This window comes from Bombina bombina, chromosome 6, assembly GCF_027579735.1.
Source record: "Bombina bombina isolate aBomBom1 chromosome 6, aBomBom1.pri, whole genome shotgun sequence".
Lineage (NCBI taxonomy): Eukaryota > Metazoa > Chordata > Amphibia > Anura > Bombinatoridae > Bombina > Bombina bombina.
In genome coordinates, this window is record NC_069504.1 from 308,854,897 (window position 1) to 308,999,075 (window position 144,179).

General features: G+C 40.3%; 1 protein-coding gene across 1 annotated transcript; it reads left to right on the forward strand.

Moving 5' to 3' along the window:
* The first annotated feature begins 4,533 nt into the window (after window positions 1-4,533).
* On the forward strand, window positions 4,534-107,392 carry SLC6A15 (solute carrier family 6 member 15). The gene is made up of 11 exons (XM_053719807.1): window positions 4,534-4,869; window positions 32,229-32,386; window positions 55,198-55,324; window positions 71,358-71,539; window positions 79,014-79,124; window positions 80,898-81,139; window positions 81,226-81,418; window positions 83,098-83,290; window positions 92,656-92,815; window positions 93,926-94,088; window positions 106,477-107,392. Exons 1-11 carry the CDS (start codon window positions 4,581-4,583, stop codon window positions 106,852-106,854), a joined length of 2,196 nt encoding a protein of 731 aa, XP_053575782.1. The 5' UTR covers window positions 4,534-4,580; the 3' UTR covers window positions 106,855-107,392.
* The last annotated feature ends 36,787 nt before the right edge of the window (window positions 107,393-144,179 follow it).

Below are 144,179 nucleotides of genomic sequence, written 5' to 3' on the forward strand. Positions count from 1 at the left end.
CAAGATAGCAGGAGTCTCCCTACACACCTTTTCCTCTACTTCCATTCTCGGTCTGCAGTTGAGATCCACTGTATACAGAAATTACCCCACAGACAACCTGACATTCGGAGACCTTCCTGGGTGATTGCGACCACGGACGCCAGTCTGCTGGGCTGGGGAGCAGTCTGGAACTCGTTAAAGGCATAGGGACTCTTGACTCGAGAGGAGTCTTCTCTCCCCATAAACATCTTGAAGTTGAGAGTGATTTTCAATGCTCTGATTGCTTGGCCTCAGCTGTCTTTTGCCCGATTTATCAGGTTCCAGTCAGACAACATAACCTCAGGGGCCTACATCAACCACCAGGTAGGAACTCGGAGTTCCTTAACCATGAAGGAGGGGGCAGAATACCAAGCTACCAAGGTACGGTTCAAGGTCGAGGGATCCATTGGCCGCTCTAATAGATGCTCTGGCGGTTCCTTGGAATTTCAGGCTTTCGTACCTGTTTCCTCCGTTTGCTCTCCTTTTACGAGTCATTGCCCTTATCAAACAGGAGAGAGCGTCGGTGAGTCTTTCCTTGCAGGATCTGGTATGCAGACCAAGTGGAGATGTAGTCTCTCCCACCTTGGAGACTGCCTCTGAGGAAGGACCTTCTGATTGAGGGTTCATACAAATCTCGTTTCTCTGAAGCTGACTGCTTGGAGATTGAACGCTTAGTTCTGTCTAAGCGTGGTTTTTCAGAGTCGGTCATTGAAACCATGATTCATGCTCGCAAGCCTGTTACTAGAAAAATTTACCATAAGATATGGCGTAAATATCTTTATTGGTGTGAATCCAAGGGCTACTCTTGGAGTAGGGTCAGGATTCATAGGATTTTGTCCTTGCTCCAGGAAGGTCTGGAGAAGGGTTTGTCTGTCAGTACCCAGGAAGGTCAGATTTCTGCATGATCTATTTTGCTACATAAGCGTCTGGCGGACGTGCCAGATATGCAATCCTTTTGTCAGGCCTTGGTCAGAATCAGGCCTGTGTTTAAGTCTGTTGCTCATCCTTGAAGCCTTAACCTTGTTCTTAAAGTTTTGCAGCAGGCTCCGTTTGAGCCAATGCATTCCATAGATATTAAGTTGTTATCTTGGAAGGTTTTATTTCTTATTGCTATTGTTGTTCCTTCCCTATGTCTTAATCCTTCTTCTCATAAGGAACGTTTGTTGCACAATTTGGATGTTGTGCGTGCTTTTAAATTCTATCTACAGGCGACTAAGGATTTTCGCCAGTCTTCTGCCCTGTTTGTTTCTCTGGAAAATGTAAGGGGCAGCTACTACCTCTTCTCTTTCTCTCTGGTTGAGAAGTATAATTTGTTTGGCTTACGAGACTGCTGGACAGCAGCCTCCTGATAGAATTACAGCTCATTCCACTAGGGCTGTCTCCTCTTCTTGTGCTTTCAAAAATGAAGCTTCTGTGGAACAGATTTGCTGGGCTCCAACTTGGTCTTCCTTACATACTTTTCCAAATTTTATAACTGTGATACTTTTGCCTCGGCTGAGGCTTCTTTTGGGAGAAAAGTTCTTCAAGCGGTTGTGCTTTCTGTTTAGGTCTACCTGTCTTGTCCCTTCATAGTCATCTGTGTCCTCTAGCTTGGGTATTGGTTCCCAACAGTAATTGATGACGCTGTGGACTCACCATATCTTAGGAAAGAAAACAAAATGTATGCTTACCAGATAAATTTATTTATTTCCGGATATGGTGAGGCTACGGCCTCGCCCTTTATTTTATGACAGTTATTTTTGACTAAACCTCAGGCACTTCTACACCTTGTGTTACTCCTTTTTTCTCCATTTACCTTTGGTCGAATGACTGGGGTTTGTGGGAAGGGGGGTGATACTTAACAGCTTGGCTGTGGTGCTCTTTGCCGCCTCCTGCTGGCCAGGAGTGATATTCCCAACAGTAACTGATGACGCCGTGGACTCACCATATCTGAAAAGAAATACATTTATCAGGTAAGCATACATTTTGTTAACGCGTGCCGGGTTAGCGTGACCTCAGAGCTCTGGTTAACTGTTTCGTGAAATAAAAAAAGAGTAACAAAATGCATTAAAAGTATATTACAAACTACAGTTACACTCATAATAACACTATCTAATAAACATTATTAAAAAAACAATTGTGCATAAAAGTTATAAGGGCTCAAAGATATGAGGTTTCAGGTGTGCAAAGGCATGTAAAGGGCTTTAACTTAGCGATACATACATATACATGTCTAAATATATGTATATATATAATTTTAAATATGTTTATATGTGTGTACTTATGTATTTATATATATATATATATATATATATATACACAGGTGAGTGAGAGTTCAAGGACTAAAGAGGTAAGGTCTATGCAGGAACACACAGGAAACACTGTGCCGGCGCCTCTCCCGGCACAAACCCAGACTTGCAGACCAGGCTGCCCGTTCCAGGTATATAATAAGCAAAAAACTTTCCTTATAGATTGCTCCCAGACCAGTAATAATCACTGTTTAAGGCACAACACAGACACATGAATCAAGGTAAAGCAAATTGATCATACCTTTATTTTGGCATGTTGGACAAACACTCGACAAATGTAAGCGGTGTGACTACCAGGAGACACAGGTGTGTGGAGTGTGACGTCATCTCCACACACCTGTGTCTCCTGGTAGTCACACCGCTTACATTTGTCGAGTGTTTGTCCAACATGCCAAAATAAAGGTATGATCAATTTGCTTTACCTTGATTCATGTGTCTGTGTTGTGCCTTAAACAGTGATTATTACTGGTCTGGGAGCAATCTATAAGGAAAGTTTTTTGCTTAATATATATATATATATATATATATATATATATATATATGCATTGGAGCCCTTTGCAGATAAGTAGATGAAAACACAAAACAGAGGATACCTCTTGTAAAACCAGTTCAGACTGTATATATATCTTAACACTGACTTGCCTGGACAACTAATGATAAAGATTGGAACGATAGGAAATGTCACTTTTTTACAATGGGCTTGATTTATAAAATGTTGAGCAGACATCGCTGCAGGTGGACAGCATGCGCTGTTCACATTTATTCACCAGAAATGCTTTTGTAATGCTGCTCCCTGCTCACTGGCAGCCAATCGGCTGGTAGCAGAGGCTGTCAATCGTCCCAATCTGATTGCAACCTTTTAGGTGGTGGAGAGGTTAAGGAGCAGCGGTCTTACAAACTCACCTGAAACGATGGGCCTCCAAAGCAGCTTCTGCAGCTTGGTAAAAGGAGACCAATATTTTAATTGACTGGACAATATTGTTTCTAGTCTGTTCTTTCAAGAAATGCTTTATATTTTACATTCTGTAAAAAGTTAGCTTTGTACACTAATATTCTGTTTGCAGATTTGCTTCTTTGTTAAACACGAATTATGACAGCTTATACTTGTTTAACATTGGCTTATTAGTGCTTGATATTGGCTTTGTGTTCTTGTAATATAGAACATACTTCTGTGGTCTTAACAGTTTCTGTCTAACCCAGTTATAAAAAATGTGTTTGGTTTAACAATTCTTTAAAGACCCAGTACATTTCTTTAGTTATATATTCGGTTTATTTAAAGGTATATTGAACCCAATTTTTTTTTTCTTTCATGATTCATACATAGCATGCAATGTTAAGCAACTTTCTAATTTACTCATATTATCACTTTTTCTTTGTTAGCTTATGAGCCGGCCCATTTTTGGTTCAGCACCCTGAATAGCGCTTGCTGATTGGTGGTACATTTAGCCACCAATCAGCAAGCTGTACCCAGGTGCTGAACCAAAGATGGGCCGGCTCATAAGCTTACATTCCTGCATTTTCAAATAAAGATACCAAGAGAACAAAGTAAAATTGATAACAGGAGTAAATTAGAATGTTGCTTAAAATTGCACGCTGCATCTGAATCATGAAAGGAAAAAAATGGGTTTAGTACCCCTTAAAAATGCAATGTAAAATTGAAGAAATACTTTTTTAGAAAAAGGTGAAAAAATAAATATTTTAATTTGTAGATTTACTTTTGTTTAAAATAGCCACATTTACACAAATACAGACAAAATTGTTGAACATGTGTACAGAACCAATCCTTGAAAAATTACAAGGGCTATTAATGTTATGAGAAATGAAATTGTAAGATGGCTAACTTGAGAATGAAGCAAATTAAATAATATTCAATAAAGGCATTAGCCTTTTCCATGGTGTTTTAACCTTGGATAATCCTTTTTTTTTTTTTACTGATATTGTTTGCTCTAATCCTTTGCTACGCATTTGCCCATGCTTAATAAACGTACAATTTGTTTTCAACTTTACTCTACAAAGGAATCTCAGATCAAATTTTTGTAAAAAAATGTCAATATTGATAATTTTTCATATGGTAACTTTTGTTCTTTTTTTTAACAGATAATTTGACACCATGAACTTTTGAAAACCATTGACAACATGATATTCTACATTATCTGAAATCAAACAACATCAATACTGTTTCGTAAGCAAAAACTGACGCTGTGCAGTTTTACCCCTGTACTAGAAGACTGCTTAACACATTAATCTTTTACCAAAACTGTATCACTACTTCAGATGCCTAAGAATAGTAAAATAACAAAGAGAGAGTTGGATGACGATGTTGTGGACTCAGTCAAAGATTTGCTTTCCAATGAAGACTCATGTGATGAAAGCTTTAAGAAGAGTGAGTTGATGGTCCATGATCTACTAGAAAAGGACAGAGATATTGAAGAAGGATCTGATATTGAAGATGAAAGACCAGCTTGGGGCAGCAAATTGCAGTATATACTTGCACAAGTTGGATTTTCAGTTGGGTTGGGGAATGTATGGAGGTTCCCTTACTTATGCCAGAAAAATGGTGGAGGTAAGAAAGATTTTATTCAGGGAGAAGTGTGCTATTATAGAAACTTTTCAATATATGAATGAAGTTAAGATAATTTTTCAGATAAAGAGGAATGCTGGAACAAAAGATACTAAGTAATTCAGATTATTATAACCTATGGTGAATAAATTATTTTCTTAAAGACAGGAGGCAAATATTTTGCATCAAATCTTTACTGAATCCAAACAGCAGCAAAGAAAACATACAGAGAGAGAAAAAAATAATAATAATAACATAGTAACAAGACTGCACCAATCAGCACACAGCAGTCTAATGATCTGTAATGAACAAGTCCAGCAATTCCTCTTTTCTTTGATCATAAGACAGCAGAACCAGTCATGAAGAAAACAAACTCCAAGATATCCATCCTAGACCAAAATGGAACAACGATACCCAGGAATGGAGAAACAACAGATGACCTGGTCCGTAGATAAAGGAGAACATAAAATCCACAGAGTCACGGAAAAGAGAAAAAACACAAAGTAACAACAATCCCAGAAAAAGGAAAATCAACAGCAATAACATCATTTAGATGAAATTTCCAAAAAACTAAATCTTATTAATACATAATGGGAGGGAAAAGAAGGGGGGGGGGAATATTCGCCTCCTGTCTTTAATAAAATCAAGATTATTTATTCACCAAAGGCTATAATAATCTGAATTTTATGGCAAGACAGGAGGCTTCATATTTTGCATTTTTAAAGCACTTACATAAAAAAATTCAAAACAAAATTAACTATTTCAAAAATTTGTCAGTCGAACCTCTGATGTCCCTCTTGAAAACCCTCGGGAAGGAGGGTTCTTCAAACCCCATTTTACCTCTGGGGATGAGGTTCTATCACCCCTATGTGAAAATCCCGGGTAAGGGGCTAACAGCCTTCGAGCTAGAGACTGGGAGATATAGGTCTTCCCAAATCAATTGCGAGGATAAAAGAGACTGATATTGAGCTACAGAGTTTAGAGCAAGTCTCATAGAAATTAAGGGATACCTCTGAAAAGGGCTTAAGAATGCTTTAATACGTCGGCCATGGCTGATGCAAACTTTCAAAGGCAAAAAACTACTTAGAAGAAGGAAGAGGATAGAAAAGAGAAATACACAAGGAAAATACATTTTCAAAGGAAGAATAAAACTAGGAAAGTAAAGGAAATAAAACCACAATGAGAAACCAGTGTCACGCTAAGCAGCGGCTCGCATGACCGACCCGAGCTAGTCACTGGTCAGGCACCAGTCCGCATGGACTCTCAGCACAGTACCGGAGGAGATAGACAAAATACATTAAAGAGATAGTATAGCCAAAACCAATACAATATTCACCTTCGACTAGACTATCCCTCCAAGGGAAAGAATAGGTAAAAGGATTAGAGGAGTACTAAGAAAGAAGCTGGTTAGTACAGAACAGATTAAACAATACTCCTAAGTGAGACGCCAGGGAGAGGGGCGTAAGGCCTTCCAAAGCCGCTTGAGGGCGAAAGTGACACCGATACTGGGCTGAAAGAGACTGAAGCATGGGAGACAGTTCTGGAGTGTGTTGAGAGGGTTTATGATCCACCTCAAAAGAGGGGGAAAGGATTTACTTACGGGACGACACCAAAAGTAAAAAAAAATGTAAGCAAAAAGTCCTCTTCGGAAGAAGGAAAAGTTTAACAGGCTAAAATTTGAATTTCGAATAGCCTAAACGCAGGCTAAATAAAGATATATTTAATAGAGCCTTAATACAGGCTTAAAATAGTTACAGAATATAGCCTTAATAGGCTTAATAGATGAATTAATAGAGCCTTATTTTTATTATTATTATTGGATATTTGGAGAGCACCAACAGATATCGCCGTACAAATTAATACAGGCTTAATATAGCTATATTTAAAATAGCCTAAAACAGGCTTAAAATATAGTTATATAGAAAAGCCTAAGAACGGTATATATATATATATATATATATATATATATATATATATATATATATATATATATATATATATTTGAGAAATCTAATACAGACTATTATATCATATAGCTTAAAGGGACTCAGAACTCAAAAAACAAAGGTTGAAAAATAGATAAAACGTTTAAAAATAAGACACTTATTAATGTCACATACTTTGTAATAACTTACTGTTTGCCTGCAATTGATTCACAAAGTAATCCTGATTTCCAAACCCACTCCGTGGGTACCTGATCACCTAGCCCTATCCTGCATGAGAACCCAGGTACTAATATGGCGGACATTATCCGCGATGCGCCTGCGCAAGCTTCTGACACGTCAGAGAATACGTCACCTTGTATTTCTCTGTATTGAAATTGCAGAGCGGGTGACGGAGCTGCGCTAATAAGGTGAGTGCTGTTCTCATACAGAATCTCCCTAGCATTAATGAGCAACTTATCATTGTGTGGGCATAAGAAAGAAATAACTTTTTATAGCTCGGATCAGATTGCGCATGCGCGAGATGCCGACTAAACGTTTTAATTAGATTCATAAAAGATTAATATTATTGGTTGAATATACGGACGATTGTACAGCCCACATTTGTGGGCTGTCTTAGCCTATGTCATTAGAAGATTTTAAAACTAAATTTTATATATATATTAGAAGGATCGTTTGAAACTGCAAGTAGGTGCAAATTATTTCTTTGAACATTATAACCCGATTTATAATTGTTATATATGCCAAGAATAAAACTACAGTAATTCTTTAATACAGGCCAAAATACTAAAAAACAAAAAAACTTAATACCGGTTAAAATACTTATATTTAATAAATCTTAAAGGGACAGTCTAGTCAAAATTAAACTTTCATAATTCAGATAGGACATGCAATTTTGAACAACTTTCCATTTGACCTAATCATTAAATTTGCTTTGTTCCCTTGGTGTTATTTTTGAAAAGCTAAACCTAGGTAGGCTCAAACTGATTTCTAAACCATTGAAAATCGCCCCTTACCTCAGAGCATTTTGAAAGTTCTTTTACAGTTAGACAGTACTAGTTCATGTGTGTCATATAGATAACATTGTGCTCAAGGAGTCTGCACTAATTGGCTAAACTGCATGTCTGTCAAAAGCACTGAGACAAGGGGGCAGCCTGCAGAGACCCAGATACAAGGCAATCACAGAGGCAAAACATACATTAACACAACCGCGCTGGCTATGCAAAACCGAGGAATGGGCATCAAAGGGACCATCCAGCATCTATGAATAAGCGCTTCACGGCGCAAAACATGTAAGATAGCTGGAACCCTCTTTCTGACATGTTTGTATGTTTCTCTATTTATTGGAATAAAGCATCAAGAATTTTTTGAAACTGTTGCTCTGTAGCCTTCTGTTTTGTATAAAGGGACCATTCACCCTTTCAAACAACAAAAATTCTTGTGTAGACTGTCCCTTTCATAAGGGTTCATTATATATAATATAGCCTAATATACTTATATTCAAAGTATCATAATACAAGCTTATTATACAAAGAAGCCTCAATTAGGCAGATCTACTATATTCAGGAAAACTTTTATACTGGCTTATATCTAATATAGTCATAATACCGGTTAAAATACTATATAAATATAGCCTAAAATATATAGCCTGAAAACAGGCCCCACAAACTTATAATATAGGCTAAAAAACTAAAATAAAGCCCTAATATAGGTTTATATATATATATAGCCTAATACAGGATAATCTTCTTATATTCAATAAAACTGAAGCAGCTGAATGTATATATATATATATATATATATATATATTATGGAAAATATGTATGGAATTTAAAACTGTGCTTTGATAGAGATGTATTAAGAGCAATTTAGACTGAATAGCTTGTGCAGTACAAGCTTCCAAAATTAAGCTGTATATATATGTGCATAAAAAACAATGACAAGTGGCATTAACCTCTGGACGTATATTACTATTTAAGTAAAACAAGCTCCTATAGTATTATTCTATGAGGACTCCATAGACTCCAAACCAAGCCTAAAGAGACTTACAGACTCCAAACCAAGTCTTAAGAGACAAATTACACACATATATATATACATACATGTTTATACATAAAAACATGTACATGTATACACCTAGACATGGGAATATATACACACACACACGCATATATTCACCTACACATGCATACATAAAAACATGTATAGGAACACATATATACATAAATATGTACATATACACGCACATACATAAATATACCTACATATGCCTACAAAATAAAAAAAAGTGCATAGGTATATCTAGACACAAAGACCTGTATATACATATACACACACACACACACACACATACAAATATTCACCTACATATAGATTCCTGCAGGCTTTTAAAAGGTTAATACTGGATCCTTAGATCAGCATCTGAGTCTATAATACTTTACAGTCTATAACAAGAAATACTTTTTAATTCTGTCAGACCCAGAGGGCCATCAAACCTGGGTCTAACAAGTGAAAAGGCTTAGATTAAAACAGTCTAAAAATCCCCCATATGAAAGCTCTGGAAGGCAAGGGATAAAGGATTTCATATCATTAAAGGGACATTAAACACTTTGAGATGGTAATATAAAATGATAAATTGTATATATAAAACAACTCTGCAATATACTTTCATTATTTATTTTGTCCTCTTTGCCTATAATTCCATTCTGAAATTGTGAGCTTTTCAGTTCCTGTTAGAAATGGAAGTGCAGAACACTGTTATATCCCACACAGCCATTGGCTGCACACTCTAGTGACCTATTTATAACTGTCCCTAATTGGCCACAGCAGAGAAGGTAACACAAGTTACAACATGGCAGCTCCCAGTGTTTTATAGACACTAAAACTTTACACTTATTTTGTCACTTTTTAAACAACTAATGAAACTTTAAAAAATACATCTACAGGTTACTCATGGACTAATCTTTTCTTTGAATGCATCATTCTATCTAGCATGTATTTAGTGTTTAATGTCCCTTTAAGTAAGAGAGATTCTTATATAAATTGATAGGTCACTCAGATGGGGCTGCTAGAAAAGGAGTGACACGGCCCTAAAATTACTATATATAATCTTAGACCATAAGGCTGACATCATACTAAGATAATATAAGATCCTAGTATGAAAAAGGAGGGCCTAAAACACTACCGCCATGCAGCCATTGAGGCGCGTCTCATACGACTGACCGGTTTATAACACTGGTCAGGGGACTTGTCTAAATTTAATATAATGTGCAGAAAAAAGGGTGTGCTAAGCACGGCACCTGATGGAAAGAAGTTCTATATAAAATGAAATAATGAGGCCTGGCTACTGGCCACACACACTCTGCACACTCACTGTACTAAATAAAGCTTTGCAAGAAAAGAAATAAGGCCTGGAAACCAGCCTAATATACAAACAATCATGCAGGCAAGCAGGCTGTACACCTATTGCCTGTTCCAATATAAAACAAACAATTACATATAGGATAAGAAAATGAAACATAAATGGATAAGAATATAAAGAACTTAAGAAAGAAACCATATATAATAGTTTTACAGAAAAGTCTAAACAAGATAAACAGAATAGAGACTAAAGAACCTAGGAAAGAAGCCTATATAATGGTTTATAGTATATTGTAAAACAGATAAACAGATTAGTGATCTTAAGCAAAGATAATCCAAATAGATTCAAATTTGAGGGGGAAAATGAATACACGACCTGCTGTCTGGAAGCAGCAAAGAAAAGAGGCAGTGCTGGACTTGTTCATTACAGTTTATTAGGCTGCTGTGTGCTGATTTGTGCAGTCTTGTTACTATTATTTTTTTTCTCTCTATGTTTTCTTTGCTGCTGTTTACTGTGGATTCAGTAAAGATTTGATCCAAAATATGAAGCCTCCTGTCTTTCCATAAAATAAACAATTTCTCCAACATAGGTGTGTCCGGTCCACGGCGTCATCCTTACTTGTGGGATATTCTCTTCCCCAACAGGAAATGGCAAAGAGCCCAGCAAAGCTGGTCACATGATCCCTCCTAGGCTCCGCCTTCCCCAGTCATTCTCTTTGCCGTTGCACAGGCAACATCTCCACGGAGATGGCTCAGAGTTTTTTGGTGTTTAAATGTAGTTTTTATTCTTCTATCAAGAGTTTGTTATTTTAAAATAGTGCTGGTATGTACTATTTACTCTGAAACAGAAAAGAGATGAAGATTTCTGTTTGTAAGAGGAAAATGATTTTAGCAACCGTTACTAAAATCGATGGCTGTTTCCACACAGGACTGTTGAGAGGAATTAACTTCAGTTGGGGGAAACAGTGAGCAGACTTTGGCTGCTTGAGGTATGACACATTTCTAACAAGACTTGGTAATGCTGGAAGCTGTCATTTTCCCTATGGGATCCGGTAAGCCATTTTCTTAATTTTCAATATAAGAATAAAAGGGCTTCACAAGGGCTTTAAAGACTGGTAGACATTTTTCTGGGCCAAAACGATTACTTTATAAGCATATTTAATGGTTTATAACTTTGGAGAGTTATTTTAATCTTGGCAATTTTGTTAAAAAAACGGCAGGCACTGTATTGGACACCTTTTTCACTGGGGGCCTTTTCTAGTCATAGGCAGAGCCTCATTTTCGCGCCACTAATGCGCAGTTGTTTTTGAGAAGCAAGGCATGCAGATGCATGTGTGAGGAGCTCAGATCCACTGAAAAAGCTTATTGAAGGCGTCATTTGGTATCGTATTCCCCTCTGGGCTTGGTTGGGTCTCAGCAAAGCAGATACCAGGGACTGTATAGGGGTTAAATGTAAAAACGGCTCCGGTTCCGTTATTTTAAGAGTTAAAGCTTTCAAATTTGGTGTGCAATACTTTTAAGGCTTTATGACACTGTGGTGAAATTTTGGTGAATTTTGAACAATTCCTTCATACTTTTTCACATTTGCAGTAATAAAGTGTGTTCAGTTTAAAATTTAAAGTGACAGTAACGGTTTTATTTTAAAACGTTTTTTGTACTTTGTTATCAAGTTTATGCCTGTTTAACATGTCTGAACTACCAGATAGACTGTGTTCTGTATGTGGGGAAGCCAAGGTTCCTTCTCATTTAAATAGATGTGATTTATGTGACACAAAATTTAGAGAAAATGATGCCCAAGATGATTCCTCAAGTGAGGGGAGTAAGCATGGTACTGCATCATCCCCTCCTTCGTCTACACCAGTCTTGCCCACACAGGAGGCCCCTAGTACATCTAGTGCGCCAATACTCCTTACTATGCAACAATTAACGGCTGTAATGGATAATTCTATCAAAAACATTTTAGCCAAAATGCCCACTTATCAGCGAAAGCGCGACTGCTCTGTTTTAGAAAATACTGAAGAGCATGAGGACGCTGATGATATTGGTTCTGAAGTGCCCCTACACCAGTCTGAGGGGGCCAGGGAGGTTTTGTCTGAGGGAGAAATTTCAGATTCAGGGAAAATTTCTCAACAAGCTGAACCTGATGTGATTACATTTAAATTTAAATTGGAACATCTCCGCGCTCTGCTTAAGGAGGTGTTATCTACTCTGGATGATTGTGAGAATTTGGTCATTCCAGAGAAATTATGTAAAATGGACAAGTTCCTAGAGGTCCCGGGGCCCCCCGAAGCTTTCCCTATACCCAAGCGGGTGGCGGACATTGTAAATAAGGAATGGGAAAGGCCCGGTATACCTTTCGTCCCTCCCCCCATATTTAAGAAATTGTTTCCTATGGTCGACCCCAGAAAGGACTTATGGCAGACAGTCCCCAAGGTCGAGGGGGCGGTTTCTACTCTAAACAAACGCACCACTATACCCATAGAAGATAGTTGTGCTTTCAAAGATCCTATGGATAAAAAATTAGAGGGTTTGCTTAAAAAGATGTTTGTTCAGCAAGGTTACCTTCTACAACCAATTTCATGCATTGTTCCTGTCACTACAGCAGCGTGTTTCTGGTTCGATGAACTAGAAAAGGCGCTCAATAAAGATTCTTCTTATGAGGAGATTATGGACAGAATTCATGCTCTCAAATTGGCTAATTCTTTCACCCTAGACGCCACTTTGCAATTGGCTAGGTTAGCGGCGAAAAATTCTGGTTTTGCTATTGTGGCGCGCAGAGCGCTTTGGCTAAAATCTTGGTCAGCGGATGCGTCTTCCAAGAACAAATTGCTTAACATTCCTTTCAAGGGGAAAACGCTGTTTGGCCCTGACTTGAAGGAGATTATTTTACGATATCACTGGGGGCAAGGGCCACGCCCTTCCTCAGGATAGGTCTTTCAAGGCCAAAAATAAACCTAATTTTCGTCCCTTTCGCAGAAACGGACCAGCCCCAAGTGCTACGTCCTCTAAGCAAGAGGGTAATACTTCTCAAGCCAAGCCAGCCTGGAGGCCAATGCAAGGCTGGAACAAAGGTAAGCAGGCCAAGAAACCTGCCACTGCTACCAAGACAGCATGAGATGTTGGCCCCCGATCCGGGACCGTATCTGGTGGGGGGCAGACTCTCTCTCTTCGCTCAGGCTTGGGCAAGAGATGTTCTGGATCCTTGGGCGCTAGAAATAGTCTCCCAAGGTTGTCTTCTGGAATTCAAGGGGCTTCCCCCAAGGGGGAGGTTCCACAGGTCTCAATTGTCTTCAGACCACATAAAAAGACAGGCATTCTTACATTGTGTAGAAGACCTGTTAAAAATGGGAGTGATTCATCCTGTTCCATTAGGAGAACTAGGGATGGGGTTCTACTCCAATCTGTTCGTAGTTCCCAAAAAAGAGGGAACATTCAGACCAATCTTAGATCTCAAGATCCTAAACAAGTTTCTCAAGGTTCCATCGTTCAAAATGGAAACCATTCGAACAATTCTTCCTTCCATCCAGGAGGGCCAATTCATGACCACAGTGGATTTAAAGGATGCGTATCTACATATTCCTATCCACAAGGAACATCATCGGTTCCTAAGGTTCGCATTTCTGGACAAGCATTACCAGTTTGTGGCACTCCCGTTCGGATTAGCCACTGCTCCAAGAATTTTCACAAAGGTACTAGGGTCCCTTCTAGCGGTGCTAAGACCAAGGGGCATTGCAGTAGTACCTTACTTGGACGACATACTGATTCAAGCGTCGTCCCTTCCACAAGCAAAGGCTCACACGGACATTGTCCTGGCCTTTCTCAGATCTCACGGGTGGAAAGTGAACGTAGAAAAAAGTTCTCTATCTCCGTCAACAAGGGTTCCCTTCTTGGGAACAATAATAGACTCCTTAGAAATGAGGATTTTTCTGACAGAGGCCAGAAAATCAAAACTTCTAAACTCTTGTCAAATACTTCATTCTGTTCCTCTTCCTTCCATAGCGCAGTGCATGGAAGTAATAGGTTTGATGGTAGCGGCAATGGACATAGTTCCTTTTGCGCGAATTCATCTAAGACCATTACAACTGTGCATGCTCAGTCAGTGGAATGGGGACTATACAGACTTGTCTCCGACGATACAAGTAGATCAGAGGACCAGAGATTCACTCAGTTGGTGGCTGTCCCTGGACAACCTGTCACAGGGGATGAGCTTCCGCAGACCAGAGTGGGTCATTGTCACGACCGACGCCAGTCTGGTGGGCTGGGGCGCGGTCTGGGGACCCCTGAAAGCGCAGGGTCTTTGGTCTCGGGAAGAATCTATTCTCCCGATAAATATTCTGGAACTGAGAGCGATATTCAATGCTCTCAAGGCTTGGCCTCAGCTAGCAAAGACCAAGTTCATACGGTTTCAGTCAGACATTTCATCCGGGGGAGTGGGAACTCCATCCGGAAATCTTTGCCCAAATCACTCAATTGTGGGGCATTCCAGACATGGATCTGATGGCCTCTCGTCAGAACTTCAAGGTTCCTTGCTACGGGTCCAGATCCAGGGATCCCAAGGCGACTCTAGTAGATGCACTAGTAGCACCTTGGACCTTCAAACTAGCTTATGTATTCCCGCCGTTTCCTCTCATCCCCAGGCTGGTAGCCAGGATCAATCAGGAGAGGGCATCGGTGATCTTGATAGCTCCTGCGTGGCCACGCAGGACTTGGTATGCAGACCTGGTGAATATGTCATCGGCTCCACCATGGAAGCTACCTTTGAGACGAGACCTTCTTGTTCAAGGTCCGTTCGAACATCCGAATCTGGTCTCACTCCAACTGACTGCTTGGAGATTGAACGCTTGATCTTATCAAAGCGAGGGTTCTCAGATTCTGTCATTGATACTCTTGTTCAGGCCAGAAAGCCTGTAACTAGAAAAATCTACCACAAAATATGGAAAAAATATATCTATTGGTGTGAATCTAAAGGATTCCCTTGGGACAAGATAAAAATTCCTAAGATTCTATCCTTTCTTCAAGAAGGTTTGGAGAAAGGATTATCTGCAAGTTCTTTGAAAGGACAGATTTCTGCCTTGTCTGTGTTACTTCACAAAAAGCTGGCAGCTGTGCCAGATGTTCAAGCCTTTGTTCAGGCTCTGGTTAGAATCAAGCCTGTTTACAAACCTTTGACTCCTCCTTGGAGTCTCAATTTAGTTCTTTCAGTTCTTCAGGGGGTTCCGTTTGAATCCTTACATTCCGTTGATATTAAGTTATTATCTTGGAAAGTTTTGTTTTTGGTTGCAATTTCTTCTGCTAGAAGAGCTTCAGAATTATCTGCTCTGCAGTGTTCTCCTCCTTATCTGGTGTTCCATGCAGATAAGGTGGTTCTGCGTACTAAACCTGGTTTTCTTCCGAAAGTTGTTTCTAACAAAAACATTAACCAGGAGATAGTCGTGCCTTCTTTGTGTCCGAATCCAGTTTCAAAGAAGGAACGTTTGTTGCACAATCTGGATGTAGTTCGTGCTCTAAAATTCTATTTAGATGCTACAAAGGATTTTAGACAAACATCTTCCTTGTTTGTTGTTTATTCTGGTAAAAGGAGAGGTCAAAAAGCAACTTCTACCTCTCTCTCTTTTTGGATTAAAAGCATCATCAGATTGGCTTACGAGACTGCCGGACGGCAGCCTCCTGAAAGAATCACAGCTCATTCCACTAGGGCTGTGGCTTCCACATGGGCCTTCAAGAACGAGGCTTCTGTTGATCAGATATGTAAGGCAGCGACTTGGTCTTCACTGCACACTTTTACTAAATTTTACAAATTTGATACTTTTGCTTCTTCTGAGGCTATTTTTGGGAGAAAGGTTTTGCAAGCCGTGGTGCCTTCCATCTAGGTGACCTGATTTGCTCCCTCCCTTCATCCGTGTCCTAAAGCTTTGGTATTGGTTCCCACAAGTAAGGATGACGCCGTGGACCGGACACACCTATGTTGGAGAAAACAGAATTTATGTTTACCTGATAAATTACTTTCTCCAACGGTGTGTCCGGTCCACGGCCCGCCCTGTTTTTTTAATCAGGTCTGATAATTTATTTTCTTTAACTACAGTCACCACGGTATCATATGATTTCTCCTATGCAAATATTCCTCCTTTACGTCGGTCGAATGACTGGGGAAGGCGGAGCCTAGGAGGGATCATGTGACCAGCTTTGCTGGGCTCTTTGCCATTTCCTGTTGGGGAAGAGAATATCCCACAAGTAAGGATGACGCCGTGGACCGGACACACCGTTGGAGAAAGTAATTTATCAGGTAAACATAAATTCTGTTTTTATACAGTTATTATTAATTTTATTATTAATAACGAATGTCAATTTGGCCATAGGAAGAAAAATATGAAAGCAATGTCTTAATTTTTCAAAATCAAAATGAACAAACCCCCACAAATAATAAATATATAAAATAAAAAGTGTGTTTTCCTATGGTTTTCAGACATATTCAATGCAACCTTTTGGTTGTAATATGCACCAGTAAGTAATCTCTCTTAGCATTTCTGCTCTAACAAAATTCCAAACAAAAGTCTCTCATAATCTTTAATTTAATACACACTGATTACATTTATTTTCTTGTTATTGTTGGGCACAGCCCTGAAAATTGTGATGTCAAATGTGACGCATTTCCAAAGAAGAAAACATTAATATATTGTCACACTAAACTTTAATAAACGTGTTTATAGTCTTTAAAACTGCAAGTTTTGCCTTTGAAAAATTTCTCTTATAAGGTTTCAAGAAACGGCAGAAATCCTGTCTAATAATTAGGTAAAACGAAGAAACATCAGTCGGTAAAGAAAAAAATCTAAATGCTAATATTAAAGCAATTTCCTAATCCTTATTATAAAGCGTTGGCCGCATTTTTAAAATGTTTTCCTTTAACCTAGTTTTAAGTGAGTTAGTGGAAAATCCCAGGAGTTTGGTTTCTTGGACTACTAAGGCTTTCATGTCTGTTGTCAAATAAATATGTTTAAGAAGGAATATTATGATTGTAGGTGAAATAAATTTTTTAGTCTTTGGACAATATGTTTTGTAATAGATCTTGATTGCACTGTTAAAATAATGATTTGATAAATTGTTTCTTAAAACATGAGAAAAATGAAATTTACTGTAGTTTATGCATTGTACGCAGTGCTGATGAGATGCTTAGTGATGAAGTAATGTATATATTAAAGGGATAGTAAACACCAAAAATGTTATTGTTTAAAAAGATAGATAATCCCTTTTTTCTTCATAAATGCTAAGAGTCGACAGCTGCATTCATTACTTTTGGGAAATAAGAACCTGGCCACCAGGAGGAGACAAGGACACCCCAGCCAAAGGCTTAAATACTCATCCCACTTCCCTCATCCCTCAGTCATTCTTTGCCTTTCATCCCAGGAGGTTGGCAGAGAAGTGTCAGAAGTTTGTTTTCGTCTCTTATGGAGGGTAGTACTCTTTGACATGGGACGAGAGTTTTAAGTAATCCTATCAGTCTCTCAGTGAGGGCTTCGATGAAAGTTAAAGTCCAGAGATTCAGAAAGAGTCTTTCTGCGAAACCATCCCGATTAATTTTAACAACTATACAAGCAATCGGCGTTGTCGAACTTCACTTCGCTGCCTGCTTTCTTCTCTCAAGTCCATGGCGGAGGCGATGCTACTATCCATCACACTTGAAGGGCCGTGTTCCTGTTCCACGTCGTAGATTCCAGTAAGATCGTTTCATTTTTCTTCTTCATGAATGTACTGTAATTCTTTTGTTCCTGCAAACTTACATGAAAAATACAGGGTCTCAGTAGGACTCTTTTAGTATCTTGGAACCAAGGGTTAATATCTCCTGAGGGGGATTATTGAACAGGGTTTTTTTTAATCATGTTTGTTATGTGATTCAATCTGCTTATGTGTAGTGTTAACTGGGCTCATAGCTTTTGGAACATAACTGCCTTTCGAAGCGACTCGACCTTACGGTTGGGTGTGCTTTTTCTCTTGTAAGATGTATTGAGTCCATGGATTCATCCTTTACTTGTGGGATATTCTCCTTCCCAACAGGAAGTGGCAAAGAGAGCACACAGCAGAGCTGTCCATATAGCTCCCCCTCTTGCTCCACCCCCCAGTCATTCTCTTTGCCGGCTCTAAGCCGATCCCTGGGCCTTAGAGATTGTATCCCAGGGATATCTTGTAGAATTCAAGGACTCCCCTCCAAGGGGAAGGTTCCACATTTCTCGTCTGTCTTCAGACCAGACAAAGAAAGAGGCGTTCTTACGCTGTGTAGAAGACCTACATACAATGGGAGTGATCCACCCAGTTCCAATTGCGGAACAAGGGCTGTTTTTTTACTCAAACCTGTTTGTGGTTCCAAAGAAAGAAGGAACTTTCAGACCAATCCTGGATCTAAAAATTCTAAACAAATTCCTCAGAGTCCCATCATTCAAGATGGAAACCATTCGGACAATCTTACCAATGATCCAGGAGGGTCAATATATGAACACCGTGGATTTAAAGGATGTGTATCTGCATTCCTATCCACAAAGATCATCACCAGTTTCTCAGGTTCGCTTTTCTGGACAAGCATTACCAGTTTGTGGCTCTTCCTTTCGGGTTGGCCACTGCTCCCAGAATTTTTACAAAGGTGCTAGGGTCCCTCATGGCCGTTTCTAAGACCGCGGGGCATAGCAGTGGCGCCTTATCTAGACGACATCTTAATTCAGGTGTCGACTTTCCAAAGAGCCAAGTCTCACACGGAAATTGTATTGGCCTTTCTGAGGTCTCACGGGTGGAAGGTGAACATCAAAAAGAGTTCTCTCTCCCCCCTCACAAGAGTTTCCTTCCTAGGAATTCTAATAGACTCGGTAGAAATGAAAATATTTCTGACGGAGGTCAGAAAGTTAAAACTCTTAACCACTTGCCAAGCCCTTCATTCCATTCCTCGGCCATCTGTCGCTCAGTGCATGGAGATAATCGGGCTAATGGTAGCGGCAATGGACATAGTCCCTTTTGCACGGATACACCTTAGACCACTGCAACTATGCATGCTCAAACAGTGGAATGGGGATTATGCAGATTTGTCTCCTCAAATACAGCTGGACCAGGGGACCAGAGATTCTCTTCTCTGGTGGTGGTCTCAGGATCACCTGTCTCAGGGAATGTGTTTCCGCAGACCAGAGTGGATCATTGTAACGACCGACGCCAGTCTGTTGGGCTGGGGCGCAGTCTGGGACTCCCTGAAAGCTCAGGGTTTATGGTCTCGGGAAGAAGCTCTTCTCCCGATAAACATTCTGGAACTGAGGGCGATATTCAACGCTCTCCAGGCATGGCCTCAGCTAGCTGCGGCCAAATTCATCAGATTTCAGTCGGACAACATCACGACTATAGCTTACGTCAATCATCTAGGGGGAGCAAGGAGTTCCCTAGCAATGACGGAAGTAACCAAAATAATCAGGTGGGCGGAGGATCACTCCTGCCATCTCTCAGCAATTCACATCCCAGGAGTAGACAACTGGGAGGCGGATTTTCTAAGTCATCAGACTTTTCACCCGGGGGAGTGGGAACTCCACCCGGAGGTATTTGCCCAGCTGACTCAGCTATGGGGCACTCCAGAATTGGATCTGATGGCGTCCCATCAGAACACCAAGCTTCCTCTTTACGGGTCCAGATCCCGGGATCCCAAGGCGGTGCTGATAGATGCTCTAGCAGCACCTTGGTCCTTCAATCTGGCCTATGTTTTTCCACCGTTTCCTCTCCTCCCTCGCCTGGTTGCCAGAATCAAGCAGGAGAGGGCTTTGGTGATTCTAATAGCGCCTGCGTGGCCACGCAGGACCTGGTATGCAGACCTAGTGGACATGTCATCTGTTCCACCATGGACACTACCAATGAGGCAGGACCTTCTAATACAAGGTCCTTTCAAACATCCAAATCTAATTTCTCTGCGTCTGACTGCTTGGAGATTGAACGCCTAATTCTACCAAAGCGTGGTTTCTCTGAGTCGGTTATTGATACCCTGATTCAGGCTAGAAAGCCTGTCACCAGGAAAATCTACCATAAGATTTGGCGCAAATATCTTTTTTGGTGCGAATCCAAGGGTTACTCATGGAGTAAGATTTGGATTCCCAGGATATTGTCCTTTCTCCAAGAAGGATTGGAGAAAGGATTATCAGCTAGTTCTTTAAAAGGACAGATATCTGCTTTGTCTATTCTTTTAGACAAACGTCTGGCAGAGGTACCAGATGTTCAAGCGTTTAGTCAGGCTTTAGTCAGAATCAAGCCTGTTTATAGACCTGTGGCTCCGCCATGGAGTCTAAATTTAGTTCTTTCAGTTCTGCAAGGGGTTCCGTTTTAACCTTTACATTCCATAGATATTAAACTTTTATCTTGGAAAGTTTTGTTTTTGGTAGCTATCTCTTCTGCTCGAAGAGTTTCAGAGTTATCTGCTTTACAGTGTGATTCACCATACCTTGTTTTCCATGCAGATAAGGTAGTTTTGCGTACCAAACCCGGTTTTCTTCCTAAGGTTGTGTCCAATAAGAATATTAATCAGGAAATTGTTGTTCCTTCTCTGTGTCCTAATCCTTCTTCGAAGAAGGAACGTCTGTTACACAATCTTGATGTGGTTCGTGCTTTAAAATTCTATTTACAAGCAACTAAGGATTTCAGACAAACAACTTCATTGTTTGTTATCTATTCTGGTAAGAGAGGTCAGAAGGCGACTGCTACCTCTCTTTCCTTTTGGCTGAAAAGCATAATCCGTTTGGCCTATGAGACTGCTGGCCAGCAGCCTCCCGAAACAATTACTGCTCATTCTACCAGAGCAGTGGCTTCCACATGGGCTTTTAAAAACGAGGCTTCTGTTGAACAGATTTGCAAGGCAGCGACTTGGTCTTCGCTGCATACTTTTTCCAAATTTTACAAATTCGATACTTTTGCTTCTTCAGAGGCTATTTTTGGGAGAAAGGTTTTACAAGCAGTGGTGCCTTCCGTTTAAGGTACCTGTCTTGTTCCCTCCCTTCATCCGTGTCCTAAAGCTTTGGTATTGGTATCCCACAAGTAAAGGATGAATCCGTGGACTCGATACATCTTACAAGAGAAAACAGAATTTATGCTTACCTGATAAATTACTTTCTCTTGTGATGTATCGAGTCCACGGCCCGCCCTGGCTATTAAGTCAGGTAGTTTTTTGTTTAAACTACAGTCATCACTGCACCCTATGGTTTCTCCTTTTTCTTCCTAACCGTCGGTCGAATGACTGGGGGGTGGAGCTAGAGGGGGAGCTATATGGACAGCTCTGCTGTTTGCTCTCTTTGCCACTTCCTGTTGGGAAGGAGAATATCCCACAAGTAAAGGATGAATCCGTGGACTCGATACATCACAAGAGAAAGTAATTTATCAGGTAAGCATAAATTCTGTTTTTTGGACTGTACGGTTAACCGTGTGACTGGGCGTGTTTACGTTCTGCTCTCCCATTTCCGCATTCCTGACTGTGTGGCGATGGAGAAATCTGGTCTGCTGGTTTCTGGTTTATAGAAGGTGGTGAGTGCCCCAGCCATTGTGGGTGTCAGGTGCCGTCTAAATTGTTTACTATATAGTTCATCTTTTGGTATCCTTTATCCAATTATGGAGGATGCTGATGTTGAGATTGTTCAACTTTCTGATTCAGATTCTTCGTCCTGTGACGAATGTCAGTTATGTTCTTTAGGCCGTCCTAGAGCGCCTTGTTCCTCTGGCTCGGGTATTCAAGGGACTGCTGAGCCATCTGCCTTGGGGGGCCCTGTCCTCCAGGAGGCAAGTTCCCTACCGCTCCCTTCTACTACTACACATACGGGTAACCCAGGTTATGTTTTTCCTCCTCGGAGAGTGGCAAATTTTCGCTTTTACATACTTTTGGCGCTTGCTCGAATACAAAGTCCAGATGTTTATTTGCTATTTTGCTCGTGCCCGATTGCCCTGGGTCTCTCGGCCATGGGAGGGCATGTGCAGTTCCCTGCGGGTGTAACTTTTCCTGAGTGTTGTGCCTTTCGTTACAGGCTGGCTCGCCTTCGTGTTTTACTCAGACACGTTTTGCGACCCTATCCTTCTTGGCTATGGGACTCATCAGCCTCCTACTTCGAATGGCTCACCTCGTTAGACATGGGGTGATGACTTAATCTCCTTTAAGTCTTGTTATTGAGATCCTTCCCAGTTTTGTTGGAGGAACAGGGTTTCCGTTAATCTTGTCCTGCGGGTCTTCTTTTCTTCTTGGGCGTTAACCTTCAGGTAGCCTGTCATTTTATTTTATCCGGTTAGGATGAATTTTCTTTTTTCTTTTATCTATGTTTCCTTTGGGAACTTTCTCTGGGATCGATACTCGAAGTTTGCTTCTACGGAAGATGTTCGGGACACGTTAGTCCCATGTTTGTCTGTTTTTTGCCGGTCTGGGTGGTTTTGCTTTTAGGAGGCTCTGGGAATTGTCCTTATATGGACTTGTTCCTTTAGTGGTTTTCTTCTTTATTAAGACCTTTTTGGACTTTGTCCGTTTCTCCTTGTGGATTGGGTCTCCTTCTGGGGACTTGGATTCCCTTTGGGATTTGATTGTTCCTTTTTCGGGACGTTAGACAGTGGGGTCTTTTTGGGCTCCGGTTAGGGGTCCATCCCCGGTGTTGGGAATGCTCTGCATCTCCTTCTTGGGTAGAAGAGGTCTTAGTGGCTTTCCGCTTATATTGTTCAGGTATTGCCATCCATGTGGCTTCAAAACCCATTTTTTACTGTCTTCTGACTTCGTATCTGAGTTAATGCGGGGACTTGTTGTTACTCTGTTCGGTGACTTGTCCTCACTGTTCCCCTTGGGCCTGGAGCTTGTGGCAAGCTGGACAGCTAGCTCAGCATACTAATGCTCTGTGGTTACTCTGCATGGTAGCAATCCGAGGGTTGCAAGTTCGATCCCCAGCGAGATCTACTCAGCCCTTCCTCCTTTTGAGGTTGATAAAATGAGCTGCGCCTTGAGTCCCTTAAGAGGGATTAGTCGCGTTTTTCAAGCACAATCATGTTCATGTTGCTTGGACGCCTGTTAGCTCTAGCGTCCTTATATGGCCTTGGGAGGCCTTTGCTCTTTTGAAGTGTTGGGCTCCTACAAGGGGTAGTCTCTTCCCTTTGGGTCGGGACTTGCAAGGGCTTCTTGCTCTTGACATCCGGGTTAATCTGGATTTTTCCCTGGGAGGTCTGTTTTTGATATCAGATGAGGGTTTATGTTCCTGGAAGATTGTTTGATCTAAACATTTGTGGGGCCCGGGATTCTTGTCCTGTTTCTTTTGGTTGTCGAGGGTTTTACAAGGCCTTTCCACTTTGTGGATCCTGCTGTGGGATGTTACCGGACCTTATGATCCTAGGATTGGCCTGGGGGTTCCAGTTTCCGGGGTTCTTGGGCTTAGCCCTTGTTCTGGCCGTTCTGTTTTACAACTTGGCCAGATTTTCTGAGAGCCGGGGCTCCTTTGGGCTTGTCTTATACCGGACGATATGGTTCCCTTGGGACAGCCAGCTGATGTAACCTGATGGTGGGCTTTCCTGCCTAGCAAGCGGAAGGTTTACAGTTGTTTATCTGTCACTCTTGTGCCTGGTATGTGTGCTAGCATGATGGTGTTTAAGGGGTTTCTTCTGTGTTCGTCAGTGACGTGACCTTGTGTTCTCGGTTTTTCCTACGACTTCCTGTCTTATGGGCAGGTGTTTATCGATGCTCTCCTTTTCAGGGCGCTCGTTGTCCACCTTACGGAGGTGTGGTTCCTTTTTTAGGGGCCTCTCCTGTGTTCGGGAAGTTGAAACAGATGTTTTATGCGGCTCGGGGGGGTTGTTCCTTTCCATCTGGGGAGCTGCTGGCTCCGCATTGAGACTTAGTGGCTTTGCTAGATCTCCTTGGGTCTAACGCCTGCTTGATTGTCTCTATGTGAAGTGGCTGTGTCCATTCTTCCGCCCTATTGGGGGCTGGTCTTGGGGTTTCTTTTTGTTCCCCTGCTTCAGATCCTTCATCCTCAGGTCTTGGGGGTGCCAGTGGACCTTTTTTTGAGGTTCTGTGCCTCTTCCCTGTTCAAGATCTGTGAGCAGGCCTGGCGACCTGGATTGCCTGGAGTGTGCCCTCTGTCTTGGATGATGGGCAATCTGGAATTTTGTTAGGCTGCTCTTCCTTACGTATAGTGTTTTCCCTGTGTCTTCCTACGGATGGCAGCGTGTTACTGGACTCAGATGTTTATCTTTCTGAGTTTGCTACAAGTATAGTTTCCGTTTGCTCAGTCTCTGAGTTCTGACGTTTGAGGACTTTTGTCTTCAACTGTCTTTTTCTGTGCTTTTGCTTGATGTTTGGGAGATGTTTCTTCTCCTTGATGATGCCCGGTTTGCTCCTTGTGGTTCTGCCTGGGTTGGGCATTGTCTCCTCTTGTTCTCCGGATCCTTTCAGTTCTCTATGGACTTGATTTTCTTTTGGAAGGGTTTTTTTCCTTATTAGTTCTTGCTGTACCATTTGGGTATACCTATGGCTCTCCCTTATCCTCTCCCTTTTGGGGATTTTGGTACTTGTGCTAGTAAAGGGTTGTGTGGGGGCCAAATGCTGGGCGACGGTTCTCCTGGAGGAGTGTTGGCTCGGTGTGTTTTCTTGTGATCTCTAGTTAAGCTTTCGGACTATCTGCCGGTCAGTGTCCTTGGGGCCTTTTCCTTCTAGTTTTTTTGCCCGGCTTTGATGAAGCAGGGTTTGGTTGGGTTGTGGTTTCAGGCCTGGTGCTCTTAGAATGGGCTGCCTATTCTACCCTCCCATTCTTGCATTCAGTGTCCTCTATAGCTTGGGTATTGTTTTCCCAAAAGTAATGAATGCTGCTGTGGACTCTTTCCATTTATGAAGAAAAACATAAATTATGCTTACCTGATTTTCTTTTCTTCAGATGGAAAGAGTCCACAGCTCCCCACCCGTATTTTTTCTGTTGGGCGTCTCTTATGTTTATCCTTCTGGAACCTTTTCACCCTGGTATTTCTTCTACTGTTCCATGTTCCTCGGCAGAATGACTGGGGGATTAGAGAAGTGGGAGGAGTATTTAAGACTTTGGCTTGGGTGTCTTTGCCTCCTCCTGGTGGCCAGGTTCTTATTTCCCAAAAGTAATGAATGCAGCTGTGGACTCTTTCCATCTGAAGAAAAGAAAATTATCAGGTAAGCATAATTTATGTTATTTACCAATCCCCAATTTTGCATAACCAACACTATTATAGAAATATACTTTTTTTTTTTTTTAGTATTTATTTTGTAAGAAATCTGCAAATAACGATACATGACACCAGACCCGGCCTAGGGGTTACACAGCACGGCCGGGAGTGGTTGAGAGCAGAGTCATTTTTCAACAGATTACAAAAACTCTATAAACATGATATTCAGTAATAGTAACAGAGTAAATTTCCTAACAGAACGAGTTGGGGGAAGGAGGGTGGGGGAGCAGAAACAAATGACCCAAATGGGCCAACCCTGGACTTACATAAAGCTATCATAGGTGGGGGAAGATAGGGTCGGTATACAACCTGAAAAGGTTATCCCTGAGAACCGTAAGTCTGAAGGGGTAAGAGTCAGGGGAGCCCATGCTTTAATGCAGATGTATTCTAGGTTTGGTGGGGGCGGGGGTAGTGATAGGAGGATGTCAATGAAAGGGTTATCCAAAAGGGTAGGGGGAGCTAGTAGAGAAGAAGTTACGGTTCCTTGACTGATCGAGAGAATCACTATCCATCCAGATCATTTCAGGTCAGGGAGAGAATTAGTCATTTAGGGTGTTACGGGCTTTAGGGGTCATAAGAGTCTCCCAGGGTTCCCAGATCTGGGCATGAGTGCCCATTTGTCTATTGGCCAGATACACACCGCTCTCCATAGACTTGAGATATTCAACTGTCTCCAGTACACTTTTCCATCTTGGAGGTTGTTTTCTCCAACATAGGTGTGTCCGGTCCACGGCGTCATCCTTACTTGTGGGATATTCTCTTCCCCAACAGGAAATGGCAAAGAGCCCAGCAAAGCTGGTCACATGATCCCTCCTAGGCTCCGCCTACCCCAGTCATTCTCTTTGCCGTTGTACAGGCAACATCTCCACGGAGATGGCTTAGAGTTTTTTAGTGTTTAACTGTAGTTTTTATTATTCAATCAAGAGTTTGTTATTTTAAAATAGTGCTGGTATGTACTATTTACTCTGAAACAGAAAAGAGATGAAGATTTCTGTTTGTAAGAGGAAAATGATTTTAGCAACCGTTACTAAAATCGATGGCTGTTCCACACAGGACTGTTGAGAGGAATTAACTTCAGTTGAGGGAACAGTGAGCAGAATTTTACTGCTTGAGGTATGACACATTCTAACAAGACGATGTAATGCTGGAAGCTGTCATTTTCCCTATGGGATCCGGTAAGCCATTTTTATTACAGACAATAAATAAGGGCTTCACAAGGGCTTTTTAAGACTGTAGACATTTTCTGGGCTAAATCGATTCATATAATAAACATATTTAGCCTTGAGGAATCATTTTAATCTGGGTATTTTGTAAAATAATATCGGCAGGCACTGTTTTGGACACCTTATTCTCTAGGGGCTTTCCCTAATTATAGGCAGAGTCTCATTTTCGCGCCGGTATTGCGCACTTGTTTTTGAGAAGCATGACATGCAGTCGCATGTGTGAGGAGCTCTGATACATAGAAAAGACTTTCTGAAGGCGTCATTTGGTATCGTATTCCCCTTTGGGCTTGGTTGGGTATTGGAGAAAGGATTATCTGCAAGTTCCTTGAAGGGACAGATTTCTGCCTTGTCTGTGTTACTTCACAAAAAGTTGGCAGCTGTGCCAGATGTTCAAGCCTTTGTTCAGGCTCTGGTTAGAATCAAGCCTGTTTACAAACCTTTGACTCCTCCTTGGAGTCTCAACTTAGTTCTTTCAGTTCTTCAGGGGGTTCCGTTTGAACCCTTACATTCCGTTGATATTAAGTTATTATCTTGGAAAGTTCTGTTTTTGGTTGCAATTTCTTCTGCTAGAAGAGTTTCAGAATTATCTGCTCTGCAGTGTTCTCCTCCTTATCTGGTGTTCCATGCAGATAAGGTGGTTTTACGTACTAAACCTGGTTTTCTTCCGAAAGTTGTTTCTAACAAAAACATTAACCAGGAGATAGTCGTGCCTTCTTTGTGTCCGAATCCAGTTTCAAAGAAGGAACGTTTGTTGCACAATTTGGATGTTGTTCGCGCTCTAAAATTCTATTTAGATGCTACAAAGGATTTTAGACAAACATCTTCCTTGTTTGTTGTTTACTCTGGTAAAAGGAGAGGTCAAAAAGCAACTTCTACCTCTCTCTCTTTTTGGATTAAAAGCATCATCAGATTGGCTTATGAGACTGCCGGACGGCAGCCTCCTGAAAGAATCACAGCTCATTCCACTAGGGCTGTGGCTTCCACATGGGCCTTCAAGAACGAGGCTTCTGTTGATCAGATATGTCGGGCAGCGACTTGGTCTTCACTGCACACTTTTACCAAAGTTTGATACTTTTGCTTCTTCTGAGGCTATTTTTGGGAGAAAGGTTTTGCAAGCCGTGGTGCCTTCCATTTAGGTGACCTGATTTGCTCCCTCCCTTCATCCGTGTCCTAAAGCTTTGGTATTGGTTCCCACAAGTAAGGATGACGCCGTGGACCGGACACACCTATGTTGGAGAAAACAGAATTTATGTTTACCTGATAAATTACTTTCTCCAACGGTGTGTCCGGTCCACGGCCCGCCCTGGTTTTTTAATCAGGTCTGATAATTTATTTTCTTTAACTACAGTCACCACGGTATCATATGGTTTCTCCTATGCAAATATTCCTCCTTTACGTCGGTCGAATGACTGGGGTAGGCGGAGCCTAGGAGGGATCATGTGACCAGCTTTGCTGGGCTCTTTGCCATTTCCTGTTGGGGAAGAGAATATCCCACAAGTAAGGATGACGCCGTGGACCGGACACACCGTTGGAGAAAGTAATTTATCAGGTAAACATAAATTCTGTTTTTTTTTTTTTTCAAATTTCTAGCTATCAGGAGCTTGGCGGATAGGAGGATGCAGATCAGGAGACACTTACTATGAGGGGGAATTGGAGGAATGTCTAGATGGAGTAAACCCATGGAAGGGAGTGTGACACTAGGAAGGCCTAGATTGGTACACAGTTGTCTCGTCTTAGCCCAGTAGTTTGTGAGTTGGGGGCAGTCCCACCATATATGCATGGGGTTGCCTCTCCCCCCGCATCCCCTCCAGCACAGCCCAGATGTTGTAGGGTAGAATTTCTGTAATTTGGTTGGCACCAAGTGCCATTGGGTGAGAAGTTTATAAAAAAGTTCATACACCATTACACAGTGTATTGCCATCCTAGTATCAGATATGGGTTTCAAAGGAAGAGTTATTGATAATGGACGGATAAGGGCTTATCTAGTTGAAGTTTGGTTGTCCATCTGGTATCCCAGAGTGTTGTATCCCGGAGTGTCTCAGGGAGGAAACCCCATGCTCGTAAAAAAGGATCGTAACCGTAAGTCAAAGAGAAGCTTGGAGGGTAGATCCCTCTTCGCTATCAAGTCCGAATGGTTCAAGAGATTGTCATTATGGTAAAAGTCGCTTATTGTTCGTAATTGCGAGGTTCTCCAGGTCCCGATGAAGAAGTTGGGAAGGGTTAGGAGAAGACTTACTACTGGTTGGACTGGGGATGGGTGAGGAGCAATCATTTTGAAATTGTGTAGGCGTAACCACGCACTCCTACATTCCCTGACAATCAAATTAGAAAGAGTAAGTGACTGGAGGCCGTGACTCGCCATCCAAAGTAGGTCCTCAGGTTTGACATGGGCTGGTAGGGAGACCTGTTCTAGTTCTCACCATCTGGTTTGTGGAAGATCAGAGCTCCATGCAGAAGCATGGGTGATCATTGCGGCTTCATGATAGATTCTGATGTGTGGAAGCCCTATCCCTCCCCTCTCTATAGGTCTTTGCAAGATATTTGCCGCTACTCTAGGTTTATCCCCTCTCCAGATATAGTCAGATATAAGTTGTTGAAATTGAGCAAGGATATTCTGAGGGACAATGAGAGGCAGACATCGGAAGAGATAAGTGATTTTAGGGAGTATCATCATCTTGATAGCAGCCACACGGCCAAGCCAAGAGATCTCCTCGTATTGCTTAGGAGGGAGTCAATTTGTGTCAAAAGGGGAGAATAGTTATTTGTCATTATTATTTTCTTGTCATGCGAAAGGAAAACTACCAGATGCTTAATTCCCTCAGTTGACCATTTAAAGGGGTAGAGTCTTTGTAAAGTCTTGAGTTCCTCCAATAGGAGTCCCAAGGAGTAAGCTTCAGTTTTAGATACATTAACTTTGTTATGTGACAGAGTGCCAAATAGTTTCAAAAGGGTGAAAAGAGGGGGAAGGGAGGTCAATGGGTCAGATAAGAAGATAGTGAGGTCATCTGCAAATAGGGCAAGTTTCTGATTCAAGTCATGGATTATGAGGCCTTGGATCTCCCTTTGTTGACTAATGGCAGCAGCTAGGGGCTCAATGGATAGTTCATACAAGATAGGGGATAGCGGACATCCCTGCTTTGTGCCGTTGGTGCTCAAGACAGATGGGGAGATAAATCCCACCCCTCTCACTTTGGCTGATGGGTTGGAGTATAATGCGCCAATGGCTTTGCAAAGCATGGGCGGTATACCAAAAGCTTTTAAGGTAAGAAACATATTATCCCATCTCACCCTTTCAAATGCTTTTTCCGCCTCTATCGACAGGGTGAGTAATGGGAGGCCCATATCAGCGGATTCAGTATAGAGGTTTAGAAGTCTGCGTGTGTTGTCAGAGCCTTGTCGGCCCGTTATAAACCCTACTTGATCCAGGTGTACTAAAGATAGGACATGGGTTGCCAACCTGTTACCCAGAATCTTGGCATAGACCTTAACATTGATGTTGATGAGTGAGATTGGCCTGTAACTCTCACACTTAGTTGGATCCTTTCACTTCTTGGGTATTGTGAGGATGCTGGCTTCAAGAAACTCTCCAGATAGAGTACCTGAATTGCCCACCTCAAGGAAAAAACTTGTGAGAATCAGCGTTAATACAGGGGCGTAGGTCTTATAGAACGATGCAGTGAAGCCATCGGGACCCGGGGCCTTACCGGTTTTAAGAGAGCATACAGCTGATTGAGTCTCTACTTGTGTAAAAGGGAGTATCAGGTCATTTACTTCCTCAGGGGAGAGGTGTGGTAAATGGAGCGAGTCAAGGAAGTTCTGGATCTCCCCTGTACTCGCCTTGGGAGTATTAGGGTCAACCCCTAAATTATATAGGGAGTGATAGTAGCTCGCAAAAGATGCGCCTATGTCTTTCGATGCGTAGGCAAGAGCACCCTTGGTCTTAACGGCAGAAATCCGTCGTTGTTGGGTTTGGTAGCGAAGTTTGTTTGCTAGGAGTCTGTCAGCTTTGTTGCCTTTATAATAGTAGAGTTGCTTTAACCTAAATAATGTAGCTTGGACTCTCTTGCCCTCTCTCCTATTTATCTCTTCTCGTATCTGTCCAACTAATTGTAAAGTCAGGAGGAGGGATATAATTTATTATTGTTTTCAATTATTCTAAACTCCGCATACAGTTTGGCTAATGGGGTTTCATGTTTGTCGCTAAGCTGAGCTGCCCTAGATAGGAAGTAGCCTCTCATTTAGACTTTAAAGGAGGCCCATAGTGTCGCAACTGAGGTGTCGCCTGTATCATTTAGTGTGAAAAAATCCACAATGACTCGAGATATTTCGGGCGATTCAATGTCCGACATGAAGAGATCCGGGAGTCGCCACGGTGGACGGGTTTCAGAATATGTAAGAAGTGAGCAAGTCACTACCACAAGGTCATGGTCTGACCAGGAGCACGGTTTAATACTTGAAGAAATACAGGCGTCCAAGGTCCAGCTATCACAAAAGAAGGTATCAAGCCTCGAATAAGAATTATGTGGCTTCGAAAAAGTGGGTAAAATCTCTCTTAGATGGGGACAGGCATCTCCATATGTCATAGAGATTATATTGGAAGCATAGCTTCCGAAAAGCAGCAGACTGGGAGGAGGCACTCCTATCCTGGGGGGAATTGTTCAGTGTCTTCCTGTCTAGGAGAGGGTCCCATACAAGGTTGAAATCACCTCCAATAATCAAGCGACCTCTCGTCACTTTTTCAATGCGCTCAAGGGTGGAACGGAGGAAGGGGACTTGCTTGGTGTTAGGGACGTATAGAGAAACTAGGGTGCATAAGATCTCATTGAGACAACATACTAGTATCAGGAATCTTCCCTCAGGATCAGACTCTCTATACTCAATTTCACATTTGACTGATCTATGTACCAGGATAGCCACACCTCTTGTTTTTTCGGTGTAGGAAGCTGTTTCACAAACTGGAAAGTAGGAAGAATTGGTAAAAAATCTGGTCCCTTCCTGCCAAGAAGGCAATTTGGAGCTTGTGCCGGTGGAGATAGCGGTGTAAGAGGCTTCGTTTTATAGGGGAATTAAGGCCCTGGGTGTTAAGTGTAGCGAATCTGAGGGGAGGCATCTTGGGATAGTTCCCAACTACTATATATAAGAGGACGAAGTAGTGGAGGGGAGAGGGTGCACTATATTTTTCGGCAGTCGAATAGTTGGAGTTAAAGTATACTTTTTATCTCTGTAATTACCTTGTATCTAAGCTTCTGTAAACTGCCTCCTTATCTCAGATCTTTTGACAGGCTTGCATATCAGGCCATTAGTGCTGACTCTTAAATAACTCCATGTGCATGAGTACAATGTTTTTTATATGAAACACTTTAACTAACGCCCTCTAGCTGTGAACAACTGTCAAATGCATTCAGATTAAAGGCAGCCTTCAAGGGCTTAGAAATTAGCATATGAGCTTACCTTCAACTAAGAATACCAAGAGAACAAAGCAAATTTGATAATAAAAGTAAATTAGAAAGTTGTTTTAAACTTACATGCCCTATCTGAATCATGAAAGTTGAATGCAGACTTTACTATCCCTTTAATAAATAAGTTTGCTAATGATACAATTAATATTGCATATGTCTCATTTCTACAGGGGCTTATCTTGTGCCATATTTAATACTGCTCCTGGTGATAGGCATCCCACTTTTTTTCTTGGAGCTATCCGTTGGGCAGAGAATTCGCAGAGGAAGCATTGGGGTATGGAACTACATTAGCCCTAAAATGGGAGGAATTGGTTTTACAAGCTGTTTGGTAAGTTGCCATGTAAATAAAACTAGTGATACTAGTAAGCTATGTAGAATGTTAAAATAAAATAAAATTGTACAGCTCACATGTCACTATTTTTTATGGTATCAACAATTCTAGTTATGATTGTGCCACCCAGTAGCAAGAATAATTATAACTGATTTCACTTGTTTACGTTTTTTTAGGAGGGGGAGCCATATCCTTAAGGTGTTCCTAATATCCAGCCATATTGATTATTCTTTTTTTTTCATTGAGGAGTTATACATTGAGGTGGTAGTCACAATCATATTATTGTTAATCTATAGTGATTTACTTGAAATAGTTCAGGCTCCTTTTTTTTAGTTGAAGGGGTTTGTGTTCCTTCATATTTTAGATTTTTGTTGTGTTGGTAAATTCTAAAAACACCTTTTCCTTCCCAGCCACCCACATTTCAAACTATACCTTGTCTAATTTTTTGTTGTTGTTGTAAATATTTTGGGCTAGATTACAAGTAGAGTGCTAATATTTGCACGCAAGCGATATTGGGTTTTCGTGGCTGTTTGCGTGCAAGTTAAATTCCGCTCGTATTACAAGTTGAAAGTAAATGCGAATGTGTGAGCGCAATTGCGATTTGCACTTGAATGATTACCGCAACCTCAGAGCTCTGGTTAACTGTTAATACGTATGTATTTATGTATTTATATGTGTACATATGTATTTACAGAGATATACACATATAAACACATACATACATATGTACACATATATAGACTTATTTAAAAATGCATTGAGCCTTTTGCAGTTAAGTAGATAAAACAAAGAAAATCATATTTATGAAATATTCATATTTAATTCAGTGTTTAACTGCGTATTTTATGTAAATAGTCCACATTCCATTGTTAGGCACATAGCAGAATATGTATTTTTAAATAGCTATTCCTATATACGTATATATATATATATATATATATATATATATATATCTATACCTATATATAATCATGTATATATATATATATATAGTGTATTTTGGGGAAATGTTAAAACACGTGTACCTTTATTTTTCAAGGAGAATCTAGATACCAATGTTCACGTCTGTAACATTGTCAGTTTTTGAGATATAGGTATCCACATAAATCAGCCTTCCTCTTTTGACCCCCCTTAAGTGGATTTTGGGGAAATGGTAAAACATGTGTTTCTTTATTTTTCAAGGAGAATCTAAATACCAATTTTCACGTCTGTAACATGGTGGTTTTTTAGATATAGGTATCCTCATAAATGATCCCCTCCTCTTTTGACCCCCTTAAGCATATTTTGGGGAAATTTTAAAACATATGTTTCTTTATTTTTCAAGAAGAATCTAGATACCAATTTTCACATCTGTAACATTGTCGGTTTTTGAGATATAGGTATCCACATAAATCAGCCCCCCTCTTTTGACCCCCCCTTAAGTGGATTTTGGGGAAATGGTAAAACATGTGTTTACTTATTTTTCAAGGAGAATCTTATTACCAATTTTCACGTCTGTAACATCATCGGTTTTTGAGAAATAGGTATCCTCATAAATCAGCCCCCCTCTTTTGACCCCCCTTAAGTGGATTTTGTGGAATTGGTAAAACACGTTTCTTTATTTTTCAAGGAGAATTTAAATACTATTTTTCACGTCTGTAACATTGTTGGTTTTTGAGATATAGGTATCCTCATAAATCAGCCCTCCCTCTTTTGACCCCCTTAAGTGGATATTGGGGAAATGGTAAAACACGTGTTTCTTTTTTTTTCAAGGAGAACCTAAATACCAATTTTCACGTCTGTAACATTGTTGGTTTTTGAAAAATAGGTATCCTCATAAATCAGCCCCTCCTCTTTTGATCCCCTTAAGTGGATTTTGGGGAAATGGTAAAACACGTGTTTCTTTATTTTTCAAAGAAAATCTTAATACCAATTTCCACGTCTGTAACATCGTCGTTTTTTGAGATATAGGTATCCTCATAAAAAAGTTCAGCCCCTTTTTCACCCCCTTTCACATTCCTAGGTTAAACGGTTTGAGCTCGGCGTTGATGAGTCAGTGATTTAGTCAGCCAGGACTTCTTCTTTTATATATATATATTTATATATATATATATATATATATATATAGGTATAGGTATAAATATATATTTGTGGAAAAATCCATCAGATATATAACTAAATATCTCTTTAAGAATAAATAGAACATATTTTGCTATGTGCAGACCATTGAATTATGAAATATGCAATATTATCCTCTTATGTTGCCCTTTTAAATAACCGTAACCTGTAACCGTGTTTGCGCAACTTGTGAGTGTTATGTTTTTTTAACTTTTTCATCTCCATTGAAGTCTAAGGGGGAATGTGATTTTGTGTTCCCGACTTCTCAAAGTCTATTTGTTACTGTGACATTATTAACACGAGAGAGCAAACTTTTTACTTTCAACTCGTAATACGAGCGCAAATCTCAGAGCACAAAAAATTACTTTTAGTGGGTTTTAACGCTCTAACGCGAACGAAAACTACTGCTCCACTCGTAATCTTAAGCTTTATGTTATATGCATTTATTTATTAAAAATGCTAGAAGTTTTATTCTTACTAACTGTGTTGCTGGCACTAACTAACTGTCCATTCAGACATCTCACAGTTTGTCTATGCTTTGAGTGATTCGATCCACTGCTTTTAGTGGCATTTAAGGCTAATCTGCAAGACTGTGATATTAATAGCAGTCTTCAAAATGACTAAGGTTTCATGGTCCATAATAAAGCAGCTGTGGAGTTAGCAACCCAAAGTTATGTATAACAACAAAAACACCCGAACAACTAGAATATAGTCTTGTTTCCTCCTAAACCACAACTCAGCAAAATTAGTTAATAAAATGCCTATCTGAATTTACTATACAACACCAACATAATACTTCACTCTTTGATCACCTTCTGCCTCAACTGTTAAAGCCCCTTACTAGACCTCCCAACTCTCCCTATTCAATTCTTTTCTTCCAGACTCATCCACCTCACCAATCTTTGTGCATCAGCTGCTGTACACTGCCACTCTCTTCTTTGGCTTTCTTTACCCACAGGAACACTGTACTAAACCCTGATCCTAACCTACAAGACCTTACCAATAAAGCAACTGTTTCTCCAACATAGGTGTGTCCGGTCCACGGCGTCATCCTTACTTGTGGGATATTCTCTTCCCCAACAGGAAATGGCAAAGAGCCCAGCAAAGCTGGTCACATGATCCCTCCTAGGCTCCGCCTACCCCAGTCATTCTCTTTGCCGTTGTACAGGCAACATCTCCACGGAGATGGCTTAGAGTTTTTTAGTGTTTAACTGTAGTTTTTCTTATTCAATCAAGAGTTTGTTATTTTAAAATAGTGCTGGTTTGTACTATTTACTCAGAAACAGAAAAGAGATGAAGATTTCTGTTTGTATGAGGAAAATGATTTTAGCAACCGTCACTAAAATCCATGGCTGTTCCACACAGGACTGTTGAGAGCAATTAACTTCAGTTGGGGGAACAGTGAGCAGTCTCTTGCTGCTTGAGGTATGACACATTCTAACAAGACGATGTAATGCTGGAAGCTGTCATTTTCCCTATGGGATCCGGTAAGCCATGTTTATTACGATCGTAAATAAGGGCTTCAAAAAGGGCTTATTAAGACTGTAGACTTTTTCTGGGCTAAATCGATTCATTATTAACACATATTTAGCCTTGAGGAATCATTTTATCTGGGTATTTTGATATAATAATATCGGCAGGCACTGTTTTAGACACCTTATTCTTTAGGGGCTTTCCCAAAGCATAGGCAGAGCCTCATTTTCGCGCCGGTGTTGCGCACTTGTTTTTGAGAGGCATGGCATGCAGTCGCATGTGAGAGGAGCTCTGATACTTAGAAAAGACTTTCTGAAGGCGTCATTTGGTATCGTATTCCCCTTGGGGCTTGGTTGGGTCTCAGCAAAGCAGATACCAGGGACTGTAAAGGGGTTAAAGTTCAAAACGGCTCCGGTTCCGTTATTTTAAGGGTTAAAGCTTCCAAATTTGGTGTGCAATACTTTTAAGGCTTTAAGACACTGTGGTGAAAATTTGGTGAATTTTGAACAATTCCTTCATGTTTTTTCGCAATTGCAGTAATAAAGTGTGTTCAGTTTAAAATTTAAAGTGACAGTAACGGTTTTATTTTAAAACGTTTTTTTGTACTTTGTTATCAAGTTTATGCCTGTTTAACATGTCTGAACTACCAGATAGACTGTGTTCTGAATGTGGGGAAGCCAGAATTCCTATTCATTTAAATAAATGTGATTTATGTGACAATGACAATGATGCCCAAGATGATTCCTCAAGTGAGGGGAGTAAGCATGGTACTGCATCATTCCCTCCTTCGTCTACACGAGTCTTGCCCACTCAGGAGGCCCCTAGTACATCTAGCGCGCCAATACTCCTTACTATGCAACAATTAACGGCTGTAATGGATAATTCTGTCAAAAACATTTTAGCCAAAATGAACCCTTATCAGCGTAAGCGCGACTGCTCTGTTTTAGATACTGAAGAGCATGACGACGCTGATAATAATATTTCTGAAGGGCCCCTAACCCAGTCTGATGGGGCCAGGGAGGTTTTGTCTGAGGGAGAAATTACTGATTCAGGGAACATTTCTCAACAAGCTGAACCTGATGTGATTGCATTTAAATTTAAGTTGGAACATCTCCGCATTCTGCTTAAGGAGGTATTATCCACTCTGGATGATTGTGACAAGTTGGTCATCCCAGAGAAACTATGTAAAATGGACAAGTTCCTAGAGGTGCCGGGGCTCCCAGAAGCTTTTCCTATACCCAAGCGGGTGGCGGACATTGTTAATAAAGAATGGGAAAGGCCCGGTATTCCTTTCGTCCCTCCCCCCATATTTAAAAAATTGTTTCCTATGGTCGACCCCAGAAAGGACTTATGGCAGACAGTCCCCAAGGTCGAGGGAGCGGTTTCCACTTTAAACAAACGCACCACTATACCCATAGAGGATAGTTGTGCTTTCAAAGATCCTATGGATAAAAAATTAGAAGGTTTGCTTAAAAAGATGTTTGTTCAGCAGGGTTACCTTCTACAACCAATTTCATGCATTGTCCCTGTCGCTACAGCCGCATGTTTCTGGTTCGATGAGCTGATAAAGGCGGTCGATAGTGATTCTCCTCCTTATGAGGAGATTATGGACAGAATCAATGCTCTCAAATTGGCTAATTCTTTCACCCTAGACGCCACTTTGCAATTGGCTAGGTTAGCGGCTAAGAATTCTGGGTTTGCTATTGTGGCGCGCAGAGCGCTTTGGTTGAAATCTTGGTCGGCTGATGCGTCTTCCAAGAACAAGCTACTTAACATTCCTTTCAAGGGGAAAACGCTGTTTGGCCCTGACTTGAAAGAGATTATCTCTGATATCACTGGGGGTAAGGGCCACGCCCTTCCTCAGGATCGGCCTTTCAAGGCAAAAAATAAACCTAATTTTCGTCCCTTTCGTAGAAACGGACCAGCCCAAAGTGCTACGTCCTCTAAGCAAGAGGGTAATACTTCTCAAGCCAAGCCAGCTTGGAGACCAATGCAAGGCTGGAACAAGGGTAAGCAGGCCAAGAAACCTGCCACTGCTACCAAGACAGCATGAAATGTTGGCCCCCGATCCGGGACCGGATCTGGTGGGGGGCAGACTCTCTCTCTTCGCTCAGGCTTGGGCAAGAGATGTTCTGGATCCTTGGGCGCTAGAAATAGTCTCCCAAGGTTATCTTCTGGAATTCAAGGGACTTCCCCCAAGGGGGAGGTTCCACAGGTCTCAGTTGTCTTCAGACCACATAAAAAGACAGGCATTCTTACATTGTGTAGAAGACCTGTTAAAAATGGGAGTGATTCATCCTGTTCCATTAAGAGAACAAGGGATGGGATTCTACTCCAATCTGTTCATAGTTCCCAAAAAAGAGGGAACGTTCAGACCAATCTTAGATCTCAAGATCTTAAACAAGTTTCTCAAGGTTCCATCGTTCAAGATGGAAACCATTCGAACTATTCTTCCTTCCGTCCAGGAAGGTCAATTCATGACCACGGTGGATTTAAAGGATGCGTATCTACATATTCCTATCCACAAGGAACATCATCGGTTCCTGAGGTTCGCATTCCTGGACAAACATTACCAGTTCGTGGCGCTTCCTTTCGGATTAGCCACTGCTCCAAGGATTTTCACAAAGGTACTAGGGTCCCTTCTAGCTGTGCTAAGACCAAGGGGCATTGCTGTAGTACCTTACTTGGACGACATTCTAATTCAAGCGTCGTCCCTTCCTCAAGCAAAGGCTCACACGGACATTGTCCTGGCCTTTCTCAGATCTCACGGATGGAAAGTGAACGTGGAAAAGAGTTCTCTATCTCCGTCAACAAGGGTTCCCTTCTTGGGAACAATAATAGACTCCTTAGAAATGAGGATTTTTCTGACAGAGGCCAGAAAATCAAAACTTCTAGACTCTTGTCGGATACTTCATTCCGTTCCTCTTCCTTCCATAGCTCAGTGCATGGAAGTGATCGGGTTGATGGTAGCGGCAATGGACATAGTTCCTTTTGCGCGCATTCATCTAAGACCATTACAACTGTGCATGCTCAGTCAGTGGAATGGGGACTATACAGACTTGTCTCCGAAGATACAAGTAAATCAGAGGACCAGAGACTCACTCCGTTGGTGGCTGTCCCTGGACAACCTGTCACGAGGGATGACATTCCGCAGACCAGAGTGGGTCATTGTCACGACCGACGCCAGTCTGATGGGCTGGGGCGCGGTCTGGGGATCCCTGAAAGCTCAGGGTCTTTGGTCTCGGGAAGAATCTCTGTTACCGATAAATATTCTGGAACTGAGAGCGATATTCAATGCTCTCAAGGCTTGGCCTCAGCTAGCGAGGGCCAAGTTCATACGGTTTCAATCAGACAACATGACAACTGTTGCGTACATCAACCATCAGGGGGGAACAAGGAGTTCCCTGGCGATGGAAGAAGTGACCAAAATCATTCTATGGGCGGAGTCTCACTCCTGCCACCTGTCTGCTATCCACATCCCAGGAGTGGAAAATTGGGAAGCGGATTTTCTGAGTCGTCAGACATTGCATCCGGGGGAGTGGGAACTCCATCCGGAAATCTTTGCCCAAGTCACTCAGCTGTGGGGCATTCCAGACATGGATCTGATGGCCTCTCGTCAGAACTTCAAAGTTCCTTGCTACGGGTCCAGATCCAGGGATCCCAAGGCGGCTCTAGTGGATGCACTAGTAGCACCTTGGACCTTCAAACTAGCTTATGTGTTCCCGCCGTTTCCTCTCATCCCCAGGCTGGTAGCCAGGATCAATCAGGAGAGGGCGTCGGTGATCTTGATAGCTCCTGCGTGGCCACGCAGGACTTGGTATGCAGATCTGGTGAATATGTCATCGGCTCCACCTTGGAAGCTACCTTTGAGACGAGACCTTCTGGTTCAGGGTCCGTTCGAACATCCGAATCTGGTTTCACTCCAGCTGACTGCTTGGAGATTGAACGCTTGATCTTATCGAAGCGAGGGTTCTCAGATTCTGTTATCGATACTCTTGTTCAGGCCAGAAAGCCTGTAACTAGAAAGATTTACCACAAAATTTGGAAAAAATATATCTGTTGGTGTGAATCTAAAGGATTCCCTTGGGACAAGGTTAAGATTCCGAGGATTCTATCCTTCCTTCAAGAAGGATTGGAAAAAGGATTATCTGCAAGTTCCCTGAAGGGACAGATTTCTGCCTTGTCTGTGTTACTTCACAAAAAGCTGGCCGCTGTGCCAGATGTTCAAGCCTTTGTTCAGGCTCTGGTTAGAATTAAGCCTGTTTACAAACCTTTGACTCCTCCTTGGAGTCTCAATTTAGTTCTTTCAGTTCTTCAGGGGGTTCCGTTTGAACCCTTACATTCCGTTGATATTAAGTTATTATCTTGGAAAGTTTTGTTTTTAGTTGCAATTTCTTCTGCTAGAAGAGTTTCAGAATTATCTGCTCTGCAGTGTTCTCCTCCTTATCTGGTGTTCCATGCAGATAAGGTGGTTTTACGTACTAAACCTGGTTTTCTTCCAAAAGTTGTTTCTAACAAAAACATTAACCAGGAGATTATCGTACCTTCTCTGTGTCCGAAACCAGTTTCAAAGAAGGAACGTTTGTTGCACAATTTGGATGTTGTTCGCGCTCTAAAATTCTATTTAGACGCTACAAAGGATTTTAGACAAACATCTTCCTTGTTTGTTGTTTATTCCGGTAAAAGGAGAGGTCAAAAAGCAACTTCTACCTCTCTCTCTTTTTGGATTAAAAGCATCATCAGATTGGCTTACGAGACTGCCGGACGGCAGCCTCCCGAAAGAATCACGGCTCATTCCACTAGGGCTGTGGCTTCCACATGGGCCTTCAAGAACGAGGCTTCTGTTGATCAGATATGTAGGGCAGCGACTTGGTCTTCACTGCACACTTTTACCAAATTTTACAAGTTTGATACTTTTGCTTCTTCTGAGGCTATTTTTGGGAGAAAGGTTTTGCAAGCCGTGGTGCCTTCCATTTAGGTGACCTGATTTGCTCCCTCCCTTCATCCGTGTCCTAAAGCTTTGGTATTGGTTCCCACAAGTAAGGATGACGCCGTGGACCGGACACAACTATGTTGGAGAAAACAGAATTTATGTTTACCTGATAAATTACTTTCTCCAACGGTGTGTCCGGTCCACGGCCCGCCCTGGTTTTTTTAATCAGGTCTGATAATTTATTTTCTTTAACTACAGTCACCACGGTACCATATGGTTTCTCCTATGCAAATATTCCTCCTTAACGTCGGTCGAATGACTGGGGTAGGCGGAGCCTAGGAGGGATCATGTGACCAGCTTTGCTGGGCTCTTTGCCATTTCCTGTTGGGGAAGAGAATATCCCACAAGTAAGGATGACGCCGTGGACCGGACACACCGTTGGAGAAAGTAATTTATCAGGTAAACATAAATTCTGTTTTATCTCCCTGGTTGAGTTTCTAAATACATACAGTACCGGCCCTCTATACTCATCTAATTACTTCTCTAACAATTACCTCTTCACACACTCACCTACGCACACTTACCTACACTCACCTACACTCACCCACCTACACACAACTCACCTACAAGACTTTTCATGTGCTGCCCCTATTCTGTAGGACATTTTTGGTTCATTCTGACTCTTTACACTTGTAAACGCCCCTGAAAACCCTGTCCTTCAGAGAAGCATTTAAAGTATTCCTTTAAATTATAAGCAATACATCAACCCTATATTCAGATCACCATCGGTGATGCAGTCCTTTGTTATCTTTTATCTGTCACCTGAATTAACCACATAAATTTGAAGTTACCACAAAGACAGGGACCCAACTACTTCTGTATCAGTTTGTCAATCTATATTTGGGCTTTGTTCTAACAGTATATTTATTGGTATCACAGAATACGTTGGTACTTTTAATTTTTAATATTATTATTATAGTGTTATTATCAGCTCATATATCACCCTTGCTTTAATTGAAAGCTTTAAAAACAAAAAATATTTCTTTTACAAGATATGACGAGTCCACGGATTTCATCCTTACTTATGGGATTACGCCTCCTGCTCAGCAGGAAGTGGCAAAGAGCACCACAGCAGAGCTGTATATATAGCTCCTCCCTTCCCTCCCCCTCCAGTCATTCTCTTTGCCTGTGTTAGTGATAGGAAGAGGCAGAGTGAGGTGTTAGTTATAGATTCTTCAATCAAGTGTTTATTATTTTTTATGTAATACCATAGTGTGTTACTTTGTTCTGGGGTGTAGCCTAGACCAAATCAATCTCTTCCATATCATAAGAGAAGCATTTGGTGGCTTTCAGGCCATGGGAACTTGTGGGATGTTTTTCTCACTGCTCCTCCCATTGATTGTATGCTGCCCCGTTTGTAAAGGATCTGAGGGAGAAAATGCTTAGTGCCTTTTTGTTTACCACAGGCCAATGTGAAGGGAAGAACAGAACTTCAGAAGCCGGGTGAGATGCCCTGCTGCTGGGCAGCCTTCTTAAGGTAAGTGCTAAGCTTTATTTCTGATAATAACCCCTCTGGTAGCTCAAAAAGAAAAAGAATATGAGCTGGGAACCATGGGTCTTAATTGTGGCCCTATATATGTTTGCAGAAAGGAGCTGGTGTTTTTTTTTCTTTGAGAACGTATCCCCTGAATGGGGGTTAGTTTTTCTTGAGCAGCCCCGGTGTTTAGAGGCAAATGGCGTAACTATTTATGGTCTTAGGTGTGTAGGGTTCCCTACCTCGATAGACATGTCATTTTCTGTGACAGATGTTGTTCACCGGACCCCCTATATATATAATATGTGGGGGTATGAGTTAGCCTGCTTTTGCAAAGCTGCCGGGAGTTACGGGATTAAAGCTGTTCCTACATGAATGAGCGGTCCCTTTTTTCCTAGGAGGTACTCCTGTTTAATACGACTTCTTTGCTAAGTGAAGTCGACAGGGAATCTTAGTTTGATCTGGGAAACTAACTTTCATTTTTTAAAACTGTTATATGTATTATATGTTTAACCGTAAATGGGTGCTTAACGTTACGCCCACAATGGGCGGAGCTTCATACGCGCCTTTTAGGTGCGCGCCATTACTTATGTATGTTTTCTTGGCGGTTCCGGTTGTCTACGTCCTCGATGGGCGGAGCTTGGTTAACCGCCATAGGGCGCGCACTATGTATCTCTCCGTCAGAACGCCGGATGCCTTTACACAAATGATACAGCTGAGAGGCCTTTGCTCTGTCCGGAGAGCCTTGAGGGGAATGTGTCTCTTTCCTCGGCCATATTAGACAGAGAGACGTTACCGGCATATTATATCTGCACAGGATTGGTTAAAGTTCCATTACTAATGGAGATTTTTGAGTATACGTTGCTGTTTTCACTGTTTCCATTGAATCATAGGTGACAGTGCAAAACTGTTTATACTTTCTATTGATTATACACACTATTACAGGTCACATTTCCTGAACTGGGGGTTACATGCTAGCCCAAAGGTGCATACGCAAATATTAAATTATATGCTAAAAGAGACTATTTAAAAGATACTAGGTCTCTTCTGTTCAGTGTTTGTTCCCTTTCCTTGAGGCATTTTAATGGTTTAATGTATCAAGAGCGTTGTGCTTGGATTGGAACTAGTTCACACCTAGCATAAGATTGCAGAGTACAGTATGGTTGTTTAATGTGCGACTGACAACAAAATAGTGATACATAAGTGCACAAGAATGAGTTCCCTTTGTACTTAAAGAGACAGATTGTGTGACAACTGTTTATTTCATTAAAGTGACAGTTTATTATTACAAGACTTTACTGTTGGCTTGACTATGGTCATTCTAACCGCAATTCTCCTGTGGGGTCCCATATTTTATTTTGGCCCACATGCAGCGTCCTTCCTCCACTTTTTATCAATATTGTGGGTCTAGGATTTTTTTTCTATGACCGCATGCAGTGCCCCGCGGTTCTGTTCTGTTTCGATTGCATATGGAATTGTGACACGTGACATCGCTTGTTCTTCACGATGTGTGTGACCAGCATTGTTAACTTTTTACTTGTTTTTCCGCACGTCAGAAATAGGAAGTTATTAAAAAAAAAAAAAGGAAAGGATGGTGTTTTCCATTTTCCCACATAGGGTACTTTTTTGTTCTAATTTGGGAACTCGCAAACTGGGATGTTTGCATATTCAACCCTACATGCTGCAACAGTGTTGTTTTCTCCTGTCCCTCATGTATCCTGTACTTTTTTGATAAAGTCAAGGGCTCCGATTTTTCAGGAGATATTCCTTTCTCAGCTAAGGATGGATAGTCATTCCTGGGGTAGAATGGCTTCAGCTGGGTTATAAAACTTGCTACTGTTTAAGGATAGTTGCTTCTTCCATGATCCGAAAGGGTCATACTCCAAGGTGTTCAACCTCTTTCAGCTGTGCCACCGTCTGTAATGTTCAGCAACTAAATGCTGTATTTTTCACACTTGTGCTTAAAATGTTATGTTGTCACAAGTAAATGAACACAGTTTGCTAGTTTGTTTAGCGAACTCTAGATCACTTGGGATTGATATTGCCTAGCAAACTTTTACCCAGAAATGAGAGCTTCTATTAATGGGTGTTAAGTCAGGCGGTAAATAAGTAATAGGTACTATGGAGGGAGATCAGTACAGAAGAGGTTAACACAGATGAGACCTGTAAGTAGCAGGCAGAGATCTGGGTGATTGCCTCTGATGTAAACCTTGCTTGAATCTTTATAGTTAAGTAACCCCAGTGTCCGTTTACTCTGAGCACTTTCCCAACAGGATTTAACAACAACAACAAGCCTTATGGTAATATCACAGTTGTAGTGTATATGTTATGAAATTACAACATATATTACATCCAGAATGTCACTGATATTGAGTTATGTTTATACGGAACCTGAATTGTGTAGAGCGGAGCTTCCTTTACATGCAGCGTGCAGCTGCTGTGGGTCCGGTCAGCGCAGATCACAGTTGTCCGTTCAATGAGACAGGTTAGTGTGCTCTGTGTAAGCTTCGGAGTTACGGCTACCAGACAAGCGTGCAGCGTCACACGCCAAGTTGTTTGTTGTGTCAGGCTAGCCAGGCAGAGTAGATGAAGGCGGGATCTCAGGGTAATGAGAGGAGATGCCGTGACAGCTTCAGACTTTAGGTAGGTAAATCTGTAGTAGGTTAGGGTAAAACAGAACAAGTTAATCCCCAATAATTGTAGCGAAGGTAAGGACTGGAAACTGTAGCTTGAGAACTTCAATAAACCAGCAAAGGACCATGGGAGTAGGCTGGTACATATTGAGTTCAGGTAGGTTGTTAATAAGATAAAAAGGTGGTATGAGTGAATGGATCACATGTTTAAGGTGGAATACGAAGATCATGAGACTCCCCCCCCCCCCCAAAGGACCACCAAGAAGGCATCAAGGTGCCGGACGATCGGGATGGCGTCTGTGATACAGAGACACCAGACGGGGAGCCAAAAGGTTGGTTGCAGGCTCCCAGGAATCCTCAGAGGAATCAAACCGGCCCAATGGACGAGGTACTGAAGTTGACCATTGCACCGACGGGAGTCCAATATGGAATGTACCTCATACTCAGGATCAGGCATCGGGGACACCAGTGCAGGAAGAGGCTGGAGACGAGAGGCATCACAGGGTTTGACTAGTGAGATATGGAAAGTTGGGTGGATGCGGTAGGAAGTAGGGAGCTGCAGGGTGACAGTAAGCGGGTTGCGGATGGCAATTATTGGAAAAGGTCCCACAAAGAGGTTATTAAACTTCCTGCAGGGTGTGGGTATTTTGAGATTCTTGGTACTCAACCAAACCATGTCCCCAATTTTATAGATTGGATGTGGACGATGGCGTAAATCATAGAAGCGCTTTTGAGAGGCTTGTGCATGTTTGATGTTGTCTTGGACCAGTCTGTATGTTAGTTTAATGGAATTGACCAGATCGTTAACCTGAGGACAAGGAGTGTGAGATGGAAACGAGGATGGAGACCAGAATTAATATAGAAAGGTGAATATCCAGTAGAAGAGTTTGTTGTATTATTGTAAGCTAATTCTGCTTGCAGTAGATATGAAGCCCAGGACTCATGTGCGCTGGAGCAGAAACATCTCAGGTACTGCTCAAGCCATTGGTTGATCCTCTCACAAAGGCCATTTGTTTGCGGATGGTATGAGGTGGTGAGGTGTTGCTGAATTGAGAGAGATAAACAGAGGAATCTCCAAAACTTGGAGGTGAATTGCGACCCTCTGTCGCTTAATACAGATGTTGGTAGTCCATGTAGGCAGACCACCTCCCTAATGAACATTTCAGCGGTTTGTTGTGCTGTAGGAAGGGAGTCCGTTGGTATGAAATGAGCCATACGTGAGAATAAGTGTACTACCACAAAGATGGCCGTTTTCCCATTGGACTTTGGGAGATCGACTATAAAGTCCATAGACAGGCTTCTCCATGGGCAGTCAGGAATGGGAATGTTCTGTAATAAGCCCAGAGGTAATTGATGTGAAGGCTTAGAGGTCTGGCAAGTGGGGCACGACTTGATATAGGTTTTCACTGAGAGTTTCATAGAAGGCCACCAGAAGTGTCTTTGTAAGAGGTCTAGAGTCTTTTGCACTCCCAAATGTCCAGCCAGTGATGAATCATGAGTCAAATGCAATGCCTTATTGCAGAGAGATGGAGGTATGTAGAACCTTGTGCGGTTACAAAGGATACCGTTATCATCTAGTGTAAGGGAATAGGAACCTTTCGTGGGATCCAATCTCTGTTGGGATTTAAGCTCTGCAAAATCTTTGGACATGAATCCTATAAAGGATGTTTTGGGAATTATGGTCGAGTAGGGAGGAACTGTATGAGGCTTGTGATCTTTGCGTGAAAGTGCGTCTGCCTTACCGTTTCTTGATCCGGGACGGTAGTTAATGATGAAAGTGAACCGAGAGAAATAAAGGCTCCAACGGAGTTGGCGAGCAGAAAGAGTGTGATTGGATTGGAGGTATTGGAGATTTTTGTGATCGGTAAATATAACTATAGGCTGTTCAGCACCCTCCAGTAAGTGTCTCCACTGGTCGAAGGATGATTTGATCGCCAACAACTCTTTTTCCCCGGTGGGGTAATTCAACTCAGCAGGTGTTAAAAGCCTGGAGAAATAGCATACAGGATGTATTAGGTCATTAGGCGATGATCTCTGGGAGAGTACCGAGCCAATAGCGTATTCGGACGCGTCCACTTCTAATATGAACTGGGCTTTGCTATTCGGTATTTGAAGAATTGGTGAAGTAATAAACAGTGACTTAAGGTCATCAAAGGCTTTTTGGGACTGAGTGGTCCAGAGGAAAGGTGTTGTAGTCTTGGTAAGATTTGTTAGTGGTTTAGTGATGGCTGCAAAATTATGAATGAATCGCCTGTAGAAATTTGCGAAGCCTAAGAAACGTTGTACTTCTTTAATGTTAGATGGCGTGGGCCATGAAGTGATTGCCTTGATTTTACTATCTTCCATCATAATTTTGCTTTGACTGATACGATAACCAAGGAATGACACCTCTTTAACATGGAAGAGGCACTTCTCTAATTTAACATAGAGTCTATGTGACTGTAACCTGGATAACACTTGCCTAACATGTGTAATATGTTCGGAGAGGGAAGAAGAATAGATTAGAATGTCGTCAAGAAAGACCACCAGAAAAGTGTCAAGAATGTCCCTAAAAATGTCATTGATGAAATTCTGGAATGTTGCCGGGGCGTTGCACAGTCCGAATGGCATAACAGTATATTCAAAAAGACCGTACCTGGTCCTAAATGCTGTCAGCCACTCGTCCCCGGCCCTTATTCTAACAAGGTTGTAAGCGCCCCTAAGATCTAGCTTAGTGAATATAGTAGCGCCACTCAACCTCTCAATCAATTCTGGGATGAGAGGAAGCGGGTACCTGTTCTTTTTTGTACGCTTATTTAATTTCTGATAATCGATTATGGGGCGTAGGGACCCATCCTTGTTCTTGACGAAGATAATGCCGGCACCGGCAGGGGAAGTGGAAGGTCGGATGAAACCCTTCTTTAAATTATCACTTATATATGTTTGTAAATGCAGTAACTCAGGTCTGGAGAGAGGATAGATATGGCCATAGGGAATTGTGACTCCAGGTAACAGGTCTATGGGACAATCGTAGGGCCTGTGTGGCGGTAACGACTCGGCCTCTTTCTGATTAAAGACATCAGAGAAATCAAGATAATGACCAGGAATAAGAGAAGTAGTGGTAGAGAGTAAATGTGAATTCGGAAAACAGGTTGCAGTGCAGTACGTGGAGGAGAAAGAAAGAGTAAGTGTGTCCCAATGCACAGTTGGTTGATGTAATTGAAGCCACGTAATTCCCAGAACAATAGGATAAAGAGGATATGATATGATGTCAAAGGTAATGGTCTCAGTATGACCAGAGGAAGTTGTGACAAGCAGAGGGATAGTTTGTTGTGAGACAGGACCAGATGCAAGGTGTGTACCGTCAATAACTTTGAGAGGCAGTGGTGTGCTTTTGAACGAAAATTGTATTTTATTAACAGCAACTAAACTGGAATCTATAACGTTGGCACATGCGCCAGTGTAGATGATGGCATTACAGTTTATCCTGTGTCGATCCCACTGCAAAAATAAGGGTGTAGTAAGATAGGCAGTGGTAATGTTTTTTGTGTGGAAACACTGTTTCATAGGGTGTACCTTACCTAACTTCTGTTTCAGTAGTAATGGACACTCCTTAACAACATGGTCTGCTGATGCGCAGTACATGCACAAATTTAGTGAACGGCGTCTCGTCTTCTCCTGTGGGGTGATGGGTCCAGGCAAGAAACTGATATCCATAGGTTGCTCAGGTGATGAACTGGAAGTAGGTGGTGTCGGGAGTATTCTGCGCACAGGAGGATTAGAGGGGCTTTTATCTTGCCTCCTCTCCCTAAGTCTACGGTCTATAGTAGTGGTAAGAATGTACAGTTCTTCTAAACGGTCTGGTATTCCAACTCTGGGGTTCATCCTTAATCTCTTCAGATAGACCTAAACAATATTGGTTTTTTAAAGAAACCTCATTCCAGAGGGAGTCTCTGGCCCAAATCTTAAAGCGAGTAATATACTCTTCAACCGGGGTTTTTAACTGCTTTAAACTTCTGAGTTTGCTTTCAGCCATTATCTGACGGTAGGGGTCATCATAGAGGATGATAGAGCTTTAAGAAAGGCATCCAGGGAGTTTAGGATTGGGTCCTGGGACTCATAAAAGGAGTCAGCCCAGGCCCTAGGTTCATCCCTAAGGTATTAAAGAATAGTGAGTACCTTGGACCTGTCAGTTGGGTAGGTACTGGGGCGTAAGTCAAATAGCAATAAGCATGCATTCCTAAATTGACGAAAAGAGGAGCGGTCTCCAGAGAACTTCTCAGGGTATGAAACCTGGGGTTCAGCCTGATGATCGTTCCCAGAATTTCTGTTAGATAACACTTCCCTTAAGCAGGCTTTGAGGCTTTGGTTTTCAACCTTCAATTCTCTAAAAGCCTGGGTGAGGTTATCCAGCCGTTGGTTAAGGCTATGTAGCTGAGTAGTTATATCAGAGGGCTCAATATTTTCTTTAATAGGGCTGGTTTATTATGTAATGTTCAGCAACTAAATGCTGTATTTTTCACACTTGTGCTTAAAATGTTATGTTGTCACAAGTAAATGAACACAGTTTGCTAGTTTGTTTAGCGAATTCTAGATCACTTGGGATTGATATTGCCTAGCAAACTTTTACCCAAAAATGAGAGCTTCTATTAATGGGTGTTAAGTCAGGCGGTAAATAAGTAATAGGTACTATGGAGGGAGATCAGTACAGAAGAGGTTAACACAGATGAGACCTGTAAGTAGCAGGCAGAGATCTGGGTGATTGCCTCTGATGTAAACCTTGCTTGAATCTTTATAGTTAAGTAACCCCAGTGTCCGTTTACTCTGAGCACTTTCCCAACAGGATTTAACAACAACAACAAGCCTTAGGGTAATATCGCAGTTGTCCGTTCAATGAGACAGGTTAGTGCGCTCTATGTAAGCTTCGGAGTTACGGCTACCAGACAAGCGTGCAGCGTCACACGCCAAGTTGTTTGTTGTGTCAGGCTAGCCAGGCGGAGTAGATGAAGGCGGGATCTCAGGGTAATGAGAGGAGATGCCGTGACAGCTTCAGACTTTAGGTAGGTAAATCTGTAGTAGGTTAGGGTAAAACAGAACAAGTTAATCCCCAATAATTGTAGCGAAGGTAAGGACTGGAAACTGTAGCTTGAGAACTTCAACAAACCAGCAAAGGACCATGGGAGGAGGCTGGTATATATTTAGTTCAGGTAGGTTGTTAATAAGATAAAAAGGTGGTATGAGTGAATGGATGTTTAAGGTGGAATAGGAGGATCATGACACCGTCGCTAGAGCGCGGCAATTTGACTGCTGTACTTTTTTAGTAAGAAAGCCCTATGGTTAAATCCAGGATGTGCTTAGTCAAATCTCCCTGGAGGTCTATTTGGTTCGAGGGTAAGGAGGTCTATTTGGTTCGAGGGTAAGGAGGTCTATTTGGTTCGAGGGTAAACAACCCAAGACCGCTGCTGGTCCCAAGTCTACATGACATATTGACCTCTGATCCGGGACCGGTTCTAGTAGGGGGAAGCCTGTCTTTTTTCATCCGGACTTGTATGAGAGACGTTCCGGATTCCTGGGTATTAGAGATAGTGTTCAGGGATACAATCTGGAATTCGGAATTTCTTTCCCTAGAGGAAGGTTTCTGTTGTCCCGATACAGAGAGAGACATTCTTACGTTGTGTTGAGACCTATCTTTCTTGGGAGTAATTTGTCCCATTCCAATTCGGGAACAGGGACTGGTTTGTTAGTTATCCCTATTTAGATCTCATGAGTCTAAATAAGTTTTCTCAGAATTCCATCTTTCCAGATGGCAATGGTTTGTACCTTTTGTCCTTTGATCCAGGAGGGTCAATTAGGGTTACCGTGGATTTAAAGGATGCATCCTTGCATGTTTCTATCCACAGAGATCATTTCAAGTTTCTGAGGTTTGCCATTTTCAGTTCGTGGCTCTTCCTTTCGGTCTGGCCACGGCACCCAGAATATTCACAAAGCTTCTGGGGTCTCTGCTAGCTGTTCTCTGACCGCGGGATTGCAGTGGCGCCTTATCTGGACGATATTCTGTTCCAGGCGTTGTCTTATCCATGACAATTTTTTTGACGGAGGTCAGAAAGTTAAAGATTCTGAATACATGCCGATCTCTTCAGTCCAATTCTCGGCCATCAGTGGCTCGGTACATGGAATCTAACTGGACAGATAGCGCAGCATGCTAATGCACTGTGGCTGAGCTCTGTAGCGAGCCGAAGGTTGCAGGTTTGATCCCCGGCGAGGTCTTTTCATCCTTCCAAGGTCGATAAAATGAGCAGTGCCTTGAGACCCTTACGGGTGATTAACCGCAGGTAATTGGATTGATGTTGGCGGCAATAGACATAATTTTCATCCCAGTCCTCTTCATCTGAACATGATCAGACGGTGGAATGGAGATGATGCAAATTTGTCTCTTCATATAGCTCTGGATTAGGAGACAAGTGACTCTTTTCTTTGGTGATTGTCGCAGGATCATCTGTTCCAAGGGCCGTGCTTACGCAGACCCTCATGGGTGATAGTGACAACAGACGCCAGTCTTCTAGAGGTGCAGTCTGGAATTCCCTGAAGACTCAGGGTGTGTGGACTCGGTCGGAGTCTCTACTTCCAATCAATATTCTGGAGTTGAGAGCAATATTTAATGCGCTTCAGGCTTGGCCTCAGTTGGTTTCGGCCAAGTTCATCCGTTTTCAGTCGGACAACATCTCGACTGTGGCTTACATAAACCATCAGGGGGGAACAAGGAGTTCCTTAGCGATGGCAGAAGTATCCAGGATGATTCGGTGGGCTCACTTTTGTTATCTGTCAGCAATCTACATCCCAGGAGTGGACAGCTGGGAGGCAGATTTTCTAAGCAGACAGACTCTTCATCCGGGGGAATGGGAACTCCATCCGGAGGTCTTTGCCATCCTGATTCTCAGGTGGGGCAGACCGGGGCTGGATTTTATGGCTTCTCGTCAGAATGACAAGCTACCGAGATACGGATCCAAATCCATGGATCCACAGGCCGAACTGATAGATTCCTAGGCAGTGCCTTGGTCGTTCAACCTGGCTTAGGTGTTTCCTCCGTTTGCTCTCCTGCCCTGAGTGATCGCTCGGATCAAACAGGAGAGGGTTTCAGTGATTCTCGTCTCTCCGTCGTGGCCTCGCAGGACTTGGTATGTCGATCTGGTGGACATGTCCTCTCTATCACCATGGAGGCTTCATTGAGGCAGGACCTTCTAATTCAGGGTCCCTTCCTTTTTTTTTTTTTAAATCTGCTTTCTCTACAGCTGACTGCTTGGAGATTGAACGCTAAATTTCTAAGCAAGGGTTTTCTGATGCTGTCATTGATACCTTGTTTCAGGCACGTAAGCCTGTTACTAGAAGGATTTACCATAAGATATGGCGTGAATCCAAGGGTTACTCCTGGAGTAAGTTTCGGATTCCTAGGATTTTATCGTTTCTCCAAGAATAATTGAAGAAAGGTTTGTCAACAAGTTCCTTAAAGGGACAGATTTCTGCTTTGTCTATTTTGCTACACAAGCATCTGGCAGATGTTCCAGATATTCAATTTTTTTGTCAGGCTCTGACTAGAATCAGGCCTGTTTTTAGACCAATGGCTCCTCTTTGGAGTTTGAGTTTAGTTCTTAATGTTCTTCAAGGGGTTCCGTTTGGACCCATGCATTCCATAGATATTAAGTTATTATCTTGGAAAGTTTTATTTTTGGTTGCTATTTCTTCTGCTCGCAGAGTTCTGAGCTTTTTGCTTTACAATGTGATTCTCCTTATCTTATTTTCCATTCTGATAAGGTGGTCTTACGTAACAAACCTGGTTTCCTTCCTAAGGTTGTTTCTAATACGAATATTAATCACGAAATTGTTGTTCCTAATCCTTCTTCTAGAAGGAGCATCTATTACATAACTTGGACGTGGTTCGTGCCTTGAAGTTTTTCATGCACGACTAAGAATTCCGTCAATCATCTTCATTATTTGTTGTCTTTTCTGGAAAGCATAGGGGTCAGAAAGCTACGGCTACCTCTCTTTCTTTTTGGCTGTGGAGTATCATCCGTTTGGCATATGAGACTACTGGACAGCAGCCGCCTGAAAGAATTACGGCTCCTTATACTAGGGCTGTGGCTTCCTCATGGGCATTTAAAAATTATGCTTCTGTTGAACAAATTGCAAGGCTGCAACTTGATCGTCTTTTCACACTTTTTCCAAATTTGATACTTTTGCTACATCTGAGGCTGTTTTTGGAAGAAAGATTTTTCAAGCAGTGGTGCCTTCCGTTTAGGTTCCTGTGTTGTCACTCCCTTTCATCCATGTCCTATAGCTTTGGTATTGTATCCCATAAGTAAGAATGAAATCCGTGGACTCGTCATATCTTGTAAAAGAAAACGAAATTTATGCTTACCTGATAAATTTATTTCTTTTACGATATGACGAGTCCACGGCCCACCCTGTCATTTCTAAGACAGGTATTTATTTTTGTTTAACTTCAGTCACCTCTGCACCTCTTGATTTTTCCTTTCTCTTCCTAACTTCGGTCGAATGACTGGAGGGGGAGGGAAGGGAGGAGCTATATATACAGCTCTGCTGTGGTGCTCTTTGCCACTTTCTGCTGAGCAGGAGGCTTAATCCCATAAGTAAGGATGAAATCCGTGGACTTGTCATATCGTAAAAGAAATACATTTATCAGGTAAGCATAAATTTCCTTTTTATGTGGTCCAACTTCAACAAATGTTAGTTTCCTGTCCTGTAACTGCAAGGGGTTTGAAATTGTGGGACAAAGCAAGATTTTATTTTCTTATTGTTTCTTCTCACTGAGGCCCGATTCTAAAAAGTTTGCCAGTCAAGAGGTGGGTTTCCACTCCAACACTCGCAGGGGCAGCCCTCCTGGAATTCTATAAAAAAGGGGTAGGTTAAACACCCTGGGAGTGTTGAGATGTCTCTCATACAAATAATGAGAGCTCTCTGCTAGGTTAAAGTTCGCAATCAAGGGCGAAGTACATAGGGGGATCCGCCGTGTTTTAAATGGTACGCTTAATACAAATCAAATTACACTGTTTTCAGTACACTGTACCTTAAATTTGCTGTAATTTTCGTAGGCATATGTTTTCCTTTCAGAAAAATTTGTGTTTTGAGTATTATGCTTACCACGCTCCATTTTTTAACTGGCAAGAACTGTAGTGCAAGAATGTTTATAGAATTGCGCTGGGATTTGAGAGCAGATTTCATATATGCCTACGGAACACCCATTTTACAAAAAACAATTACGTTTTTGTATTTTGTACTTAAGTATGAATTACTTGCTTTTTTTGCACATCCAGTGTACTTAAATTACAATTTACACTGTGCATAGATAACACGATTTATTCCTGTGTAATTTACCTACAATTTTTATGTTTTTGATAAAATACGATTTTTGGTGAACAATTTTATTACGAATTTGTGATGCACGTTAACAATACAATTTTCCCCTGCATATTTTTGTGTGAATGGTTCAATTATTCATCTCCTTCCCATAATAAAATGCAGTATACACCTACTTATAGAGACGCCCTGTTTTTAGGGTAAAAAGTGACAAATCAGGGCCTATGTGCTCTCTGGTCTGGAGAGATTAAGACATCTTATCAGTAATGTGAGATCCCTCAAAAATGTAAGGAATGCAAATTATATCTTGAGATCTTTTTAACTTACTATGCAGGGTTCTGGATGTGAGGGAGAGATACCTACATTACAGTATAAGATTTTGCATGATTTCTCTTCATGCCAGCACGTTTTTGATCATTAGGCTCTAAGTGCAGACATTGTGCATGTCCCTTGTTTTCAAATATCTTGTAGTGTGAATCGGCCCTATCATCAGGTCCTCCTTGCGCAAACCTGAAATGCGAATTAAGTAGCTGCGATCTTAAGACCACAGCTACTTAGCTTCTCCGGCACCTAAAGTGTGGTGGAGTTAAATCAGTGTAGAAAATTGACTGCTTCAGTGAATATTTTTAAACTTCTTGTTATATTATCTTTTAGCTCATGAGTTAAATATCTTTTTTTAATGTATCTATTTTTCTACATTATCTGGCACACTGAACAGAATAATCATATATGGAGTCACAAAACTAATTATTTACTGATTCTTTTCTTTTTTTTTTTTTTTTTGCAGGTTTGTTTGTTTGTGGCGCTTTACTACAATGTGATTATTGGATGGAGTTTATTTTATTTCTCTCAATCATTTCAGCATCCTCTGCCTTGGGATCAGTGCCCTTTGGTGAAAAATTCTTCTAATACATGTGAGACATTACCTTATACGCTCTCTCTGTATAATGCTACACAATATGTATTTATTTTTGTTAGAGTTAGACTCCATTATTGACATGTTTTTAGTGGGCAATTTCTCAAACTTTTATATTGTCTAAATACTTTATTTATTTATCATATAGAGAACAGGGATACAAATAATCTATTAAAAAAAACAATATATATATATATATATATATATATATATATATATATATATATATATAGTATATATATTTTTTAATTCATATTCCTTTATTTTAATGTTTTTAGGAAAAAAATCTAATACGTCATTTTAAATTATCATGGAATAAGAGTTATGCATTCTAATTCTGCAGTATTAGATGATATATAAATTTGATGTTTAAGACAAATGCGGATGCTGCTATCTACCCCCGTACTTTTCGGCTCGCTGGAAATGTAAGTTAAGAAGCAGCGGTCTTAAGACCTCTGTTCCTTAACTCGTACGCCACCTCTGAGTCAGCGGACAGCAATCAGCCTGATCAGATATGATCGGGTTGATTGACACCCCCTTCTTCACGAGAAATGCTTGTGCAATGATAAATTCTGACAGCGTATGCTGTCGGCATTTATAGATGTGTGGCGGACATGATCCACTACAGCGGATCATGTCTGCTCGCACTATGATAAATCGGTCCCAAAACATGACTACTCCTTCACAGATAGGTAGGTGTAGCTCCTAAAATTGTACTACTTGTTTATCTATTTTAGTTCTCTATGTATATTCCATCTATGACTCCTAAACATTTTTTTGCAAATCACTCCTGATTGTTCTTGCTGCTCTTACATTTCATGTACATTTGTTATCACATAGCTGTTTGAAAGTTGCATACATTTTTTTAAATAGTTAATTTAGGGCCAAATTACGAGTGGACCGCAATCGCAATTTACGCTAGAATGATTACTGCGACTACAGAGCTCTGGTTAAGTGCTTCACGAAACTAAAAAGTTGCACAAAACACATCAATAATACATTACAAAGTATATTTACACTCATAGGGGCCAATTTATCATAGTGCGAGCGGACATAATACGATGTAGCTTATCATGTCCGCCACACATCGATAAATGTAGACAGCATACGCTGAAGGCATTTATCATTGCACAAGCAGTTCTGGTGAACTGCTTGTGCAATGCCGCTCCCCCTGCAGATCCGCTAGCAGGGGGTGTCAAGTTAACACGATCATATTCGTTCGGGTTGATTTCTGTCTGCTGCCTCAGAGCAGGTGGACAAGTTATGGAGCAGAGGTCTAAATATGTATATATATATATATATATATATGTCCATATATGTGTACATATGCATTCATATGTGTATGTATTTACATATATATATATATATATATATATATATATATAAACACACACACACACACATTTAAATACATAAATACATTTGTACATACATATAGAAATATATATAAGTGCATTGGCGCACTTTGCAGTCAAGTAGAGGAAAACATGTAAAATCATATTTATGCAATATTCATATTAATAAAGTGTTGTACTGTCTATTTATTTCACAGTCAAATTGTCTGCATATATCAGAATATGTTCTAAGTATTTTAAATAGATATCCCTATATATATCTGTATAAATCTATACCTATATATAATCATATATATATATATATATATATATATATTTATATACAGTATATATATTGTACCAAATGCCATCAGATATACTGTATGTAGAAAAATGTATTTAAGAATAAATAGAACATGTTCTTGCATGTGAAGAACATTGGAATGTGAAATATTAATATTTTCACGTCTGGTTAGTGCACATGAGAATATGCGATCGTGTTTGCGCGAGAGCAGGTGTTTTTAAATAAATAATAATTCTCCATTGACTTCTATGGGGGAATACGTGAACGCGCACGCGATATTCTAACTTCAGCTTTTTGCGCTTGTCAGGTTAGAGCAAGAGCGAAAACAGTTTATTTTCAACTCGTAATTTGAGTGCAACCCAACGATTGCAAAGAACTTACTTCTAGCGCAGTTAACGCTTGAGCGGGAACGTTAATTAGCACTCCACTTGTAATCTGGCCCTTAATGGTTTTAGAGTTATCTCTGTTGGTTCAATAACCTTCATGGCTTTCACTAGTATATACCTGGTAGACATTACTGGACAAGTGAATGATACTCTAATATTCATAAAGAACAGGGGCGAAAATTCAAACGTTTGAGTGCTTAGTTCAACAGAAAATAATGGGCCACATATCTGTCGCTTTTTAAGAACTGCACACAGTTGCCTGCAAGTTTTATTATGAGAAAAATTAGTACCAAACGAAAAATTAAGTAAAAAGTTTTAAAATAAATTCACCCTTCAATAAAATTGCCTATATTTTTAAATATTATTTGTTTTATTTTTATTATCTTTAGAAATATATGTTTGACCGCAACATAAGCTTTTTCCTTCTTATTACAAGGAGAGTCCACGGCTGCATTCCTTACTGTTGGGAAATACTGAACCTGGCCATCAGGAGGAGCCAAAGACACCCCAGCAAAAGGGTTAAATACCTCTCCCACTTCCCCTATCCCCCAGTCATTCTTTGCCTTTCGTCACAATTTTCTCAGCAGACAATCCTTTCATCCGGGGGAATGGTCTCTCCATGCTGAGGTGTTTGCGGAGATATGCTTCAGGTGGGGGACGCTGGAGATAGATCTCATGGCATCTCGTCTCAATACCAAACTACCCAGATATGGGTCGAGGTCCAGGGATCCTCAGGCGGAACTAATAGAGGCATTAGCGGTGCCTTGGAGGTTCAATCTAATCTACCTTTTTCCGCCATTACCACTCCTTCCTCGGGTAGTGGCCCGCATCATGCAGGAGCAGGCGTCAGTAATACTGATTGCTCCATCGTGGCTGTGAAGAATGTAGTTTGCGGACCTAGTGAGGATTTCATCGTCTCCTCCATGGAAGTTACCTTGTCGCAGGGCTCTGCTGGAACAAGGTCCCTTTGTTCATCAAAATCTAGATTATCTGAGGCTGACTGCGTGGAGATTGAACGCTTAGTCCTAGCCAAGAGTGGTTTTTCAGAGTTATTGATACTCTCATTCAAGCTCGTAAGCCGGTTACTCGTCGCATCTATCATAAGGTGTGGAGAACCTACTTATTCTGGTATGAAGAGCGTGGATTTCCTTGGCATACGGTTAAGGTTGCCAGGATTCTGTTGTTTCTCTAGGATGGTCTGGAGAAGGGTCTTTCGGCCAGTTCCCTGAGGAGACAGATTTCTTTCCTGTCTGTTTTACTGCACAAGAGGCTCTCTGAGCTTCCAGATGTTCAGTCTTTTGTTAAGGCTCTGATTATGGTCAGACCTGTGTTCAGATCTTTAACTCCCCCTTGGAGTCTGAATCTCGTTCTTAAGATTTTGCAATGGGTTCCGTTTGAGCCTATGCATGAAATTGGTATTAAATTGTTGTCCTGGAAAGTTCTCTTTCTACTGGCTATTGCTTAGGTGCGCAGAGTATCTGAAATTGCCGCCTTGCAATGTGAGCCTCCTTATCTGGTGTTCCATTTGGATAAGGCTGTCCAACGTACTAAGTTAGGGTTTCTCCCTAAAGTCGACTTTTTGTCCTAATCGAAGGAATGTTTACTTCATAATTTGGACGTGGTTTTGGAGTTTTAAGTAGTCCTGTCAGCCTCTCAGTGAGGGCCTGTGCGAAAGTTAGGAGTCCCGAGATGCAGGGAGAGTCTTTCTGCAAAACCTTCCAGACTCACATTAACAGCTTCATAAGCAATCAGCATTGACGAGTTTCGCTGCCTGCTTTCTACACTCAAGTCCATGTCAGGAGCGACGCTACTAACCTGTCACACTTGAAGAGCCGTGTTCCTGTTTCATGGCATAGATTCTAGTAAGATTGTTTCATTTTTTATTAATGATGATAACATAGAAGACAGGGTCACAGTGTGGCGCCTTTTTATCTTTACAGAATCAAGGATTAATATTCCTGGAAGGCAGATTATTGAACAGGGGGGGGTTATACATGATATTGTTTATTGTGTCATTGCTGCGTTATGTGCGAGATGAGGCTCTGTCAATGTGTGGAACTTTCAGGTTAATTGCGGGAATCTTGCGCAGCCATTTTTGGCGCTTTTTTCCCTAGTGCAGAGGCGGTCCTGCCAGGCGTACCACGTGTCTGGGTGTGTCTATCTATCCTTCTCTGTTGATCTGTGGTGCAGAAGACGTAGCGGTTTCTGTGGGCCCGGTCCTAGGAGGTGCTGAGTGCCACAGCCATTGGTGGTATAAAGGTGCCTTTTTGTAAATTAAGTTAGTCTACCCATAAGCGCAAGCGATGGAGGACTCTGACGCGTTAGAGGACTCTCCCTCCTTAACAAAGTCTCATTCCTGTGTTTATTGTGAGGAGGTTCTGGTAGATCAGCCTGCTCAACTATGTTCCACATGCCTTATATAAGTTACTACATCTAAATGTAAACGGATGTCTAGTACTACTGAGCCGTCCACCTCTGCGGGTTCTTTGTCCCGGGAGGTGCGTTCCCTACATTCATCTCCAAATGCACATGCAGTGCCCCGGGTCCAAACGTTACTCCTTCGGGAGAGATTCGTTGGAGGTCAGACTTTGCGGACCAACTGGAATCGGCGGTTTCGAAAGGGATCCATGCCTTACCACGTTCTGCTAAGCGCAAGCGTAGGGTTTATCTTAGCGGCCCGGCCCAGGGTTTGTCATCACCGATGGAAGATCCAGAAGCTCTATATGATGACGAAGCCCACTCCGACTCTTCGGAGGAGGCCCCTTCTGGGTCAGAGTCCATGTCATCTAAACCTCCGCCTACGGAGGAGCCTGGTTATAGGTTTAGGATGGAGAATTTGCGCTTTCTGCTGCAGCAGGTGCCTGCTACTCTGGAGGTTCCGGAACCTAAGATCCCAGAGGAACCTGCGATTCCTAAGCTTGACAAAGTATTCGAGGACAGGGTAGTACCTCAGACTTTCCCGGTTCCCGTTAAGATGGAAAATATTATTAAGAATGAATGGGAGCAATTTGGTTCGTCCTTTCCCCTTCTTCTTTTAAAAAACTGTTCCCCGTTCCGGACTCTCAGCTTGAGCTGTGGGGGATCATCCCTAAGGTGGATGGGGCTATCTCTACGCTCGCAAAGCGGATGACTATTCCCCTCGAGGATAGTTCATAGTTTAAAGAGCCCATGGATAAAAAGCTGGAAAACATGTTGAGAAAGATGTTTCAGCACACAGGGTTTGCTTTTCAGCCAGCAGCGGCCGTTGCGGCGGTCGCTGGAGCTTCGACATATTGGTGTGAATCCCTGTGTGAAATGGTCGAGGTGGAGACCTCCATCGACGAGATACAGGAAAAGATTAAGGCACTGAAGTTCACCAATTCTTTCATCTGTGATGCCAATATGCTAATTATTCTCCTGAATGCTAAGTTATCAGGTTTTTCTGTTTAAGTGGCCAGGGCTCTGTGGCTAAAATCTTGGTCTGCGGACATGACCTCTAAATCAAGGCTGTTGTCCCTTCCTTTTCAAGGGAAGATCCTGTTCAGTCCAGGATTGGATTCGATTATATCTATGGTTACGGAAGGCAAGGGAGCTTTCCTACCACAGGATAAGAAGGCTAAGCCTAAGGAATCAACTTTTCATCCATTTCGTGCTTACAAGGCCCAGCGCCAGCAACCCACCGTGAAAGCGGACAAGTCCAAGGGATCTTGGAAGCTGGCTCAATCTTGGCACAAGTCTAAGCAGAGCAAGAAGCCCGCCGAGACGAAATCGGCATGAAGGGGCGGATTATCTCTATTCTCAGACGCATGGTTGCAGGACGTTCAGGACCCTTGGGTTCTAGAAGTTGTCTCCCAGGGTTACAGGATAGGGTTCAGATCCCATCCGCCCGAGGGCAGATTCCTCCTATCAACACCAGAGAAGATAGAGGCCTTTCTAGAGTGTGTGAGAGATCTCGCCTCTCTCTGTGTTATCGTACCAGTACCCCTAGCAGAAAGGGGTCTAGGGTACTATTCCAACCTTCTTGTGGTTCCAAAGGAGGACACGTTCCCCCCGATTCTGGACCTAAAGTGTTTAGACAAGTTTCTGAGTGTTCCATCATTCAAAATGGGAACGATCAGATCTATTCTGCCCCTAGTTCAAGAGGGACAGTTCATGACAATGGTAGACTTGAAGGACGCTTACCTTCATGTGCCAATTCACAGGGTTCCTGAGATTTGCGTTTCTGGACCAATACTTCCAGTTTGAGGCCCTTCCTTTTGGTCTGGCGACGTCCCTGAGAGTCTTTACAAAGGTTCTGGGGGCGCTGCTTGCAGTGGCCAGATCCAGGGGCATTGTGGTGGCACCTTATCTGGACGACATCCTAGTTCAGGCACCGTTGCTCAGCCTCGCAGAGGATCATTCGAGGGCTCTTCTTCTTTTGCTCAAATCTCATGGTTGGAAGATCAACTGAGGAAAGAGTTCCCTGGTTCCCAGCAACAGGGTGGAGTTCCTGGGGACGATAATAGACTCTTTAGACAGTCAGCGCCGCCTTGGAGCTTAAACTTAGTCCTGAAGGTTTTGCAGAGGGTTCCGTTTGAACCTATGCATTCTGTAGACATTAAGATTCTGTCCTAGAAGTTTCTCTTCCTGTTGGCTATTGCATTGGCACGCAGAGTATCTGAACTAGCTGCCTTGCAAAGTGATCCTCCTTATCTGGTGTTTCATGCGGATAAGGCTGTACTTCGCACTGGGTTGGGGTTTCTCCCCAAGGTGGTGTCTAACCGTAACATCAATCAGGAAATAGTTGTTCCTTCTTTGTGTCCTAATCCTTCCTCTTCAAAGGAGATTTTTCTTCATAACCTGGATGTGGTTCATGCCTTGAAGTTTTATTTTTAGGCTACAAAGGATTTCAGGCAGTCTACATCTCTCTTTGTGGTGTATTCTGGGAAGCGCAAGGGGCAAAGGGCCTCTGCTACTTCTTTGTCTTTTTGGTTGAGGAGTTTGATCCGCCTGTCTTATGAGACAGCGGGAAATATGCCTCCTCAGAGGATCACGGCTCATTCAACTAGAGCTGTGGCTTCGTCCTGGGCCTTCAAGAATGAGGCCTCTATGGAGCAGATTTGTAAGGGGGCTAGCTGGTCATCCTTACACACTTTTACAAAGTTTTACAAAATTTACGTTTTTGCTTCTGCGGAAGCTGTTTTTGGGAGAATGGTTTTGCAGGCTGTGGTGCCCTCTGATTAGGGTCCGCTTTTTTACCCTCCCGGTTTCATTCAGTGTCCTCTAGAGCTTGGGTATATGTTCCCAACAGTAATGAATGAAGCTGTGGACTCTCCTCCCCTTTAGATGGAAAACATAAATTATGCTTACCTGATAATTTCATTTCCATCGAGGGGAATAAAGTCCACGGCTCCAGCCCGTATCTCGGATGGGCGGAATTAAATTTAATTATCTTCTGGCACCATTTATACCCTGATATTTCTCCTACTGTTTCTGGTTCCCTCGGCAGAATGACTGGGGTATGAGGGAAGTGGGGGAGGTATTTAAGCCTTTGGCTGGGGTGTCTTTGCCTCCTCCTGGTGGCCAGGTTCTTAATTCCCAACAGTAATGAATGAAGCCATGGACTCTCCTCCCCTTGATGGAAATTAAATTATCAGGTAAGCATAATTTATGTTTTTTATACCCCATGACAGCAGTTCCTAAAGCATCTTTGTACTTAAAGGGACAAGAAACACAATTTTTTTCTTTCATGATTCAGATAGACAATACAATTTTAAACAACTTTGTTTCATTCTCTTGGTATCATTTGTTGAAGGAGCAGCAATGCACTAATGGTTTCTAACTGAACACATTGTTGAGCCAATCAAAATCTATATATAAATGCAGCCACCAATCAACAGCAAGAGCCTAGGTTCTCTGCTGCTTCTGAGCTTATCTAGATAAACCTTTCAGCAAAGGATAACAAGAGAAGGTAGCAAATCAAATGATAGAAGTAAATTGGAAAGTTGTTTAAATTGTGTTCTCTATCTGTATCATGAAAGAAATTTTTGGGATTTCATATCCCTTTAAGTTTAATCCCTTAATTGTCTTTTATTAAAACAGTGCCAACATTTGTTGAACCCCTTAGGTTTATTTTGTTAAAACAGTATAGAGGATAGTCTTTATTTTTTATTTGGGTCTCTGTAATTCATTTTAGAATATTTTCATCAATTTGAATTAACCTTTAGCACATTTTATAAAGCAGAGAGCTAAAGAAAATAAGGCCCAGCTCTATTTCATAATTCTCCCCACTCATCATATATATATAGCCATGAAATGCCTGGGTATGTTGTAACACAACTAAATAAACTATTACTAAAACATACATTCTCACTCATTCTGTCTCCCTCTCTTATATTCTATCACTGCCTCTCTCCCTCTTTACTGTGACCGCATATAATCTGTCTCTCTATTATTTCATTCTCTGTCCCTCTCTTTTTCATTTTATTTCATTCTCTACTGGTCTGTCTCTCTCTAATATTTTTTTCTCATGTTCCCTCTCTATCTCTCACACCCCCTCTTGCTTATACTTCTGTTAACCTCTCTATTGCTTCCTTTCTCATATTCTCCAGGTCGCTTGCACTTGTTTTAAATCTCCTATTGTGTTTTCTCTCATTTTTTCTTTTGCTCCATCCCACTATCTCTTTCACTTAATTAGTGCAATTATCTTATTTAGGCGAGGTTACGAGAGGAGCGCAAAATTGTGCTTTTGCAAGAGAGATATTTGCGCTCTACTCGTAATACCAGTGCACACAAATGTACGCTGGTATTAGAGGTGAAGCGCAATGCAAACGCCACTTTGCGTTCACATTGCTTGGAAGCTTTGCGCTCACAAGAGCATGCTTCCAAAGTCTCCAATGGGAGCCTCGTTCTCATGCAGATAGTTATGACAGAGAACCTAGCACAGCGAGGGGGTAAGTCGCACAGTGATAGGCAGTAAATTTTGAATAAATATGTATATGAATATATACAGATATATTTATGTGTTTATTTAACAAATAAATATGTATGTATATAAGCATATACTGTACATATATATCTACAGTTTTAACACAGTCCACTTTCCATCCTAATATGAGGAGAGTCCATGGCTTCATTCCTTACTTGTTGGAAATACTGAGGAGGCAAAGACACCCCAGCCAAAGGCTTAAATACCTCCCCCATTCCCCTCATCCCCCAGTCATTCTTTGCCTTTCGTCGCAGGAGGTTGGCAGAGAAGTATCAGAAGATACGGAGTAGTTCCTTATGGAGGGTAGTACTCTTCGGAAACTGGAGTTTTAAGTAGTCTTGTCGTGTTTATGCTGTGACGTGTGATATGTGGCTCAGGCAGAGGAACGTACAGGTTTTTACTTTCACTTTGGCACTGTGCAGCCCATCAGGCTTGGCGCACTTTTACTGGTGCAGGGGCACCAGTAATTGGGGTTATAAATGTGCCATTTATCTTTGTTGTTAGTCCTTTTTATAAGCGCAAGCTATGTTAGAGGGTACTCTCTCTTTACCTAAAGCTAATGCCTGTCTGTATTGTGAGGAGGCCACGGTACACCCGCCTGCTCAATTATGTTCCACTTGCCTTGATAAAGTAATCTTATCAAAGAAAGCTAATACGTTTAGTACTACTGAGCCTTCGACCTCTGAGGAGTCTCCATCCCGTTCATCTCCTAATACACATGCAGCCAACTTCCTGTATCACTTCTATGCCTCCATCTGGAGGGGCCCTTTTACCGCCAGACTTTACTGAACAGTTACAGACGGCAGTGTCTGTGGCCTTTAGTGCTTTACCTCACCCTGCTAAGCGAAAGGTTAAATATTGCTATCCTTCCCAGGGGTCATCAATTTATTGGAATTATCTGATACAAGTATCAGACGTGTATTATGTATTTAGTCAGTATATACAAATATATCTATATTTATAGATAAGATACTACAACCAGAAGTAATAAAGATGTCTAGCTATCTGAAAGACACAAATCACTTTTTCGAAAAAGCTAATCAATTGGAATTGAGCTCAGTACTTGCTGTTCACCATGGTCGTGAAAAGTCTTTATACTTCCATAAAGCATGAGACTGGTATAGCCATAATTAAAAAGAATCTATTGGTGAACAGAAAGTACTCTCAAGCTCAATGTGACTTTATAGAACAACTTCTCAGGTTAATTCTTTACTGGAACTACTTTTTATTTTAGGACGAGTGTTATATACAAACAAAAGGGACTGCCATGGGTTCCAATGTGGCCCCATAATACGCTAACCTCTTCATGAACGAATTTGAAGAGAGGATTGTCTATGAAAATGAAAAATTCAGAGAACACAGAGCAATATTGTGGCGGTATATTGACAACGTTTTTGGCGTGTGGTGGGGCAACACTGGAACCCTGGAGGACTTTGTAAGAGAACTAAACTCTATGGTAAGGAAACTGAAATTCACTGTGACACACTGCGAATAGTCTGTATCTTTTTTAGGCACAATGGTCCAAAAAAATTGTAACAGTTTAAGATTTGACCTATATGTCAAATATACAGATAAAAATACTTTACAGCTTCCACCCTAGGAATTTGATTAACTCCCTACCTAAGAGTCAGCTCCTCAGAATAAAGCAAATAGTAAGTAATAAAAAAACTGTGAAACTAGAATGCAGGAAATGGCCAAAAAATTCAGGGATAGAGGGTACCCCCTCAGTTTAATCCCTAGCAAAATGGAAGAAATTAACAATCCTATATATAAAAAGGCTAATAAGGAAAAAGACAACAGGATGCTATTTGTATCACAATATAGTCCTCTCTAATATTATAAGGAATAACTGGCATATTCTGAGTGGGTGTAATCAACAAGTGGCCCAATTTAAAGATCCACCATTAATGGCTTATAGAAGGGTACAGAGTTTAAAGATCATCTAATAAAAACAGATGTAGGCACAGGTAGAGAATATAAACAGTCATTGATAGGTAACAAACGAAAAGGAAGCTACCCCTGTTTGAACTGCATGAGTTGCAGTTCGATCATTAAGGGTCCCAACTTCTATCATCCACATAGTGGTAAAAAGTTTGACATCAATGTTTTTTATACATGTGAAAGCACTCATGTTATATACCTTATAAAATGCCCATGTTCCCTTGTTTACTTAGGAGAGACCACCAGGAAAGTAAGAGATCGAATGAGTCAACATCGTTCTAATATTAGATGCAAAAATCTAGAGGCTCCCCTGTCCAAACATTTCCTGGAAAAAGGCCATGGCATAAGCCAATTAAGATGGCAAGTCATAGACCACATTAAAATACCTAGGAATGGTATGGACAGGGAGAAACTGTTGCAAAAAGAAATGTGGTGGATACATAAACTTGAAACATTATCTCCTAAAGGTCTTAATAAGGAAACTGATTTAGCTTGTTTTCTCCAACATAGGTGTGTCCGGTCCACGGCGTCATCCTTACTTGTGGGATATTCTCTTCCCCAACAGGAAATGGCAAAGAGCCCAGCAAAGCTGGTCACATGATCCCTCCTAGGCTCCGCCTACCCCAGTCATTCTCTTTGCCGTTGTACAGGCAACATCTCCACGGAGATGGCTTAGAGAAGGATTATCTGCAAGTTCCCTGAAGGGACAGATTTCTGCCTTGTCGGTATTACTTCACAAAAAACTGGCAGCTGTGCCAGATGTTCAAGCCTTTGTTCAGGCTCTGGTTAGAATCAAGCCTGTTTACAAACCTTTGACTCCTCCTTGGAGTCTCAATTTAGTTCTTTCAGTTCTTCAGGGGGTTCCGTTTGAACCCTTACATTCCGTTGATATTAAGTTATTATCTTGGAAAGTTTTGTTTTTAGTTGCGATTTCTTCTGCTAGAAGAGTCTCAGAATTATCTGCTCTGCAGTGTTCTCCTCCTTATCTGGTGTTCCATGCAGATAAGGTGGTTTTACGTACTAAACCTGGTTTTCTTCCAAAAGTTGTTTCTAACAAAAACATTAACCAGGAGATTATCGTACCTTCTCTGTGTCCAAAACCAGTTTCAAAGAAGGAACGTTTGTTGCACAATTTGGATGTTGTTCGCGCTCTAAAATTCTATTTAGATGCTACAAAGGATTTTAGACAAACATCTTCCTTGTTTGTTGTTTATTCAGGTAAAAGGAGAGGTCAAAAAGCAACTTCTACCTCTCTCTCTTTTTGGATTAAAAGCATCATCAGATTGGCTTACGAGACTGCCGGACGGCAGCCTCCCGAAAGAATCACAGCTCATTCCACTAGGGCTGTGGCTTCCACATGGGCCTTCAAGAAAGAGGCTATTTTTGGGAGAAAGGTTTTGCAAGCCGTGGTGCCTTCCATTTAGGTGACCTGATTTGCTCCCTCCCTTCATCCGTGTCCTAAAGCTTTGGTATTGGTTCCCACAAGTAAGGATGACGCCGTGGACCGGACACACCTATGTTGGAGAAAACAGAATTTATGTTTACCTGATAAATTTCTTTCTCCAACGGTGTGTCCGGTCCACGGCCCGCCCTGGTTTTTTTAATCAGGTCTGATATTTTATTTTCTTTAACTACAGTCACCACGGTACCATATGGTTTCTCCTATGCAAATATTCCTCCTTAACGTCGGTCGAATGACTGGGGTAGGCGGAGCCTAGGAGGGATCATGTGACCAGCTTTGCTGGGCTCTTTGCCATTTCCTGTTGGGGAAGAGAATATCCCACAAGTAAGGATGACGCCGTGGACCGGACACACCGTTGGAGAAAGAAATTTATCAGGTAAACATAAATTCTGTTTCTTCTAACAATGGTTCTTTCTAATTTTTTACAGAGGTTTTGTCTTTTTAAATAAAAGTGGCCAGCTAGCTCACAGTCCTGCTCCAAGTTTCACTCCACAATTGAGAAAGTGGTAAAAGACGTGTCAATTTTGCTATGAAGTATTCCCATTAATAATAATAATATATTTAACAAATGTATACATTGATGTGTGCAAACATTGAGCCTAAATTGTTACAAAAATGTTTTTATGTCTATAGAAACTGATGTAAAGAAAGCCCACTAGAGAGAGCCATTGTACAGCCAGAGGCTGTTTGGCGCGTAAAATGAAGGTTTAAAAGCCATGTATTCACATATTGTAATTCATAGCATGACTAAGGGGACCACCCCAGCAACGTCGCTTTTTTAATGTCTTAAATGAAGAATTTTTCAAGATACTTGGTGCTGTGGACATCTTTGAATATTGGAATTGCCAGATTCCATCTCAGACCTCTTCAGCTGTGCATGCTAAGACAGTGGAACGACAATCATTCAGATCTGTCTCAACAGATTTCTCTGGACAGCCGGTCGAGAGAATTGCTCTCCAGGTGGTTTTGTCCAGACCATCTGTCCCAAGGGATGTCCTTCTTGAGACCGTCCTGGGAGTTTGTGACTATGAGTCTCTCAGGATGGGGAGCTGTTTGGGGTGCCAGGAAGGCACAGGGCCTGTGGACTCAAGAGGAATCCCAACTCCCGATCAACGTCTTGGAACTTCAAGCGATATTCAATGCTCTAAAGGCTTGGCCCCTTCAACCCAGTTTATCAGATTCCAATCGGACAACATAACCTCCCTAGAGAAGCTCCCTAGCAATGAGGGAAGTAGCTCGGATTCTGGAGTGGGCGGAGGCCCACAGCTGTTCGCTATCAGCGATCCACATTCCGGGTGTGGGCAACTGAGAAGCGGATTTTCTCAGCAGACAATCCTTCCATCCGGGGGAATGGTCTGTCCACCCTGTAGTGTTTGCGGAGATATGCAACAGGTGGGGGATGCCGGAGATAGATCTCATGGCGTCTCGTCTCAATACCAAGCTACCCAGATATGAGTCGAGGTCCTGGGATCCTCAGGCGGAACTAATATATGCATTAGAAGTGCCTTGGAGGTTCAGGCTAATCTACCTTTTTCCTCCATTACCACTCCTTCCTCTTGTAGTGGCCCACATCAAGCAGGAGCAGGCGTCAGTGAAACGGATTGCTCCATCGTGGCCGCAAAGGATGTGGTTTGCGGATCTAGTGGGGATGTCATCTTCTCCTCCATGTAGGTTACCTTGTCACAGGGATTTGCTGGAACAGTGTCCTTTTGTTTATCAAAATCTAGATTCTCTGAGGCTAACTGTGTGGAGATTGAACGCTTAGTCCTAGCCAAGAGAGGTTTTTCTGAGAGCGTTATTGATACTCTCATTCAAGCCCATAAGCCGGTTACTCGTCGCCGTTTCCAGGATTCTTTCTATTCTCCAGGATGGTCTGGAGAAGGGACTTTCGGCTAGCTCTCGGACGGATTTCGACCTTGTCTGTTTTGCTGCACAAGAAGCTCGCTGAGCTTCCAGAGGTCCAGTCTTTTATTCAGGCTCTGTCTAGAATCAGACCTGTGTTTCAACCTAGCACTCCTCCTTGGAGTTTAAATCTAGTTCTTAAGGTGTTAAAGAGGGCTCCATTTGAGCCTATGCACGGCCTTGACATTAAATTATTGTCTTGGAAGGTTCTATTTTTACTGGCTATTGCCTCGGCACGCAGAGTATCTGAGATGGCTGCCTTGCAATGTGAGCCCCCTTAGTACTCCATGCTGATAAGGCTGTGCTTCGTATGGGGTTAGGTTTCCTTCCTAAGGTTGTTTCTGATCGTAACATCAATCAGGAGATTGTTGTTCCTTCCTTGTGTCCTAGCCCTTCTTCTTTGAAGGAGCGCTTACTTCATAATTTGGATGTGGTTCAGGCCTTGAAGTTCTATCTTTAAGCCACTAAGGAGTTTAGACAGACTTCTTCTTTGTTTGTTGTCTATTCTGGGAAGCATAAGGGGTAGAAAGCCTCATCCATTTCCTTGTCTTTTTGGTTGAGGAGCATTGTTCGCTTAGCTTATGAAACAGCGGGACATAATCCTCCTCAAGAATGTAGCATCTATGGAGCAGCTACCTGGTCCTCCTTACATAACGTTTCAAAATTTTACAAGTTTGACGTTTTTGCTTCGGCTGAAGCATCTTTTGGGAGAAAGGTTTTGCAGGCTGTGGTGTCCTCAGAATAGGGTCTGCCTTTGTTTTTACCCTCCCGTTACATTTAGTGTCCTCTAGAGCCTGGGTATATGTTTCCCACAAGTAAGGAATGAAGCTGTGGACTCTCCTAATATTAAGATGGAAAACATAAATTATGCTTACCAGATAATTTCCTTTCCATCTATATGTGAATGAGGAGAGTCCACGGCCACCGCCCATTTTCTCTGTTGGGCGGACCAAAAATTTGTTTGTTCTACTGGCACCATTTATACCCTGATATCTATTCTACTGTTGCTTGTTCCCTTGGCAGAATGACTGGGGGATGAGGGGAGTGGGAGAGGTATTTAAGCCTTTGGCTGGGGTGTCTTTGCCTCCTCCTGGTGGCCAGGTTCAGTATTTCCCACAAGTAAGGAATGAAGCCGTGGACTCTCCTCATACAGATGGAAAATAAATTATCTGGTAAGCATAATTTATGTTTTTCTGTGCCTTTTTTTTTTCTAATACCCCACATCTGCACACTTTAACCCCTTAAAACTGATTTGTGCAGTTATAGTTTAAAAAATAAAAAATGCTCACATATTTTATAAATAAAAATGAATATATTTATTTGGGGGGACATTTTTTATATTAACCAGAGGTCTGGCCTCTTAATTTAATTTTCATAGCGCAAATTGCTACTGTGAGCTCGTGGTAGCATTAACCAGCCACTCATAATGGCTGTTTATTTAACGTGCGCCCGTAAACAAGTGAATTTGCCAGTTTATCAGCGCACGTTAAATTAATGCTCCACTTGTAATCTAGCCCTTAGCCAGCAAAGGGACCTAAACAATCATTTCTCTTGTACCGCAAGAGGCACAGAGAAATTTGAACACTTTTTTTTCAATAAACAACATTTTTCTTATATTCCAAAATGGGGAAGGTGCCATCCTTTGGTAGATTTAACAGCAGAATGAATGGCAAATTTTACTAGTTCAAAGACATGTAACTTTCATATTTATACCCCTATCATAACTGCATGCTGACTGAATATAAATGCATTTCAGATGTGGAACCTGAATGTGAAAAAAGCTCAGCCACTACTTATTATTGGTACAGAGAGGCTCTGAATATTTCTAATTCAATAAGTGAAGGTGGAGGTCTAAATTGGAAGATGACTCTTTGTTTACTTGCTGCCTGGATTATAGTCTGTCTCGCTATGATTAAAGGCATCCAGTCATCAGGCAAAGTGAGTATGTAGGTTATTAATGTATAAATAGACTGTTTAAATTTTTTGTTAACTAATTTAATGATAATCAACAATACAAGTTATAAGAAATGTAGTTAACCAATTTAATGACAATACAGGTTATAAAGAAGTTGTTAAGGGGTCATGATCTCAAGTTGAAGGGTAGTAGATTCAGGAGTCATTTGAGAATGAACTTCTTTACAGAAAGAGTGATTGATTTATGGAATGAACTTCCTCAAGAGGTAGCAATGACAAACACTGTGGGGCACTTTAAAAATGCCTGGGGCAAGCATAAGGCTATCCTATGAACTAAATAAGTTTATACTGTTAGGTAATATCGGGCAGACTTGCTGGGCCTATGGCTCTTATCTGCCGTCAATATCTATATTTCTATGTTAATTTATTTAACATATTATTGAAGGGACAGTCAAAATTATTTGCATGTATCAGATAGAGCATGTATTTTAAAATAGCTTTCCAATTTACTTCTGTTATCTGATTTGTTTCATTCTCTTCATATTCTTTGTACAAAGCCATACCTAGGTAGGTTCAGAAGCCTCAATTCACTACTGGGAGCTAGCTGCTGATTAGCGGCTTCACATATTTAAGTGTTATCATTGGCTCACCTTATGTGTTCAGCTAGCTCTCAGTAGTGCTTTGCTGCTCTTTCAACAATTAGGAGTCTATCACAATCTTTTAAAAAAAAACATATCTAATGATGTTTTAAAGAAAATCCCTATTAAAGGCTATGGGGATTTTTGTAGATAAATCATTTGATAGAATTTTCTAAAGGACTGTGATGGGCCCCTTAATCTGGTACTGCAAGTGGATGGTATAAAATGTTAACCATGTAGCCAATGAATAGGTTTAATGAATAGAGCAGGGAGCCATAGGCCCAGCAAGTCTACCCGACCTTACCTAACAGTATAAACTTATCTAGTTCGTAGGATAGCCTTATGCTTGTCCCATGCATTTTTAAAGTCCCCCACAGTGTTTGTTGCTACTACCTCTTGAGGAAGTTTATTCCATAAATCAATCACTCTTTCTGTAAAGAAGTGCTTCCTCAAATTACTCCTGAATCTACTACCCTTTAGCTTGAGCTCATGACCCCTTGTTCTTGAATTTTCCATTTTATGTAAAATACCCACAGCCTCAGTTTTACTAAACCCTTTAATGTACTTGAAAGTTGCTATCATATCACCTCTTTCCCTTCTCTCCTCTAAGCTATACATATTTAGGTCATTGAGCCTATCCTGGTAAGTTTTATTTTTTAGACCATGTACCATTTTGGTAGCCCTCCTTTGCACAGATTCAAGTTTGTTAATATCCTTCTGAAGATATGGCCTCCAGAACTGCACACAATACTCAAGATGAGGCCTAACTAATGATCTATAAAGTGGCATAAGAACCTTACTATTTCTGCTGCAAATACCTCTACCAATACATCCAAGCATTCTGCTAGCCTTACTCGCTGCATTACTACATTGTTTACTAAGTTTTAAATCATCTGAAATAATAATTCCCAAGTCCTGTTCCTCATCTGTAACAGTCAGTAAAGTGTCATTGAGTCTGTAATTAACATTTGGATTTTTCTTCCCTAAATGCATTATTTTACACTTTGCTGTATTAAACTTTAGATCCCAGTCGTTTGTCCAATCCTCCAATTGTTGTATATCACTTCTCATTTTGTCTACCCCCCCTGGAACATCCACTCTGTTGCAAATTTTTGTATCATCTGCAAAGAGACATACTTTGTGCAATACAAAATGTTGTTCTTTTGGAGACCTGACGTAATTAAATGTTAGCTAGATAGCTAAGTAACTATGAAAGGGGGTGCACAAAGAGGCTACAATAATAATCACTCTTTACATAGGAATTGAACAATATCCACCTAAGGATTAAGCAAATTTCTAAAATATACAAATATATATATATATATATATATATATATATATATACCTCCTAAATTACCAAAGCTAGAAGTAACAATATCTATAATATAATTGCATTTGTAATGCCCGTCGCCGTCGGCAGTTGCGCACGCATCCTCAATGTATTGTTGGCAGTGCGAGGCAGCCAACAGAATGTTGGCTGCGCACGCAGCCAGAAGAATTCACCTGGATGCAGCGAAGCTGCATCTAGGTGAATTCTGAAAATGCTTTACACAGCCAATAGGATTTTAGTAGCTCTCATACTATTGGCTGATTTGAATTTGAAGAATCAAATCAGCCAATAGGAATTCAAGGGACGCCATCTTTAATTGCGTACCTTGAATTCACTAGTCAGTGTACGGCGGCGATCGTTCGAAGAGGATCCTCCACGCTTCATGGCTCCGCGGACGCCTGTCTTCAGTTCCAGGGTTTCCGGTCTTCAGTTCCAGGGTCTTCAGTTCCGCGGTCATCGTTCTTCAGCTCCGCCCTCCGCTCCATGCCGGATTGTTCCTTGAAGAAGAAAGAAGAGGTCGCCGCTTGGAACAGGACCTTCTCCGCCGGACTTCAGAAACGGTGAGTACCAATCTGGGAGTTAGACTTAGTTTTTTTAAGGTTTTTTTCTTGGGGGGGGGGGTTGTTTTATTTAGATTAGGGATGGGCAGTAAAAGAGCTAAATGCCCTTTTAAGGGCAATGCCCAAACAAATGCCCTTTTCAGGGCAATGGGTAGTTTAGGCTTTTTAGTGTTAGGTTCTTTTATTTTGGGGTGTTTGGTGGGTGGGGGTGGGTTTACTGTTAGGGTGGACTTTCTGTATTTTTAATGTAAAAGAGCTGTTTATCTTGGGGCAATGCCCTGCAAAACGCCCTTTTAAGGGCTACTGGCAGTTTATTCTTAGATTAGGGGGTGTTTTTATTTGGGGGGGGGGGGCTTTTTTATTTTCATAGGGATTAGGTTTAATTTTGTAAATTTTGGTAATTTGTTTTTTTATTTTCTGTAGTATTAGATTTTTTTTTATTTTAGCTTAATTTAAATTTATGTTTAATTTTTACATTTTTGGGGGTTAGACACGTTTTTTTTTTAAATATTTTTTTTTTAGATTAGGGATGGGCAGCAACAGAGCTGAATGCCCATACAAATGCCCTTTTAAGGGCAATGGATAGTTTAGGTTTTTTTAGTGTTAGGTTTATTTATTTTGGTGGGTGGTGGTTTTACAGTTTGGTAACTGCAAAAGAGCTGTTTAACTTATGGCAATGCCCTACAAAAAGCCCTTTTAATGGGCTATTGGTAGTTTAGCATTAAATTAGGGGGTGTTTTTATTTTGGTGGGCTTTTTTATTTTCATAGGGATTTAGGTTTTATTTTTTAATTTTTGATAATTAGTTTATTTTTTCAGTAGTTCAATTTTTTTTTATTAACAACACATAGACTGAGAGGGGAGAGAGAGCAACTGAGAGGGGAGAGAGAGCACATGAGAGGGGGGAGAGAGATCAAAAGAAAAGGTGGAGAGAGAGCAAAAGCGAGGGGGAGAGAGATCAAAAGAGAAGGGGGAGAGAATGCAAAAGAGAGGGGGGGAGAGAGCAAAAGAAAGGGGGAGAGAGCTAAAGATAGGAAATGGAGAGAGCTAAAGAGAGGAGAGAGAGAACAAAAGAGAGGTGAGAGAGAGCAAAAGAGAGAGAGCAAAAGAGAGGGGATAGAGAGAGAGCAAAAGAGAGGGGAGAGAAAGAGCAAAAGAGAGGGGAGAGAGAGAGAGCAAAAGAGGGGAGAGAGAGAGAGCAAACGAGAGTGGAGAGAGAGAGAGAGCAAAAGAAGGGGAGAGAGAGCAAAAGAGAGGGAGAGAGCAAAAGAGAGGGGGGAGAGAGCAAAAGAGAGGGGGAGAGAGAGAAAAAGAGAGGGGAGAGAGAGAGCAAAAGAGAGGGGGAGAGGTCAAAAGAGAAGGGGGAGAGAGAGCAAAAGAGAGGGGGAGAGAGCAAAATAGAGGAGGGGAGAGCGCAAAAGAGAGGGAGAGAGAGAGATAAAGAGAGGGGGAGAGAGCTAAAGAGAGGGGAGGGAGAGAGCAAAAGAGAGGGGAGAGAGAGAGCAAAAGAGAGGAGGGAGAGCAAAAGAGAGGGGGGAGGGAGCAAAAGAGAGTGGAGAGAGAGAGAGCAAAAGAGAAGGGAGAGAGAGAGAGCAAAAGAGAAGGGAGAGAGAGAGCAAAAGAGAGGGGGAGAGGGAGAGCAAAAGAGAGGGGAAGAGAGCGTAAGGGAGGGGGGAGAAAGAGCATTAAAGAGTGGGGAGAAAGAGCAAAAGAGAGGGAGGAGAGAAAATGAAAGAGAGGGGGGAGAGAGAACAAAAGAGAGGGGGGAGTGAGAGCAAAAGGGGTGGTAAAACAATCCACCTGGATGGATTCTTTCACCATCCTGCTTTTTTCGGAATCCACCTGGATGCAGCAAAAACTGCATCCAGGTAGATTCCAAAAATGGCAGGGTGGTGAAAGAATCCACCTGGATGCAGCGTGGATGGAAGGGTGGTTCCGTCACCACAAAAGACTGCCCTTCTGAAAATGGCAGGGTGGTTTGGTAGTTCCGTCACCACAATAAACTGCCCTCTGGGCAGGCTTTCCCACTAGTATAATATATAAACACTCTTAGTCTACCAATAAGAGTTTGTATAGTTGAATGATAGGTCTGCATAAAATGTGGGCTGCACTCCAATAGTATGTTCTGGTTAACCAGTTGCTGAAATACATAAATGGACAAAAGGAGGCACCTCATAGGGTAAAAATTTTTCCAACAAGTTATAACATATAATTAAAGACAAAGGGCAAGTCACGGTAAGTAGGGTACTACTGGTAGCTCTCATTTAGCGAGCTGCAGAAACACTTACGTCTCACAAGCAATGCTTATCCAGCCGCTCAGTTCATCAGCTGCTGTCTTGTCTTAAACTGAATCTCCGGTCCCGCCTATGGTAGTGTATTGAAGCAAAACAGGCTTTACCCAACGGTCTCCCGTTATACGTCAGTGGCTCCATCTCTCTTCAAGGCGCTTAAATATAAACATCCCAATACAATTATTAACAGGCAAATACCTGTAGCATTACATTCTTTTACACACTGTGAAGTACGGTGAAAATATTAAAAGCAACTTTGTTTTTTGCATGTTCACGCTGTTTCTTCAGGCTTATACAACATTGAACAGTATGCAGTGATATGCCATTAATCCCATCCCCCTGATCTTACTTCGCAAGAAGGGAAGTAGTCTATTAAAAGACATTAAACTGCTGGGTACAACTACAGTAGCGCGGTTACTACCCATCATGTTATGACATTTCCTTCTGTACCTGCAGTTTAAACAATAAAAAACAAATATAAGGGGATCTAGCATATCATGTACATTTAAACAGAGGAAATATGTACAAATTATATTAAAAAGTACTAAAATAATCTAAAGAACCTCAATATACAATTAAATCAAAATATAACTAATATATTTATTGGGTGCAAGTGATAATCTCTAATGTGTGCAAAAACATAAAATTCACTTTAAATGTGAGAGATCATTTAGAAGAATAGAAATACATAAAACGTACACACTTTTATATATTTTTATTCTAAATGAGCTTTCACATTTGAAGTGATATTTGTTTGTGTTGTTGCACACATTACAGATTTTGTAACAAATATCACTTGAACCTAACAAGATAATATTTATATTTTGAGTTCATTGTATATTGAGGTTCTTTTGTTTTTATTATTACTTTTTAATGTAATTTGTACATATTTCCTCTTGTTTTAAAAGCGCATGGTATGCTAGATCTTTTTACCAATACTTACCTTGTTGCAAAGTAAAACCAGGGAATCATGGGAATAATGGCAAGTCACTGCATACTGTTCAATGTTGTATAAGCTTGAAGAAAAAATGTGAACATGTTAAGAAACGCGTTGCTTTTAATAAATTTTGTTTTGAAAATACAGAAGATTATAATTTCCGTTACCCTGATGGTACCATTTACCGTCAGTAAAAAATTAGCAATTAAGTGCCACTTTATATTATATTTACATCTTCACAGTGTGTGAAAGAATACAATGCTACAGGTGTTTGTCTGTTATTGATTGTATTGAGATGTTCCTATCCAAATGCCTTGAAGAGAGGTGGAGCCGCTGATGTTTAGTTAGAGGCCATTGGATTGAGCCTGTTTCACTCTGATACAATACAATAGGGCCGGAGATTCAGTTCCAGATGAGACAGCGGCTGATCAACTGAGCGGCTTGATACGCATTGCCTGTGAGACGTTAGTTTCTGCCTGGTTTTCATCCAGCTGAAGGACCCAGCTCGCTACACGAGCACTACCGGTAGTGCCCTACCTACAAGTTGCCCTTTGTCTTTACCAATATGTTATAACATGTTGGAAAGTTTTTACCTAGGAGGCACCTCCTTTTTTCCCGTTTATGTATATTAAAGGGACATTAAACTCAAAAAAATGTCATGATTTAGAAAGAGTATGTAATTTTAAATAGCTTTCTAATGTACTTCTATTATCTAATTTGCTTCATTCTCTTGATATCCTCTGCTGAAAAGCATATCTAGATAGGCTCAGTAGCTGCTGATTGGTGTCTGCACATAGATGCCTCGTGTGATTGGCTCAGCCATATGCATTGCTATTTCTTCAACAAAGGATATCTAAAGAATTATGCAAATTAGATAATAGAAGTAAATTGGAATGTTTTTTAAAATTGTATTCTCTACCTGAATCATGAAAGAAAATAATTGGATTTAGTGTCCCTTTAAATGCAAAACAAAGATTTCTTAGTAACAAAAATAACACTGATTAAAGGGACAGTAAACCTTAAAAATAATGTTATATAATTCTGCACATAGTGCAGAATTATATAACATTATTTAAGTGCTATAGTTCTAAAACCCTTTTTTCTCTTTTAATATGTAAAAATTACGGCGCTTTTACAGACCCGCTCTCTGCTGAGCGGGTCTGTAATATTTAGTCAGCGCATCGGGCCAGCTGTATAGTCACAGCCTGGCCCGACCGCGCCATAAGACTAAGTGCAGCTCGCTCCTGTGACAGGAGCGAGCTGCACTTAGTGCTATGGCGCGGTCGGGCCGGGCTGTGACTATACAGCTGGCCCGATGCGCTGACTAAATATTACAGACCCGCTCAGCAGAGAGCAGAGAGCGGGTCTGTAAAAGCGCCGTAATTTTTACATATTAAAAGAGAAAAAAGGCGTTTAGAACTATAGCACTTAAATAATGTTATATAATTCTGCACTATGTGCAGAATTATATAACATTATTTTTAAGGTTTACTGTCCCTTTAAAAGGGATAAGGTTTATGACAAGGAGCTGGAAAGGGCTGAAAGGTGTATGTGTGTGTAAATATGTATGTATGTGTTTATGTGTATATCTATATGTATGTAAGTGATGTGCAGTGTTTTTAACTTATATTTCAATTAAAAACCATTGTATAAAACAAAATAGTTTTATTGCACATTTTGCTTAATGCTAATACCGTAGATGCCGTATTGAAAACTACTAATTGTTTTTCATCTTTTGCGCAGATAATGTATTTCAGCTCCCTCTTTCCTTATCTGGTCCTTACATGCTTTCTTGTGAGAGCATTGCTGTTAAATGGCTCAGTTGATGGTATTCGTCACATGTTCACACCAAAAGTAAGTACTTATGTATTTGGCACAATATGGCAGGGTCACAGGTTACAATAGATTCATTTCTATCTTATAAAATAGTTAAAAAATATAACTTTAGACATCCATTTGAGCTTTCTCAAATTAAAGGGACATTAAACTCATAAATATGTAATAATGGATAATAAGAACATTTTAGTAATTCATTTTCAGTATTTATTTTGTCTGCTTTTCCTGTAATGTAACTCAGAATTTTTTGTATTTCCAAGGGTCTTTTCAAGCAATGCGTCCTGGCCCTGCAAGTTTAAATGCTTATAAAACATGCACATCTTAAGCAGTGTACTGAATAATTACTAATGCATTAATACATTTATAACTCTTAACGTCCCTTTAAAAACACATTTATACAACATACAAGACAATAACAAAACAATATAAACAATCTGACTTTTTTTGTAAAACAAAAACATTATTAGGGAAATAAACATTAAAGTTTTTTGCTTTGTGTTTTAAAGGGACAGTAAAGTCAAAATTAAACTTGTATGATTCAAACATAGCATGCAATTTAGAATTTATTTACATAATTGAATTTGCTTTGTTGTCTTGGTATCGTTTGGTTAAAAGCATACCTAGGTAGGCTCAGGAACAGCAATGAACTACTGGGAGCGAGCTACTGATTGATGGCTGCTCATAAATGTATCTTGTCATTGGCTCACCCCATGTGTTCATTTAGCTGCTAGTAGATCATTTCTGCTCTTTCAACAAACTAAACAGAATGAAGCAAATTTGATAATAGAAGTAATTTGGAAATTTGTTTAAAATTATATGCTCTGTCTGAATCAGGAAAGAAAAATTCGGGTTTCATGACCCTTCAAAGGGATAGTAAAATCATAATTAGACATTCATGATTTAGTCAGAGCATACAATTTTAAACAACTTTCCACTTTACTTTTATTATTTAATTTGCTTCCTTCTCTTATTACCCTTTGCTGAAAGGTTTATCTAGGTAAGCTCAGGAGCAGCAAAAAAACCTAAGTACTAGCTGCTGATTGGTGGCTGCATATATATATATATACAAATTGTCATTGCCTCACACGTGTTCAGTTAGAAACCAGTGGTGCATTGCTGCTCCTTTAACAAACCATACCAAGAGAATGAAGAAAATTTGAAAATAGAATTAAACTTGAAAGTTTTTTAAAATTGTATGTTCTACCTAAATCATGAAAGAAAAATGTTGGGTCTCATGTCCCTTTAAGTGTAACTATCTATCAAACTGTCCTGGACATCATTTAGAATTTTTATTGTTTAAAAAGATAGATAATCCCTTTATTACCCATTCCATAATTTTGCTCAACCAACACAGTTATATTAATATACTTTTTACCTCTGTGATTACCTTGTATCTAAGCCTCTGCAAACTGTCCCCTATTTCAGTTCTTTTGACTGACATCCATTTTAGCCAATCAGAGCTGGCTCACTGGAACTCCATGTGCGTGAGCACAGTGTTATCTATATGAAACACGTGAACTAACACCCTCTAGTGGTGGAAATCTGTCAAAATGTTCTGAGAGAAGAGGCGGCCTTCAAGGGCTTAGAAATTAGCATATGAACCTCCTAGGTTTAACTTTCAACTCAGAATACCAAGAGAACAAAGCAAAATTGGTGATAAAAGTAAATTGTTTAAAATTACATGCTCTATCTGAATCATGAAACTTTATTTTGGACTAGACTGTCCGTTTAATAGCAATGTGATTCATTTTATATTTTTAAAACTAACACTGTTTTCTTTATTTAAATCAGCTTGAAATAATGCTTGAAACCAAAGTCTGGAGAGAGGCTGCCACTCAGGTGTTCTTTGCCCTGGGACTGGGATTTGGCGGAGTAATTGCCTTTTCAAGCTACAATAAAAGAGACAACAACTGTCATTTTGATGCCGTCCTGGTGTCATTGATCAACTTTTTCACATCAGTTCTAGCAACACTGGTGGTGTTTGCTGTGTTGGGCTTTAAGGCAAACATCATGATCGAGACCTGCATTGCTCAGTATGAATTTATCATTTAAAATAATAAAAACAAAAATGTTAAACTTAATTGAAAATGTAATTGGTGGTTCCTTTTCTCTACCACAGAAACACAGGAAAGATTGTAAAACTTCTGGAAATTGGAAATCTCAGTAGGGATATTATACCACATCATGTTAATTTCTCCAGTATCACTGTGCCGGATTATGAGCTGGTATATGATATCATCAAAAAGGTAAAAGAAGAAGAATTTGACAGTCTGGGATTGGCTGGTTGTCAGATCGAGGATGAGCTTGATAAGGTAGGGCATATTAAATTGCATGTTTATATTGGATGATGACTATTTTTATTTAATCATTTTTGTGTGTTTAACAGATGTTATATTATTTTTTGCTGTATTGGTCCCCAGTATTAGCAATTTTAGTGGGTCAACAATTTTTAAAGGGACGTGAAGCCTCCATTTTTTTCTTTCATGATTCCGATACAGCAGTATTTCTCAACCTTTCTTGTAGCCAGTACCTCCTGACGCCCAACTGCAACTCCTAAATATTACTAGACCCTAGAATGCTACAAGTATATTTTTTAGTTTCCAGGAATTTACTTTAAAATATAGTTTTACTGATTACAAATGCAGCAAATCTGTTTCTTGTATTTGGCTCAATAGATGTGTTCATTTACTTCCCAGTAGTGCACTGCTGCTCCGTCAACAAATATATGCTCTATCTGAATCATGAAAGAAACATTTCGGGTTTCATGCCCTTTTAAGGTTTTATTTATATTGTCAGGAAGCAGCTGCTCTTTATACCCTACTAGCATTGGAAGTAACATTTTATTTTAGAACAGCCCTATGCATATCTAAGGCATATTTAAATGTGCTTTCAGCCTTTCTGCTCCATTTATGAGCTGCGTTTGTGAGCTTACAATCACAAGTTAAAAGCAATGGTTATAAGATCCATCTGGGATAATTGACAAGCCCTGCACTTGTGCAATTGGTTGTGAAAGGGCAGGGGGGCGGGGCTGCCCAAGACTATAATGCTAGCAATTAGTGTGAATGGAACTGGTTATTATGTGTGATGACTTCTAATGAACTAAAACTAACTCTGAGAAAGTGTATCAGGCGGCATAATGTCAAGCATAAGCGTTATCATTGCAAGATGTCATCCAATATGCTCTTTTTGAATCACTTAACAGCATAATTGTGAAAGCTTAGAGATGAAAACAGGGATCATTGGACCACAATGCCAGGTTGATTAACTGCATCAGGTGGACTTGGGTCTGTGTTGTATTTTTTTACTCATTTTTTAAATTTAAACAAATTATTATAGTCTTTATTGAGGTAATATATACTTTGGGAGAGTTTATTTTGTTACTGCAAAGGTTAACTTTGTACAATAGCATCTTAATTAATCCAATTTTAAAAACAAACTCCTCAAGATACCATTAAATATCCTAAACTATAATCAACTAGTGAATGTATAATAAGCTGTTGTACTTAGGTCCTGATATTCAAAAGCTCGCCGCTCAGGAGAGATGATCTAAGACGCCAGAACAGAGAGGTCCCTAACATTTTTTTAGAAACACAAATTTTAGTTTGAAAGATGTTTATCTCACTATGTGGGGTTCTTGATGTTAAGACTCCTACAATACAATATAAGGTAAAAAAAAAAACACTAAGATAGTGCATGATTTCTCTCCATGCCGGTGAGCTTTTAAATATCAGGCCCTTAGATATTTAGACAAATCCAAAAATATCACTTATTTTGCAGTATTTTTTTGCATTTGTTTCAAAAGGAAAAATAATCATTATATTGGATGCCACTATTATGTGTTTCATTTTAGAATACTAAATTCTTTGTTTCAGCACTGTTTCAAGCAAAACTAATCTATTATCTTTATAGAATAGTGAGAAAAATTATTTGTGAGCTTATATCCCCCCCACCTATTATTTAATGTATTCTTTACTGTTTCAATATTTTGCAGTCAGTGCAAGGGACCGGTTTAGCTTTTATTGCTTTTACTGAAGCCATGACACATTTTCCTGCTGCACCTTTTTGGTCAGTGATGTTTTTCCTAATGCTGGTAAATCTGGGCCTTGGCAGTATGTTTGGAACCATTGAGGGAATTACAACCCCGCTTGTTGATACATTCAAAGTGAGGAAAGAACCTATCACTGGTAAGTCACTATACTTCATATGTTTTGGATATATATTCAGAAAAAGCTTTTTGTGTTGAATACTGTTTAATATCAGATTAATCTTGCAGGCCCTACTAACCAGTACATTTCAGTCATAACAAACTGATGTTTAGCCGGTTGATTTTTTTTGCCAGTAAAAGCAGTGTTTGATATAAAATGTAAAAATCATCTTATAATAAAATAACATATCTAATGACGTTTTACTCTTTAGTCATCATCCTCTTTAAAAGCATTATTAAAGGGATAGTACACTGTAAAATTGATTTTATATTAATGTATTTTCAATGACTTGTTATACCAGCTGCAGAGTATAAAATGTATGAGAAATTGCATTTTCAGGTTTGTTTGTGTATATGAAGTAGCTGGTTTTGTGCTTTTAAACCACAGCCTATTACAGTGGGTTGAGCTTCAGGTAATAGCATATCTCATTATGTTATCACTTTGTGTACACACACTTGCTTCCTTATCTTATATTTGTCTGGGAAACTAAAGCTCAATACATAGGGGCCGATTTACCATTGCCCGAATCGGCCCCAATGCAGCTGTTTCCGCTGCTCCTTAACTCAGACGCCTCCTCTGAGGCTGCAGTCTGCAATCCGCCCGATTGTGTACGATCGGGTTGATTGACACCCCTTGCTAGCGGCCAATCTGGCCGCGAATATGCCGGGGGTGGCATTGCACAGGCAGTTCACCAGCGGATCATGTCCGCCAGACATTGATAAATTTGGCCCCATAGAGAGAACAATAGAAAATTATCATTATATTACTTAACTATCCTGCAACCCACTGTGAGCTTAATTTCTTCTGCTGACTGTCGGCTAGATTACGAGTTGTGCGTTAGGGTAAAAAAAGCAGTGTTAAGAGGTCCTAACGCTGCTTTTTTACTCCCGCTGGTATTACGAGTCTTGAAGGTTTAGGGTCACCGCACACTTCTTTGGCCTTACCGCAAAACGACTTACGTAAACTTCGTAAAGTCTTTTTTCTATGGGACTTCCATAGCGCCGGTATTACGAGTCTGTCCTGGGAGGCCAAAAAGTGAGCGGTACACCCTTCCCTGTCAAGAGTCCTAACACATTTAAAAGTCCGTAGTTAAGAGTTTTATGGTACAACACCGTAACATAAAACTCATAACTAAAGTGCTAAAAAGTACACTAACACCCATACACTACCTATTAACCCCTAAACCGAGGCCCTCCCGTATGGCAAACACTATAATAAAAATTTTAACCCCTAATCTGCCGCTCCGGACACTGCCGCCACCTACATTATATTTATGAACCCCTAATCTGCTGCCCCCAACATCGCCGACACCTACATTATATTTATTAACCCCTTATCTGCCGCCCCTAATGTCGCCGCCACCTACCTACATTTATTAACCACTAATCTGCCGCCCCCAACGTCGCTGCCACTATAATAAACATATTAACCCCTAAACCACCGCACTCCTGCCTCGCAAACAGTTAAATATTATTAACCCCTAATCTGCTGTCCCTAACATCGCCGCCACCTACCTACATTTATTAACCCCTAATATGCCGCCCCCAGCGTCGCCGCCACTATACTAAATGTATTAACACCTAAACCTAAGTCTAACCCTAACACCCCCTAATTGAAATATAATTAAAATAAATCTAAATAAAATTTCTATAATTAACTACATTATTCCTATTTAAAACTAAATACTTACCTATAAAATAAACCCTAAGCTAGCTACAATATAACTAATAGTTACATTGTATCTATCCTAGGGTTTATTTTTATTTTACAGGCAAGTTTGTATTTATTTTAACTAGGTACAATAGTTATTAAATAGTTATTAACTATTTAATAACTACCTAGCTAAAATAAATACAAAAGTACCTGTAAAATAAAACCTAACCTAAGTTACAATAACACCTAACACTACACTATAATTAAATACATTTACTAAATTAAATGAAGACTTCTGCCGCTTCCTTGAGAATGGATGTCGGATCTTCAGAACTGTAAGTCGATCTTCAGGTAACCCCCTGAAGTTATTTTTAGGTTAGGGACTTTGGGCCTGCAAAAGAGCTAACTGCCTTTTCAGGGCAATGGGGAGCTTAGGTTTTTTTAGTTAGTATTTTATTTGGGGGGTTGTTTGTGTGGGTGGTGGGTTTTACTGTTGGGGGGGTTGTTTGTATTTTTTTTACAGGTAAAAGAGCTGATTACTTTGGGGCAATGCCCAGCAAAAGGCCCTTTAAAGGTCTATTGGTAGTTTAGTTTAGGCTAGGGTTTTTTATTTTGGGGGGGCTTTTTTTTATTTTGATAGGGCTATTAGATTAGGTGTAATTAGTTTAAATATCTGTAATTTGTTTATTATTTTCTGTAATTTAGTGGGGTTTTTTTTGTACTTTAGCTAATTTAATTTAATTTATTTAATTGTATTTAATTTAGTAAATTTATTTAATTATAGTGTAGTGTTAGGTGTTATTGTAACTTAGGTTAGGTTTTATTTTACAGGTACTTTTGTATTTATTTTAGCTATAAAAAAAATACAAACTTGCCTGTAAAATAAAAATAAACCCTAAGCTAGCTACAATGTAACTATTAGTTATATTGTAGCTATCTTAGGGTTTATTTTATAGGTAAGTATTTAGTTTTAAATAGGAATAATGTAGTTAATGATAGGAATTTTATTTAAATCTATTTAAATTATATTTAAATTAGGGGCTGTTAGGGTTAGACTTAGGTTTAGGGGTTAATACATTTAGTATAGTGGCGCAACATTGGGGGCGGCAGATTAGGGGGTTAATAAATGTAGGTAGGTGGTGGCCATGTTAGGGACGGCAGATTAGGGGTTAATAATATTTAACTAATGTTTGCGAGACGGGAGTGCGGCAGTTTAGGGGTTAATATGTTTATTATAGTGGCGGCAACGTTGGGGCGGCAGATTAGGGGTTAATACGTGTAGGTAAGTGGCGGCGATATTGGGTGCGGCAGATTAGGGGTTAATAAATATAATGTAGTTGGCGGCGATGTTGGGGGCAGCAGATTAGGGGTTCATATCTATAATGTAGGTGGCGGCGGTGTCCGGAGCGGCAGATTAGGGGTTAATAAATATAATGCAGGTGTCGGCGATGTCGGGGGCGGAAGATTAGGTGTTAATAAGTGTAAGATTAGGGGTGTTTAGACTCGGGGTTCATGTTAGGGTGTTAGGTGTAGACATAAATTTTATTTCCCCATAGGAATCAATGGGGCTGCGTTACTGAGTTTTACGCTGCTTTTTTGCAGGTGTTAGACTTTTTCTCAGCCGGCTCTCCCCGTTGATTCCCATGGGGAAATTGTGCACAAGCACGTACGACCAGCTCACCGCTGACTTAAGCAGCGCTGGTATTGGAGTGCGGTAATGAGCAAAATTTTGCTCAGCGCTCACTTCATGTCTTTTAACGATGGGTTTGTAAAAACCTGTAATACCAGCGCTGTAGGAAAGTGAGCGGTGAGTAAAAACTGCTCGTTAGCACCGCATAGCTTTTAACGCAAAACTCATAATCTAGCCATGTGTTTACTTAGGCTATTCAATAACTGAGACTCCAGTATCAAAACTTTCAGTATAGGTTGGGAAACAACAAGCTAAATCAGCTGTTTCAAAGGGCAAAATATGGGTAAAGGAGCTACTTGTAAACAATTTAATACACTCCAGCAGGTAAAATGGAACATTGGGAACAATTTAAACGGGAGAATTTTTTGGGGTGAACTGTCCCTTTAAGTGTTGCTGTAGAAATATATATATATATATATATATATATATATATGTATGTATGTATGCATGGGTGATATAAATATTAGGGATTTACATTTGGCAGTTTCGTTCAGAGACGGATTTATTCTTGTGAAAGTGCAACACACTAAAATCTGTGCAAATTCAGATCTTAGTGTGTCACTTTATTTTATTTATTTCCTTCTTAATATGAGGAGAGTCCACGGCATCATTCCTTACTGTTGGGAAATACTGAACCTGGCCACCAGGAGGAGGCAAAGACACTCCAGCCAAAGGCTTAAATACTGCCACTTCTTCCCTCATATCCCAGTCATTCTTTGCCTTTCGTCACAAGAGGTTGGCAGAGATGTGTCAGAAGATTAGGAGTAGTTCCTTATGGGACGGTATCTGCCCTTCGCAACGGGACTTGATTTTTTAGTAGTCTTGTCAGCCTCCCGACTCGTATTAACAGCTCCTAAGCAATCAGTGTTGACGAGTTCCACTGCCTGCTTCCATCACTCAAGTCCATGTCAGGAGCAATGCTACAAGACTGTCACGCTTGAGAGTCTGTGTTTCTGTTCCACAATATAGATTCCGGTAAGATCGTTTCATTTTATATACATATAACGCAAGAAGACAGGGTCACAGTGTGGCTCCTTTTATCTGTATGGAATCAAGGGTTAATATCTCTGGAGGGGGATTAATGAACAGTGGGGATTAATCAAATCAGTTTATTTGATTATGCTGCGACATATGTGAGATGAGGCGCAGGCAGGTGTTGGAACGTACAATTTTTACACTTTCGTTTTGGGAGCTGTGCAGCCTGAAAGGCTTTGCACACTTTTTTACTAGTATAGCTGGGGCGGTCCTGCATTGTGCACCACGTGACCAGATGCGGTCACACTTATTTCCTCTTTCCTGACCTTGTGGTTTACCGGAAAGAAAAGGGTTTCTCTGTTTGGCCTGGGTCATCGGAGGTGGTCAGCCATTGATGGTATAAGGGTGCCGTTTTTTCTTAGTAATCAATTGTCTGCTTTGTTAGAGCAAGCTATGGAGGATTCTGATGCGTTAGAGGGAACTCCCTCTTTACCTAAGTCTAATACCTGTCTATATTGTGAGGAGGCCACGGTATACCCGCCTGCTCAATTATTTTCCACATGCCTTGATAAAGTAATCATGTCGAAGAAGGTTAATATGTTTGATACCACTGAGCCGTCCACCTTTGAGGAGTCTCCGTCTCGTGAGGTGCACACCCTACAATCATCTCCTTATACACATGCAATTTCCCATAGCACTCCTAATCCTCCATCTGGAGGGACCCTTTTACCGCCAGACTTTACTGAGCAGTTACAAACGGCAGTGTCTGCGGCCTTTAGTGCTTTACCTCGCCCTGCTTAGAGCAAGCAAAAAGTCATCTACTAGCGTATTAGATTTATCTGATACAAGATTATCCAATGACGCTTGCTAAACACACTACTATCCCGCTTGAGTTATGAATGATGTTTCAACATACGGGCTATTTGTTTCAACCGGCAGCGGCTGTTGCTGCGGTTGCTGGAGCGTCTACCTACTCTGGTGCGACTCCTTATCTGAATTGATTGAGGTGGAGGGTCCCCTCGACGTGATTCAGAAAAGAATTAAGAAGGGTGGCTAATTATTTATTTGCGATGCAAATATGCAAATTATTCGCCTGAATGCCAAGGCTTCAGGTTTTTCTGTTCAAGCCCGTAGGGCACTCTGGCTGAAGTCCTGGTCTGCGGACATGAATTCTAAGTGAAGACTTCTTTCCTTCCCATTTCAGGGAAATATTCTATTTGGTCCAGGCCTGGACTTGATTATCTCTGCTGTTACTGGAGGCAAAGGTGCTTTTTACTGCTGGATAAAAACAAGCCTAAGAAACAAGGTCCTAATTTTCGTTCCTTTCGTTCGAATAAATCCCAACGTCAGCAGCCCTCCGTAAAACCAGAGCAATCCAAGGGGACTCGGAAGCCAGCTCATTCCTGGAATAAATCCAAGCAGAGCAAGAAGCCCACCGAGACAAAGTCGGCATGAAGGGGTGGCCCCCGAACCGACTTTGGATCTTGTAGGGGGCAGACTGTCGCTCTTTTCAGACGCTTGGCCTGGGGACGTGCAAGACCCGTAGGTCCTGGAGGTCATCGCTCAGGATAGGTTTCAAGTCTCATCCACCCAGGAGCAGATTCCTCCTCTCAAATCTGTCTTCAAGGCCAGAAAAGAGAGAAGCCTTTCTGGGGTGCGTGTGGGATCTCTCCTTCCTAGGAGCCATTGTCCCAGTACCTCTTGCAGAAAAAAGGGTAAGGGTTTACTATTCAAACTTTTTTGTGGTCCCAAAGAAGGAGGGAACTTTCGGCCCGATTCTGGACCTAAAGTGCTTAAACTAATTTCTTTCTGTCTTCTCGTTCAAGATGGAGACGATAAGGTCCATTCTTCCCTTTGTTCAGGAAGGACAGTTCATGATCACTATAGATCTGAAGGATGCTTACCTTCATGTTTCAATACACAGGGAACAATTCAAGTTCCTACGGTTTGCATTCCTGGACCAGCTCTTTCAGTTTATTGCACTTCCGTTTGGTCTAGCTACTGCCCCAAATGTTTTTACGACGGTTATAGGGGCTCTGCTTGCAGTGGTCAGAACCAGAGGTATAGCAGTAGCGCCATACTTGGATATTCTGGTTCAAGCACCATACTGACGTCTGGCAGAAGACCATTCGAGATCTCTTCAGTTTCTTCTTCGAACTCATGGGTGGAAGATAAAGTTAGAAAAGAGTTCTCTTATTCACAGAACCAGGGTGGAATTCCTGGGTGCTATAATAGACTCCATATCTATGAGGATATTCCTTACAGACCAGAGACGTTACAAGCTAACTTCCGCTTGCCCTCCAGACCTCCTTAAGGACCTCTGTAGCTCGGTGTATGGAGGTGTTTGGTCTCATAGTGTCCAGCATGGACATCATTTCCTTTGCCAGATTCCATCTCAGACCACTTCAGCTGTGCATGCTGAGACTGGAACGGCGATCATTCGGATCTGTCTCAACAGATTTCTCTGGACAACTGGTCGAGAGGATCACTCTCCTGGTGGCTCTGTCCAGATCACCTATCCCAACGGACATCCTTCTTGAGACCATCCTGGGAGATTGTGACTATGGACGCAAGTCTATCATGATGGGGGCTGTTTGGGGTGCCAGGAAGGCACAGGGCCTGTGGACTCAAGTGGAATCCCTCCTCCCGATCAACATTTTGGAACTTCGAGCGATCTTCAATGTTCTGAAGGTTTGGCCTCTTCTGGGTTTGTCCCAGTTTATCAGATTCCAATCAGACAACATAACCTCGGTGGCTTACATCAACCATCAGGGGGGAACGAGGAGCTCCCTAGTAATGAGGGAAGTATCTCGGATTCTGGAGTCGGCGGAGGCCCACAACTGCTCGCTGTCAGCGATCCACTTTCCGGGTGTGGACAACTGGGAAGCGGCACAATCCTTTCATTTTAAGGAATGGTCTCTCCATCCAGAGGTGTTTGCGGAGACTTGAAACAGGTTGGGGACGCCGCAGATAGATCTCATGGCATCCCGGCTTAATTCCAAGCTACCCAGATATGGGTCGCGGTCCAGGGATCCTCAGACAGAGCTAATAGATGCATTACCGGTGCCTTGGAGGTTCAATCTAATTTACATTTTTCCGTCGTTACCACTTCTTCCCCGTGTGGTGTCCCGCATCAAGCAGGAGCAGGCATCAGTGATATTGATTGCTCCATCGTGGCCGTGAAGGATGTGGTTCGAGGACCTGGTGGGGACGTCCTCATCTCCTCCGTGGAAGTTACCTTATCTCAGGGACCTGCTGGAACAAGGTCCTTTTTTCATCAAAATCTAGATTCTCTGAGGCTGACTGCGTGGAGATTGAACGCTTAATCTTAGTCAAGAGATATTTCTCTGAGAGGATTATTGACACTCTCATTCAGGCTCGTAAGCCTGTTACTCGCCGCATCTATCATAAGGTCTGGAGAGCTTACTTATTATGGTGTGAAGAGCGTGGTTTAGCCTGGCATAAGGTTAAGGCTGCCAGGATTCTTTCCTTTCTCCGGGAGGGTCTGGAGAAGGGCCTTTCTGCCAGTTCCCCAAGGGGACAGATTTCGGCCCTTTCTGTTTTGCTGCACAAAAGGCTTGCAGAGCTCCCTGACGTGCAATCTTTCGTTAAGGCTCTGATTAGGATCAGACCTGTGTTTAGATCTTACACTCCACCTTGGAGTTTGAATCTTGTTCTTAAGTTTTTACAACGGGCTCAGTGTAAGCCTATGCATTCAGTTGACATCAAATTGTTGTCTTGGAAGGTTCTTTTTCTTTTGGCTATTGCGTCGGCACGCAAAGTTTCTGAAATGGCTGGCTTGCAATGTGAGCCTCCTTATCTGGTGTTCCACACTAATAAGGCTGTCCTACGTACCCGCTTGGGTTTTCTACCTAAGGTAGTGTCTGATCATAACATCAATCAGGAGATTGTAGTTCCTTCCTTATGTCCTAATCCTTCTTCTTCAAAGGAACGTTTATTTCATAATCTGGATATGGTTCAAGCTTTGAAGTTTTATCTTCAAGCTACTAAGGATTTTAGGCAAACTTTTTCCTTGTTTGTTATCTATTCTGGGAAGCGTAAGGGTCTGAAGGCTTCTTAGACTTCCTTATCTTTTTGGTCGAGGAGTGTTATACACTTAGCTTACAAGTCAGTGGGACTTAAACCTCCTCAGAGGGTTACGGCTCATTCCACTAGAGCGGTGACTTCCTCTTGGGCCTTTAAAAACGAGGCCTCTATGGATCAGATTTGTAATGCGGCTACCTGGTCCTCCATACATACTTTTCCAAAATTCTACAAGTTTGATGTTTTTGCTTCGGCTGAAGCAGCTTTAAGGAGAAAGATTTTACAGGCTGTGGTGCCCTCAGATTAGGGTCTGCCTTTTCGTTACCCCTCCCGTTATCATTCAGTGTCCTCTAGAGCTTGGGTATAGTTTTCCCAACAGTAAAGAATGATGTTGTGTACTAACCTCATATTAAGAAGGAAAACATAAATGATGCTTACCTGATAAATTAATCTCCTTCAGTATGAGGAGAGTCCACGGCCCCCACCCGTATACTAAGATGGGCGGACTAAAATTTGTTTTTCTCTTCCGACACCATTTATACCCTGATATTTCTCCTACTGTTCCTTGTGGCAGAATGACTGGGATATGAGGGAAGTGGGGGGAGTATTTAAGCCTTTGCCTCCTCCTGGTGGCCAAGTCCAGTATTTCCCAACAGTAAGGAATGATGCTGTGGACTCTCCTCATATTAGAAGGAAATGAAATATCAGGTAAGCATAATTTATGTTTTTTTTTTCACAAGAGGAAATCCAGCTCTGAAAAGACCTGAATGCCGGGAACGGTCACATTCTGCAGCCAACGGAACTGCTGAATGCAGAAGTCAATTACATACATTCATTTACGCTATCTGCATGTGTATAATACCCAGGACTTTGTAATGTATTGGTTTATCTCTGTGCACAGTTTTGAAGAGTGTAAGCTACTCATAACTGTAGTACACAATGCCATTTATATGTATTATTAACTTCTGTATTTTATTTCTAGTTGGATGTTGCCTTCTTGCATTCTGCATTGGTCTAATCTTTGTCCAGCGGTCAGGAAATTACTTTGTTACCATGTTTGATGACTATTCCGCTACATTGCCACTTCTTGTTGTAGTGATTTTAGAGAACGTTACAATTGCCTGGATTTATGGCATCGACAAGTAAGAACTATAATGACTATTGTATTACATTTTATTGCATTTATTTGTATGTGTTCCACATATTTTTGTTAGTATGTGTGATGAGCTTTTTGTGCATTTGTGATGACTATACAAAACACATTGGGCTAGATTACAAGTGGAGCAGTAAATTGCACTTCCACTAGAATTAAGCTTTTTGCACTAGTCAGGTTGCGATCGTATTAGTTTAAAGTAAACTGTTTTTGCTCTAGCGGTAACCCGACTAGCTACAAAATCCAAAGTTAGAATATCATGTGTGTCTTTATGTATTCACCTATAGATGTCAATAGAGAAAAAAAAGTGGGGAAAAAAACAATCTTGGGCATACCCGATTGCATATTCTCATTTGCGCTAACCCTACATGAAAATATGAATATTTCATATACCTATGTTCTTTACATAACTGAAAATGTTCTATTTATTCATAAATACATATTTCTACATATATCTGATGTTTTTTTGCACATATAAGGGCCAGATTACAAGTGGAGCACAAAATATCACTTTAGCTAAAGTGATATTTGCGCTCCACTTTATAATACAAGCGCATGCTAATGTGTGCAGGTATTGCAAGTTTACAGCAATGAGAACTGGAGAAAAAACTGTAATATCAGCGAAACCCAACTAGCGCAAAAATTAAAATCCTAGAAGAGTTTTCGATATAGCGAAAACGCAAATACCGCTCCACTTGTAATCTGGCCCTATATTCCCTAAGTAAAAAGTGAAAGTTAAATTTTCACAGCATTATCCATTTAAAGCCTAATAAAGGTTTTGAAAATCTTACTTTCTATTCATCTGTGTGAATGTTGTTACGCTGATATGATTTATTTTCTCATCTACAGCTTAGCATATATTATTCTACTGATTCTGTATTTTGTTGTGAAATAGAGAAATAGCAGATGTATTTGGTGAATAATCATCTGATAAGTGTGTATTTGTTTCATTGTGTGTTATAATTATTATTATTATTATCTTGTTTGAGTCTGTTTCACAGTCATCTTTTTTATTTGTACTAAATATGTGTCTCCTTGAAAAACAAATGGAATGTTTTCCTGTCAACACTTGGTTTATCTACTTATTCATTATTTTTAGGTTCATGGATGATTTAAAGGATATGCTTGGATTTACACCTTATCGGTATTATTATTATATGTGGAAATATATCTCTCCTATCTTGTTGACTGCTTTACTTATAGCAAGTATTGTCCAAATGGGAATCAGTCCACCAGGTTACAGTGCATGGATTGCAGAAAAGGTAAGCCGAGCTATGCAGGTAGAGAAAAGGTAACATCTAGCAAAACATAAAATCCGTAGAGGGTTTTAGTCATAGCACAATTTAAGAAACTATACATCATGGTGCAGAATGTATTACATTATAGTCATTATAGTGGAAAAATGACATGCTCTCATTAGTTTTTCTCTATTGACCCTGTGATTCTATGGGGCTGATTTATCAATGTCTAGTGGACATGATACGCTGTAGCGTATCATGTCCACCAGACATCGCTGAATGCCGACAGCTTACGCTGTCTGCAATTAACATTGCACAAGCAGTTCTAGTGAACTGCTTGTGCAATGCCGCTCCCTGCAGATTCGCAGCCAATCAACCGCTAGCAAGGGGGTGTCAATCAACCCGATCGTATTCCATCGGGCGGATTGATGTCCGCAGCCTCAGAGGCAGTGGACAAGTTAAGGAGCAGCGGTCTTAAGACCGCTGCTTCTTAACTCCTGTTTCCGGCGAGCCTGCATGGGGCATCAGGGGCCATTCGGCCCCTAAGTGTTTAATCCCTGCAGTGTGGTCAGGTAAAGAACAGCTTGGGAGCCGCAGATAACTGCTGGTCCTGAGCAGAAATGACCCAGCTGTGCAACTAGCACTGCTAAGTGGGTCAGCACCAATATCTGTTTGGGACCAGCAATTCTCTGCGGCTTCTCTCTCTCTTTCAAAAGGCTTGCACTCGCTGGATTGCTTTATTGTGCACAAATATACAAAGTAGTTAGTAATGTTTCTGGGATCTCAATCCTTTTATGCAGTATTTGGATTTGCATGCACCCTGTTTGTTGACCATATGTGAGTGCGCTCTATTAGATAGTATATTTTTATTTATTTAAGAATAAATAGAACATATTCTGCTATGTGAAAAACATTGAAATAGGGTTTGCTTGCGGGTATGGGTGTTTTTTTCCACTTTTCACGCTCCACTGAACTCTATGGGGTAGATATAAAGAGACACTGTACCCAATTTTTTTCTTTTGTAATTCAGAAAGAGCATGCAATTTTAAGCAACTTTCTAATTTACTCCTATTATCAATTTTTCTTCGTTCTCTTGCTATCATTATTTGAAAAAGAAGGCATCTAAGCTTTTTTATTCACATTCAGGAAAAAGATAAGGTTGGCTTATCTATTTAGCAAGTTGGAGTGTGGCATTTATATCCAACTGTGATTGCTTGGTTCTATCGGGAAGTCTGTTTGCCTTTTGGTTTGACAGTCCTGAAATAGAAGTTTAATTTACACTCTGAAGTTGAAATCTGTATAGTTCAACAAGAATGTTATTTCAGTAAGGTACTGGAAGTCCTCTACCTATTCTTCCGTCGTATAGATATGTTTCCGGTCCAGGTTTGGTGTTGGTAGTCTATGACTTTTCAGAAGGCCTGATTTCCATCCTGACAATATTTCCTGGGTCTGAAATTTCTTCTTTCTAAGGAAGATCTCTAACTTTGAGGATGTTAAGCTAGTTCATACATTTCTGGTATCTTCCTGAGTTAAGTCTTATCCTCTCATTTTTTAGATATGGGTTAAGGTTGTGAGATTCTCTGCAACTGTGGTGATTATCCTAGCAGTTCCTTGATTTTATCAGCTGGTTAATTGTTGGATCAATTTGTTCCTATTCCAAGGGTGCTTAAACAGGAATACTTACAAGATATTCTTTGTCCTGGCTTATATTCAGAGACCGAAATGTGAAGATCTGGGACAGATGTTCTTTGCTCCGCCATATATTTTTTACTTAGGCAGTGTTGCTTGCTTGTGGGTATCATAGATAGATCAGTCAGCAGAGCTTCTGATTTTAATCTGCGGTTCCAGTGTTCATATTTCCCTTGGGTGTGCATTTTTTTCCAATTTCAGTCTCTAACCTTATCGGTTTGGAAATTGACCTCTTTTTGACTGAGTTGTATCTGTCTCCTCAGTGCTATAATAATTATTTCAGGCATGTTTGCTGGTCTCTATGTAGATTTTCCACAAAGAGTGTAAATGTCTCTCTTTCCGGGTACACAGTTCGGTGATATGAGTAGCATTCTTTAGCATACTTGAATATTTCCATTCCTTCAGGATGTAGTTAATAAGAGCTTATAGGCCAGGATTCTTGGGGTTCTTATTTTGGGCCATTCAATGGCTTTATTGCATAGGAATTTTTGCATGTCTTACGAATTGGACCTGTAGTTAGGTCTGTTTTTCCTTTTGGAGTTTTGTGTAGGATTTTTCAGGGTTCATAATATCCACCTTTGTCCCTATGCATTTATTAGATATTCTAGTTCTACTCTTTATTCTGGGTATTTGCGGAATGAGGTTTTTAGTAGAACAAGTTACAAGGTCTGCATCTTGGTTGTTCGGTCATATTTTTGCTAACATTTTTCAATTTCTCTGGTTCTGTCTCAGTAGATACAGTTTTTGTTATGGAAGGTATTCAGGTAATGGTTTATGGTAATTAGTTACCTGCCTTTTCTTGTTTTTCCACCCGTTTTCATTTTTGGACTCCTTAGCTTGGGTATTGGTTCCCACGAGTAAGGATTTTGTGGACTCTTAGCACCTATAAAGAATACATAATTATAATGCTTACCTGATAATTCCTTTCTTTTTTCTTGGTTGGCGGCAGTTCTAGTTTGCACATCTTTACCCTACTGTCTTTCTTGCTTCTTCCTCCATTCCATGGCTATGCATACTACTGGGAGAGAGAGGGAAGTAGGAGTGATACTTAAAGCTTTGTCGTGGGATGTTTGCCCCCTCCTGGTGGCCAGGAAGTGAATTCCCACGAGTAAGGATTTTGTGGACTCTTACCACCAAGAAAGGAATTTATCAGGTAAGAATAAAAAAATGTTGTGCGCTTCTGGTTAGTGCTCGTGCGCAAACGTTTTACTTTCAACTGATAATATGAGCGCAACCCGAGGCGTGCAAAAATCCTCTGTCTAGCGAAAATAACGTGCGAGCGGGACTGCTAATTTGCAATCCACTCGTAATATGTGGCTTTTTTCCTCCTTGGGTATCACTATTCAGCAAGTGCAAAGTGTGTGCGTCTGTATGCAACCTTCGCTTCCTTCTTTGAGCTGTGCCCGGGGCCGCAGTGTAAACTGCTCATACCCGGTAAGCACACTACCACAGGGATTGTGTAGATGAACATCAGTGATCACAAATACAGTAAAGTGCAAAACTCACCAACAAGGTGTTTTCAGTCACTCTCATACAAATAAATCTGGCTGCCAGAGACACACACTGCTTAAAATCTGTGTACAGACTTCTTCATGGAGTTCCTTCACATCTGTTGTTGGCTGCAGTGTTGGACCGGGCCACTGGGAACTGAAGTCCCTGTGCTCCAATAATTTCAGAAGAAACACATATACCAGTGTTTCCAAAATCCAGTCTTCAGGACCATTAACAGACCAGATATTCATTGTATCTTAACTAGAGCACAGGTGAAATAATTATCTCACCCTTCAGCTGACAGGAGTTGGGAAGCACTGACATATACAATGTGCTTCTTGGCGATTAAAAAAAAAATATTTTTTATTTAAAAACCGTTAAAAACTTTGTTGATACAAAAGTAAGGGATAAAAAGTCTTAGACCAGGGACTAACAGCACTTTTTTATCCCACACTTTTGTATTCATGATGTTTGTAATGTTTTTTGAATAAATATATACTTTTTTAACCCCTTAACGACTAGCAATGTACCCTATATTTTAATGGGACTTGTGTTTTTAATACCTTGTCTCCACGCTAGCAGGCGACCGTGCTATAAAAGGAGGCCTGCAGGAGGGAGGGAAGTTTTAATAACACAGTCTTCTACTAATATTTGTTTTCTTTTTAATAATTAAGAAAATGTAACCTAACTCAGTAATCAGATACAGCAAATGCAGTCACAAGTAAAATTCATTAATGCTTCTGCACCTTTATGTTACGACAAATCAGCATTTCATATCTTAAAGCAAAATATAATATAAGTATAGTTAATTGATAGATTGAATTAGACTCCTTAAAGGGATATGAAACAATGTGTCTGAAGTATAAAAAATTATATACACGTTAAATCAAAGTAAGTGTAAAAAGAAACCAATTATGTTTTAAAAAAAGCAGACAGCTTACTTATTTTCTTGCAAAATTAACTCTTAGATATTCTCAGTGCTTACAACTAAATAAGAGAGCAGACATGCTAAAAACTAACGGCTAGATTTAGAGTTTTGTCGGTAAGGACCCGCGTAGCTAACGCTGGCTTTTTTCTGGCCGCACCATAAAAATAACTCTGGTATTGAGAGTCCACATATTTTGGAGCCAGGACGGATCGGTGAACCTGGTATGGTGAAGACAAGGTAGGATGATCTTCAGGGGCTTAGTGTTAGGTTTATTTAAGGGGGGTTTGGGTTAGATTAGGGGTATGTGGGTGGTGGGTTGTAATGTTGGGGGGGGGTATTGTATGTTTTTTTTTACAGGCAAAAGAGCTGAATTATTTGGGGCATGCCCCGCAAAGGGCCCTTTTCAGGGCTGGTAAGGTAAAAGAGCTTTGAACTTTTTAAATTTAGAATAGGGTAGGGCATTTTTTATTTTGGGGGTCTTTGTTATTTTATTAGGGGGCTTAGAGTAGGTGTAATTAGTTTAAAATTGTTGTAAGATTTTCCTTATGTTTGTAAATATTTTTTTATTTTTTGTAACTTAGTTCTTTTTTATTTTTTGTACTTTAGTTAGTTTATTTCATTGTAGTTATTTGTAGGTATTGTATTTAATTAATGTATTGATAGTGTAGTGTTAGGTTTAATTGAAGGTAATTGTAGATATTTTATTTAATTAATTTAATGATACTGTAGTGTTAGGTTTAATTGTAACTTAGGTTAGGATTTATTTTACAGGTAATTTTGTTATTATTTTAACTAGGTAACTATTAAATAGTTATTAACTATTTAATAGCTATTGTACCTGGTTAAAATAATTACAAAGTTACCTGTAAAATAAATATTAATCCTAAAATAGCTATAATATAATTATAATTTATATTGTAGCTATATTAGGATTTATTTTACAGGTAAGTATTTAGCTTTAAATAGGAATAATTTATTTAATAAGAGATAATTAATTTCGTTAGATTAAAATTATATTTAACTTAGGGGGGTGTTAGTGTTAGGGTTAGACTTAGCTTTAGGGGTTAATACATTTATTAGAATAGCGGTGAGCTCCAGTCAGCAGATTAGGGGTTAATAATTGAAGCTAGGTGTCGGCGATGTTAGGGAGGGCAGATTAGGGGTTAATACTATTTATTATAGGGTTAGTGAGGCGGATTAGGGGTTAATAACTTTATAATAATAGCTGTGCGGTCCGCTCGGCAGATTAGGGGTTAATAAGTGTAGGCAGGTGGAGGCGACGTTGAGGGGGGCAGATTAGGGGTTAATAAATATAATATAGGGGTCGGCGGTGTTAGGGGCAGCAGATTAGGGGTACATAAGTATAACGTAGGTGGCGGTCGGCAGATTAGGGGTTAAAAAAATTTAATCGAGTGGTGGCGATGTGGGGGGACCTCGGTTTAGGGGTACATAGGTAGTTTATGGGTGTTAGTGTACTTTAGAGCACTGTAGTTAAGAGCTTTATGAACCGGCGTTAGCCCAGAAAGCTCTTAACTACTGTCTTTCTTGCTTCTTCCTCCATTCCATGGCTATGCATACTACTGGGAGAGAGAGGGAAGTAGGAGTGATACTTAAAGCTTTGTCGTGGGATGTTTGCCCCCTCCTGGTGGCCAGGAAGTGAATTCCCACGAGTAAGGATTTTGTGGACTCTTACCACCAAGAAAGGAATTTATCAGGTAAGAATAAAAAAATGTTGTGCGCTTCTGGTTAGTGCTCGTGCGCAAACGTTTTACTTTCAACTGATAATATGAGCGCAACCCGAGGCGTGCAAAAATCCTCTGTCTAGCGAAAATAACGTGCGAGCGGGACTGCTAATTTGCAATCCACTCGTAATATGTGGCTTTTTTCCTCCTTGGGTATCACTATTCAGCAAGTGCAAAGTGTGTGCGTCTGTATGCAACCTTCGCTTCCTTCTTTGAGCTGTGCCCGGGGCCGCAGTGTAAACTGCTCATACCCGGTAAGCACACTACCACAGGGATTGTGTAGATGAACATCAGTGATCACAAATACAGTAAAGTGCAAAACTCACCAACAAGGTGTTTTCAGTCACTCTCATACAAATAAATCTGGCTGCCAGAGACACACACTGCTTAAAATCTGTGTACAGACTTCTTCATGGAGTTCCTTCACATCTGTTGTTGGCTGCAGTGTTGGACCGGGCCACTGGGAACTGAAGTCCCTGTGCTCCAATAATTTCAGAAGAAACACATATACCAGTGTTTCCAAAATCCAGTCTTCAGGACCATTAACAGACCAGATATTCATTGTATCTTAACTAGAGCACAGGTGAAATAATTATCTCACCCTTCAGCTGACAGGAGTTGGGAAGCACTGACATATACAATGTGCTTCTTGGCGATTAAAAAAAAAATATTTTTTATTTAAAAACCGTTAAAAACTTTGTTGATACAAAAGTAAGGGATAAAAAGTCTTAGACCAGGGACTAACAGCACTTTTTTATCCCACACTTTTGTATTCATGATGTTTGTAATGTTTTTTGAATAAATATATACTTTTTTAACCCCTTAACGACTAGCAATGTACCCTATATTTTAATGGGACTTGTGTTTTTAATACCTTGTCTCCACGCTAGCAGGCGACCGTGCTATAAAAGGAGGCCTGCAGGAGGGAGGGAAGTTTTAATAACACAGTCTTCTACTAATATTTGTTTTCTTTTTAATAATTAAGAAAATGTAACCTAACTCAGTAATCAGATACAGCAAATGCAGTCACAAGTAAAATTCATTAATGCTTCTGCACCTTTATGTTACGACAAATCAGCATTTCATATCTTAAAGCAAAATATAATATAAGTATAGTTAATTGATAGATTGAATTAGACTCCTTAAAGGGATATGAAACAATGTGTCTGAAGTAAAAAAAATTATATACACGTTAAATCAAAGTAAGTGTAAAAAGAAACCAATTATGTTTTAAAAAAAGCAGACAACTTACTTATTTTCTTGCAAAATTAACTCTTAGATATTCTCAGTGCTTACAACTAAATAAGAGAGCAGACATGCTAAAAACTAACGGCTAGATTTAGAGTTTTGTCGGTAAGGACCCGCGTAGCTAACGCTGGCTTTTTTCTGGCCGCACCATAAAAATAACTCTGGTATTGAGAGTCCACATATTTTGGAGCCAGGACGGATCGGTGAACCTGGTATGGTGAAGACAAGGTAGGATGATCTTCAGGGGCTTAGTGTTAGGTTTATTTAAGGGGGGTTTGGGTTAGATTAGGGGTATGTGGGTGGTGGGTTGTAATGTTGGGGGGGGGGTATTGTATGTTTTTTTTTACAGGCAAAAGAGCTGAATTCTTTGGGGCATGCCCCGCAAAGGGCCCTTTTCAGGGCTGGTAAGGTAAAAGAGCTTTGAACTTTTTAAATTTAGAATAGGGTAGGGCATTTTTTATTTTGGGGGGCTTTGTTATTTTATTAGGGGGCTTAGAGTAGGTGTAATTAGTTTAAAATTGTTGTAAGATTTTCCTTATGTTTGTAAATATTTTTTTATTTTTTGTAACTTAGTTCTTTTTTATTTTTTGTACTTTAGTTAGTTTATTTCATTGTAGTTATTTGTAGGTATTGTATTTAATTAATGTATTGATAGTGTAGTGTTAGGTTTAATTGAAGGTAATTGTAGATATTTTATTTAATTAATTTAATGATACTGTAGTGTTAGGTTTAATTGTAACTTAGGTTAGGATTTATTTTACAGGTAATTTTGTTATTATTTTAACTAGGTAACTATTAAATAGTTATTAACTATTTAATAGCTATTGTACCTGGTTAAAATAATTACAAAGTTACCTGTAAAATAAATATTAATCCTAAAATAGCTATAATATAATTATAATTTATATTGTAGCTATATTAGGATTTATTTTACAGGTAAGTATTTAGCTTTAAATAGGAATAATTTATTTAATAAGAGATAATTAATTTCATTAGATTAAAATTATATTTAACTTAGGGGGGTGTTAGTGTTAGGGTTAGACTTAGCTTTAGGGGTTAATACATTTATTAGGTGTCGGCGATGTTAGGGAGGGCAGATTAGGGGTTAATACTATTTATTATAGGGTTAGTGAGGCGGATTAGGGGTTAATAACTTTATAATAATAGCTGTGCGCTCCGCTCGGCAGATTAGGGGTTAATAAGTGTAGGCAGGTGGAGGCGACGTTGAGGGGGGCAGATTAGGGGTTAATAAATATAATATAGGGGTCGGTGGTGTTAGGGGCAGCAGATTAGGGGTACATAAGTATAACGTAGGTGGCGGTCGGCAGATTAGGAGTTAAAAAAATTTAATCGAGTGGCGGCGATGTGGGGGGACCTCGGTTTAGGGGTACATAGGTAGTTTATGGGTGTTAGTGTACTTTAGAGCACAGTAGTTAAGAGCTTTATGAACCGGCGTTAGCCCAGAAAGCTCTTAACTACTGACTTTTTTCTGCGGCTGGAGTTTTGTCATTAGATTTCTAACGCTCACTTCAGACACGACTCTAAATACCGGAGTTAGAAAAATCCCATTGAAAAGATAGGATACGCAATTTACGTAAGGGGATCTGCGGTATGGAAAAGTTGCGGATGAAAGGTGAGCGTTAGACCCTTTTTTAATGACTCCAAATACCGGAGGTAGCCTAAAACCAGCGTTAGGAGCCTCTAACGCTGGTTTTCACGGCTACCGCCAAACTCCAAATCTAGGCCATAAGTTGCATTCTGCCTCTTCTGAGCATGGGCAGAAGCTGACTTCCTATCTCTGTAGCTTTCACTAAATAGTAAACTATAATAGTTACTCTAAAAGATTTATGACATCAAGCTAGATATGCGTTCTTGTAGAGACCCGGAAGACGAGAGACGTAATAGACACTGCACAAATTAAATAAAAAAATAAAAGGTAAAATCAATTTAAAATAAGGCATAATACATATTGCAGTGATTTCTATTAAGTTTAAGCCACTGCTTAGAATTTTACAACAATGAAACAGATTGTTTGATATCCCTTTAATGCTATTAAACCCTTAGAGCTCCATGTATCATTGCTGCGAGTTGACACCATAAGCTGCCTGCATTTAACATTGCACAAGCTGGGCTGTCATTCATCCCGATCGAATCAGATTGGGATATTTCAATATGCCACCTTTTAGGTGGCAGACAGGTTAAACTGCAGCGGTCTTAAAACTGCTGCTACTGAACAATCGTTTCAGACGAGCCTGAAATGCCCTGAAGCTACTTTCCCAGCTTGAAAATAGGGCCCATAATGTGAAAAATTTAAAAGTCCATTGAACAACCCAAAAATATACATAAAATAAGTAGGGTTAGAGAATGTAAAGAATTGTGACTTAATAACAATAAAAATTGTAGTACAAAAAATATTACCATACTTACAGTGTGTAGTTTGTGAGTCTATGCAAAAGGCTTTTAATGCTGACATTCTAATCCATTTACTTATGAGCTGTTGACAAAACTGCCTCAACCTTTTCCTCATAATGTCTGCCTTAGGTTAATCTTCAGATGGATTGAAAACTAAATTTTAAATGATCCTTCACATACAACACCGGTACCAAAACTATATAGCTAAATTTTAGAGATCTTCTTATTCTATGTCCACCTGGTCCTTAATTAACCTTGACCACAGCCTCAAACTACTGTTAACCCTAAACAGACAGAGGCTTCTCTCTCCCTGTGAAAAGCAATATTTAAGTGCATGTCCTCATGGTACCTAACCCTATTCTTGTAGAACATTTACCCAGCAGCCCATTGTCATATGATAAAAAAGATGGGGTAGACCGTGTGATTGGTAGGGAATATAGCTCACCTTTAAAACGTTTATCCCAAAAAGTTTCTGAGTTATTTCTAGTATAAGGTGGCGCAATGAAAGTTGCTATTCCCAATGCAGATATATTTGAATTATTAAAAATTGTATATATTTTTGTTTGTTAAAAATTCCTGTAGTTCATTAAACACACCTCTATTTATATATTCCTCTTGGAAAAATAGATACTGGACAAAAATTAGATTTAAAAGTCTATGCAGTTTTATTAAATTCCTTATTGTAACAATATAAACCAGTTAAAAAGCTTGACACCGGTGTCTTCTAGATTAATTTATAAAAACAAAAAAATTGTATCTATATGTTTATACAATCAATAGTAAAAAAAAAAGTAAAATTGTATCTTAAAACCATATACAAAGTGACTTGCAAGATATCGATATACAATTCTAATAAACTTATATAAGCATTGTTATGGCTAAATGTCTTATTTATATCCTGCAATGTGAGTTACAGAATGAGTGCCGTAGTTAGCCACACTATGGAGACTTTTTATGTCCGGTGTTACCTTATAGTGTATCTGTCTGATTACACTATATTGGTAAGTCCGTGGTGTGGAAAGATTAAAGTGCAAAAAATGCTCTTGGTATCTGAAACGATCTTCCTTTCGGTCAGTAACCGCACGTCTGCTTCTGATTTAACCGCTTCTCCTGAGATGCCTCCTTAGCGTTACCGCAACTACCCATACACATCGACGCTCACTGACTTACTCCCAGCACAAAAAGGTCCACAAAGTCAAGAACCTTGACAACAAGAGGCTAATTAAGGACCTCCATGGAGTCTTAATGTAGTTCTTTCAGTTCTTCAAGGGGTTCCGTTTGAACCTTTACATTCCATAGATATTAAGTTATTATCTTGGAAGGTTTTGTTTTTGGTAGCTATTTCTTCTGCTCGAAGAGTTTCAGAATTGTCTGCTTTGCAGTGTAATTCACCCTATCTGGTGTTCCATGCAGATAAGGTTGTTTTGCGTACCAAACCTGGTTTTCTTCCGAAAGTTGTTTCTAATAAGAATATTAACCAGGAAATCTGTGTTCCTTCTCTGTGTCCTAATCCAGTTTCTAAGAAGGAACGACTATTACACAATCTTGATGTGGTTTGTGCTTTAAAATTCTATTTAAAAGCAACTAAAGATTTCAGGCAAACATCATCCTTGTTTGTTGTCTATTCTGGTAAGAGGAGAGGTCAGAAAGCGACTGCTACCTCTCTTTCCTTCTGGCTGAAAAGCATCATCCGATTGGGTTATGAGACTGCTGGACAGCAGCCTCCTGAACGAATTACAGCTCATTCCACCAGAGCTGTGGCTTCCACATGGGCTTTCAAGAATGAGGCTTCTGTTGAACAGATTTGTAAGGCAGCGACTTGGTCTTCACTGCATACTTTTGCCAAATTTTACAAATTCAATACTTTTGCTTCTTCGGAGGCCATTTTTGGGAGAAAGGTTTTGCAAGCAGTGGTGCCTTCCATTTAGGTTACCAGACTTGTTCCCTCCCTTCATCCGTGTCCTAAAGCTTTGGTATTGGTATCCCACAAGTAAGGATGAATCCGTGGACTGGATACACCTTGTAAGAGAAAACAGAATTTATGCTTACCTGATAAATTACTTTCTCTTACGGTGTATCCAGTCCACGGCCCGCCCTGGCATTTAAGTCAGGATACATTTTTTTTCGTTTAAAACTACAGTCACCACTGCACCCTATGGTTTCTCCTTTTTCTCCTAACCGTCGGTCGAATGACTGGGGGGGCGGAGCCTGAGGGGGAGCTATATGGACAGCTCTGCTGTGTGCTCTCTTTGCCACTTCCTGTAGGGAATGAGAATATCCTACAAGTAAGGATGAATCCGTGGACTGGATACACCATATGAGAAAGTAATTTATCAGGTAAGCATAAATTCTGTTTTTTCTTTTATGATTCAGATAGAGAATGCAATTTTAAACAATATTTCAATTTACTGGCTTCATTTAGATATCCTTTGTTGAGGAAATAGCAATGTACAAAGGTGAGCCAATCACACGAGACATCTATATGCAGCCACCAATTAGCAGCTAGATATCTAGATATGCTTTTCAGCAAAAGATATCAAAAGAATGAAGCAAAGTAGATAATAGAAGTAAATTAGAAAGTTGTTTCAAATTGCTTGCTCTATCTGAATCATGAAAGAAAAAAAAAATGGGTTTCCTGTCCCTTTAACTAAACCACCATTTTTCCTTTTTATTTGGTTTTGCCTCATTTTATATTCTTAATGACTATAAAATTAAATCAAAGTTCAATACATTGATTTGGACTCATTTAGTATAATGTATATTCTGTAGGGGTTGAACTTGATTTCACAAAAAATAGTCAGCATTGTTAAAAGCTATTCCCTGTGATAAACATTTATATTGTGTGCACAATGTTGTTAATATTATATTTTCTAATTCAATGTATTTATCTTCATTATTAAAGGCCAGTGAAGAACGTCTCAGCTATCCACCTTGGGGTCTTGCTGTATGTATATCTCTAATACTACTTGCGCTGCTCCCTGTACCTTTAGTTTTTCTTGTCCGTTTCTTCAACCTGATTGATGATAGCTCAGGCAGTCTGTCATCTGTTTCTTATAAAAGAGGGCGCATGATTAAGGAGACATCAAATGCTGAAGAAGATAATGCCAGCCTAATCCATGAAAAGATTCCAAGTGAAATGCCATCGCCAAACATAGGAAATAGTATTTACAGAAAGCAAAGTGGGTCATCAGCTCTGAATGTGGACACTGCTCCGAATGGACGTTATGGAATTGGATACTTAATGGCTGATACGCCAGACATGCCTGAATCTGACTTGTAGCTAAAGCAAGAAAAAGAAAAAAAAAAGTTTGGGTTTTTTTTTGGCACGGCACTGCACAAAAGCTCTTAAATGAAGAGGGTGGCTTTAATGCTTGTAAAAAAAATACAGTTTGCCTGTGTTCTCAGGGCTGAGAACGTACCATGGTTGACAGAGAGAGGTGCATTGTGTGTTTATCTTACAATTTGCTGCCAGAAGGCCAGAGACTTATGTGGTCTGGATTTGACTTTTGCCTCTAGCACTTTCTAGGACCTTAAATACTGTTTGTGTCTTACCTCTCTGTGCCTAAATTTGTCTGTGTCGTTATAACATGGTAAATACATTTGTGACATTGCTTCTTATACAAATATTCCAATAATTATTTCACTACATAAAATAATAAAAGAAATATACACACATATATAACAAGCAAAGCTACAAATTATTTACTACGAATCAATGTAATGATTAGTAGTCACTGAATATTATATATTCAGTTTAAGCCATTTTCTTTCATTTCCTCTTGAGCTGCAGAATTACGTTTTTATCATTTGTTTTTTATTATGATAAAAAAAATAATGCTACTGATTTTATTACACGTAGCTCAAGTTTTTATTTTTATTTTACTGGCATGTATGCACTGTAAAACAAATAAGTTACATTTTTGTAGATATTTTTAACTGTTTTGTACCTCTCTATTGTATCACAGAGATGATCAATTTTATTGCGATATTTACATTTTAGTGTCAAAATAACGTATCTTTTTTTATTTTTTGCTCTTTTAAGAGAGCTATACGAAGCTCTATCATGGTAACTTACTGCAGTGCAGATAAGATATTTTTTTCTAAATGAATTAAGCAGTCAATTCATAAAATTTTACCGCAACTGTATTATATTTCTGGGTTATGCCATGACATTTAGGGCACTGTTCAAAAGACTTAGTACAGGTTCAAAGAAAGTAATACTGTTGGGGTGCAGACTTTTTTTTTTTTTAAAGTTGTTGAATGTCTAAATTCACCAAAAATGCTAAAACTTTTTAGATTCCCAGAAAAAATCTTAAATACAGTATTTATGTGATTTGAGTGACTTTAATAAATAAGCTAGTAAAGAAGGTAATTCAATTTTGTCATAAAAATACCTTACAACTAGTTTGATACAGAGTTATAATGACACCAAATACATACAGTCAAGCACTTATTCCTATTAAAAACAAATATATACAGTCAAGCACTTATTCATATTAAAAACAAATACATACAGTCAAGCACTTATTCATATTAAAACAAATACATACAGTCAAGCACTTATTTATAGTTTAAAATGTTTTAATGTTGAAAGTCTCAGTCACCTACATAAATTCCAGAGTGAATCAGGTTGCTCATACATTAATTTAGAGATTGATATGGTTTCTAAGAAAAAAGTGGTCATTTGTCCATTAAGTAAGTTCAATATAATACTTTTTTTTCTAGGTTTGCTCTTATCACCTTAATAAGGGAATGGATAACAAACGCTATCAAAAATGTTTCCATGTATGATACCTTCGATTTAATGCAAAGATCAGTGATCAGATGATAGTTTTGATAGAGGGTCAGAATAATTTTATTTTTCAGCAACTCTTTTGGGCCTACTTCATCTGGTAGCTGGCCAATGTTGAGCACGCTGTTGTGGACTCTTTTTAATTGCTTACTAGGGATAGGTGAATTTGTTTATATTCGAATTTGAATGTTAGAACGAATGTTATTGTAGAAATTCGATTTACGTAATCGACTTTTGATAAAGAATATTCCTAAATATTCTATAATCAAATGCTATTTACAGTTTTCAAATGTCACTTTCGATTACAAATGTTTATAATTAGATTGAATGTCACACATTCAAAATTTTGAATGTAATATTCAATTTAATACTACAGTATTCAGAAGTTCAATAGTTCAATAGTACTAATTTAGTAAATAGATACATAATATATCAATTTGAATGCTTCTATTTCGAATATTGCATCATTTGAATATTACATTTAAAGAAAGCTTTAGAAATACTATTACAAATATATAAATTCAAATTTTTCAAATCCAATTATTAGAAAAATTTTAATCGAATATTACATTTATTTAAACAAAGCATAAGAAATACTATTATATTAAACAAATGTTAGAATGTTGTACAAACATTCGAAATGCAAAACGAACTAATGTGTTTAAACATTTTTCAAATGTTGCAAAACATTCACTAATCCCTCATGCTTGTCTTAAAGGAACACTAAACCCAATTTTTTTCTTTCATGATTCAGATAGAGCATGCAATTTCAAGCAACTTTCTAATTTACTCCTATTATCAAATTTTCTTCGTTCTCTTGCTATGTTTATTTAAAAAGCATGAATGTGATGATTAGTAGCCGGCCCATTTTTGGTTGAGAACCTGGGTTATGCTTGCTTATTGATGGGTAAATGTAAGCCTCCAATAAGCAAGCGCTATCCATGGTGCTGAACCTAAAATGGGCTGGCTGCTAAGATTTACATTCCTGCTTTTAAAATAAAGATAGCAAGAGAACAAAGAAAAATTGATAATAGGAATAAATTACAAAGTTGATTAAAATGAAAAAAATTGGGTTCAGTGTCCCTTTAATGCATGCATGGTTAGATCTTTTTTGCTTTCCTCTGGTGTTCGTGACTTCAAAGGTTCAGATTTTAAAGCTATTTGTAACAAGGTTTGGACTCCTTCAAGAAATGATAACTTAAAAATAGAAATGTTGGTTGACACATAAAGGCATCATCTCTTAAAAATCTAATAAAAATACATTGTCATATATCTACCCTGAATGATAGACGCACAATTATATGTAAGCTTGAATGTAAGGTTGTTTAATGCAGTGAGGACAGCTTCATGACATTGAATAATCATTTATGTGAGAAATTTGATATGAGAGCGATGCCAAACAGACAGTTGATTGGGGGGGGGGGTCATCAAAATAGTATTGTTTAAATCATTTTCAAGTCTTTCATTTTCAAAATACACACTTGCACTTGATTGTACTGTATAAAATAGTGTTAATAGCCTATACTTATTTTACTAATATTAATAATTATAAATGCTTTTAGCTGAGTAAAATTAAATCAACCCGCTAAATATTTTCTTATGTATTATCTGTAGGGATAATTAGTAGCAAGAAAAAGTAGAGCACTTAAAGTGAGGGTTTCGGGGGGAGGGAATTATGTTCATTATTTCTGGATGTATACAAAAGAGTTGTACTGTATATTTTGAGTAAATAATATAATGTTTAGCTGCAATTATTATGGAGTCTACATTTAGATTGTCCTGTTCAGAATGAATGAAAATGGCATATTTTGCATTTTCTCTTTGTTGTCCATTACAAACATTTTGAATGATATTTATTGTGGTTAAATCATATTCAACATGTAGTATATTTATGCAATCTATTGCTACTGTAAATATGTATATTACTATACCCAGCTATAAAGCTTAGTGATATGTTTTCAACTGATGTGTCTTTCATGGAAAGAATTTTTTTCATTTATTGTGAAGACTTATACAGTTATAAAATGTATAAATAAAAGTATTAGAAAAATATTTTGTGTGCGGTATTGATTTTTAAGTTGGCAATATGTATCACCGTTGTAACCCAAATATACTCATTTTATCTCTTATGCATGCTATATCAAAGTTATAGTTAACGTTGTGTAGATGCTTCAAGTTTTGAAGCAACCAATATATATGATAAATGTGCATATTATCAAGACACCAAACAAAAAATAAATAAACTATATGTCCTTTGTAGAGGAACATTTGTGTATAGTGAGCTATGTAAACCAACAATGAACATTAAAGGAACAGACTACACCAGAATTTTTATTGTTTAAAAAGATAAATAATCTCTTTATTACCCATTCCCCAGTTTTGCATAACCAACACAGTTATATTAATATATGCTTTACCTCTGTGATTACCTTGTATCTAAGCCTCTGCAGAGAGCCCCCTTATTTCAGTGCTTTTGACAGACATGCAGTTTAGCCAATCAGTGCAGACTCCTAAGTAACTCCACGGGAGTGAGCACAATGTTTATCTATATGACACATGACCATTATTTTTGTAATGGAATTTAAACTGCTACTCTTCCCTTTTTTTTTTTTTTTGTAACATTGATTAACCAATCAGAATATTGGGAGGGCACAACTGATAAGTTATGACATTTTAGCCTATTATAAAGGTATGTGTGTTATAGCAACTGGGGTTAGGAGCTCCTTGGTGCCTGATCACAGCAACCGTCTATGAGGAGCAGCTTATATTTAGTGATATGCAAATAGCTTGTGTTACTGAGTAAATATGACCAATCCACTGTATAGGTGCAATTAGCACCATACTAGTCAATAATAGGAAAAACTATTGGATTTTTTTTTCTCAGTCCTCAAATAATAATGCATTAAATGCTTTGGATCATTGTTGATTATGAAGAATGTAATGCATAATGGAAATTGATATGAATAATGTAGCTATAACTGGGTTTGTTAATTCCTCTTATTTTAGTGCCTTTATTTTATTTTTTATTGTTGATTTTTAAAATGTTTTATGTAAGGCGTAATAAAGGTTATGCTTTATATATTCCTTTACAAAATCGTGCAAGCTATAAGGGGTTTATCCCGGCTCTTTGCACTCGTCAAAATTAGCGTTCATATTCAAAGTTAAAAGTAGATGCATTCGCTTGACATGCGTCGGGATAGCGTGACTTCAGATCTCTGGTTAACGTAAAGAGACAGTCAACACCAGAATTTTTGTTGTTTAAAAAGAAAGATAATCCCTTTATTACCCATTCCCCAGTTAAGCATAACCAACACAGTTATAATAATACACGTTTTACCTCTGTAATTACCTTGTATCTATGCTTCTGCTGACTGCCCACTTATTTCAGTTCTTTTGACAGACTTGCATTTTAGCCAATCAGTGCTCACTCCTAGGTCACTTTACGTGCATGATCTCAATGTTATCTATATGAAACACATGAAGTAATGCCCTCTAGTGGTCAAAATGCATTCAGATTAGAGGCAGTCTTCAAAGTCTAACACCTAGATTTAGAGTTTTGCGTTAGAAGGGGTGCGTTAGCTACGCATGGTTTTTTCCCCCCCGCACCTTTTAAACAACGCTGGTATTTAGAGTTCTCTGAAGGGCTGCGTTAGGCTCCAAAAAGGGAGCGTACAGGCATATTTACCGCCACTTCAACTCTCAATACCAATGTTGCTTACGGACGCGGCCAGCTTCAAAAACGTCTCGTGCACGATTCCCCCATAGGAAACAATGGGGCCGTTTGAGCTGAAAAAAAACCTAACACCTGCAAAAAAGCAGCGTTCAGCTCCTAACGCAGCCCCATTGTTTCCTATGGGGAAACACTTCCTAAGTCTGCACCTAACACCCTAACATGAACCCCAAGTCTAAACACCCCTAACCTTACACTTATTAACCCCTAATCTGCTGACCCCTGCATTACACTTTTAACCCCTAATCTGCCGCTCTGGACACCGCCGCAACCTACATTATGGCTATGTACCCCTAATCTGCTACCCCTAACATCGCCGACCCCAATATTATATTTATTATCCCCTAATCTGCCGCCCCAAACGTCGCCGCTACCTTACCTACACTTATTAACCCCAAATCTGCCGACCGGACCTCGCCGCTGCTCTAATAAATGTATTAACCCCTAAAGCTAAGTCTAACCCTAACACCCCCCTAAATTAAATATAATTTAAATCTAACGAAATAAATTAACTCTTATTAAATAAATTAATCCTATTTAAAGCTAAATACTTACCTGTAAAATAAACCCTAATATAGCTACAATATAAATAATAATTACATTGTAGCTATTTTAGGATTTATATTTATTTTATAGGCAACTTTGTATTTATTTTAACTAGGTACAATAGCTATTAAATAGTTAATAACTATTTAATAGCTACCTAGTTAAAATAATTACAAAATTACCTGTAAAATAAATCCTAACCTAAGTTACAATAACACTACACTATCAATAAATTAATTAAATAAACTACCTACAATTATCTACAATTAAATCAACTAAACTAAATTACAAAAAAACCCCACTAAAGTACAAAAAATAAAAATATATTACAAGAATTTTAAACTAATTACACCTACTCTAAGCCCCCTAAAAAAATAACAAAGCCCCCAAAATAAAAAAAATGCCCTACCCTATTCTAAAATAAAAGTTTACAGTTCTTTAACCTTACCAGCCCTTAAAGGGGCCTTTTGCAGGGCATGCCCCAAAGAATTCAGCTCTTTTGCCTGTAAAAAAACATACAATACCCCCCCAACATTACAACCCACCACCCACATACCCCTAATCTAACCCAAACCCCCCTTAAAAAACCTAACACTAAGCCCCTGAAGATCTCCCTACCTTATATTCACCACGCCGGGTATCACCGATCCGTCCAGAAGAGGCTCCGAAGTCTTCATCCTATCCGGCAAGAAGAGGTCTAGAAGAGGTTCCGAAGTCTTCATCCTATCCGGCAAGAAGAGGACATCCGGACCGGTAGACATCTTCATCCAGGCGGCGTCTTCTATCTTCATCCTTCCGGCGCGGAGCGGGACCATCTTGAAGAAGCCGACGCGGATCCATCCTCTTCTTCCGGCGACTCCCGACGAATGAAGGTTCCTTTAAGGATGTTCCGATCAGCCAATAGAATGCGAGCTCAATCTGATTGGGTGATTGGATTAGCCAATCGGATTGAACTTGAATCTGATTGGCTGATTCAATCAGCCAATCAGATTTTTCCTACCTTAATTCCGATTGGCTGATAGAATCCTATCAGCCAATCGGAATTCGAGGGACGCCATCTTGGATGATGTCTCTTAAAGGAATCTTCATTCGTTGGGAGTCGCCAGAAGAAGAGGATTGATCCGCGTCGGCTGCTTCAAGATGGTCCCGCTCTGCGCCGGAAGGATGAAGATAGAAGACGCCGCCTGCATAAAGATGTCTACTGGTCCGGATGTCCTCTTCTTGCCGGATAGGATGAAGACTAAGGAGCCTCTTCTGGACGGATCGGTGATACCCGGCATGGTGAAGATAAGGTAGGGAGATCTTCAGGGGCTTAGTGTTAGGTTTTTTAAGGGGGATTTGGGTTAGATTAGGGGTATGTGGGTGGTGGGTTGTAATGTTGGGGGGGTTATTGTATGTTTTTTTACAGGCAAAAGAGCTGAATTCCTTGGGGGATGCCCCGCAAAAGACCCTTTTAAGGGCTGGTAAGGTAAAAGAGCTGTAAACTTTTTATTTTAGAATAGGGTAGGGCATTTTTTTATTTTGGGGGGCTTTGTTATTTTTTAGGGGGCTTAGAGTAGGTGTAATTAGTTTAAAATTCTTGTAATCTTTTTTTATTTTTTGTAATTTAGTGTTTGGTTTTTTTTGTAATTTAGTTTAGTTGATTTAATTGTAGATAGTTTAGTTAATTAATTTATTGATAGTGTAGTGTTAGGTTTAATTGTAACTTAGGTTAGGATTTATTTTACAGGTAATTTTGTAATTATTTTAACTAGGTAGCTATTAAATAGTTATTAACTATTTAATAGCTATTGTACCTAGTTAAAATAAATACAAAGTTGCCTGTAAAATAAATATAAATCCTAAAATAGCTACAATATAATTATTAGTTATATTGTAGCTATATAAGGGTTTATTTTACAGGTAAGTATTTAGCTTTAAATAGGATTAATTTATTTAATAAGAGTTAATTTATTTCGTTAGATAAAAATTATATTTAACTTAGGGGGGTGTTAGGGTTAGGGTTAGACGTAGCTTTAGGGGTTAATACATTTATTATAGTAGCGGCGAGGTCCGGTCGGCAGATTAGTGGTTAATACTTGAAGTTAGGTGTCGGCGATGTTAGGGAGGGCAGATTAGGGGTTAATACTGTTTATTATAGGGTTTTTGAGGCAGGAGTGAGGTGGTTTAGGGGTTAATACATTTATTATAGTGGCGACGAGGTCCGGTCGGCAGATTAGGGGTTAATAAGTGTAGGTAAGTTAGCCTCGACGTTGGGGGGGGCAGATTAGGGGGTAATAAATATAATATAGGGGTTGGCGATGTTAGGGGCAGCAGATTAGGGGTACATAGGGATAATGTAGGTTGCGGCAGTGTGCGGTTGGCAGATTAGGGGTTAAAAAAATTTATTAGAGTGGCGGCGATGTGGGGGGACCTCGGTTTAGGGGTACATAGGTAGTTTATGGGTGTTAGTGTACTTTTTAGCACAGTAGTTAAGAGCTTTATGAACCAGCATTAGCCCAGAAAGCTCTTAACTCCTGCCTTTTTTCTGCGGCTGGAGTCTTGTCGTTAGAGTTCTAACGCTCACTTCAGCCAAGACTCTAAATACCAGCGTTAGAAAGCTCCCATTGAAAAGATAGGATACGCAATTGACGTAAGGGGATCTGCGGTAATGAAAAGTCGCGTCTGGAAAGTGAGCGTTAGACCCTTTCCTGACTGACTCTAAATACCAGCGGGCGGTAAACACCAGCGTTAGGACCCCCTAACGCTGGTTTGGACGGCTAAAGCAGAACTCTAAATCTTGGCGTATGAAAGTAGCATATGAACCTCCTAGGTTTAGCTTTCCACTAAGAATACCAAGAGAACAAAACAAAATTGATGATAAAAGTAAATTACATGCCCTATTTGAATCATGAAAGGTTTTTTTGGACGTGACTGTCCCTTTAAGCGAGACAAAAAAAAATATATATATATATCTTCTACTCGATACGACGAGTCCACTGATTCATCCTTACTTGTGGGATATTATCCTCCTGCTAACAGGAAGTGGCAAAGAGCACCACAGCAGAGCTGAATATATAGCTCCTCCCTTCTCTCCACCCCCAGTCATTCTCTTTGCCTATACTAGTAATAGGAAGAGGTAAAGTGAAAGATACGAGACTGCTGGACAGCAGCCTCCTGAAAAGGTTACGGCTCATTCTACTAGAGCTATGGCTTCCACATGGGCTTTTAAAAACGATGCTTCTGTTAAACAGATTTGTAAGGCTGCGACTTTGTCTTCCCTTCATACTTTTTCCAAATTTTACAAATTTGATACTTTTGCTTCTTCGGAGGCTATTTTTGGGAGAAAAGTTCTTCAAGCAGTGGTGCCTTCCGTTTAGGTATCTGTCTTGTCCCTCCCGTTCATCCGTGTCCTGTTGCTTTGGTATTGTATCCCACAAGTAAGGATGAATCCGTGGACTCGTCGTATCTAGCAGAAGAAAAGGAAATGTATGCTTACCTGATAAATTGATTTCTTCTACGATACGACGAGTCCACGGCCCTCCCTGTCATTTTAGACAGATTATATTTTTGTTTTTCAAAACTTCAGTCACCTCTTCACCTTTTAGCTTTTCTTTTCTCTTCCTATACCTTCGGTCGAATGACTGGCGGTGGAGAGAAGAGAGGAGCTATATATACAGCTCTGCTGTGGTGCTCTTTGCCACTTCCTGTTAGCAGGAGGATAATATCTCACAAGTAAGGATGAATCCGTGGACTCGTCGTATCGTAGAAGAAATCAATTTATCAGGTAAGCATAAATTTCCTTATATACACAGAAAACCTGGCACTCACCAGCAGATTCACAGTAATTTTTAAAAGCAAAACTGGGGGAAGTCAGTTACATTTGGCACCAAAGGATCAAGTCCAGGACCAAGACAAGGTGTCCCCCTTCCTGGGACCCTAAACCAGCACCCACACAATGCATATTTCCAAACAAACCAACTGGGAACCTCCCAGGGTAACACAGGCTTTTGTAACCTCCCCTATGTAAATACAAAACACAGGAATGGACCGCACTCACAGACAGGACTGGGTACACATCCTAAGCCACAGCAAACTCCACAGCCCTGAACACTGACAAAGTTCCCAGCCACCCAGGCAGTTAACCTCAGAGCAGCCTGGGTGACAGGCCCGCAGGGAAGCATTACAAACATTATCAACACAACACACAGAAAACATGGCACTCACCAGCAGATTCACAGTAATGTTTAAAAGCAAAACTGGGGGAAGTCAGTTACATTTGGCACTAAAGGACCAAACCCAGGACCACGACAAGGTCTCCCCTTTCCTGGGACCCTAAACCAGCACCCACACAATGCATACCTCCAAACAAACCAACTGATAACCTCCCAGGTTGACACAGGCTTTTGTAACCTCCCGTATGTAAATACAAAACACAGGAATGGACCGCACTCACAGACCGGACTGGGTACACATCCTAAGCCACAGCAAACTCCACAGCCCTGAACACTGAGAGACAGCTGCAAAGTTCCCAGCAACCCAGGCAGTTAATCCCAGAGCAGCCTGAGTGGCAGGCCCACAGGGAAGCATTACAAACATTATCAGCACAACACACAGATAACCTGGCACTCACCAGCAGATTCACAGTAATGTTTAATAGGAAATTTAAGTATATTTTATATTATATAAGTAATATATAAGTGTGTTTTTAAGAATAAAAATAATATATTCTGCTATGTGAAGAACATTGGAATGTGAAATATTTATATTTCATGTTGGTTAAACGGGATCGGGTTTGTGAGCGAGTAAGGATGTTAGGCTTTTTCAGCTTTTCACACTCCATTGAAGTCTATGGGGGAATACGCTAACGTGGTTGCAATATACAAGGTTTGGCATTTTGCGCGTGTTGGGTTAGCGCTTGTGCGAAAACATTTTACTTTCAAATTGTAATACACGTGCTACCCGACGTGCACAAAAAGCCTCCGTCTAGCACATTTAACGTAATCTATTCTATGTATGGTATTGTACTCTATTGGTATAATTGTATAATATAGGACACTTTCTTTCTTTGGGCCAGATGATCTAAAGCTCTGCGCCCTGGCAGAAGATTTCTGACATCTCATCAGTACTGTGAGGTCCCTGGAACAATGCTATAAAGACAAATTTTAACTTGACAGCTGTTTATCTCGCTATGTAGGGAGAAATATGTATTTTACAATATAACCCCCAAAGATTTTGTAAGGTTCCTCTCTATGGTCAGGAGTTTTTGATCATTAATTTAATTCAAAGTTTTTTTTTTTTTAATCTAGCACACCCCACAATTAACCCCTTCAGAACCAATATGCTCGCAATTAATTTGTGCACAAAGGACCAGAGCTTTTTGCTATTTTTGTTGTTTAAAAAGAAAGATAATCCCTTTATTACCCATGCCCCATGATTGCCTTCTTTTATATTTAGTGCACCCATATATCTTATATATTGTTTTTTAATGATAGTGGTTATATTTATAGATGTCATCATTTACTATGTGTAAAATGTAAATAAATTTAAAAAAAAAAAATCTGATTTTGTCCTTCAATAATTTATACACAGCTTTGGAAAAATATCTCAAAATAAATGCATTTATTTATCCTGCTTTTGGAAATACCTCACATGTGTATAATTATCACCTATTTTTGACATTTAAAGGTCACCTGCCACAAGAAATACATTATTATTTCAAAAATACATTTTTTTTCAAAATTTAATATGCTGACATGTCAAGGGTCTCAGCTTTTACACAACCAAAAACTGCTACATAAAAGTATATATTTTTAAAAAGAACACATCTCAGATCCATTCTCACTAGGGCTGTAGAGAGCCTGCAATTGGATACATGCAGGGAGCGAGAACTGTGAGTAAGTTAAGTTAATAACGCTCATTATGGAAGTTGATACTAAAGCTTACACACTCATACATCCTGTGGCACATCCGGTGTTATATTTCCTTCTAAATACAGGGAGAGTCCACAGCTGCATTCATTACTTTTGGGAAATACAGAACCTGGCCACCAGGAGGAGGCAAAGACACCCCAGCCAAAAGCTTAAATACTCCCCCCCACTCCCTCATCCCCCAGTCATTCTTTGCCTTTTGTCACGGGAGGTTGGCAGAGAAGTGGCAGAAAATTACGGAGTTGTCTCTTATGGAGGGTAGTACTCTTCGAGATGGGACTGGAGTTTTAAGTAGTCTTGTCAGCCTCTCAGTGAGAGCATTGCCGGTGATCCAGTGAGAGTCTTTCTGCGAAACCATCCCGACTCATATTAACAGCTCCATAAGCAATCAGCGTTGACGAGTTTCGCTGCCTGCTTTTCTGCACTCAAGTCCATGTTAGAAGCGCTGCTACCATCTGTCAAACTTGAACAACCGTGATGCTGTTCCACGGCATAGATTCCGGTAAGACCGTTTCAGTTTTTACATGCTTGTAACGTTAGAAGACAGAGTCTCAGTGGGAATCCTTTACCTTTATGGAATCAAGGATTAATATCTCCAGAGGGGAATTAATGAACAGCTCCTCTGTAAGTGATGTTTGGGGCTCAGAGGCTTTTTCTAGAACTGGCATGCTTTTCTTAGCGAAGTGAATCCTGCATGTTGCACCACATGACTGGGTGTGGTCACGTTTTTGTTTCCCATTCCCGTATTCCTGACCGTGCAACTGCGGAGAGGATCCGTTTTCTCTATCTGGGTCATAGGAGGTAGTGATTGCCCCAGCCATTGGGGGTGTAAGGTGCCAGTTGTTTTTTTACCATAATCTACTTAGTCGAGTTATGGAGGATTCTGATATGGTAGAGGGGGTTTCCTCTGATTAAGATTTTGATACCTGTGTTTATTGTGAGGAGGCCAGGGTAACCCATCTTCCCACGTTGGAACGTTAGAGAGCAATGAGCCATCTGCCTCTGAGGATTCGGCATCAGGTGAGGTGCGTTCCCTTACATCTTCTGTTCCTACACAGGTGGTTGCCCCGCATACCGTTACTCCTCCTGTAGGAGGCCTTTTTCCACCAGACGTTACTGCATGGTTTCGCATGGCCATTTCTCTGGCCTTAGCGCATTTGCATCTTCCTGCTACGTGGAAGTGAAGACTTAATCCATGTAATCCTGCCCAAGGTCCGGCATGTAAGAGGACATTGGTATCTGATCAGTCTACTGGGGATGCAGTGTCCTCTGGTATAAGCGATTTTTATGTCACGATTGAGGGAATCTTCTGGTGGAAGTTCTATAAAAAAAAAAGAAAACAAAAAAAAAATAATAGAAGGTTGTCTCTGGTCGGGGGGTTGTTACCTTGATATGTCCAAGACTATATTTAAGTTTCGGAGCTTCTATGTTTCTGTTTATTAGTCTCAGTTTTCTGGCCCTGCTAGAAATTTAGAATTTTCCGTTTGATCCTTGAACAGATGTCGTATCTTTCATATAGGACTGGTCCTGGTTGAATATAGTTTTCTCTGTTCTTTTGCGGTTTGTACAGATAGGTTGTATCCTGACTAGCAGGCTGGTCCTGTTTGGGTACTAGTTACCTCTCTTTTTTCTTCTCTCAAGAGGTTGTTTTTGATCTAGAGGAAGCCCTTCTATCCTGGAGGTCAGGCTGGTCCTGCTTATATCGTCTTGGTTGGGCTTCTGATATTGGATCATATGTAGTCCCAAGTGGCCTACAAGTTAATTCCCTGCTTTGCAAAGTTGTGCCTAGGAGTTTGAATTCTACAGTGGCAGTTTTTGTTTGGTACTAGTTTTGCCTCTCTTGAGGAGCGGAGGACGGGGGACTTTTTGGAGTCCTTTTCCTGGTTCCTTTTCAAAGGGGTGTACTTCCCCCTCTATTGGCGCTCCATATGGCTTCTCTTTGGCTTCCTATGCTCTCTATGTAGAGCTTTTTTTTTCTTCCTTCAGGGGATATTTATCTATCATCATGTTGAGGAAATCAGGGTCTCATGGTCCGTATTCTTTTCTTATCCTCATTCTGATCCTAGCTTTCTAGGATCTAGGTTTTTTTTCTATATAGTATCCTGTTTCCTATGGGTTCTGGTGCTCCTATTTGGGGCGTTTCTGGTTTCTCCATCGCCTGCTAGGAGTTTTAAAGAATCTTTCTTGTCCTTTCCAGTGGTTTTGGAAAGGAGTTCCTGGGGGCAAGCTCTATTGGTCCGGTGAATAGCTTATCCACCGAACAACCAGGGAATTGAGATTTTGAACTCAGCCGCAACTGATTTAGGCTCCTGGGTCGTTCTTGATTCTGTTTGATTTCAGACAGGAAGTCTCCTAGGCCTTTGGAGTTAAAATACTCTATAGGCTTGCCCTGCTGTTTTCCTTCAGTCTTTCGTTGGTACAGTGGGTGGGCGATGTTTACAGTCCGATTTTTTGGCTTGGCATGTTGCTATCTATTCCAGATTTCAGAGATTTTGGTTAGGCTAAATCAGTCGCCTGCCTGCAGTATTTCTTTCCCTATTCCGGGAAATACCTTTAATCTACTGGGGCAGTTTGGCTTATCTCTTCTATAGATGTGGGAGAGTGTCTTCTAGGTTTCCTTCTGTTTTCTCTTTGAAGACTTCAGTCACTTTTTCTACTCAGAGGACCTGATCTTCTAAGTTTTTCTGCTGTAGATCCTTTGGCTGACTCTGAAAGTTCAGCAGGGGGTCGAGGGACTCTCCTTTGGTGTGTCCTTTGTTGGATCTGTACCTTTGGTGGAATCCGATCTAGGTTTGGATGTTTGTGCCTATCCTAAGTCTTATCCTTTAGGGGATCGTGGTCAGGGATTCTTGCGTAGATCTCTGGATCCTTCGGTGAGGGGCAAGTTTATTCTTCCTTGTTCCCTTCGACTATATTACAATCTGTCAGGGGTGGGCATCAGGGTCCTGATGCTACCTTTTTTGTGCTATGACTCGTTTTCATGGTTGTTCTTCTCCATTATGGGTGCTTCTTATTATGGAGTTTGGACAGGCTCTTCACCCTTGGTATTTTGATGTATTGTGAAAGGGGGTCTTCTGAGGGGTGTCAGTCCTTTCTCAGCTGTTAGCTAGTCTCTCGTTTCCCTTTTTGGGTTGACAGCCTTCCCCTCCTGGTGGGGGGGGGGTTTGGTTCTCTTTGATTTTATTTTTCTTCTTGAGGTTCGCTCTGGGCTTTCCAGGGTGTCCTGGAGAAAGGTTTTTTAGCCAGTTCTTAATAGGACGGCTAGTTCTTAGCCTGAGGGTTAACCTGGCTGTCTAACAGACGTGCGGTTATGGGTGGTCTTACCTGTCGCTTCTGCCCGGATATGTGGGCTCCTAGACAGATCTAGTTGCCTGTTTCTGTTCCTTTCTGAGGTCATGAACCTTGCTATTCCTTTATTTTGCTATAACGTGGCCGGTAGTCATGCAATTACGTTCCAATTTTGTCCGTCAGGACTTTAGACCTCTTGTCTAGGATTGCATCGGTTCTTTGTATCGATGCAGCATATGGTCCTTGGATTTGTCTATTCCTTGACCTGTTACGTTTAGCCAGCTGTAGTACCTGATGTTTGGCTTAGCTGTCTAGCAAGCGGAAGGTCCACAGTTTGATTCCAGCCACAGCTACTTGCACCCTGAATTTGTGCTCGCAAGTTCATGGAAAATCTATCTAGGTTCTAGTATCTCTTGCAGTCAAGTAATGCACCTTTCTAAGGAGACTTCTTTCTAAGGAGACTTCTTTCTAAGGAGACTTCTTTCTAAGGAGACTTTTTCTTTGGGTTCTGCAAGGGGCTTCTCTCCCCTTTTTTTTGTCTGGGATCGTACTTTGAGGTCCTCTCAGTCTCTTTAGCATATTCTTTGTTCGGTGTTCTTCCTATGGAAGGGTACGTGTTGGGAGTTTTGTTTGCTCCCCTTGTTGTGTTCAGGGTGGAGCGTTTCTTCGCCTGACCAGATAGTCAGCGGGACTCTCATCTCCTCAGAGCTTTGTGTGCTCTTTTTGGGATCAGTGATTTTTTGTGGTCTCTGATGTGGGCTCTTACAGTCCTAATTGTTGGACAGTTGCTTGGTCCTGCTCCTTTTTGGGTCTTTTGCTGCTGCAGCAGTTTTCGGGAGTTGGAGAAAAAAATTCATTCTGTGATGTCCACAGCCCTCTTGTTACCCCCTTTAGCATTCAGTGTCCTCTATAGCTTGAGTATTGTTTTCACAAAAGTAATGATTGCAGCTGTGGATTCTCCCTGTAGTTAGAAGGAGAACAAAAATGTTAACTTACCAGATAATTTCCTTTCCTTCGATAAAGGGAGAGTCCACAGCTCCCGCCCGTGCTCTCCGGAGGGTGGCCCTAAATTTATATTGTTGTTCTTCTGGCACCATTTTCACCCTGATATTTCTCCTACTGTTCCTTGTTCCCTCTGCAGAATGACTGGGGGATGAGGGAAGTGGGGGATGTATTTAAGCCTTTGGCTGGGGTATCTTTGCCACCTCCTGGTGGTCAGGTTCTGTATTTCCCAAAAGTAATTAATGCAGCTGTGGACTCTCCCTGTATCGAAGGAAAGGAAATTATCTGGTCATAATTTTTGTTTTTGATAAAGGATATTTGATAATAGACATGTATACTTTATTCCCGGTTATTGCTTTGATCACTTACTGAATACAGATAACTATTCATGTGCATTAATCAGAGCCACTTTTCTTTTTTGTGACTGCAGTGCACATACATATGTACACACACATACACAGATATATGTATATGTATAAACACTTTTGAGCCCTTCCCAATCCATACCTTGTTATATACCATGTCATTTTAATTCACTGTTAGAACACTTTTATTAACCCCTTAGTGACCAGACCACTTTTCAGTTTGTTGACCGTCTGGGACCAAGGCTATTTTTGCATTTCTGCTGTGTTTGTGTTTAGCTGTAATTTTCCTCTTACTCATTTACTGTACCCACACATATTATATACCGTTTTTCTTGCCATTAAATGGACTTTCAAACGATACCATTATTTTCATCATATCTTATAATTTGCTATAAAAAAAATTCAAAATATGAGGAAAAAATGGAAAAAAAACACACTTTTTCTAACTTTGACCCCCAAAATCTGTTACACATCTACAACCATCAAAAAACACCCATGCTAAATCGTTTCTAAATTTAGTCCTGAGTTTAGAAATATCCAATGATTACATGTTCTTTGCTTTTTTTGCAAGTTGTAGGGGCAATAAATACAAGTAGCACTTTGCTATTTCCAAACCACTTTTTTTCAAAATTAGCGCTAGTTACATTGGAACACTGATATCTTTCAGGAATCCCTGAATATCCCTTGACATGTATATATTTTTTTTAGAAGACATGCCAAAGTATTGATCTAGGCCCATTTTGGTATATTTTATGCCACCATTTCACCGCCAAATGCGATCAAATAAAAAAAATTATTCACTTTTTCACAATTTTTTTCACAAACTTTAGGTTTGAGACCATGCTGCTAACTCTGACATTGTGTAGGTGTCTTTAATTTTATCCACTACCTCCCTACAACTAGGCGCTCCCACCTTACAATGCCTGGCTATATATATATCAGTAAGCATGTACAGAGAGTCTTAATGAAAGTATTGATCGCTGAGTTAAACACTCTATTTCTTTCGTTTAGTAGTGCATGAGTTATCGTCAGTGTAATGTTTTCGTCTAGAGTGTTGCTGAGTAACTCCGAGAGCCGCACCCACAGTGGTTGCACTTTCGGACAGTCCCACCACATATGCTTATATGTCCCTCTCTCCTTACAACCTCTGTAACAGGTCCCTGTCCTGTCCGGGGTCATGTGCGCTGTCCGCTCAGGGGTAAGATACCATCTGAAAGCTACTTTCAAGCAGTTTTCCCTCATATCTGCACTCAGCAGTCCCCTACCCACCTCCGATAGGATGTCATCCCATTTTCCCTTCTCCCTAGTCTCACCAATATCTTTCTCCCATCTTTCCATCAGGGAAGACTTAGAGGCAGTCTCCTGAAGCAATATATATAATTGTGATATCAGATGCTTTCCTCTAGAGGGGTTTTTGCAAATCTTTTCTAACAGGGTCGGGGACCGGCCAGTGCCGTTAGACAGATATTTAGTAATAACCGACGAGATCTGTAAGTAGAGGAACCAGTGTACTATATATGGTTGAACCTTATCTTTGATCTGGTTAAATGTGAGTATTGTGTTTCCATCTAGAAAGTCCGCCACCCTATATAATCCCTTATTTTCCATCCAATGTAGGGAAAAATAAGCGCTCCAAGCCCACAGATGTATAAAAGTTCAATATTTATTCCAAACTATGTTAAAATCATACAAGATAGGTTAAAAAGTGGTAAGCACAATAGTGCAAAAACAAGTTGTAGAACAGGTGCAAAAAACAGCAAACGTTTCGTGCTCCGCGCACTTGGTCACTGCTAATTGATGCACCTGTTCAGTGCTCCTTTTATACCAAAAATCTTAAAGTGATATCACAAAATTTCATTAACTTGTATGTTGCCATTCTGTAAGGGAGCCTATGACAAGAAACATTTTTTTCATATACATAAAATGTTGTTTTATAAATATGCAGGTTGATTCATATTTGTTAATGTGTGACTGTGTCTTATGAAAACAATCTCTTATACACAATTATTAGATCTTTACTTTTATAAGAAAAAGTATATACATTGCTCTATGAGACATTATCTTAAGAATTAAATATGATCAGAGCCATGTTTCTATTGAGATTTAGTTTAAACTACTATATTATAAAAATCCTAAATTTAAACAGTTTGAAATTTGATATGCAATAAATGAGCCTATGACAAGACACCAAGTTCCATAGACATAAAGATGAGTGTATATATAACAATCTATTTTTTCTCTCATAAAGGAAAAATAAAGTTAGAAGTAATAGTGAGAAAATGTCTCATATCAACATATTTTCTTATTTTTTCATTCTTTTTAAGGGAATGAGCCCATGGCAAGAGTCATACCTCTAAATTCAAAAATTTCCTAAAACATTAAATAATTTATCCAAAAATAGGATACTTATTATTTAGTAAATAAGTCTAAGTCCCTTCTCATATTTAGGCCCTCAGGATGTGTGGTCTGTAGATTGAACATCCACATAACTTCTCTTTTGTCAAGTGTTTTCTCTATCACCTCCTCTTCTCCATTGTGGGACAAAATCTATCCCCTGTAGGATAAGAGCAGATGTGTCTGCATTATGTAGAACCTTAAAATGCCTTGATACAGGTGTGTCTGAGTCCTCATCCTCTATGGAGCGCAAGTGCTCCAAAAACCTCTCTTTTAACGGTCTCTTTGTTTTACATGTGAGAAGATAAACTACATGAGTGGTTGAACAGTTGATATAATGATGTATCTTATAAGTCTTATTGGTAATGGTGGAATTAAATTCCTCTCCTTCCTTAACAAAATCACAGGTGGTACATATAGGGCGTCTACACTTATAAAAACCCTTTCTCTGTTTTAACCAGCAGGATGTTTTATTGGTTCTTACATCTGATGGAGAAATTAAATTTGCTATCGTCTTACCTCTTCTAGATACAAAATCGCAACCCTCTTTGAGAATCTCCTTAAGGATAGGGTCTGAGTACAAAATTGGTTTGGAATCTTTAATAATATTGCACACCTTAGTGTATTCCATACTGTAAGTGGTAATGAATTTAAAGGGACAGTATACACTCATTTTCATATAACTGCATGTAATAGACACTACTATAAAGAATAAGATGCACAGATACTGATATAAAAATCCAGTATAAAACTGTTTAAAAACTTACTTAGAAGCTGTCAGTTTGGCTCTGTTGAAAAGGTAGCTGGAAATCCCATTGCAAGTGGGAAATAAGACACCCCCCCCTCCCCCTTCTTTTGCATATGAAAAGACCCTTTAAACAAACTTTGGGGCTTGGTTAGGAGTCTGAAAATCAAAGCAATGTTATTTAAAAATAAGCAAAACTATACATTTATTTAAAAAAAAAACTTTATGGGCTATATAAATAGATCATCTACAAAACATTTATGCAAAGAAAAAATGAGTGTATACTGTCCCTTTAATCTTGCTATTTTCTGATGTTCTTTTCTGTTTATTTCTATATTTTAGCAAGTCTTGTCTGGGAGTTAAATCTACACTAGATTTTGCCTCTTTCAGTAACTTCTCACTGTAACCTCTATCCATGAACCTTTGTGTTGCTTCTTCTGACTTTGCCTGATATTCAACCTCATTAGTGCAATTTCTTTTAATTCTGGTATATTCCCCCTTAGGGATACCCTTCACAACATGTCTTGGATGGCATGAATTGTACTTAAGGATAGTATTCCCAGCTGTAGACTTTCTATATATAGTAGTCTCAACAGTATTTTTGTCTGTGCTCATTAATGTGATATCAAGAAAATGTATTTCTTTTTCACTCTGCTCACTGGTAAAGTTTAAATTAAAGTTGTTATTGTTCAAATATTTACAAAAATCCTCTGCCTCTTGCTGATCTCCCTCAAACACAAACAACAGATCATCTATATATCTGTAAAACTGGATAATCCTATCCTTGAAGGGATTTTTATCTCCAAAAACGTGGGACAGCTCCCACCAACCCATAAAAAGGTTGGCATATGAGGGGGCGAATTTGGCCCCCATGGCTGTCCCACGTCTCTGGAGATAAAAGCTATTCTGAAACAGAAAAAAATTGTAATCCCTTATTTTCCCATTTCCCCACCGATTTCCTCAGTTCCCGGGGCATTAAGAATTTCATTGGCATTAGTAAGGATTGAGGAGAATACAGTCTCATTGTTTTAGTAAACTTGTCCCACAAATGTATTGTCTCACATGTTACAGGGGATCTATACATCAGCGTTTTTGCTTTCAAAGTGGGATCCCACAGAATATCTGCCTGGTTTTCACACCCAGCTATGTCGGCCTCTATTCGTGGCCAAATGACTTCCTTCAGATTTTTCTCTAAAATGGTAGTTTGTGCTAACCTAGAGGCATAGTAGTAGTCTACTAGATTCGGGACTCCTACACCCCGACCTGTCTATGCTGCTTTAACACTTGTGCTGCTATTCTTGCTTTCCCATCTCCTCTTAAAAAGCGGAGCAGATCTACTTGTAAGGCCTGCAAGTCTGTCAGGGGGACCGCTATCGGTACCGCTCTAAAGAGGTACATGATCCTAGGGAGCACATTCATTTTTAAAGCCGACAGTCTCCCGTACCACGAGAACCTACCCTTTTTCCAATTACTGAGGTCTTTCCTAATAGCTTTATAGAGGGGGACATAGTTTAATCTGTATAAATCTGAGAAATTCCCGTTTAATTTCACCCCTAGATAAGTGATGTGAACCTTTGCCCATGAGATGTTAAAATTCAATTCCATCGTTTTTTTTGTATGAGGGGGAAAGGAGATCGGAAGGGCCTCGCATTTGTCTATGTTAACCTTATATCCTGATATCTCTGAAAACTTCCCCAGAATGTCATATAGGTTAGGTAAAGAGATTAGAGGCTTGGTCAGCATCAACAAGACATCGTCGGCGAACAACGTCATCTTATAGTCTCCCCCCGCCAAATGTACACCCGATATCTCCCCTGATTGTCTAATGACCGCTGCTAATGGTTCGATGCAAATGGCAAATAAGAGCGGCGATAGCAGGCACCCCTGACGAGTCCCATTCAAGATATCTATGGACCTCGAGGTATAACCTGCGGCACCCACCACCGCCGTTGGATTTGAATATATAGCTGTTAAGGCTTTTATAAAGGCCCCCCGAAATCCCATTTTATCTAGCACTTTAAACATATAGTTCCAGTCCACCCTATCAAACACCTTTTCCCCGTCGAGTGATAGTAGTAGTGCTGGCGTCTCAGTTTTCGCTAAGTAGTCTATTAGATTCACAATTCTCCGCACATTATCTGGGGCTTCCCGCTCTTTGACAAATCCCACCTGATCTTGATGGACCAGGGAGGGAAGAATCAATTTCAATCTATTCGCCATAATTTTTGTAAAAATTTTAAGATCTGTATTTATCAGCGATATAGGCCTATAATTTTGGCAAAGTTTCGAATTCTTTCCCACCTTAGGTATTACCACAATCTTAGCTTGTAGTATTTCTTTAGGAAGCTCCCCCCTGCCAGGATTTCATTGCAGAATGTAAGTAGGTGACCTACCAAATCCTTTCCAAACAATTTGTAATATTCCCCTGTAAGGGCATCGGGGCCCGCTGCTTTCCCTGTCTTCAAATCTTTGATAACCGTTAGTATTTCTATGGCCGTAATTTTCGCGTTAAGTTGTGTAAGGTCAGAGTCCTGGATTACCTGTAAGTCAGCCTGTCGTAAAAAATTGTCTATTTGTGTCGTAAGGTCCCCCGAAGCCACCTTTTTCCCATCATACAAGTCCTCATAATATTGGGCAAAGGTCTTATATATCCTAATTGATAAGGTACGTCTATGCTCTCTCTCAAGTGTCTCAACCTCCCCCTGAAGGGCATTAACTAATTGTGTTGACTTTTTCAACAACATCGACTTCTCTTTAATGAATAGGCCTCTCATAAAGGGCTTGTGTGCCACCCATGTCATTAGGGGGTTGCTTGTGGACCCCACGTTTATCTGCCAGTATTCCTTCAATGCTTTGGTTACTCTCTCATGTGTCTCTGGATTCCTAAGGAGTGTTGCATTATATGTCCACGACCTTTGTCGTGTGAAGTTTATTATACCCGATAGCTCCAAAGTCACTAAGGAGTGGTCTGACCAAACGCACGGCTGTGTGCTTGATGCAACCAAGTTAGGAGTCATGATTTGACTCACGTATATATAGTCTAATGTTGAGTACGATTGGTGTACCGGCGAGTAGTATGTATAGTCATGTTTGGAATTACCTATTGCCGTCCAAGAGTCTATAAGATTATGAGCTCCCAGTGATTCTCTAATGGACTTAATAATAGCATTATGCCTGTGTTGTTTACTTGTCATCCCTTTGGATCCCCCCCTGAGAAAGAGGACATAGATACATTAAAATCCCCTGCTAAAATAACTCTATTGCCGAAAAAAGGTATTCTGTGTCTCATTAGGTGCGTAAATGTTACATAATATGATTTTGATATTCTGAATCGTGCCCCGAACAATTACAAACCTGCCCTCCTTATCTCTAGTTACTTTGTCTAGGATAAAGTCTAATGACTTATGTAATAATATCGTCACCCCCCTTTTTTTTGCGTCCGTCATGGAGTGGAAGTGATGGGGAAATTGGTGCGACCAATATTTTGGTATTGTCTGGGAAATAAAGTGTGTTTCCTGAAGGAAAATAATGTTTGCTTTTAGTTTCAGATAGTGCGTCATGGCCGTGCGTCTTTTATTATCTGTATTAAGTCCCCTAACATTATGAGAAATCAATTTTAAATTATGTGACATTGCCATTTCTCCCAAAACCTTTCAGTATGTCCCATATAGTTATCACGTCAACCAAGCTCCCACCGCCCTGAGACCCCCCTCTTACTTCCTTGCCCCCAGACACCTGTATCACCTTCTCACTTCGTCTTCTCTCCTGTTCTGCCATCCTATACTTACTAGGAAACACCTGGTATAAAAAAAAACACATTAAATAACAATAAAAAACACCATCAAAAACATTAACTGTTTTGGTCCTTTTAGGACTCCACCACATATTGTACCTAAGTGCAGTTACATTCATAAATAGTTATTGCGGCAAGATATGAAATTGGAATGTACAGAAACAAATAAAACATTAAGAGGTCATTTACATTTCTCCCTCTACAGTATAGTCAGTGGATCAGCAACTTATTGTGAAAAAAATAATCCTACTTCTTCCTCACCGGAAGACAGACTTTGTCTAATATTAACAGTTACTTTATATTTTAACTAACATAGTGTCATAACTTACAAGTATGGCCCAACTTTCGAGGGCCCAAATGATGATCAACATATCTCCCCAACCTTCTCCTACAAGACATTAAACTTTCCAACCTTTATTTTCTTAGAAAACAAGAAAGAAAAACGGAAACATAAAATGAATACAGCTTTAGTATACTTATCTATCCATCGTCCCTTTCTTTAATAACCTTTGGGTAATCACAGAGAGTTCCTCCCCTTTAATTGGGGTGTACCCAAAAAAGGGACATGTGTCCTTCCTCTTCATCTTTTGTTGATATAACCCAAACTCCTCAAGTTTTCCGTTTCTTTTCTGGTATCTTGGTCCATTGCTTCTGTCGGGTTTTGTTCCCCTGACTAAGTTGATCTGAGGGTCCTGCCTGTTGTGAAAGATCCGGAGGCTCCATCTTTAGCTTACGACATACTTCTGGAATCTCCCACGGTTCTTTAATGGAGAATTACTTATTATCCCACGTTATGTGGAGGGCAAAAGGAAATCCCCATCGATATGGGACCTGATTTTTCCTTAGTAAAGAAGTTAGAGGCCTAAGAGAGCTTCTTCTGTGTAGTGGCCTCAAGCATAAATCCTGGAAGAACTGGATAACATTGCCCTGATATTTAAATGTTGGGTTCTTCCTTGCTGCAGCGAGTATTTCTTCCTTTTCTTGAAAGCGTAGCATCCTTATGATGACATCTCTGGGAGATTCTTCCCCCTTAGGCTTGGGCCTGAGTGCCCGATGCAATCTTTCCATCTGGAATTTCTCCTCTCCAGCTGAGCCAGTGATGGAATGAAAAAGGTTGAGCAAATATGCATTCAGCTCTTTAGGGCCAATTGATTCTGGGACTCCTTTTAGCCGCAGATTAGATCTTCGGCTCCGATTTTCTAAATCTTCCAGCTTGTCATATATATCCTCAATGTCCGCCTGTTGGGAGGAGACCTTTTCTGTCATTTCATTTAGACCATCCACCATAGAATCTCCGCTTTCCTCCAGGGTGTTTACTCGAGATCCTAAATCTACCACCTCCTTTTTCAGCTCTGCTATACTATTGGTCACAGAGTTTTGCAAGCTTTCCATTTTTTCCAAAAGTTTCTCAAAGTTTGCATTTATGTCCCGCTTGGAGACCAGGTGATCCAAATCAGCCTTAGTTATGGGCCTTGTATCTGTTGTCCCTTCTGTGGGATTCTCATCCATATCCCTCTCTTCATCAGAATGCTGTGCTTGTATATCAGAGGCTTTATCCCCCTTTGCGGGTCTGAAAAAGAGGCTAGAGGCTGATTGTTTACTCAGAGGGTTCACCTTAGTATTCTTTCTGGCAGCCATTTTGGTGCGTCACTGATGCAAATATAAGAATTATAAGTACTGTTCTTTAGCGGTATCACAGGCCAAACCTCCTCCTTTATCTCCCAACAGGCAAAAATAGACAAGCAGTGTATATCTACCCCTTAGAGTTGAAAACTGCAGAGCCAGGGAGAAAGTTGCTATATGTAATGACAAGTTGCAGATTGTTTAATTACATATTTGCTGTTACAGGATGTGGCTTTTGCTTCCTCCTCCTCTCCTCCAACACACTTATAAACATTCTCACAGTCTGTCTTTCTTGACCCTTTCAGTGGATCCTTCAGGGTCCCAAGTATTTTTAAAACAAGCAGCTTGTTCCCCTATAGTTATCCCTAGGGAAAGTTCACCACGCTGTTCTCTCTGTATTCATACAAGTTATATGGGCCTGTGTGACATCTCTCATTCACTGCATTAATATAACTGCAGCATGCAGAGTTTGTATAATTTTGTCTTTCTTATCCCTGGCAGCTTGTTACTGTTTGCATCATCTAGCTCCTCCGGTTCATTATTTGTAAATGTCCCTCTTTTTCACTGTAGCTGTGTCTCCCATTAAAGATTATGTGGCCCCTGAAGCTATTCTGTCTATTTATCCAGACATCCCTGCTATGCAGGTCTGTGTCAGCTAGGCCTTTATCACTCCGTAGCTTAGGAGCTGCAGAAGCCAACCTCACTCTCTTCCTCCCTCACTTGCTGGTTATTTACATCTGTCTCACTCTGGTTCAGACCCTTTATCAAGATTTTTAGCCTCTTACTCGCCTCCGCTATCAAGCTCTGTAGCCGCTGCAGCCTTTTCTTAAGAAAGTTTCTCCCCGTGTGCTGTGAAAATGGCGACCGGACTTCCTGTCATAAGTCTCAAGCAAATCTTGCTTAACACTGAAAGAGTCTTTGCTCCGATGTCTGTAGAGTAGTATCTGGATGTTCTGCACTACATTCGCTCACATTCTGTGTCTCTGATGTGCCTCTAGCACTGGCTTCTTGCCTTTATTCTCCTTCTCCTGCACGGAGCTCTCAGCTTAAGCAGCCATTCCCTTGCTGCTCCAGACTCCGCCCCCCAAGCTTTATAATTTAAACATTGATCTGCAGCATTGGATGTGCTATGCAAGCTGCCATGTGTTACGTTTCACAACACTGTGTCATGTGATGCACACGACACCAGCTATTACTAAATCATAGCGAGCCCTGCAGTGTCTGACAAGAACAGCTTCAGGCACTGTTATGTTTATAAATAGAACGAGCAGGGAAAGAAGTGTGAGCGGGTGGAGAGGGAGGCACAGGGGGAAGAAAGGCTCCGGAGATCATATATAAGGTAGATGAATGTCTCTTGTTACTTGTTGTGCCTCCCTCTCCCCACTTCTCCCCCCCCCCTCAAACTTCCTTCCCTACTCGTGCTATTTATAAGCATAACAGTGCCTGAAGCTGTTCTTGTTAGACACTGCAGGGATCACTATGATTTAGTAATAGCTGGTGCCGTGTGTATCACGTGACACAGTGTTGTGGAACAATGCTGCAAATAAACGTTAAAATTGTAAAGCTTTTATCTACAATAGAATGCAGTAAGATAAAGACTGCATACAGCATCACAGTCAGTTTATTTTGGATAATCAGTAAAAGTTAGTTTAAAACATTTCCAGCAGGTGTTGTGGTAATGACATTACCAAGAACTGGATGTCCCTCCAAAATTGATGAAAAGATGAGAAGAAAACTGGTCTGGGAGGCTACCAAGAGGCTTACAGCAACATTAAAGGAGCTGCAGGAATATCTGGCAAGTACTTGCTGTGTAGTACATGTGACAACAATCTCCCGTATTCTTCATATGTTTGGGCTTTGGGGTAGACGGCAAGACGGAAGCCTTTTCTTACGAAGAAAAACATCCAAGCCCAGCTAAACTATGGAGTAGTCTCTTATGGAGGGTAGTACTTTCGAGATGGGACTGGAGTTTTAAGTAGTCTTGTCAGCTACTCAGTGAGAGCATTGCAGGAGATCCAGTGAGAGTCTTTCTGCGAAACCATCCCAACTCATATTAACAGCTCCATAAGCAATCAGCGTTGACGAGTTTTGCTGCCTGCTTTTCTGCACTCAAGTCCATGTCAGAAGTGCTGCTACCATCTGTCAAACTTGAACAACTGTGATGCTGTTCCACTGCATAGATTCCGGTAAGACCGTTTCAGTTTTTACATGCTTGGAAAGTTAGAAGACAGGGTCTCAGTGGGAATACTTTATCTTTATGGAATCAAAGATTAATATCTCCGGAGGGGGATTATTGAACAGCTCCTGTGTAAGTGATGTTTAGGACTCATAGGCTTTTACGGAACGTACAGGTTATTTTTGAGCTGCGCAGTTTTCTAGAACTGGAGCGCTTTTCTTAGCAGGAATGAATCCTGCATGTTGCACCACATGACTGGGTGTGGTCACGTTTTTGTTTCCCATTCCCGTATTACTGACCGTGCGACTGCGGAGAGGATCCGTTTTCTCTATCTGTCTGGGTCATAGGAGGTGGTAATTGCCCCAGCCATTGGGGGTGTAAGGTGCCAGTTGTTTTTTTACCATAATCTACTTAGTCGAGTTATGGAGGATTCTGATATGGTAGAGGGGGTTTCCTCTGATTCAGATTGTGATACCTGTGTTTATTGTGAGGAGTACTATTTTTAAAGTCAAATATAGGCACAGTATCAATGAGTAAAGATAGGATAGAGGAGGTAATGTATATAGCCTCGGTGCTGCCCCTTTAAATTAATATAAAAAAATAGGAAAAGGAAATGGGAGAGTATAGAGGGGATATTAAGCACTCTTACACCTATCGCTTGTAATAAGCTGTAAAATTACAGCATGAAATATCTGCTAGCGAATAATAAATGTATATACTGGTATTAAAACCTATAATCTTTATTAAGGAATTTATTTAAAAATTAATGACTAAGGTGATAAACATCACCTATCATTACCCACACAGATATATTACCTAAAGGTACACCACAATTACTGCACTGCTGCTATCATGTCACCCCCCTGTATTCCTGGCCGATATCAGGAACCGTCGGCTTCTGGTGTCAGGGGTAGCATTAGCAACAGTTAATGCAGCAAAAATAATTATAAGTGGTATAAGTTGAGTAATAAAAGAAGTTTAAAAACAAGTTGAACTACACAAACATGTTTCAGCTGTTGTTGTATAGGTTTTAATACCAGTATATACATTTATTATTCGCTAGCAGATATTTCATGCTGTAATTTTACAGCTTATTACAAGCGATAGGTGTAAGAGTGCTTAATATCCTCTCTATACTCTCCCATTTCCTTTTCCTATTTTTTTATATATTATTGTGAGGAGGCCAGGGTAACCCAGCCCTCTCAATTATGTTCCATATGCTGCAATAGAGTGTTCTCATCTTCCCATGTTGGAACGTTAGAGACCAATGAGCCATCCGCCTCTGAGGATTCGGCATCACGTGAGGTGCGTTCCCTTACATCTTCTGTTCCTACACAGGTGGTTGCCCCGCATACTGTTACTCCTCCTGTAGGAGGCCTTTTTCCACCAGACGTTACTGCATGGTTTCGCCTGGCCATTTCTCTGGCCTTAGTGCATTTGCATCTTCCTGCTACGTGCAAGTGAAGACTTAATCCATGTAATCCTGCCCAATGTCCGGCATGTAAGAGGACATTGGTATCTGATCAGTCTACTGGGGATATGGTGTCCTCTGAGGCTTCAGAGGAGCTACCTCTAGGATCGGAGACCCAGGATGCTCCGAGGGAGGTGAATTTTGCTTTTAAATTTAGAATGGCTCACCTACGTGTACTTCTGAGAGAAGTTTTGGCGATGTTGGAGGATCCTATTTCTGATCCGTCAGCTGAATCTCAGTCTGCTGATTCAGATAGCGAGCTTGTTTAGACAACTTTGTATTGTTATGCTTTGTTTTTGTATCAGATTCCCAGTTCAAAGCTCTTGGTGAATTGAGTCACATGACAGGTCGGGCCCTGTCGGTTTCACTTTCCCTTGGGCTATCTCTTGTATTTGCTTGCCTATTTTCTTTTCTAGGATAAGTTTTAATTTTCCTGTTATTTTTTGAGCGTGAGATTATGTTGAAGCTCTTCTTAGGAAGACTTTTCGCTCTGGGATTCTGGTATAAGCGATTTTCATGTTGCGATTGAGGGAATCTTCTGGTGGAAGTTCTATAAAAAAAAAATGAAAACAAAGAAAAAATAATGAAGGTTGTCTCTGGTCGGGGGGGGGGGGGGTTGTTACCTCAATATGTCCAAGACTATATTTAAGTTTCAGAGCTTTTATGTTTGTGTTTATTATTCTCAGTTTTCTGGCCCTGCTAGAAATTTAGAATTTTCCGTTTGATCCTTGAACAGATATGTCGTATCCTTCATATCGGGCTGGTCCTGGTTGAATATAGTTTTCTCTGTTCTTTTGTGGTTTGTACAAATAGGTTGTATCCTGACTAGCAGGCTGGTCCTGTTTGGGTACTAGTTACCTCTCTTTTTTCTTCTCTCAAGAGGTTGTTTTCTTCTCTCAAGAGGTTGTTTTCGGTGTAGAGGAAGCCCTTCTATCCTGGTCAGGCTGGTCCTGCTTATATCATCTTGGTTGGGCATCTGCTATTGGATCATATGTAGTCCAAGTGGCCTACAAGTTAATTCCCTGCTTTGCAAAGCTGTGCCTTGGAGTTTGAATTGTGCAGTGGCAGTTTTTGTTAGGTACTAGTTTTGCCTCTCTTGAGGAGGGGAGGACGGGGGACTTTTTGGAGTCCTTTTCCTGGTTCCTTTTCACAGGGGTTTACTTCCCCCTCTATTGATGCTCCATAGGGGTTCTCTTTGGCTTGCTATGCTATCTATATAGAGCTTATTTTTTCTTCCTCTTGAGGGTTGATATATGGTTTTCTCTTCCCTTCTCAGGGGATATTTTCTTATCATCATGTTGAGGAAATCAGGGTCTCATGGTCCGTATTGTTTTCTTATCCTCATTCTGATTCTAGCTTTCTATGATCTAGTTTTTTTTCTATACAGTATCCTGTTTCCTATGGGTCCTGGTGCTCCTATTTGGGGCGTTTCTGGTTTCTCCATCGCCTGCTAGGAGTTTTAAAGAATCTCTATTGTCCTTTCCAGTTGTTTTGGAATGGAGTTCCTTTTGGGCAAGCTCTATCGGTCTGGTGAATAGCTTATCCACCCAACAACCAGGTAATTGAGATTTTGAACCCAGCTGCAGCTGATTTAGGCTCCTGGGGGGTTCTTGATTCTGTTTGATTTCAGACAGGAAGTCTCCTAGGCCTTTGGAGTTAAAATACTCTATAGGCTTGCCCTGCTGTTTTCCTTCAGTCCTTCGTTGGTACTGTGGGTGGGGGATGTTTACAGTCCGTTTTTTCGGCTTGGCATATTGCTATCTATTCCAGATTTCAGAGATTTTGGTTAGGCTGCAAAAGTCGCCTGCCTGCAGTATTTCTTTCCCTATTCCGGGAAATACCTTTGATCTACTGGGGCAGTTTGGCTTATCTCTTCTATAGATGTGGGAGAGTGTCTTCTGGGTTTCCTTCTGTTTTCTCTTTGAAGTCTTCGGTCACTCTTTCTACTCAGAGGACCTGATCTTCTAAGTTTTTCTGCTGTAGATCCTTTGGCTGACTCTGAAAGTTCAGCAGGGGGTCTCTCCTTTGGTGTGTCCTTTGTTGGATCTGTACCTTTGGTGGAATCTGATCTAGGTTTGGATGTTCGTGCCTATCCTAAGTCTTATCCTTTAGGGGATCGTGGTCAAGGATTCTTGCGAAGATCTCTGGATCCTTCGGTGAGGGGCAAGTTTATTCTTCCTTGTTCCCTTCAACTATATCACATCACTGGGTTGATTTGATCTGTCAGGGGTGGGCATCAGGGTCCTGATGCTCCTTTTTTTGTGCTATGACTTGTTTTCATGGTTGTTCTTCTCCATTATGGGTGCTTCTTATTATGGAGTTTGGACAGGGTCTTCACCCTTGGTATTTTGATGTATCGTGAAAGGGGGTCTTCGGAGGGGTGTCAGTCGTTCCTCAGCTGGTAGCTAGTCCCTCATTTCCCTTTTTGGGTTGACGGCCTTCCCCTCCTGGTGGGGGGGGGGTTTGGTTCTCTTTGATTTTATTTTTCTTCTTGAGGTTCGCTCTGGGCTTTCCAGGGTGTCCTGGAGAAAGGTTTATTAGCGAGTTCTTGATAGGACAGCTAGTTCTTATCCTGAGGGTTAACCTGGCTGTCTAAAAGACGTGCGGTTATGGGTGGTCTTACCTGTCGCTTCTGCCCGGATATGTGGGCTCCTAGACAGATCTAGTTGCCTGTTTCTGTTCCTTTCTGAGGTCATGACTCTTGGTATTCATTTATTTTGCTATAACATGGCTGGCAGTCATGCAATTATGTTCCAATTTTGTCCATCAGGACTTTAGACTTCTTGTCTAGGATTGCATCGGTTCTTTGTATCGATGCAGCATATGGTCCTTGGATTTGTCTATTCCTTGACCTGTTACGTTTAGCAGGCTGTAGTACTTGATGGTTAGCTTAGCTGTCTAGCAAGCGTAAGGTCCACAGTTTGATTCCAGCTGTAGCTGCTTGCACCCTGAATGTTTGCTCGCAAGTTCATGGAATATCTATCTATCACTGTTAAAACTCTTTTATTAAGAATAACACACACACACACATATATATATATATATATATATATATATATATATATATATAGTATAGTATATCCAAACAGCAGGCACTCACTGGACTTTATGATAAAATGTAAAAATTTATTTCATCAGATTAAAATAGAAAAACGTTTCGGCACTGCATTGTGCCTTTATCAATGTCAAATACAAACAACACACAAACAGAGTGCAGTTCTACACCCCAAAAAGATCAATATATACATAGTTAAAAACACATATTTAAATACTTATCCAAACTCCCTATGTTTTGCCGCCAAACCTCCGTACCGCCATCCTGGAGGTCCACTAGTGACGTCACGCTGACACGCTGATCGTGCCTAGCGTGATGACGCATGGCACGGCGTTGCCATAGCAACGTCAAGGCGTCCAATGGCATAATAGCAAGAGGGTAGGGAGTATCCGGTGCTGCTGTGCGCATGTCAAGTAGTAAGCGCAATGACTCACAGCACTGTTGCTAACGGCAACAAGTAAACAACTATCTTGCGCAACAGCAAACTCACCGGGTATTCCCTACGTAAGGCTGCTTAACATTGATGAATACCTAATATTGTACATTTGCCCAGACAATCAGGAACAGTTAAAGTTGGAGTTAACCATATGCGGACCAAATAAAATGATAAGAGCCAGATAGTTATGTATACCATATTCCTAATGTGATTTTGTGTAGCCAAAAATTCCACTCATAGCTAAGTTACTAAATCCGTAACTCAAATCTATTCTGCTCAAATATTATTTTAGACCACATGAAGAAAACATAAAAACCCATACAATATTACAGAAGAACTATAAATCCTCTACTTACTTCAGGCAAATTGGAGTATAGTAGAACAAATACATATATATAATATCAATATATGTAAAGCAAGCGGACACCCTAAATTACCCAATCTACTGGGAAATGAAGAGATGTTTAGTAGAAAGGGCTGAAATCCAGTGTAGTGTTAAGTCCCTTCGGGGCCAGAGTGTCCAATTTAAAAATCCATCGGCTTTCACGTTGGAACAGCCAATAGAATGCAAGCCCAATCTGATTGACTGATTGGATCAGCCAATCCGATTGAACTTGAATCTGATTGGCTGATTCAATCAGCCAATCAGATTTTTCCTACCTTAATTCCGATTGGCTGATAGAATCCTATCAGCCAATCGGGATTCGAGGGACGCCCTCTTGGATGACGTCCCTTAAAGGAACCTTCATTCGTCGTTAGTCCGTCTGGGAAGAAGGAGGATGTTCCGCATCGGCGGGATGAAGATGCATCCGGAAGAAAGAAGATTGAAGACGCCGCTTGGAAGATGACATCGCCCGGATGGAAGACTTCTTCAGCGCCACCTGGATGATGACTTCATCGGATGGAAGACTTCTTCAGCGCACCTTGGATGATGACTTCTGCCGCTCCGGATCTCCTCTTCGGTTCCATCGGTGGGTCGGCTGGCTGAAGACGACTCAAGGTAGGATGATCTTCAGGGGGGTAGTGTTAGGTTTATTTAAGGGGGGTTTGGGTTAGATTAGGGGTATGTGGGTGGTGGGTTTTAATGTTGGGGGGGGGTTGTATTTTTCTTTTACAGACAAAAGAGCAGAATTCTTTGGGGCATGCCCCGCAAAAGGCCCTTTTAAGGGCTGGTAAGGTAAAAGAGCTTTGAACTTTTTTAATTTAGAATAGGGTAGGGCATTTTTTTATTTTGGGGGGCTTTGTTATTTTATTAGGGGGCTTAGATTAGGTGTAAGTAGCTTAAAATTGTTGTAATATTTTTTAAATGTTTGTAACTTATTTTTTTTATTTTTTGTAACAGCTTTTTTATTTTTTGTACTTTAGTTAGTTTATGTAATTGTATTTAATTGTAGTTATTTGTAGTTAATTTATTTAATTAATTTAATGATAGTGTAGTGTTAGGTTTAATTGTAACTTAGGTTAGGATTTATTTTACAGGTAATTTTGTATTTCTTTTAGCTAGGTAGTTATTAAATAGTTAATAACTATTTAATAAGTATTCTAACTAGCTAAAATAAATACAAAGTTACCTGTAAAATAAAAATATAAATCCTAAAATAGCTACAATGTAATTATTAATTATATTGTAGCTATCTTAGGGTTTATTTTACAGGTAAGTATTTAGTTTTAAATAGAAATAATTTATTAAAGTATAGTGTAGTGTTAGGTGTAATTGTAACTTAGGTTAGTTTTTATTTTACAGGTTAATTTCTCTTTATTTTAACTAGGTAGCTATTAAATAGTTAATAACTATTTAATAGATATTGTACCTAGTTAAAATAAATTGAAAGCTGCCTGTAAAATAAAAATAAATCCTTAAGATAGCTACAATATAATTATTATTTATATTGTAGCTATATTAGGGTTTATTTTAAAGGTAAGTATTTAGTTTTAAATAGGATTAACTTAGGCCTAGATTTGGAGTTTGGCGTTAGCCGTGAAAACCAGCGTTAGAGGCTCCTAACGCTGGTTTTGGCCGCCCGCTGGTATTTGGAGTCAGTGATTAAAGGGTCTAACGCTCACTTTTCAGCCGTGACTTTTCCATACCGCAGATCCCCTTACGTCAATTGCGTATCCTATCTTTTCAATGGGATCTTCCTAACGCCGGTATTTAGAGTCGTTTCTGAAGTGAGCGTTAGAGCTCTAACGACAAAACTCCAGCCGCAGGAAAATAGCAGGGCTAACTGGGCTAACGCCGGTTCATAAAGCTCTTAACTACTGTGCTCTAAAGTACACTAACACCCATAAACTACCTATGCACCCCTAAACCGAGGTCCCCCCACATCGCCGCCACTCGATTAAAATTTTTTAACCCCTAATCTGCCGACCGCCACCTACGTTATACTTATGTACCCCTAATCTGCTGCCCCTAACCCCGCCGACCCCTGTATTACATTTATTAACCCCTAACCTGCCCCCCACAACGTCGCCGCCAGCTACTTAAAATAATTAACCCCTAATCTTCCGACCGCAAAGCGCCGCCACCTACGTTATCCCTATGTACCCCTAATCTGCTGCCCCTAACACCGCCGACCCCTATATTATATTTATTAACCCCTAATCTGCCCCCCTCAACGTCGCCGACACCTGCCTACACTTATTAACCCCTAATCTGCCGAGCGGACCTGAGCGCTACTATAATAAAGTTATTAACCCCTAACCCGCGTCACTAACCCTATAATAAATAGTATTAACCCCTAATCTGCCCTCCCTAACATCGCCGACACCTAACTTCAATTATTAACCCCTAATCTGACGACCGGAGCTCATCGCTACTATAATAAATGGATTAACCCCTAAAGCTAAGTCTAACCCTAACACTAACACCCCCCTAAATTAAATATAATTTAAATCTAACGAAATAAATTAACTCTTATTAAATAAATGATTCCTATTTAAAGCTAAATACTTACCTGTAAAATACATCCTAATATAGCTACAATATAAATTATAATTATATTAGAGCTATTTTAGGATTTATATTTAGTTTACAGGCAACTTGGTAATTATTTTAACCAGGTACAATAGCTATTTAATAGTTACCTAGTTAAAATAATAACAAATTTACCTGTAAAATAAATCCTAACCTAAGATATAATTAAACCTAACACTACCCTATCAATAAATTAATTAAATAAACTACCTACAATTACCTACAATTAACCTAACACTACACTATCAATAAATTAAACACAATTCCTACAAATAAATACAATTAAATAAACTAGCTAAAGTACAAAAAATAAAAAAGAACTAAGTTACAAAAAATAAAAAAATATTTACAAACATAAGAAAAATATTACAACAATTTTAAACTAATTACACCTACTCTAAGCCCCCTAATAAAATAACAAAGCCCCCCAAAATAAAAAATTCCCTACCCTATTCTAAATTAAAAAAGGTAAAAGCTCTTTTACCTTACCAGCCCTGAACAGGGCCCTTTGCGGGGCATGCCCCAAGAATTTCAGCTCTTTTGCCTGTAAAAAAAAACATACAATACCACCCCCCCAACATTACAACCCACCACCCACATACCCCTAATCTAACCCAAACCCCCCTTAAATAAACCTAACACTAAGCCCCTGAAGATCTTCCTACCTTGTCTTCACCATCCAGGTTCACCGATCCGTCCTGAAGAGCTCCTCCGATGTCCTGATCCAAGCCCAAGCGGGGGGCTGAAGAGGTCCATGATCCGGTCAAAGTCTTCATCCAAGCGGGGCAGAAGAGGATCTTCCATCCGATTGAAGTCTTCATCCAGGCGGCATCTTCTATGGTCTTCTATCCGGAGCGAAGCGGCAGGATCCTGAAGACCTCCAGCGCGGAACATCCATCCGGCCCGACGATTGAACGACGAATGACTGTTCCTTTAAGGGACGTCATCCAAGATGGCGTCCCTCGAATTCCGATTGGCTGTTAGGATTCTATCAGCCAATCGGAATTAAGGTAGGAATTTTCTGATTGGCTGATGGAATCAGCCAATCAGAATCAAGTTCAATCCGATTGGCTGATCCAATCAGCCTATCAGATTGAGCTCACATTCTATTGGCTGATCGGAACAGCCAATAGAATGCGAGCTCAATCTGATTGGCTGATTGGATCAGCCAATCGGATTGAACTTGATTCTGATTGGCTGATTCCATCAGCCAATCAGAAAATTCCTACCTTAATTCCGATTGGCTGATAGAATCCTATCAGCCAATCGGAATTCGAGGGACGCCATCTTGGATGACATCCCTTAAAGGAACAGTCATTCGTCGTTCAGTCGTCGGGCCGGATGGATGTTCCGCGCTGGAGGTCTTCAGGATCCTGCCGCTTCGCTCCGGATAGAAGACCATAGAAGATGCCGCCTGGATGAAGACTTCAATCGGATGGAAGATCCTCTTCTTCCCCGCTTGGATGAAGACTTTGACCGGATCATGGACCTCTTCAGCCCCCCGCTTGGGCTTGGATCAGGACATCGGAGGAGCTCTTCAGGACGGATCGGTGAACCTGGATGGTGAAGACAAGGTAGGAAGATCTTCAGGGGCTTAGTGTTAGGTTTATTTAAGGGGGATTTGGGTTAGATTAGGGGTATGTGGGTGGTGGGTTGTAATGTTGGGGGGGTATTGTATGTGTTTTTTTACAGGCAAAAGAGCTGAAATTCTTGGGGCATGCCCCGCAAAGGGCCCTGTTCAGGGCTGGTAAGGTAAAAGAGCTTTTACCTTTTTTAATTTAGAATAGGGAAGGGAATTTTTTATTTTGGGGGGCTTTGTTATTTTATTAGGGGGCTTAGAGTAGGTGTAATTTGTTTAAAATTGTTGTAATATTTTTCTTATGTTTGTAAATATTTTTTTATTTTTTGTAACTTAGTTCTTTTTTATTTTTTGTACTTTAGCTAGTTTATTTAATTGTTGTTATTTGTAGGAATTGTGTTTAATTAATTTATTGATAGTGTAGTGTTAGGTTAATTGTAGGTAATTGTAGGTAGTTTATTTAATTAATTTATTGATAGGGTAGTGTTAGGTTTAATTATATCTTAGGTTAGGATTTATTTTACAGGTAAATTTGTTATTATTTTAACTAGGTAACTATTAAATAGCTATTGTACCTGGTTAAAATAATTACCAAGTTACCTGTAAAATAAATATAAATCCTAAAATAGCTCTAATATAATTATAATTTATATTGTAGCTATATTGTGATGTATTTTACAGGTAAGTATTTAGCTTTAAATAGGAATAATTTATTTAATAAGAGTTA

Bases quoted from the DNA above. Each gene is read 5' to 3' on its own strand.
- SLC6A15 (XM_053719807.1), top strand. From the start codon at position 4,581: ATGCCTAAGAATAGTAAAATAACAAAGAGAGAGTTGGATGACGATGTT. The intron at 4,870-32,228 runs GTAAGAAAGATT...TCATTTCTACAG, and splicing joins ATGCCAGAAAAATGGTGGAG to GGGCTTATCTTGTGCCATAT. The intron at 32,387-55,197 runs GTAAGTTGCCAT...TTTTTTTTGCAG, and splicing joins TTGGTTTTACAAGCTGTTTG to GTTTGTTTGTTTGTGGCGCT.